The 121896-nt window shown below is 39.4% G+C and overlaps 1 protein-coding gene and 1 long non-coding RNA gene across 2 annotated transcripts; one reads left to right on the top strand and one right to left on the bottom strand.

The window, feature by feature from the left end:
• Positions 1-805: 805 nt before the first annotated feature.
• On the bottom strand, positions 806-57838 carry MAP3K1 (mitogen-activated protein kinase kinase kinase 1). The gene is made up of 20 exons (XM_064642075.1): positions 57330-57838; positions 25075-25225; positions 22833-23039; positions 20915-21115; positions 20005-20121; positions 19307-19455; positions 16630-16751; positions 15775-15856; positions 15464-15641; positions 14393-14683; positions 13828-13949; positions 12747-12838; positions 12361-12550; positions 10784-12056; positions 9731-9883; positions 8236-8398; positions 6618-6749; positions 5477-5619; positions 4871-5002; positions 806-3459 (listed from the first exon to the last, which is right to left on the bottom strand). The coding sequence occupies exons 1-20, from the start codon at positions 57812-57814 to the stop codon at positions 3310-3312; spliced, it is 4533 nt and encodes a 1510-aa protein (XP_064498145.1). The 5' UTR covers positions 57815-57838; the 3' UTR covers positions 806-3309.
• Positions 57839-85367: 27529 nt separating this feature from the next.
• LOC135406704 (uncharacterized) lies at positions 85368-89777 on the top strand. Its single transcript, XR_010426431.1, has 2 exons — positions 85368-85557; positions 87061-89777. It is a non-coding gene; the product is annotated as an uncharacterized LOC135406704 (long non-coding RNA).
• The last annotated feature ends 32119 nt before the right edge of the window (positions 89778-121896 follow it).

Here is a 121896-nt window from a genome sequence, read left to right as displayed (position 1 = left end):
TCAGTTAGTACATTTTTCTGATTTTAAAGATCCGCTATTAGAACTTATCTGAAGATTTCTGCTGCCAGTTTTTGCTGGTGAATTAGTATGTTCGTCCCTATCTGCAGAAACTCACATAACTAATGGAAACTATAAAAAGTGTAACCCTTTGAAGTACAGAATTTGTAGTCACAAAAAAGGCTATAGTTGAAAATTGTGTTCCATAAAAAAAAAGATTAATTTTTAAAATTTAAAAAATATCTGGAGAAAGACTATCAAGTGAAACTAGTCCTAGCTTTGCAATACATAGTCAGATTGCCTGAACAAGGAAGGGCTTGTATTTGCTACTTAAATCGCAAACAGAATGATTTCACCAAAAACATAAAATAGCACATTGACTTCCAAGATACACTTCAATGGCTCCAGAACTGATCTAACCAAATCAGCTCACCTGACTAGGTAATTGTTACATTTGCAGTAACACAGAGTTTAGACATTTAATTCTTGACCTAAAGGCAAAAACAAATGAGGTTCATAAATAACAATGCTGTCTTAAGAGAAGTTGCTATCTTTATCATCAGTTAAAAAAAAATAGTCTTTTTGCTGCCCCTTATCTAACCATTCTTTATCGATACAGCCAAGATATAGATATAGATAGATATATATTGGCCAAAACTCGTTCATGTGTTATTTAATATTAGAAAACAAGTCTTGATATACCATGTGTGGTGTACAAAATTGTGTATAAACAGTCAAGTGTACCAGAAATATTTTACTCACATCAGTAAACTGAACATATTGACATTTTAATAAGCAAAGGACAAGATTTGTTCAAAAACTTTTATTTACTATAAAGACAAAAACACCAAAATACGTACAAATTATACTATATAAAATTGGTTCAATGGGGTAAAAACTTTTAATTAAAATATCTCGATATATTTAAAATAACAAAGGATACAACGAAGCCAAATTTCTTAACCCAGAGATTTCCGTAAAATTTGCTTGCACAGTAAGGTGCTAATAGAAGTTAGCCCTTAAGCCCTGGAAGTCTTAGGAATCAGTCACATAGCAAATATAATTTCATTGTGAAAGTGAACTTTGGTAGAAGAAACTCTATAGGACACCTGAGGTAGTAGAAACTGGAATAAACAGCAGTAGACGTTATTTACAACTTAAGTACCAAATAACATTAAGAACACAAAAAAATAATTACACAATACAATTTTCAGTCCAGCTTTGATCCAAAGAAAATAAGAATATTACATCACATCTGCATTTTTAAAAACACCACAATTACCAGCAAGCTGAGCGAAACACAAACTCAAACAAATGCATTTGGACACCTAAGAGGCAGTTTGAGTTTGAAATGTGGTAGGCATAGTGATCTACAAAGTAATACTGATTAGCTGAGGTTCATCAGTTTATACAGTTTACATTTCTGCCAGAAACAGTATTAATCTGACAACTGATCTTCCAGTACATGAATTGGCAAGAGTGCATCCTTTAAAGCTTGCACATAAGACTTGGAAATAATCTTATTAGAATGAGAAATTCTAAAGTGGTCAAAAAAAAAAGTCAAGTACAAAACAGAGCTACCAAACTTCACATTTCAGTATTATCTTTTTAACTCTTCAAAGTCTGCCAATCATCCAAAACAAAGGAATGTAAAATTTCCAAAAGAAATACATTCACAACTGATGACACTGCCTTTTTTTTTTTATTAGTATGAGCACTATCATTCATGTAAACTTATCTTTAAGATGTTTTACTTCCAATTTGTATTATACATTTTTAAGGTACTATAGCTTATTTAGTTTGTCCTGAGTTTTTGAAAATAACCAATTCTATTTGAGTCCAACAATCCAACTGGCTTCTGAAGAGTTATAACATGAACAGTATTTTTTTCAAAATGGATTAAACACAATCAGTATTAGATTAAAAAAGATCCCCATTTTTAAAAAAGCAAAAGAAAAAGCTGCCATTTTCCTTCAGTATTACATGCATCAGAATCTAAAAACCTGCCTTTAAAATAATTTTAAAAACTGTTTTAAAAAAAAATCCACAGCTGCTAAAAAAACCCACAAATTTTGCACTACAGGTGAAGCTTTACTTCACATTTTACTTTATCTTGCTCTTCAAGTCAAAGTTTGTTTCTTTTTAAAATAAATACCTTTCTTACAGTAATATTTTTAACATTTTCAAATTAATTATCACTAAAGGCTACAGTAAATAGATGATGTATGGCAGAAGGAAAACAGCAGGTAAAACTTCTTATCAGTAGAGAATGTAACCTCAGTTTCTTTACACAAAGAATGAGATTTGCACATTTGGCACCTGCTCACGCTGAAGTAGATGACAAAGCCTCCCATAAAAACTTTAGTAGGAGCTGGGTTTGGAGAGGCCTTTGACATGAAACTTCTCTACGTGATTTGCCAGAAGAAACTGCTATATGAAAATAAAAAAGGCTCAACAACTTCTAGCATGATTCAGACTAAGTTGCTTTATACAGAACAATCTTGTTTATTAAATAACCTATACTATCAGAGCCTTCAACACATCCTTGTTGAAGGTGGCATTTAATTCCAGATATCCAGCAAATCTGGTTTTAAAACTCTTGTGTCAGGAAAATACTCCATGACACAGTTTGCATCTCTTTGTCTAAAGACTAAAATATCCCCTTTTCACAAAAATTAAAAATACAAAGAAAACAAACTTTAATTTCAAGAGAAATTACATGGCCAGTAAATGCACAGTGAACCACAAGTGCCTGCTCTTACTTTATAGGAAGGCAATATGCCTTTTTTTTAAAGTTTCCATCAATATTTGGATTTGTTACTCAGAGAACATCATGTAAAAGGACAAATACAGAGTGTCCTTTTAACCAGTACTGAAAACTTACTAATTGCAGAACAACTACATGATGTGAAATGGAAACAGTGATAGCTATATTAAAATAGATCTTGAGCCTCTCAGCTGCTAATATTGCTGAAAAAGTGCTCCAAATAAAATTAAAAATTACTTACCTGCTAGGTAATCTTGCAGATTTAAGGAAAAATGCTTTTGTATTCACATAGAGCCAGATGTTTGAAAAGGCACAGTTTACAAATCTCTGCACAAATTGTCAGATGTTGCATACTGAGCTTAGGTAAAGATCTTGATTTGTCAATCACATACTTAGGCAGGATCCCCTACTGGCCATAACTTCTTGATGTATCTATCATTAAGGCCAGAGAAAAATAAAATTTGCTGCGCTTTAACTGCACTGCAAGACAGTTATTGTATGTTAAGTAGCATTTTCTTCAGTATTTCAGCCTTACACATAAGTAGCTACCATGTAGTACGGAAGACTGGGTGTTTCAGCAGCTCCCTTGATGGGGGTCTGTCCTGAGGTTGAAGTTCTAAACACCGAAGAGTCACATCTTTCAAGCCTGGAGACAGATGTGTAGGGATAGATGGAGCAGTAGTTGCACTAGCAATCTGAACAAAGGAAAACAACTTTTTAGAAGTCAGCAATTAAGCCCCTTCTTCTACTCCAAAAAACCTCCGACAAGCTCATCACTTCAGCTGGTGAGTTATATTTATGACATTTTCTCCATTCAGCATATTTCCTACTGCAGTTTGAAGACTACTTTACTACTTTCAGTTTAAGCTGTCCTTATGCCTATTGCTTTTCACAGTCTGACCCTCCTTATACTTTTCCCTAAATTTTCTCCTTACAGCAAGATTCTGCAGCGACCACGTGCTGAGCAGGCCTAGGAAAAGCTCTAATGCCACACATACAGGTATTCTTTAGTCTGTTAGTTGCCTTCACTGTTAACTGGCATAAGCCAACATGGAGACAGATTAAGCTGAGAGATGTTACTTTACAATATGTTAAGCTGGGTATGCTCTCTTGCACTATCTTTACTGTATTTCTGCTACCACCCCAAATGGCAGTATTTCTCAGACAGATGCAGATCTCCCCCAATCAAATTAATTTTTATTTTCTCTAGATCAAATTAAGCAAGATGACTGAGCACACTAGCGTGGCACTACCAGGTTCACAAAGACACAGAACCATGACAATTACATCTCTTATCACAAGTGATTTGTACTTAATTAGAACATATCTGAATACTGCTGTGCTAGTTCTCTTTAGTACAAACACTTTCTTCATTCATGATAGTGAAAATCCTGATGATCACTTTGCAGCAGTATTTTATTCATTCAAACCTAAAATTCAACTAGACTTTTAGAATTAAATATACCTAACTGATTTCAGTAAGAAACATGAATGCCAAGATGGATGACTGAGAAAAGGAAGGGGCAATACTCATGTATAGCATGGCATAATGGTAAATATCTTTCAGCAAAATCTGAACTCGGAACAGTAGGTTTTTACCAAAATATTCTCCCCACTGTGAAATATGAATACACACTTAAATGGTACAAAACCTCCTTTTGGTCCTGTATTTTACAGGATTGTAAGAAAAAGTTAAAATCCCAATTTTCTGCCTAGAGTAAAGATCAACTCTATTCTTGATTTTTCTTTTTTTAGCCTGTTACACTATGTATTTATATCTTAGAACTGACCTTTTTGAGCAACTTGGCCTAGTGGAAGGTGTCCCTGCACATGGCAGAAGGAAAGGTAGAACTGGAAGATCTTTAAGGTCCCTTCTAATACAAACTTTTCTACAATTCCATGACTTGGCATATTATTGTGTTGGTATCTATTTTTAAACAAGTAAGTAGGGTTATGTTGGTACCAGTATTGTTTTGTACTAACAGATCCAATATAAAAAAGAGCTATTGCAATGACTGCTGATACTTGTATACTTTTCTAAAATTCATGTTGCTGTATACAATTTGTTGTCTGTTGTAGAGTAATGGCAGTAACAAAATACCTCACCTTAAATATCAGAGCAAGATGATTGGAGTGTTTCTCTGCATTCCAAGGAGGTTTAGCACAAGCCATTTCTATAACAACACAGCCAACGCTCCACACATCACAGCTTCTACCATATTGCTGACCTCTCAGAACCTGAACGTAAAGGCAGACAAAAGATCAGATTATATGCTTCAAAGTCTCTTAACTCTTAAGTAATTTAGAAGCAAAACCCAAAAAAATCATCAACCAAGTGTATACTGATTAACATTTCAGGATGAGAAAGTTATCAGTGATGTAAATGCCTTAAGATTTATACAGGTCTAGACATCTAGTAAATAAAATGCCTCATCAAGTGGCAAAACAAAGTACCTTACAACAGCTTTTGAACAAATGGCCATTTGGGCTTTAGTAACAACACTTGTGATGGGTGTATCTTGTAGCAAAGTACCTACAACAACCTTGACAGCAGTCATGATTGCTATATTGGAATCATTCCTAATCTTTAGAACCAAGGCATTTAAGACAAATTTGAAGCATATACAGCAATTTTCTGTTATTTAGCCATATGAATCAGCTTAAAGAGTTCAAACAAACTTTTTGAAATAACTTCTAAAGCTAGTTTCTTACCTCCGGTGCCATAAATGCAATAGTTCCCAACAACTGTCCCTGAAATTCCCCAGCACCAGTTCCTTTTGATGCCAACCTGGCTGCAGCTCCAAAATCAGCAATTCTTAATCTATGACCTGTGCTGTCAATTAGCAAATTGGCACCTGTCAACAGCACAATAAAAATACTGCTAGTTGGCTTTCTATTAAAGGCAAAAGGATGAACAGACAGTCAACGCTTTTCCTCCCTCCATTTCAAAATTATAACTAGGTTAATATTCCCCGCCCCACTATCAAGGAAGTCTAAAAATCAAGAACAAGGTCTAATAATGTCACTTTTCTGTTATGCCTGAATGATACTGCACACAGCTTGAGGCCACTTGAGAGATTAACAGAAGTAATCAAACTTTCAAACTAGGGCAAACACAGGATTCTGGAACAATGCCTGGAGATGGAATAATGCAAGAAAATGGTGACCTAAAACCCTGGAGATTTTACTTGCCTGCAGCTCCTCATGAAATTTAAACTTATTTCATTATCAAGCAACTTTGAGTTGCTTTGAAGAGAATTACAGGGCAATTGAAAGCTTTACTATTTTAAGAAGAATTAGTAAAGGCAAGTATTTGCCATTGATACATTGCTACTTATACAGACGTATCTCCACTTCGTGGACAGCTATAGTAACATTAAAGGGACAAGTTGATTAAGACTGGTACTTCCCAGTGAAGTCCACATTTTTCTCAAGGTACAACTGTATTTATATTCAATTAGGATGAAGGAAGAAAACTCATCATAATATTCCTATAATTGGAAAACTCATCTCTTTATCTTGGCTTGTCCACAGATTTTATTATCATTTCAGTGTAAACATTTACATTAATTTAAGTAGCAGTCTCTAAAACTATGTGGCAACTTCATATCTTATTTTAATCAATTAAGAAAAACAAATTTTCCAAACTGTCAGCAGGGGTAGCAAATATCCCTAAGCATGCTGTGAACATCTTGATTCATTTCAGTAACATTTTGATTAATTTCAGTCATTAAAGGTTCTTAAGAATGACCAGACAATCCCATCAGAAGCCAGAGAAGCAATAGGTCTCAGGCCAAAACAGATGTTGCTTTATGAATATTCCTTGTTAAAAGACATTCTCAATAATTCTCACCTTTAACATCTCTATGGATTATCTGATTCTCGTGGAGGTAAGAAAGGCCACGTAACAGTTGTTCCGTGTAGTTAATAATTACCGATTCTTTGAAGGCTCCATATTTACTTAACAAATGAGCAACTGAACCCCCTAAAAGATAAAACAGTACATTCTATCAACACTTGGACTTTCTATTACTAGAATGCAACACTGCCTCCTAAAATTGGAACTTGGTATTAGTATTTCCAATTTATAACTAATTTCTCTCTCCCTACCCCCTAAAAATTAAAGAGTTTCATTTGCAAAAAGTAATATACTTTGTCCCTTAATTACTTTCTACGTGGAATTGTACACATTAAAGACACAAATCCTCATGCTTCCTAATAATTTTATACTTCCTTAAAAGAATGTACAAATCCCTAGTGTACAAAGTACTTTTGCTGATAAAAAAACCTGCATTTTATCCACACTTCACATTAATGTGTGAGCAGCAGAACACTAGCTTTTCTTGGGGCAATAGATATGCACAGCCTCCAGTAAGCACTCTCTCTGAAGATCTTAATTTACCTTTGTTACCATACAAGTACTACTACAAAGAACTAAGCAGACAAGCAAGGAAAAGCAGTATCCTCCCCCTATTTTCCAAAAATCGGCCTCTAGATTCTCAAGATTTTGGATTTACATTGTGCCTCTCAAAGTATGCTAACATAACTTGGGCTGGAATGAGGTAAACACAATTCCTGACATTTCATTATCTAAATAATATTTAAAAAAAAATTAAGAAGTTAAACACTCTTAATTTTTGGAAAATACTTCCTGCACTACTTCTTGCGATGACACATACTTGGGCTTGCTTGTTACCAGTCTTGTATTGCTAAGTTGTTTCTCCCAATGAATGCAAGTTAAGGTGCAATGCCTTCTTTTACAAGAAATAAGGATGTATAAAACACCAAATCTAGTCTTGGTAACTGGATGGCAACAACATTCCATTCATAAAATTATTAAAACTACTTCTTTAAAAAAAAGACATAGATTTTCTTGTCCCTGCTCTATACAATTATGAAAGGACTTAAAATTTTTTTACTAAATTACCAGTTAGTATATTTGAGATATGATTAAGTTTTTCCCAAAGCATCCTGCTTATTAGCTATTGTTGGAAATTTACTTTAAGTTCTTAAATGCCTTTACATGTCACTTGACACAATTTTTATGATAATGCTTGGGACAAAAGCAAGTGACAGGTATTCCAAACTTTCTAGCAAAGTTATTTTTAGTAATAACTTGAAGCTACACAGGTACAGTGAAAATGAAACGGTTTGAGAGAGAGGCACTTCAGTTGGAAATAAACCAAAGTTTGTAACTTCTCATTTAGAGTCAGAAACTGAAGGAAAAGTAATAGAATCTTTCTTCAAGGTTTCCAACTGCTTTAACTGTATGACAGATTAGGTATGAAAAATTCCAAATCATAAAAAGATGCACCAATAAGAATATTGCTACGACCACTTCAACTGTCCTGCATGTAGACCTTCATACTAGTTACCAATAGCAATGAAAATAAAACTTCACAAACTGAGGTGATGCAAAATACAATATGAAATATTTCAACACTCAAATGGTATTTTCATTAGTTGCTTACCTGCCATCCATTCAATAAAGAGGTTATAGTTGCTCTTCTCACATGTAGCACCCAACATTCGAATAATGTTAGGGTGGTTCAGGTGGCTCATCATCCTTATTTCCTCTCTCAATGCTTCAACTACCTCTTCTTGCTCAGATGATGTGTTCCTGACATACGTCACCTGTTTTGAAATATGATATTTAGACTTACCTAACTTATCTACCAGTCCTCCTGTAATCCCCCTTCAGTACAGCAAAACAATGGATGGTTTTCACCATCTGCAAGTATTCTTTATCTCAAACCCCTTCAGCTGAGAACATATCTCCATGTGAGACAGTCACGGAAAATTAAGAGTGATCTTCTAGGGAAATAACAAGAATCTCTTCCAGTACAGAGTGGGAAAACATCTCTCTGCCCAAACTAGGACAAAACCCCCTGCTTTCCAGATGTTGAGGAAAAGAAAGAAAGATAAGGCCTGAAATGGGATTCTGACAGTGCTATTTGTAAAATTTTACTAGTTAAATGGTAAATGTTTCATAACTAAAGCTCTTATCCCAGAAATTCAGCTGAGGGGGGAACATGACAGATCAGAACTCCTATAATGGAACTGGAGCCAACCTCAGCTCTGATCCATATCAAATATGAAATAATGGTATACTGCAGAGAATTTCCCCCGGGCATCACTATAATCATCATCTCTCCAAGAGGAGCTTCAAGGAGTATACGGACAGTCCTACTTTTTCACAAGCAAAAGAGTTTCAGAAGAGGAATAGCTGGTGACAGACATTCTTTCCCTGAGCAATTACAAAACATTTAATCAATTCTACAGGTTTAAGTGCATTCTAGAATTGATAAGAAAATATTGGGACTAAAATTCCCTCTGTTGTTACCACTGATTCAGACCTAGGGCACCATAAGTGTGAACAATTTAGTCACATCTAAAACCTTCAAAAATCTTGAGTGAAGCATGTGCATTTGGGCCTCTTCTCAGCCACCCTTCTGTATCTATTAAATTAAATATTAAAAATACTTGCCTCCAAGTTGGCTTTAGTTAGTTAACAAAGTTGAATCAGAGGAAACAAGCATTAAACTATATTTCCTCCTTATAAACCGTAGGAAAAATATTCTTGTCAAGTAAAGGGATACTAAACAGCTATCTTGCAAATACGGCATTAATTTGGAATCAAGAGATCTGGGCTCCATTCTTAACTTGGTTACCAATTCATCATCATGATAAAAGTAAAAATGCATTTTGAGGAACTATGAAAGAAAATGGGCCTATGAAAAAGGACATTTTTTGCTTTTAATTTTAAAGGGAATTGAAAAAAATTAAATATATTAGGCTAATACTATGCACATAAGGACTTTTTTTAATTATGTATTATGTGAGAACACATGACAGGGAGCAGAAGGAGCAAGGAACACAAGAGAGAGCAGAGAGCTTTTTATATTCAGTATTCCAAAAAAACACCGAAGAACAAGCACAAGAAAGTGAAGTATTTGAAGTATTTACCTGTTTTACAGCCATTAATGTCCCTGTTCCCACATCTTGAGCTTGGTAACAGGAAGAGAAAGCTCCAAGACCAATCTGCTGACCTTTAAGCCATTCTGCATCTTCTCTGTAATGGTGTTTTGCTTTGGTATGTCCAGGTAGGGTTTCTGGTGTCTGCAAATTAAATTCAGAATCAATTCTGAGTTTACTAGCATGCATCCAAAATGCAGACATTCTAAAACATTAGAAAATAGCCCAGCTTATATGACTGTCCTCTCCCTTAGACTTCTTTGTACTGCATGTTATATGTTTCAGCTGAGATCAGAGCACCAGTGTATTCTCTAACTCCTCCTTAGAGGAGGCTCTCTGTTCCTACACACATCTTATTACCTGAAGGTGAAAGGCAAGATTTAAGGACACAAGTAGAAGCATGACTTCTTTTTCTGCTCTGGTCTCACATCTAGTTAAGGTTTTAGCTTGCACCTATAGTAAACAGAACCAATATCATGTTGTTTTCTATTTAATTTATTCTTTCCATTTTACGCTACATATGTTTTTACCTTATACAAAGGATCACACATGTAATACACCTTTCTCTATTCTAATTTCTTGTGCTTTTGTCTATTTGCAAATAAATAGGGTTTTTTTTCTGACTTCTAAAGTATCTTGCATCTTCTCTCAAGATACGCTGACAACAAGATCTCTTCCCACTCTGCCTTTTCTTTCAGAAGCTACTTTGGTTTTGTACAATTGCCTTCAAAGTAAATCAACATTAAGACTCTGCACAGTTCTACTCCTGCTTAAAACCTTTGTTCTCCTTTCCTGGTTTCCCCAGTTTTACTTCTTTGCCACTTTAAATGTTGGTACATGACATGGTGTTTCTGTTCCAAATACCTTCTCTAAATTTGTTAATAACATGGGAGGATTTTGTTAGCACCCTCAACTGGCAGATGGTTTATACTCATTCTCCGAGGAAAGGGTACTGAGTATATTAGCATCTTATATCACTTTTGAAATATAACAGCACTGCTTTATAATTTCAGTGAACCCCAGCTGAGACTTAGGTATACTTACATCCTGCTGAATGATTATGATATCGTCACAATTTTCAACCTGTAGTTGGGGAATTATTGGCAGGGCATCTTGAGATGCTGACATTGCCATAGCAATAGCTAAAGCTTCTTCCTCTTCAGCTTCCATCTTTTCCTTGCACTTTTGATTGTGATTTACATCATCTTTGTAAGTATCATCATTTTCTGCCCGCTCAGGAGAAAGAACTGCAACTTCAGACTTGAATGTAACTGTGCCATCACTCATTGCCATGGAGGCTTCGAGCAGGTCCTCAATGCTGGAACTGAGCTCTGCGTTAGCATCCAGCTGACACTTCTCATCTACTGGTGTGAACACCGTCTCTTCACTTGGTATAACTGCACTGCTACTGCTATTGCCATCACTCTGTGTAATGTCATTCAGGTCAAGTGTCATACTGCTTTTTAAGGTTTCTCCTTGCTTGTTCACATCACTTGGGGTGGGTCGTGATGGCTTTGGCCTGTGTACATGACTGGATGGCAATGGCCTGCCCTGCGCAAAAACTGGAGAAAGCTTCTCAGATTCTTTACTTTCAGAGCAGTTTCTCTGAAACTGGAGAGAAAGTTTCCGCTGTGTTTGAGGAGAAGGTGAGGGGATTTTGCAGGGAACAAATCCCTGAGGTCTGAGTTTAGAGACATCTGTTACAGAGCCAGCTGGTACAGATGGGCTTGAAGGAGACAGAAGCGTTGGCAATAGTGACTGGGAATGACTGGAGGAGGGAGAAGGGTTCAAACACTGACTATGGGGTTTTCCTTTTGTTTGAATGGCTGGTTTTGGTTGCTCAGTGGTTACTGATGAAACAGGAAGTCCCATTGCAAGGCCAGCCAGCGTCTCAGAAATGTCCTCTGGTCTGGCACTCAGTTTTTTATCACTTAAACCTTTCACACTTTTCCCTGATAACTGGACAGTATTGTTGGGAGTATTACTTTCTGTAGCTTCTGGAGAGTTATCTGGTACAGGCAGCTGCAAAAAGTCTTCATGCCGACATTCCCCAGAGCGCATTCCTTCCATGCCCAGCTGAATGGCTTCTGCAATTTCCATTTCATCTGCTATTGCCATCAGACGTCGACGCATCCTTACATAATGACTTGAGCTTGTCACACTCAACATCTCTAACAGCTTTAAAAAAACATGGGGCACTCTTGCCACCATTCTTGCTGCACTCAAAAATACTCTTCGTGACAGTTTGCCAACCATTGAGTGGGAATTGTCAATTGACTGCAAGGCGAAAGTTAAGAGGGAGAGAAGTTTCTTATACCTAAAAAAAGAGAAGAGGTCTTTTACACACTGACATGCTCTAGTTAACTAGTGCCAAAAAAGTAGTTTCAAGATAATGTATTTAGCTGTCAGTTCTGAAGTAGAAAGGAGATTTATTGCTGCACTTGTGCTTTCACATTGCTTCACAGATCAGAAGTTTTAAAAAAGACAACCATTTACTCCATAAATCAAGCACACTACACATATAAATATATGCTGTTTGTTTACAGAAATTAGAACAAATACTTCTTTTATGAAATTGCTGACAACAAATTCAACTACAAGAGTAACAGTCACATAAGTACCTGTCTACTACAGTATCAGCCTGTAAAACATCTCCACAGACAATGTGGGGATAAAATTCACCAGGAAATTCCAAGAGAAGTCTGTCTATTAGACAAAGTCGCCCCAGTAATGCTTGCCAGTTGCTGGATTCGGTTTGGGTTCCAAGAATACAATTTAAGACATAATCAACACCTCCAATACCAATGGATCCTATAAAAAAGTCGATAACATGAAGATTAAATAAAGATCAGAACAGTATCTTACAGAATTACACACTGTGTGCCCAAACTATCACCCTTCCAAACTGTTAGAGGAGTACTGTTCTCTTTGCCATGCTGATACTTGGTAAATCCCAGTGTATTTGCTTGCAATTATAATTCAATTCTGTATGAAGAGCTATTATTACCAGATTTAAGTATCTCTCTCCCAACTGCCAGCTCGCCAGCTTGACCTTTACACATCTCCAATAGCGTTGAGACTGAAAGTTGACTTGTTCGACTGTGAGAAATTAAAACCAAAAAAAGAACTCTTTCAGCAAATGCTTTCAAGGAAAAAGATTCTACTCATTATATTTCAAAAATCACTAGCTAGGAATTGTGTGTAAAATGACTTCACATCACTTTATTCCAGTAAATTTCTGTAATTCTTTAAGCTACCAATAGTTGTGACATTTTTTACAAGGATACTTCCAAAAATGTAATGTTTATCACTAATACACAAACAGAAACCCAAATGGTACCTCATCCTTTTGCAAAAAGTGGCCAAATTCAGAAATACAACAACATAAGAACAGTTCTATTTCAATTATTACTTTAACTTTAGATAATCTCTTGCTAGACTATTACTGGGGCATCTCTAGCTGCAGTTTCAGAGGAAATGCTGCTTAGAAACTAAAACTAGAGAAACAAAACTCAAGCTGGTGGACTCCTGTATCTAGTTTACAGTATAGGAGAAGAAATGGTTGCTCTGGCGGAACAAACAGGGTAGCCTAGGACAGGAAGACTCAAGCCAAGGGCATTTACTCTAAATAGCTGTCTCCTAACATTACACTTTGAATTAAAAAACAGAAGTGTTATGTTCATGTTAACACTTCATGGCACAGATATGCAACAACTTGTGCTGAAATAGGAAAAGTAAGGACAGTTTAAAGAGGTCATGAGAATTAGACCAAAACAATATCAACTGTGACGGAGGGAATGGTTCATGACTGCACCTAATATCTTCCTTTATTTTAAGGGGGGAAAAAAAGGCCTTATGAAAGCAAAGTATTTAAAATTTTAAGTGTTGGAGAAGTACAATCAGTTGCCTTCAAAACCTACATCTTTCAAGCCAGAAGTTTGCTGGCAGCAGTTAGAGAAACAAAACAATGATGTAATTATGATCCACACACTTTATTTTACCACCAACTAGTTCCACTTGAATAGCAATAAACAAAGCTTTAAGATGTTTTAGTAACAACTGAAAATAAAGTTCATGAGACACCATACCTGTTGGCATCTGCACATTTAACTAATATTGTCTCTACAACTGGCTTGAGAAGTCGCTGTAATTTAGTCCTCTCTGCCAAAGTATGACAGGGAGTGTACACCAGCATGGCTCTTAAAGTTTTCTAAAAGAAAGGAAAAAAGCAATATATATGAAATCAAATTAGCTACATAATTTTTATTTTTTAAAGAGATGCAAGTAAACCTTGAAGAGTTGTAAATTAAGTTTTACATAAATTGTGTTCAAAATATATTCAAAGGATATATCGCTTACTATATATTCACTGCTAGAACTAGTCAGGTCTTCTTTCAGACTACAAAGACATACTGTCAGTACTTAGCACTGTAGCAACTGCTTCCTTATATTTGGCCAGAGAAGTTATGTCCCTTCACTCATGATGACTATTTTCACTGCCCCACTTTCAAATGATTGTTAAAAGTTAAGTCATCAGTGGTGCTCAACAACAATTACTGGGATGCCTGACTTCATATATCTTCTCCCTTTCCCTCGCCCTTCCAAAGTGAAGTAACTAATAAATTACTAAAATACAAGTAAACAACTACTTACTAAAGCAGCAACATACACTTTGTAGACAGGGTCAGCACAGACCATGGACAGCACACTGCAGCAGGATTCCACCACCACATCTCCTGAGATACTGGCCTGAGATGACCCGCTAGCTGCTCCCAGAGCTCCAGCACTTGTGTTATTTCCATTGCTGCTTCCAGAATTTCCAGTGCTTTCACCATTAGCCAGCAACAGAGCACCACTAACATCATGGGAAAGACGTCTAAGTGCCATTTCTCGTATATTCCAGTTTCGGGAAAACAAGCAGCCAACCAACTCCATCCCAAATACCTGCCAAGGAAGAAAGCAACATTACAGGAGTCAAACAATAATACTGCAACTTAAATACCTAAGAAGAGCAATCAAAAAGAGGAAATAAATGTTTCTAGTGAAAAATCATCAAGTCTGAAAGGAAAAATGTGTCAGAAGGTGGAGTGTCTTAAAAAACAGATTCTGTGATAGAAATGAAATACCATAAATTGTAAATCACTGGTTATCTAAAAACTGTTAAGAAAAGCGGAAGGATGACTATGTGGATGGTTTCATCGACTCTGAATTTTAATTATTCAGTATAAAGTTGGTTTTTAGACATCAATATAAACAATCCTGAAACCAAGGTCTGGCTATACCAGACAAAATAACAGCAGAAATGTAGGAAATACAAGTTCTCCCATTTTTAAGTGTGTGACCCCTGCTCAGCTGAACCCACCTCTAGACTCTAGATGTTATTTAGGTCATTTGGCACTTATTTTTACCTGAGTTGTGTTCCATAAGCCAGGTCTGTGTTTCTGTGATACCTTGCACAACCAAAACCAGAGTTAAGAATACTAAATTTTACTACGTGGACCTTTGACATGAGGCATGAGATTAGGTTCAGAACTGAAGCCTCAGTTAAAACAAGACTGTAAAACCTTCTTTTTCTGATGCAAGTTAAATATAACCTTCTAATAATAATCAACCATAAAGCTGATAGGATTTAGAATAAATTTTTGAACTTTGATCTGACAAATCTAGCAAAACGGTTCAAAATCAGTTTTTATACTCGAAGCTTCTTTTACAAAGTAAAATTACCTGAATCCATGGCTCAGCTAAATCTTTATATGTAGAAGGTATCTGCTGGACCCCATAATGAGTAAGGTTAAAATTGCTGTCATAGGTTCTTCTCTGTGATCCAGCTGTAGATTGCTGCTGAGATTGTTGCTGAACCACACGGAGAAGAGAGGAATCCACAGGGCTTGGCAATTCATGACTACAGATCAACAACAAATAACATGGATTAAGAAATTAAACATTTATTGAGGTAAATACCTCAGCATACTTAGAAACGTCAACGAAGGATCCAGAAGCAGATAGTTTTTGTTATACACCAACTGAATCCTCACCTGTAGAAATCGTGAGATCTCCATTTAGATCTACAAAGAGGACAGATGAGTGGCTCTCTGTTTCTTCTGCATTCTTCTGCCCCTGGAACACAGCAACACAATAATATGTCCTTCAGATTTACAGTGTATAAAGCCAGAAGATGGCACTACTACTTTTAAGTTTTACTGAAGAACATTCATCATCATCACGGCTAGGCTTCGCGAACGAAGATTTGGGAGAGGCTCTATCCACATTTGTTACACATTAGTTTCAGAATAAACACTTCTGAGCCATTTGCAACAGCCTGGGCATTTAAACATTTTTATTTGCATGAAGAAATGCTTTAGTACTACAATTAATATTATAAATACTGAAATGAACTGAAATGCAGTTCCTTTTGTACCTCAAACACAGGCAATACTTTTTCAAATTTATTTGTTAAAGCAAACTGTAAATATTCATATACTTTAATGTATTATATAAACATACTTCATAATTCACAATATAATCCTAGCTGACAGTAGATGACTCTCATGCATGCTAATGACAACTCACAGAAGGCTGAAAGTTTGTTCCTAACCTTGTTCTAATTGGACAATCTTTTCACTCAGGTAAAGGAGGCTCAAATTCCTAGCCCTGCAATTGACTTCTTTCTCAGAGCATCAAATTACAAACTTGATTTGTGAATAAGCGATAAAATAAAGCATATTAATAGTACCTGAGTGATGACAAACTCTCACAGAGTTAACAGTCATCACTTAAGAGAAGGTTTCTGCTTTTTAATAAAAACCAACCAACCACACCCCAAAACCACACCAAGTTATATTTCTGCATATTTAGAGTCACCAGAACTTTACAAAACCAATATAACATACATATTGACATGCAGTGGTGGTGCAATTTGTTCCTGCAGCCTTCTTCACATACAGTTAGGCTCTCTTCATCCAGCATGCCTAACAAACAAATGGGGCACATCTGTTCTTCTTCATCCTTCGTACTAGAAAAAGAGGTGTTTGTTATTGTAAAAGTGGCATATCAAAATTCAGAACAGGCTTCAGCAGTGAAAAAGATTAACTTGCAGTTTGAAACAGTCACTTCTAGATAACTATATTCATGAAACATTCTCCTAAACCTTGGTCTGAATAAGTAAGTAACCAGATTTTGAGAAGCACTGAGTAGAGACAACACTTTGTTGAAATGAAAGTCACAAAACGCATGACATCTTTTCAAACTAGGTCAGATACCAATTAGATATTGAAAGGCCCAGCTTTGGCCACTTAATGTTTTTTTTTCCCCCCTAAGGCTTCTTTAAACAAACCAACCTTCACTTTTTAATCTACCACCTGGTTTTGAAAAACTAAGAAATTTTTATATTTTGAAAGCTATCAACTTCCTTTTCCATCACACTCCTTTCAGAGTACAAGATATTCTTTAGTCCATTACAGGAAACTGTAAATACTGTTTGACGAACATATATAAAAAACTCAAAAAATCAACAACTACTCAAGAAGTTTCTGCCACTAACAGAAACTGATGGAATAAATTCACATGAACACTAACATACCTACACGTCACATGCAGATGTTTAAAAAAACCTATGTTCTGTCTTTTACATGTTGTTTCTATTTTATTTTCCCCCACCTTAATATTTAAATGGATGTAATCAGACATAACAAAAAAATTATTCCAAACTTAACATGCAGGGAAAAACATAGATTTTAACCTTTTGCAATATTGTTTAAATGTGCAAAACTCTTATTATTCATAGCAAATATATAAGTTATAGTTGGTGTGCATCTAAAGGTTTGCAGGAACTCTGTATTTGTTCACCAGCAATATATTTTTAAAATAAAACTAACTTGTACATACATTATTTCTATACACCTGTATTCCCTTCTGTTTCTTTGCAAATGGTTTAGTCTATTTTTTCCTTGAAAAAATCCAAAACAGTGAAAAATTAATTTCCATAGCACATATACCTATTAATGAGAAACTTATTTTTGAAGAATTATCAGTAAACAAAAAATAAGTCCAAGTCACAGTAATTGTGACTCAAGACTGAGTGAACTTTTATGTCAAATGAATCTGATGCTCAGTGTTCCCCAATATTTATACCATACAAAATCAGACTTGCACAAAATGGAAGCTTATCTCATTGAATCAGGATTGCGAGGAACCAATCACCAGGTGTTCTGACAAACAACTGAAAAATCTTTAATCCTGTAAAAAGTGCTCACTAATGCAGGGAGGTTTGCAATCCTACAGAAAAAAAAATTTGCTACACAGGGTATCTACTTTAAAGGCACTGGCTTGCCAGGTAAGTAGTTCCAGAGTAGATTATGTATTTAACAGCTTTGTTTATGCCATTTATTTACAGTGATTCAATTTAGAAAAATAAGTAAAATATGATGTGAAATTAAGGTCACAGTCTGTATATCAGAATTTTAAACCTGTCTGAATATATTCATCTAATTATATGCTTATCAGATAGTAACATATCAAGGCAGTCCTTCAGTTATATTTCACTTCACACAAAAGAAAGCCTCAGTTTGGGTTGCCTCCTGTGGTTTGACCTCTCTAGATAATGTTCAGTTCACCCACTAACTAATGCAAGCACAAATTACTTGTTTAAATAATTAACCACTATCTTTTCAAAATCACAGAAAAGAACATGTAAAAGCACTCAAGTAGAAGTAGTATAGGGGAAAAAAAAATCAAATAATAAAACATTTAAAATTCATAAACAAGGCATTATTTAATATCATATAAACTATAAAACTAATAGCTTAATAGTTCTCTTAAAACAATTTAATCACCCATTTTAAATCAAGTGTTTCTAAAAACATACACTGGCTTGTGTTTATATAGATATATTTTTATATATATGATTACACAGAGTGTAGTTATTCAAAACTTTTTCAGTATATTGTCATAGGCACAAACTTTTCTCCAAAGCAAGACATGAGATAAAAGAAAAATGTTCACTCTTTTGTCAACACTTGCACAAGGTGCTGTATTTGAACAAATCCACACAAATAGGCTTCCAAGTTGATATATGCTTCAGTCATGCACTTACATCTCAAAAGTTTGTTTCCCAAATTCACATAGGGTCAAAAAAATTCTTTTCACAACTCTACTTTAACACTTTCCAAACAGAAGTTACAAAACAAATATGCCCACTTGGTCATGGCTGGGCTTCGCGAACGAAGATTTGGGAAGGCTCTATCCACATTTGCTACAGGCACGCTGGTGGCTTATGAGGCCAATACGTGACAGACATATCCGATTGCAAAAGGCACAGCAGAAAGACTCCTTAGATGGTGTATTCTGCAATACACGGTTCTTTCTGCGTTGCCTTTTTTCCTCGAGGGTGATCCTGCGGGTGTTAATGCCCACTTGGTACCACAGTGACTAATGTATGCTTGACTCAATTGCTTGCAAAAATGCAGAGACTTAACATGGCTTGAAATGAAAGCAGCTTTGAACAAAAAGAATGTAGGTGATTCTAAAACTACAGAATAAAGCTTTTAATTCCTTTTAAAAAATACTAACCTGTTTTCTGAACTAGATGTAGAAGTACTAGATGATGACAATGTATGAGAATTGGACATGCGTGAGACAAACTTCTGGATGGTGTTACGAGATGGAGCTTTGATCCTTGAGCTACGCCTACTGTGATATTTCTGGAACAAACTCTCAACCTAACATCAGAAAAAGATAGCAACAGTTGTGTTTATGCTGTGAATAGCTAGTAATTAAAAGCAATATTACCAAAGCATAACTACTGCTAAAAAAAAATCCTTATTCACCTTCACAGTAATGCATTAGCAGAAGGAATTTCAGAAGTCTTACTACTAAACAGATCGCAAGAAACACTTTACAACAAAAACTTGTTTTCTTATTAGAAGTTCATAACAGCTCTAAGTATACACACAATCACTTCCAAAGTCCCATGTTCTGTTTACCTTCTCACAAGTCGGTGAGAAAGATCTACAAATCTGACTAGAAAACCTCAAGATTTGAATCACTCACTAAACTACAACTCTCTACTATTCATTTAGCTATGTCTTATATTTACAGGTAATTTTTTCCACTTACAGAGCTCTTGAGACTGAATTAAAGATATAATTAAAAACATATGTTCTTATGGCTTTGAAATCCAACATTTTTCAGCGTTTTTAAGATAATGTCCTAAGGTCATCATGGAGTGTATTTTAGATCTGCCATTAGATCTATTAGAAATTGATCACCTCAAAGTTTTTCAGTGTTTTTCTCCAGAGCATTGGGTCTGAGGGTTCAAGCTGGAACACCCGCAGCATAACAAACAGCAGATGAATACAAAACGTCCCACGGCCGCAGCTACAAGTCTGCAAAGAAAAGTATATGCTAAGGATCTACTGACTTGATCATTTTTCCACATTTAAGTGCATGACAGAACATACACTATCCAGCCCCACACAAAAAAAAGGAGTTTATGCAAAATATTTCATATATAGGCATAAATACCCTCTTACATGGCTTTATAGAAAATGAGAAAGCCCAAAATAATATTCAAAAATACAGATGAAAAAGCAGACAATTACAACACTAGTTTTCAATTTATCCCCCCCCTTTTTTAAATCAACTGAAGCTTCATACTAGAAGGAATTTATGCATATAATCATAAATCCACAACATGACAGCAATCAAACTTAAATGAGATGCTTCTGTTTACCCAGCCTAGATATATCCCAACACTGCATCACATTAGTACCAAGAAAGTTTATGAAAAAGGAACTCATTAGGGGTATTAATGAAATTATCACACTATTAAGGGAATTATGTCATGTGCTTGTCATTTATATACATCCAATGAATAGAGGAAGTAAGTGGCCAAATTTTAACCAAAAATACTTAAGACAATTAATTAAGAACCACTTCTAGGAATGAAAAATAGACAGGACAACAATAATTACTTCCAAACTAAAATCTTTTTTTTTTAAAGAGAAACTTCAGACAAAACTGATTTACAAAACAGAAGCTGATCATTATACTACACAAGCACAAAGTACAACTTTTAGACATTGCTTTATAGAACCATAATCATTGATCTAATTTGGCTTTGAACAGTTTTCCAAGAATAACTATGAATTAGTAAAAAACATAAGAAACATGCTCTACCTGAGGCCCAATAAACACTCTATATTTATTATCAGGGCTGTCTCCTCCAATTAAGAAGGAGTTGGGTCCTATCTGCTGCAGCAGGTACAGCCTGGCTCGCATGACTTTGTTGACACGACGATTTGTTTCCTCAGGGCTGTATGGAGAGAAGCCATCTGGAGATGGGGCTCGTCGTGGTGGTGTTATCCGCCCACTCTGAAACTACACAAGTGGTTCTGTCATAAGCATTCATAGGACAAAAGTATGTTTAATTAGGTGTGGGTTATTTATTTATTTCACCCCTGTCAAATGACATGGAACAGGAGTCCCAAAAACCTGAAAACTACTACAATCTGCTCAGACTATATAACTTTAAAAGATTACCTTTTGTCCATGCCCAAAACTCGAAAGCAGAAGAAAAACTGAAATGCTGTATCTGAAACTTGTCTGACACTACAACAGGAGTCTTTTAAATTGCTTCTATTTTGACATCTTCATTGGTTGCCTTACCATATTACTACTGAATTATCAAGTGTAATTCAATCTGAAGATAATCAGGACTTATGACTCAATACAGGAAATTATTATATAATGTTATAAAATCATAACATTATTAATGAGAAGTGCTATGACTAGAGTTTACAAAAGGGATTATACGTTCAATGATGACCAAAAGTATAAGAAAACTTCAAAGAAAAGAAAAAAAGATACAGCTTTCTCTCTTTTGCATAATAAGAGCAACTTTTAGCTGAGGATGCTTTTGTGTTTTTTTTTTAATTGATCAAAAATTCAATGGCCCAAACCTTTTAAGAAGATTGCTTTCATTTAAGTTATTCACACCTCTAACATTACGAGATGCATTAATGGTTCCATGCAATATCGAATCTTCAGCTTTTATTTATATCCCCTGAATTTCATATCAGGTTGAAAGTAATAACTGATTCAGTGTCCATCAGTTAAGTAAAATATAACCTGGATTTCTAACGTTTTTAATGTGAAAGGCTAATATAAAACAAATAGAAACAAGCATGTAAAAATGGATCAAGGACTAAATAAGATAGTTTGAGTTGTTGTTTGTTTTTTTTTTTTAACATTTCAGTTTCTCTTGTCAAGAGGAAAGGACCAGCACTGCAGTGCTGTAACTTGTTGTATATGTCTCTAGTTCACAGTTAAAATATATACTGCCATTCCTGACACTGGAAATACTTGTTTAGAACAACAGGACAACTGGATTTTTTTCTTAATCTAATTGCCCTGTGAATTTGTAGGCAAGTCAACTGAAGCGTAGCTGTTCGATGAGCATTTTTACAAGGTAATGCATTAGATATTATTCTTTAAAATATTATACTCTTATTTAATTAAGCCAGTTACTATTGCTCAAAACATTCTATTCCAGATCTTCTCAAATGCAGTGATAGCTATTTTAGACTTCTAGCAATGCACATGTCTAAGTCTTCCCTAATCTGTACAAAAAGATCAAAAATAGAGGATCACAAACAGCATAGCAGTAATACTTTTCTGCAGGAATCTTAATCTTGTCAGCAATCCTATCCTCAGTGGAATATACCAGCCTGGTGAACTGACATGTAGGAAAAAACTGACCATACAGAGAAAAAGAAAGTACTAGCACCTCTTCATGTTAATCAAGTTAAGCAAACGTACGTGTTTCACAACTATATTTCTTCATTTATTTCCTAGAAATAAAAAATGAAAGCAGGACTAAATGAAGAACAAAATGCACCCTTAAGAATAGACAATAAAATTCCACACATGAGAAACATCACATCAGATATGTTTTGTGTATGTCACTCAAGCAATATCCTGCTATAACCTCTTTGTATCAGCATCTTGCTCTACAGAGGGAGGACCAACTGCCCCTATAAGCAAGAGATTGTAGAATATAGTAAAATTAAAAATTACATCACAGCTTGCAACTTACAGGCACTGGAGATACCCTTTTTCTTCTAACACCTGGTGACTCAGATTTAACTGTCCTAGCAGATGATGAAGAGGAGCTGCTAGGAGAAGGACTACGTCTTCCTTTCTGTGTAGGTGAAGAAGCAGTGCTTTGTCCTTCAGACTGAGGTTCTAGACAGAGTTTGTTCATTTCTGATCCATCTGTTTTCCCGGGGATAGGTTTCACGACCTTGTGGGAATTAAACCACGTGTTAGAATTAAAAATTGGTAATTTTACACTAAAGCAAAACAAATTAATCAAAACTAAGCCATTATATAGATATCCAGAGTTTGCATATTCCTTGGGTCCTACTCTTAATGTCTAATAGGGGTTGTCTTATTGATTTACATGCAATACAAAAGCAAGAACCTTTCTGTCCATTTGTACCACTTATGTTAGCTGTGGCACCAACTGATTTGATTCTCCAATTACTTCTATAATTGTCATTCGAGATAGTTCAAAGGACAGCAGTTTCCCCATATGGACAGTAGAAACTAAAAGAATTTCTTTCTACAGGCACTGTGTGCTTATTAAAAGCTGTAATATTGGATCCATCCACTACAGAACCAGCTGAGAAATACTAGGGCTACTATTTCTACAGCACAACACTTAGTGCAAAGTAAAAATTTTAAACTTAGAGGCAAGCCAGCAAAACCAGGTGTGCTGTGTCCTGTAAAAACCACACCAACATTTTCTGTCTGCCATACAAGTAAAATATCTATACCACATCTGGTACCTGAGCTAATCACTGCGCACAGCGCTGCATGACACTGACAGACACACATGCTTAAGTAAAGGGAGTACATACACTTCCAATACAGTGCTTTGTTGCATGAACACTTATATTTTGACATTGGGGATTGGAGTATTTCAACACAACTTTCATTTGTCTGTCTGTCAGACCCACATTAACACATAAGAAGAGTAAGGTCCTGGCAATTGAATTAAAAACAGTCACACTGAGCAGATTTGCTTTTAGTTCTACATTTATTGATGTTTCAGAGGCTTGACTCAAAACTAGAAGGAAGCTCAAAGTAACACTTGAGATAAACAGAGCAGACTCTACTAGAAAGTTCCAGAGGTCTCTTTGATTGAGATAAAAACTGAAAGGGGCTTTCCCTGCTCAGGGTATGTGTGGGAAGAGACATCTAGAATTAGTGCCTAGTTATTATTAAAGTGAATGGGATAGAAGAGAAGTATAAAGAGCAATGAAAGCCTTTTTTCCCCTCCTACCAATTACTGTAATGCTTCTTTGCTGGGAAGTCAGAATGCAAATATTGTATCTATGGACAAGTTAAAGTTACCAGCTACTAGTGCTTGAAAACATTTAAAATGTAAATTATAGTAACTGAGGATCTGGAGCATCAAATGTATTAAAACACCCAGAAACCTCAAGGGAAGTGGGCTTAGCAGAGAAACAATTTCAAGCCATGCATTAACACAGATGTATTTAAATTTTTTCAAGTAAAAATTGTTTGGTATTATTTGACCCTTTGAGGTATTGTTTTTTTCGTGCACTTGTAAGTATTTTCAATGTTATTTCTCATGACAGAACCAAGAGAACCAGCTTATTTCTGTTCTAGAAAAGCTGCCCCCAAACACTTGTTTACTGCATCCGATGCTCTTAGCTTTAAATTAGCACTACCATCAATTGGTACATGGGAGTCCCATCAGCCAATGCAACTACATTTATAGGTAAGTAGTGGCTATTAATCAACCAGCATTATGCTGAATAGAATTGTAACTGTGCTTAAAAATTTTGGGGTTTGATCTATCTGCATTTCTTAAAACCGCTTCCAAGCCATTTATGCTAAATGAAGGCTAACAGAATACTCTGTCATCCAAAGTTTAGCAGAGTTGAGACCGGGCTGAAGGAATAGCTCAGTTTGGGTTTTATTTTTGTTGCTGGTTTTAGCAAGTTTCTACCTAATGAACAGGAACTATTTTGGTTGTTGCCGTCAGAGGGCAGTATTGCCGCAGCAGTACGCGACAGTACCCAAAGCAGCAGCACAGCGATAACATCTTGGCCTAAAAACAAAGCTCAGCGAACGCGTACAATCTCAGAAAATCACCCACAGTTTCTTATTAAACACCTCATAAACAACGGGCAGGACGACCATAATTAAGAGTAGGAAAAATTTTAAGAAAAAGAGGGTTTTAATAGAAACAATTTTAAGGGATTTTTGTTTGTAATAGCTGTTACCCTTTCACCAGTGCCACTTACCACGGGGCCTCTTCTGCTCCTTCTTTCTAGCCATTCATGCTTCCAGGCTGGCATACACGTTGCTTTGAGTTTCTCTCTGATCATGCGCTCTTCTGGGCGGTCATCTATCTTCTGCAACCCCCTGAGGGTATCTTTATTCTCCATGTCACGACTACAGCAAAGGAAAAAAAAAAGTCATAACCACAATTAATTTTAGTTAAAGTGTAATGCCACAGCATTCTTAAACTTTGTGCCACCCTATTCTCCCTCTCCCTACAACGCAGCTGCTAAAACATTATTTCCAACAGACCAACAAGCCTTTTAAGCTAATTTGTTACTCTCCCATTTGAACCATACCTGTTTAGGGGGATATTTGTTTAAAATGTGTGTACTGCTTGTAACATTGAACACCCAATAAAAAGGAAGATCTTGACAAATATAAAACCAATACAAAAATTACTCTGTCATGTCATTCACCAGTGGTTTTACAAGTGCTGCAATGGTTCATGCATTCCTTGGCAATTCAAAGCTTGCAATCTCTATTTTAATACAATTTACAAAATGAATCTAAATTAATGGTGAAAATTTTCCATCTTAATAGGATAAACAAGATTGAAACTATGTACATAGTGCCTCTTCCTATGTATCAACTCTTCTCAGAAAAGAGAACCTGTAAACTAACACACAGTTAAGTATCACAGAATCACAGAATGGCTTGAGTTGGAAGGGACCTTAAAGATGATCTAGTTCCAAACCCCCTGCTGCAGGCAGGGACACCTTTCCAGGTTGCTCACAGCCCCATCCAACCTGGCCTAAAATATATTTAAACTAGACACAGAAGTCATGAAATTCAGGGTAGTGGCCTTGACGGTTGCTTTCTGAGTGACTGATGACTCAAGAACTATTGAAGTTGGTTAAAATAATAGCAAATTTTATAGCATGTTTGTATCTGTAAAATAAAATTAAATCCATTTGGACTTGTACTTTTTGATCTACAGCAAACTAGTTGCATGTGATTCCTGACAATAACAAAAAAGCAAAAAGTATTGTCAGACACTGAAAAACAAATATGGACAGTCTGGAAGATTTCCTGATTCTGCTGAGCTATCTGCTAAATCACCAAGAAAACCACATTCTTAAGCAGCAGCACATGATCCCCACCCATCTTAATGAGGCTAGTGCTCTTTAAAAATAAGCAAGCTTGGTTAAGTCAACTGTCAGAATGAGATTTTATTACAAAGGTAAGATCACAAAGTGGAAGACAGAGCTATGTAATAATTTAGCTATAACCGCTGCTGTCTTGCATGAACTCTCAGCTTTTAAAACATTTAACTGTGAAGTCACAACTGCATTTATGTACTGTATGATGACCTACAATGTATTCCCTGTAACATTCATTGTAATACAATGACGTTAAAATTACAATCCCTATCTTCAGCAGCAATGTATTACTAGGGTCATTTATAGCAAAAAAAAAAAATGAAGTTTTTGCTGGTCAAAAGGACATTGCTCCCATTATTTTTTTTTCTCTCATTGTAGAGACAAAGGAAACAAAGGATTCTGAGGCAGGAAATAATTCTTCCTGTCCAGTGCTGAAATGTAATACGCAAACGGATACTGTAAACAAAATATATTTTCTTTCAAGCAACCTATAATCTAAACCCACTGTTAATAAGTGATTTTGGATATGTAGAACTGTGTCTAGTGATTAAAGACTTAAAAATGTTTATAAATAGAAACACAATCCACCTAAGAATGAATGTTTTTTCAGAGGTTAAGCATTAATGCTCAATTCTAAACCTAATGCAAGTCACATAAGAGTAATTTTTGTCCCAGCACTGAATTCCATACTATCACCTTCTAGAAACAGAGACAAACACCAGTGATAATTCTTGAAAAACAAAGATATAGCAGCAGGTAGAGTCCAAATGAAGAACGTGCCTGAAAGTTTCAAATACAGAAGAAGCCACTGTGTAAAAACAGCATTTTTACATTTTTTCCTCAGTCAAAAAAATCTGTTTAAAGACAAAAAAATCTTTGATAAGAACAGCACGGCTTTAAAATAGGTGCAAGTTAAAATACTGTTAATCTGGTGTTTTATATTAGTTATTCCATGGCATGAACCATCTCAGTTGCATGAATACTTTGTATACTAGACAGAAAACACCACCTCAGCAGTGAAAGAATGACACAGTATTTCATTTGTTCATATAATCATGATTAACTTCCCAACTGATATAAAAAAAGTCTTTTAGAGGCCCTTGGACTTGAATTCATGAACAATGTAATACAACAGTGGAGGCTTCATAATCTCTGCCTCTTCTTTAAAAAGGAGAAGCAGCTATCTTCCTCTCATGTGACAGCTAAACCAACCTATTCTAGCTTGCACAAAGAACTCTTGTGCTTTCTCTCCATGCAGGTGGGAAAGACCAACCGAGTCTGAAAGCTTTTGCTTACTAAACCACAGTTATCTTATGCAGAATTTAAGTATTGTATATATTTCCAGAACATGACTTCTGAAGCGATCAAAACAATTTGGATTTTAACTCAAGGCTTGGCTAAAATATTCATTAAATAACTCTTGTCTGCTGGGTCTGTGGAAAAAAATAATTTTCCCATGCCTGTATAAAACTCCCGCATACTGCAGAAAACCCTTCACTGTAGGCATTAATTAATATTTTTTATTTTATTTCATCTATAGCAAACTCCATCTATTCCAGGCAAGCTGAAGCTTTCCTACATGGCACTGTGCTAGGCTGCCAGTTTCTATATCACTGTACCACAGCACAAAATAAAAATATGACATCCAAAGCATATTCCACCAAGAACTTGATCCTGCAAGGTACAGAGAATTCTGATCTTCATACAGCAGCACCTATTCATGAGTCCAAGGTAGCCATGAATAGTCAAGGTAGTACTTAAGTGAGCAGGTGAAAAACAAGCCTCAGAGAACATGCTAGCTTGGGCCATGGGGCCTGACCTTTCTCAATAGCTCACCCCCCTGCTTCATCAGGAAGCCAGGATGTTGCTCTTAAATGTTTCACCTTCTCATGAATCAAGCAAAAAAATAAAAGGCTTTGTTTTTTTGTTTCTGATAATTTTTAACATTTAAAATTTGCCCCTGTAAGGTAACACTAAGGATCTTCTGAATTCTTTGCATTAGTAGTTTTAAACAAACAGACATCAGCTGCTGCCAAGAAATTCCAAAGAAATGCATCTAAACTGTAGTTCTAAAGTACAGAGCAAGATCAACAGTGTGATGAATACTGTTTTTTAATGCATAAGCAAAGTGGTCTGCACATTAATAATTGCTTTACTCACTTTGGATTATTTGCTTCATGAACTATAAAACTAAATACAATAAGATTAGTGTGCTGCATGGAAACAATCTACTGCAACATCCTGTGCAACAGAGAAGGCAAAACATCCTTTGTTTCTGTGTCTTAATTTTGAAGACTTGCAAACAGTAATTAAATAGTCAGATATATTAACAACTTGTTTTCTATGGATCAATGACTCAGTATTTTAAAAACAAGGTATGTAGTAGACATGCTACTTTAGCAAGTGATAGTGAAATACACAAGCAAATCTTTACTTCTAATAGCTCAGTGATTTAAATACTAATTCTCTGCAAGTATTTTTCTTACAAAGGGTACATAGTGGTATATGAAAGCTGAATTGTAGCTCCAATTCCTTTTCCTGTGCTTCTGAACAGTTAGATGTCTTGGCTTCTCTGCTATCTTACTTGGAGAGAAAAAGATCTCATTTTGAGGATCTTAAGCAACTTAAATGCCAACTACTGCTGGCATTTATCATCTATCCATTTGTGCCCATCCTAAGAAAGCAAAAGATCAGGTATGGCACATCTTATTAAAATGAAAAACTTACCAGAAAACTTTCCTAACCTGGTACTGCCACTTAACACCACTGAACACACTACTTCCTAGAGACCTATATATCTGGCTCCTTAAAATAGAGACTTAAGCAGAAAAGCTATATAACTATGAAAGTGAGTTCTAATATTCTGCTAGAGAAGACATACCTTAAAGACTGGTATGTCAAAAGGCGCAGTTGTCAAAGAGAACATTTCACTGCTAACAGGACAATATTCACAACCAAAGCTCTAACTCCACGAATGAACCATCCCCTTCAGCAGAACCTCACAGGGCCGGGTCAAGAAGGATCATCCTTCCTGTGAGACGACTCCTACAAAACAAGCCAAGAAACAACAGCCTCTCTTTGCAACAGATGCTTGTTACAAAGCTAATGAAATGCTCTTTCCTGTATATTTTCTAAGCTATCGGATATATGACACAAATATTACAAAAAGCTCCTGTGGCTCTCTAATTTTCCCTCATTATTTAGTCTCCCAATAGCAATCCAGATGCATCAAGGTATATGCATACTGTGGTGTTTTCAACATGTAAAAAATAGTAGGTACATTACATGATCTCAGACCTTTCACTTTCATACTGAATGCTTTCCAGAGAATATGGTATTTTATCTCTCAAAACCTAAAAGCTTCTACCATTACTGAGCACAATTTCTAGAAATTACAGAAGGTAGATAACTTAAGTTGATACATGAGACCCAAAGCTAGTAACAACTGTGCAGCTTAATTACTTTCATAATCTTATGTGTTTTGACTAAAATAACTGAAGTGTGATAATACAGCTTATACCAAGGTTCATAATTCATTACTGTATGACAAAGTTCAGTATCCCAATACAGGGCAGATCCCAGTATGCCCAATTCCTGTTACATTAGCTGAAGAGAATATGTAAATTCTGCACCATCACAGTGTAACATACTACTGGGCCTTTCTCCAAGAACAGCAGTAATGTCATTAAAAACACTGGAATACAAGTGCTCACTGACAGTCAACTACATGATTAGTTCATCTGCAACAGGTTATAGGATCTCAAGGACAGGTTTTAGAAGGAGATTCTTTTCCCTCAGTTTAGCCCACTAGAGCCCTCCTCTGGCTCTTGCTGAAGTGTTAAAGACCAAGTGTTTACTTGTTATATATCACATAAGTCAACTCCCCTTTAAACAGAACCAAATTCTTTACTTCTTGTATGAAGCTGAATCTCTTAGGCACCAAACTGATCAGATTTTTCAAGCCTGTCCCATCCCAAAACAGGAGTATGAGATGAAGTGTGATTGGCCCAGATATAAAGGATCGAGTCAGAGCATATATGGTCTTTGGTGATGTAAAACTCTGAAGCCATTACAAGAAAGATAGGATTAAAAACAGGATAAACCCCAAAATAGAATTCCTAAACCACGGTTGTCATTGGAGATTATTTTTATAATAATATTTTTATAATTTTAATGTCCATTTATCAGGTATATGAGAACATTCATACTTTTTCAAGTGTCTGTCCTACTTTTAAAGATTAAATTGCTTATTATATATTGGATGACTCTCAGAGCAGAGTAAAACATCTCCGGACATAATGCACGGGATAAAGACTTTCTTAGCCAATTTAACTCCCCTGTCCTCAACACAGAAGAACATCAGGTATTTTATAAAAAAAAAAAAAAAATGCTTTGAGTCAGCTTCAGATCATAGGGATCATAGGGAGGAGCAGATAAACTTGCATACTACATTCTCCACCTCCAACTGGAATGGTGGAAATAAGATAGCATGCAAACAAGTGACTTGGACAGGATGAGCTACACAGAATTTCAAAAGCTACAACTTATAAATAATTTTTGAAGTAGTTATAAACAAGAAAGGGAATGTAGAACATTCTGACACTGGTCAAAATGGCAGAATTATCAGCAGATATCAAATGTTCCACGATCATTGCTGGAAAGAAAATTTTAAACTTCTCTAAGCAAATATCATAAAAATAAGCAACAAAAGAAAGGAAATAAAAAACCTAAAGGCATATAAGTATGTTATTCCTAGCAAAGACACATAACATAATCTACAAATTTTAAATCTTAATGACTGGTTAGTCAGTAAGTGTAAGGCAAATGGAGAACTAATCTGACACTATTCAAAACCACTAAGTCTTTAAATGATTTAAAGCTAAATTCAAAAAGCTATAAACCCCAAAAATCACTAGCCTTACAGAAGGAGACCAGAGATGCAGAAAGAAGTTTAAAAGGTTTGCTCTCTTCTGAAGAATGATTTGACTGATATGGTTTCATGATAACCATTATTCCTCTCCAGGGTTATACTTGTTTCTTACTGTACACTGCTTACAATTACAATCAACTGTTACTGTCATCTACTAGTTGTACTGCAGTAGCACTTAGGAGCCATGAAGCAGGACTCCAGTATCCTAATCATCCCAATTTTTTTTTGTTGTTTGTTTGCTTTTGGTTTTCTGTTTTGGTTTTTGTTTTTTGGTTTTGGTTGTTTGGTTTTATTCCTGTTGTTTTGTTATTTGGTATTAATTTTTTTTAAGTCTGTGCTCTAAGTTTTTTTCTTTTCTTTTCATATCTCTTGTCCATATATTTATCAATACGGATAATAATAAAATAATAATAATGGATTAATATCATTAATACGATATGATATAGGAGCAATCTGCTATACTAAACAGGCACTTTTTCCTAAGGAGATATGTCTTACTCACTGACAGTCAGAGACTCATTTAAAGTATACCTGTCCTGTGAAGATTCATGCAGACATTTGCTCAAAAGACGAAGTGGACTAAGCGTTTCCACATATATTTCTGACTCTGGAATAAAAAGCTTTCCTAAGGTGCAGAAATAAAGTAAAAAATTAATTGCAAGCCTATTCTGAGTAACTGCTGGGTGAAGAAATACAACACTATAGCAACCCTTCACCCAATTTGTGGTAGATCCATATTGAACAGCATGTTTTCTAGCAGCAGAAAGCCAAAGGTGAACTGGCTCTCACCATGAAGATCCAGACTCAGTCTCTTCAGTTCCTTAATGCTCACACAATGCTCCCCCAGGTACAGAGTGTGCTCTGTCTCCCTGAGCACCAAGAAGACTTTTTGGTGCTATCTGTCAGCTAATCTAGCTACAGGCCAAGCATACAGTAACTACACCCACTTTAACAATGGCAGCTGCTATTACAAATGCTTATTTTTGTAAGATAACAAGCTAGCACTGACAAAAAAATTACAGGAAAAGGCATTCAAAACTTCTGCAAGCCAAAAAACTGCTCTCCCACATAGCCCAAAATGGCTATAGCTTCAGTAACTCCTATTTTGCCTTCCTTAAAATCTCTAGTATTAACAAGAAAATAAGTGCTGGAATCTTAATTGATGAGGAGGGGAGTGTTTAGTCAGATAATTTGAAAAAAATTATTAAAAAACCCTTCTGTGTAGTTACCATACAGTAAGATTTTCCATAATAACCGAATAGATCTGTGATGATAAAATAAGTATGCCAATACAGGACAGCAAGTATACTCCTTAAAAATATACACTTTTTTCTTATCATCTTCAGTGTATTCCTGAGATTTTATTCTAAAACTTTGCTGCATTCGTATCTCACTATATACTTAAGTTTTTCATTTATAGTACTTCTTTAGAAATGTAGTTCTTGATACTAATTACAAATTACACACTGTCAGAGTAAAAATGCATTTAGGTCACATCCCTTTGATATGGGCCTGGATAAAGGAAAATGGGTATCTTCAGTATCTGCTTAAAAATTCACTTACAAACTGCAGACACATTCACATAGCAGCGTGAAAGTAACACAAGAGAAGCATCACTTTACAGGAGCTTCAGCTTGTCACCAGTGATTTGAAGGACACAGTGTTCCATGTAAACCAGATCTGACCAGAAAGCCTTTGCATTCAAGTTTCAGATTAATCATTTCCTCCCAAACACAATATATTCTCCTGTGCATAAGCATCTGTGAATAACAGTTTCACAAATCATGGGCACTCTGCCATAAAAAGATAAAGATAACATTACCTATATCTAGAAAGATGCATCAGCATGAAATTATATAGGTAAGATATTACAATTAAACACACTGTATATGAAAAGGAATAGTCGGATTTCATCAAGACATACTGTGCAAGAGAAATTAGAAGCAGTATGAAGCATTTACAGAGTACTTGAGGGATGATGTAAGAATAAGAGCTATTGAGTCAGCTGGTATTCTTCTTCCTATCTGTGAAACATGGAAGAGCACCAGTATTTAACATGAAGTGCTAAGGCTTACAGAGACACTGGTGGTGAATAAAGATGCTTTCATTATGTTCAGATTCCAGTCAGGACACTGACTTCCAGCAGACTACTCCCAAACTGCTGCAGATTTTGTGGGGCATCAAGAACTGGTATCTCTCTGCTCACTAAAACCCGTGTTCAGTATGTACAGCTCTCCACACCAGCTCTCTGCATCCCACCTGGACCACTGTCCGAGTTCTCTAAACCAATGGCTTCAGTAATTATTACAGAAAAAAAGGGGAGGGGGGAAGGGGAAAGAGGGGAAAGCAAACCTACACTTCCTGCAAAAAGTCCTCAGATAGTGTTCCCTTAATTTGAATTCAAAGTGTTATGGGGGAAGCTGTTGGGTGGGTGCCTTCACTTTTGCCTTTCAGCAGTGCACCAGAAAATGCTCTGGCTACCTGTAATTTCTTGTACTTATTTTTAAAATTAAACAGCAATTTTTGATTCAAGCATAGCACTTTTTAGTATTCCCATGCTTGCCAGCTTTAAGAAATATTTTCCTTCCACCATGATTGCATAGAGTGATTGTTCAGCAAAGATTCTTAAAATGCCATCCCTGTGCTGACTACATCGCCACACCACTTTCGACACTGAAAGCCCTTCTGTATCTAAGGCAGTACAAAAACATTAAAAGATATGACCAACAGGTCAAAATAAACCACATTGTGGAACAAGCCCAAATCTACACTGACATTTACTCATCTCTCACTATTCCATTATTCAAACATTCTGGTACTTATATGGCAGTTGGGACAAATTGGTCTCTAACCTCATATAGGACTTTGAGACCACAAATACACTGAAAATAAGTAGTAATATTTTAAAACAAGTAACAAACTCTAGATCATGCCAACTGTATGTATGGTTGGCAGAACAATGCACAATTTCTTACTGCTGATAAAAACCCTTTTGAAGAGGAATAAAGGAAAGTTTTCTAGAAATGAAGAGTTAATATTTCCCTGTCCCTCTCTAATAAGCAGCACAACTGAGTAAGAGTAATTACTCTTCATAACTACATTCTGAGATCTCTTCCCCGAGTTAGCTGTATGGGTTTTAGCTGGGAAGGAGTTACAATAGTAACCTAAATTTTCATACATTATTGTTAAACAAAATCAGATTATCTAAATTTACCTTTTTTTTAATTGATCCAAAAGAATCAGGGAAGAAGGAAAAAAGCTGTGAAAAATGTGGAACTTATAAACAGGAATAAGCACGGGCAATCACGGAACACAAGAATTGTGGACACATGAGGGAGTTCAAACAACTATAAAAAATTAAACTGAAACTGAAAAATCTCTAAAGCACTCATTTCAAAAGTTTTAACAGCAGCATGCAAGTAGCTTGCTTTATTACCATGAATAGGTATCAAATTAAAGTGACTTGTAAGAAAGATTGTTCATTTAATCCTAACCCACAAGCACAAAAAACCAAATTACCATCGCCTTAAAAGAAGTAGCCTTATATTGCTGAAGCTGTAAAATAAGTATGATTACAAATGAGCACATTTACTTTCTCATTGAGAAAACTACAGCACTGGTTAGAAGACAAGCACCAAAGCTATTTTCAGTAGGATACATGACAAGTCTACATATAAGGTAATTATTTGGAGCACAGGAACACAGAGGTATATGCATACTTTAGGCAGAAGAGACATGTTTTTAAGACAAAGATCTTTCTCTTACATTATTAGATTACCTTAGAAAGGGAACTTAAGAAGCAGAGCAACAATGATGCACTTAAAGTTTGGCTTTATTTCAGACTTAGTTCAAATATTTAGTATGACAGTCATCAGAAATGTAATAAATATTTAGTACTTCACAAGTGCATGATGTCATATCCTTCTTTATAACTGTCCATTTAAACTTCTTACTTCATCAGAAATTGACTGTCAGCATTCAAGATTACCATTATGACCACTGATACCAACTTTTCTTTAGTCACATAAAACCCACAACTACTCAGACCATCTTTCGGGTAGCCAGTAAGAACGTTGGGGCCCATACAAGCTTTTCAATGAATAAAGTCAAAGCTGAACTGCAAGAAAAACTTCAAGCCATGAACCAGCAACCAAGAAAAATTCGGTTAAGAATTGCCATGAAATTAATCCACACTAAAGGACCCTGAAAGGTAGAGATAGGAAGCAGTTATTAACTGTGTGTGCAGTACTTACCCTCAAGCACTGCTTCAGCTGAGAGAGCAGCCCTCAGTGAAGCCCATGGATTCAAAGAAAAAAAAAAAAAGACAGTATAAGTGTGCTTTCAGATTTTTAAACTGCGCTCCCACATAGCCCAAAAGACAAACATTGTGTTTGTTCTGCAATACTATACACTAGGCTTTTGTGGACTACTTGTGTAAGCTCATCAAAGCAATCCTCAAACATCCACCTTCTGTCCACAGTTGTGTTTGCTCCCTACAAATTAAGTCTGAAATTTAATGGAGCAATTTTCTGGAAATCTGACATTATCATTAAACTTCCACTTAGAAACCCAAAATAATAATAGAAAAAGCCAACTGCCAAAAACATGCTCAACTGAAAGCACTTCCTTATCCCAAGTATGATTTTTCTATGTCTCAGCATACTTCCTTTAAAAACCGCATGCCCAAGTGATACCATCCATTTGAAATGAGCAATATGAAATAAGGGAAAGTCTAATTACAAATATTTTGGTTTTATTCCTCTGCTTCCTAATTGTCACTGCCACCACCACCTGATTAAGAAAAACAATCCTCATTAAGACTTAGTATGATTAAGACAGCAGTGGAATTTAAAGCATTTTTGCATTTTATTTAAAACAGTTCAAGAGAAACTTCAGTCCTGAATTGCAGATGCTTTATTCAGACTGTTCCAGAATGCTTTTGTTTTTGTAAAGTAAACAAATATCAGAGCTTTGATTTTCAGTTTCACACGTATTAGCTCTGTCCTTGAAAATTTTTCTTAATTAAGAAAATAACTTGCAGAGCAAATTAAAGCTATATGGGAAAAGCATGTAAACTGTATCAATCCCTGGTATGATTGTCTCATTTATGAAAGGATAATAAAATCAATGTATTTCATATTACATGCCACCAACACATTTAACATTTTAAAAATCCACATGAAGCAGAAAGCCCTACGTACAGGACAGTATTTCCATAGTTCTGTTAAGTTTTAAAAGCAAGACAAACATTTTTGGATGCTGCTGCAAACGTACTGCATATATCCCTCCCTACAAGGAAACTTTAACATGAATCCTATTTTAATGCACAGATGTGTCTGCTTACATATTAAGCTTTAATGCTGCCCCCAATGATACTGAATTTCAGATAGTTTCAATACAATTAATTCACAATCAACACAGTAACAACAAAATGTTAGAAAACGTGATCTTCCTTATGGACACAATTACCTGCTCTAGAGGGACACAACACAATTGCAGCCCCAGTCTCCTAGAGCAGACTGGTTTTCAATTTACCACCTCACACTGTCAGTACAACTAGAGTAACACAAAATTCAGCACTGGGTGGAATGTGCAAACCACTGTTAGACTAGGAGTCCATGCACTGTTAATTGCCATCCTTAAATTTAGTTCAAGTATTTGTGAGAACATGTAGTTACAGCAGTGTGTGACAGGCATTTAGACTCATGAAGACTGCTGTGCTCCCCTTTTCAGGGAAGAGGCACAGTTGGATGTGATATATTGTCGGTAATAAAGCTACCATAAGATTTCAAACTGAAGCCACAATTGAAATCTGTGTTTTCTATGCAGTTCAGTTCAAAATAAGTACTTCCTGATGTCAATTTTTTAAATTCAACTTCCTAAAATTCTATATTACACAATATTAATGTTAGGCTATTAAGAAACAAAAAAGAGTATTATTCTTTTAAAATCTGTTATTCATAAAACCAAGATGCAGCATTTTCCCTAGTTAGTTCATTAGAAAACACAAAATCAACTAAATAGGAACATTGAGTTTTATCTCAAAAAAAATCCAAGTAAAGCTGACAGTATTATTCTGAATATTCCAACTTAATCAGGTACTTATAAAACAGAGGAAAAATGAACACAAAGTGTACTCTATAGGCCAGAGAACTAGCAAATAAAACAGAAATCAGAAGTACTGCATTTTTTCGCAACATAAAGCAGCTTGCAGCAGGCTGCAACAAAGTTGTGTACATACAAGGAGTATGTGACAGAGACATTAAGGTATTTTAGCATTATAATGTAATCTTTAAATAACAGCTGAAGTGAGTCCCAGGGAATGCTATCAAACTGAAGTCATACAGAACATTTGTAAAACTAGAGGTTCAGAGAGAGTACTGAGAGTTTATTCCAAGGGACAACACAGAAAAAAATGTTCAAGCTTTTTTATTTCTTTATCAAGCAGCTTTCAAAAATTTGAGGAACAAAAAGCAAAAAAAAAAGTTAATAGTTTTTCAGAGTATTTATCTGAAAGCAAACCTGCTTAAGCAAGACATCCAAATTTCATTTCTACTCACTCCCCTATCTGCCATTCCATATCCATTAAAGAAAAGTCAAGGTGCTGTGTGTACTCTAAATCTTAAGTCTTTATGTCTGACATTAAGGTCTATTACCAAACTGAAAAACTTAGAGATGAAGATGCTTTTAATCATCAAAAAAACCACTGAGAATTTAAAAAATAATAAACAGCAAAGAGTACCTAAAATATTTGTATGCAAGTAGGATCTTGAATTTGCTGCGAGAATACTTTTAGGTCAAGTATGAACATTAGAACTAAGTGGTAATAAGCCTAGAAACACATTAGGTAATTTAAATACTTAGGCTCTGAATAAACAGCTATTTATGCCACTACAGAGGAAGAAGGGGCCAGAAGCTATCCTAACTTGGGTAGGTAACCTGTTGAAACAGTTCTATGTACCATCCCCCAAATGCAATGTCAGTTTGAGGAGTTTCCACTCCCTGTCTCAATTATTCATTTCTACTTATCCCTACTGATGTGGATCTGACTTCAGATCAAAAACACAAAACACCATCACACATATTGAAACTTGGAGAGGAGAAAATGGAAAACTGTCAGACTGGATTTGATTTCCAATCTAATTCATGTGAATCTCCAACAATTTCCCAGGAAAACAGACAGGATGGCATTCCTAACAAACAAACTTCTTTCACAGTACACATGCACTGTAATAAATATTTATTCCACTAGAGAAGATCTCCTCACATGCAGCAATGGGATTACCAGACTGAAGACTACCGTTTCAAAGGATAAAGAAAGTCTTATCATTAAAGTGAAGCTGCCAAAGTAGAAACAACAGCCCCCAAAAGCTGAGGTTTGTTCCCCTTCAACTCAGTAAGACAGCAGAGGTTATGACCTGCAGCCATGAGATTAGATGTATTGGAAGGTTTATCACACTGAAAGCCATTAATACTACCCTTTCCCTGCTTTCTGTTCAACAGGTTACTCCCCCAAAATAACAACTTCCTTTGTTTCCTATTTATGGTAGGAAGAAAATGCTACATTTCCAGGACAGAAAAGAAACATGGCAGTATGACTCAAGAGTATAAACACAAGAATAGAACTTACAAATAACTGTAGACCCTGTGCATTCACAAGGCTCCCAGCTGCACAGTCTGTCACTCCACAGGATCTCCTCACAGGAGCATCTTTGTAAGAACAAGCCACAAGTCCATCTAGCCCAATATCCTATGTCAAACTGCAACTATCGCTGCATGCTGCAGTAAAACCACAGAACAATCTCTGACCAACATCTCCCACTAGATTCTTCACCAGCAAATGTGTGGCTTCGGGGAGGAGTGAGAAGAGGATGTCCCCTCATGAATTTGCTCAATTGATTTTTGATCTGCTGTAAGCTTTCATCTGCTGGTTTGTATATAGACCCCGCCCTAGAAACTGAAGTCATGTCATGTGAAATGACCTGAGATGTTTAAAAGAAGCTGAGCTGACCTCAAGGAAAATTTTAAAATTATGTTTACTCAGCACACTACAATACTAAAAAAAAGGCAACATGACAGCTGAAATTAACTCCAGTACAGAAAATTTTAAGATACAGAAGTAAATGCACATTGTTTAGTCAAATACACTTGCCACCTTTGTGTACAAAGGTAGGTCAGGGAACAAATTCCCATTTCTATAAATCAGAAAAAGTGTAGGCTGGGGAATACAGTAACTTTAAAAAGTTCCCATAAAGACACACACACACACCTTGAGCTTGCCCTTTCTTTTAAAATACTAAAGCAAGTATAAAAGAGTTGTAATTATCAAATCTGCTCCTGTAAATAAGTCAAAACCAAGGATGTACTCAGGTACCCTCCCCTGAGGTATTAATAAAAGACTTGATAAAAAAACTTGGTCCACAGGTACAGGCTTTGCTTTCCTTATTTTTGCTTTGATTAAATTTATCTTGAAAAAGTCTTTGACTTCTCAAGGTAGAAGACACTGCATCTCCTTGATGATGCACCACACCATCAGCATTATTACACAAAAATGATACAAGAAATCCCACCGTTTCAATGTTCAGGAAATGTTAAACCAGAAATGCCATTATGTACAACTAAATTTAAACTACATTAAAAAATTATTCAATGAATTATTCAGTGAGTAAGTTTTACTCAAATTAAGCTGACACACAGAAAAACTCAAATAACCTACCTGACCTTTTGGGGGTGGAAAAAGGAGAAAGTATACAACTATGGTTTATGTGAAAACTCTAAAGGAAGCTGTCCGTGCAAGCGGACATTCAACAAATATGTCTGTCAGTGTTACCAAGTCTATACTACCCAGGAGAGGAAAGGAAGTTCCACTTCATGAAGGCTTTCTCTAGGGTAACTATACTAGCAATGACTTAAAAATAAGGTCTGTTTGCACCATGTCTTATTGAAAAATTACTTCTAAGTTATACCTAAAGAAATCAGAAGATGATTATCAATTACTACAAACTGTAAAAAAACCCCCAAACTGAAGAAGTGTTCAGTTAAATTAGTTTCCTGACAAACACTAAAGCTACAACAGAAAAACTGTGTGTTTCTGTTAGGGATCTCAGCAGCCCTTTCTGCCCTGGGCACTGAAGTTTCCGACAACGCATAAGAAGTCTGTAATTTCCTGCTTTGCAAAACTGTCAAAATGACTGTCACTTTTTCAGCATCTAAGAGGCAGACAGGAACAGATTACTGTACCCAGACGATGTTAGTGTTTCATTAGCACACTGAAAATGGTACCTCAGCTATGAAGGGAAGCTAGCAGCGGAATTAAAGATAAACAAAACCAAAAAAGCCACCTTGGATTTCTGAGGGCACTAATAACAAAAAGGCAATCTCTTACCAAGGCCTAGACAGACCATCACCAGACACTAGTCAAGAAAGATGCATTCTTATGCTCTCCCTGCAACTGATAATTCAATACACACAGTAAAGTGGTAATTGCCATAACATAGATGGCATTAAGACAAAGAAAATTACTAACTGAAGTTAAAGAACACTTCATAAGGACTCCTATTGCAGAGCCTGGGAAAAAAAAAAACCCATCTTGCACAAGTCAGTCACATGCTTTCACTTTCTCTTATCTGCCTAAGAAAAAGCCCTTCTCTTTCTTTCCGCTGTAGCACATAAAAAAAAATCTCTGTCAAACTCAGTTCATGGGAGGCAGATACCTAAAAACAGAACATACTTTCATGTGCTGTTATAATATCTGAGCATGTTTTATGAAGCAGTTCCTTTATGAGAGATTCTTACATTCAAAAAACCAAAATGGTCGAACAAAGTAGAAATACAGCAGTGTTTCAACAATTATAAAAGGGTGTGATTAAGTCTTACATGACTTTCACACTGAAGTCCTACGAATACCGCATTATACCAGTTCACTTAAAGTACATCACAGTTAAAGAAACTTAATAGATACAATCAGCACAGCACTGAATTTTACTTACTATATGATCTGCTGCAATTCAGCTTCTCCTCAGATGGCTTGTTTAAGTAATAAACAACTTATCATAATAGAGCTGTTAAGAACTCAACAGGAAGCATTTTGCTGGAGATCAGGACTTCGTTTTCTTGCACTGCAGAGCACACTCAGTGGGACCGTTCTCTGCAGTATTGCATGACTTTACATCAAGTCCACAGCAAACTCACCACGAGCTAAAGATTCAGTTGCATGAGGTAAGCTAAATAAAGTACACGGGACTTGCTACCTGCAATTTATCTCAGAAGACTTTTATAGCACTAATTTCAAAGGTTTTTCTGGGAGGAAAAAACCTCAGATCTGCCTTTTGTTTTTAGGGAGAGTCTTTACAGTTCACAAAATTAAAATATTTATCTTATAAAGTTATTCTCTTCACAGCCAAAGAAATCTTGCGTCATTCACATATAATACCTTTAGTTGAAAGTGATAAAACATCATCTAATTTGGGAGATGTTACTATCTAACTAGGACCTTACAACTTACCAGTTCCCATTTCAGAGTGCATTAGAAAGTAAACTACTTACATATCCATAGGATATGGATCTCTCTTATCCGTAAGACAACATATCATAGTCTCTCCTCACTCCAGAACCAAATAAGCCAAGAGAGTTGTTCATATTTACTTAACAGCATTCACTAAAAAGCAATGTTCTTCCTAAGAAGAAAGCAGATCATGAAATGTAGCCCATGAACTGAAATGTTACCAACTAAAATTATGATCAACGTGTGAAGCAAGTTAGTTGTCTGGAGTTTTTATTTTATTTTACTCAATTGACATATCCAGTTTTCTGCTGTTATGAAGGGCAGCAGCACACAAATGTATGAGAGCAATAAGCAAAAATGTCTAACTTAAAACACAGTGCACAAGTGCCACTAGTCTCTGGGGGGTGAGGCCATGGTGTGGGGGAGGAACAGTTACCTTTGTCTGAATCTTCTTCTCATTTCCTATATTCACCAGTTAGTACAATTATGAGCAAACAGTGATATTCCACTGTATACCCCTTCACAAATCCATTTGATCATTAAAAGCACAGCTTCTAGTGTGAAATATACAGCTGTCATCAGCTCAAAAGATCTTAGACCTATGCTGTATTAATGCTGGTCTCTAAGTACGTATGTACTTTCCAGGACCTCCATGAGAGTAAACACTATTAAAAAATATTTCATAAATTTAAGAGGTTTTAACTATATCAGAGTGAAACATAGGTGTAATTAAGAAAGAGTATGCACTTATTTAAAAAATCTTATGTTTGGAAGTCATCTATATAATTTTGCACCCATAAGAACAACTTGATATAAATTAGCTGCCTGAGCTTTTCAGAACCCCCCTCCCCCCCCAAATCTAGTACAGAATCTAATCACAGAAACATTTTTTCCTTAACTTTCTCCCTACTGCTTAATGCAGTGAAGAACAACAAATGGAAAGTACTTGAAACACCAACAAAGGCAAACCCAGAAGAACAGGCCATAAATGACAATGCTGATCCTGCTACAGAGTTTCAGTAAAGCCAAGACTCAACTTTTCCTCTCCACATCCCACCGGCAGACACAAATCCCTACCAACAGAGACTACAAGTTTTGAGGTTGACTGAGAAACCACCTTGTCTTACAAAAGGTCCAACAGCCTGATGGTTTGCAAGTGTTGTCATTTCGCTTTGGAACTAACCTAGAAGAGCTCTTCAGTCACTTCACAGCACTAGCTCACCAAGATACTCTTTCTGCACTGTGGTTTTAACATGAACTTCTGAAACTTGGGGGTCTCAAACCACTACATGCATATATGCCTTCAGCAAGTTTTTACTTCAATCTATTACTTGTTTCTCATGAAACCTCCAGTAATTTTGACCACCACAATGCCCTAAAATTAGAAAGGCAGTAAGTGAATCTGTGCTTTCAAGTGTCTTAATCTGGTTTCCAGAGCTTTTCCAGTGCATTTTACTTCAGTCTTCTAAGGGAAGGTTAAACTAACATTGACTGAATCCTCTATTTCTGTTCAAAAACTGTCTTACAATTTCTCCATGGAACAACAAACTCTGGTCTATTAAAAATTACAACCTTTAAAAAAAGAAACCACCAAAACTTATTGGTTCAAACTGGCAGATGAAAGGCATCTGGTCTTTCATCACAGACACTTAAAAAAAAGCACCTCAAGCAAGACATATTTTGACAAAAGCAAATTTTCAGCATTATACTCAGAAGATTCTTAACTACTTCCAACTTGAAAATAATAATGCAAATAACATTTAACATTGTGCACTCAATCGTTAATAAGTCAGATTAAACCACATCACTTTGAGCAAACTGGCTGACAAACGTACTCTTCTATTACTTTTTTCCCATTGTCAGCTTTGAAAAAAGAGGGTATTACATTTCTGAAGAAGGCAGAAGACTAACCATGACTGCTCTTCTGGATTGTTCCACTCCCTGCTTTCACCTTAAAAAAGCTTTCCAATTAATATGAAAGTATCCATAGGAGCAATCTCATTTTTAAAAAAATGCTAAGTCTCCCTAAGCTGTTACCAAATTTAGGCTTCACGATTAAGTAACTAATTCTCTATTTCACCCGTATTTAAAAATCCAACATTCACTTTCTCCATAAGCAATTCTAGTCAAAGAGAGCACAATAAAGGAAAAAGAACAGAAGATGCATTCTCCAGAAAACACATAAATCAAATACCAACAAGAGAAATTCAGAACTATTAGATGAATTTTAAAAGAAAATTGACTAACAAGAGTGAGATTTCTTTTCTGTAAGAACATTCAGACAGAAGCACAACAATCCAGAAAGCAGCAATACATGACAATAATGTTTTAAAGCTCCAATATTTTAAAAAAATCAAAACAAAACACAAAAAAACCACCAAAAAAACACCACCAAAACAACACCACCAAAACCAAACCATTGAGTAAGGGATGTGACAATTACTTTGAAATAAAAAGTTAACAATAAAAATGTGACTTAAATGAATGAGAATCCAACTAGATGTAAAAAAAAAAAAAAAAAATTGGAAGAATTTGCTAGCTAGAAGTTTCAGTATGGTTTCTGAGCCTATTCAAGTACCAGTATGTATTTAAGGCACATTAGGTGAGGCCCAGCTCACTTAATCCTTTTTTGATTTGATGAAGCACAACTCATACAGAACTGATTTCTGTAATTCTCTATACATACAATTATGTTAAAGTATTTTTGTAATGTAAAAATCTAAATTGCACAGCTCAGAAGAGCCTTTATCGTTGTGGATTTTTTTTTCCTGAATTCCTTCTGAAGAAAATTCTTAGTTGCTCACTCTTTGTAGATTCATTGGATCAAACTAAAAATTTTAAACTGACTTCATTTATTTGCCAGCAGCCATAACTGCCTTACTCAAAATTAAGTGAAAGGAAAATGGAGAGCTAATTATATTCAAGAACATTAATTCTTATTTGGAAAGATCAAATTGTCACATCTGCCTTTATAAACTTTCCTCCAAGTTTCATGGGTGTTTTTTGCAGAAAAAATCATAAGTGAAATCTCATTAGGTTTTGAGTTGTCCACACTTTCACAGTATATTTCAGGATTTAAAATCAGAATCCATATAAATCAGCAGAAACCTAAACCACAGTGTTGTTTCTTTGAGCAACACATCTAAAGATAAGAAACACAAAACACAAACTAGGACTGTAACTTGAAGCAGTGATGAAAATCATAAAAATATGGGAAATAAGAGCCCAAGATTTCACTGAACCAACTTCAGAAAGGGTAAATTATCCTCTTTGTTACAGAGGAAATATCTTTCACCCAAAGGGAGTCCCAGCAACTGAACCTGGATTCCCTGAGGTGCTACGAAGGAACTCATCAGCAGTGATTCAGCACACAAAATGATAAAGCAGCAAAAAAATTAAACAGGTGATTACTACGCAATTTGAGCAGCATGGCAGCGGTAGTAGTTTATAGTTCCATTTGTCATTACCCCACTGTGTTATGACTCCTCTAAATGGACTTTCAACCTTAGTTAAAACAACTTGTTTACAGGACATAATAAGAACTCTATTCCAGAATTTGTTTGATTATTACAAATTCATAATCCAATTTAATTTTCTTTAATTTGCTATTCAATGTAAGTTTTACTTTAGAAGAACAAAAGAAGTGGGGAACAAATCGACATCTGTTGCAATTCTAGAAGGTGCTCCAGTTTAATGGCATTGCCACATATTAAGAGATTACAAAAGGAATCTTATGTCAAATCAAAGCATGATCAGAAGTCTTACAAGTTTAACCAACATCACTGAAACACATTTGCAATATGCTCATTTTACAACCAAAAGAATACAAGGTCTAAGAAAAGAGAATGAAAAAACATCATTTTCTTTAAAACATGGATAACTTATTCAATTTTAATAAAATACTCAAAGATTAAGCAAACATTTTGATCACTGAAGATGTCAGACTCATTTTATTTCTTACCATGAGAACTTGTATGATAGTAGCAGCCTCACAAAAATGGAACAGTAACTGGGAAAGGAGTCTCACTTCTTTAAACAGGTGTGCAAATTACTATGAAACCACAGTACTTACATTAAAGCCGAGAAATAAAAACTAGTTTCCAGGACACACTGGTGAAACTAGAGTTGGGGGAAACTCTGCATGGGAAACAAATCATGACCTTGTGACTTACTAATGGACTGTTTATGGAAATACTTTTCTCAATAAGTTAATCTTATACTAGGTACTGGAGTGACCTGGCTGTGAACTAGAAACTAAAAACTGATGTCACCATTGAATTAATTGGTACATTAAAGTGTCAGGCAACCTGTGACAGGCAAAGGGTGACAGAGCCCCAAGACCATGCAGATATCAAAAGGAAGACATGCCTTTACAGTGTAGTTGGAAAAAGGTTGATTTCAGCCCAGGACCAGTGAAGAACATACTGTTACATAATCCTATTCTAGAAAACCAAAACGCATTTGAACAGTCAGCTTCAGCCATGTTTGTAACAACAAATTCTTCAAGAACACTCAGACAACAGGACATAAACTAGTGCTCTGAACACTGTCAACATGGAAGGTGAACACCTTCAGAAGACAGACTTCCTATCTACTTGCTTAATATGTCTGGGTTAAGCATTAGCCAGCCAGTCATGCATCTACACAAAGTTAGAAACAAGATGCTGTATGAATACAGAATAGCACAGTTCTCAATTCTCACTCCCTGGCTGCCCACCCACAAGTACTGAAGGACCAGTAAATGCAGTAAAACAGAAAGGGTTAAGCATTGTAAATCCTGTAATTATAGATTATTTTAGCAACTGCAAATAAGTATACAGTAATGCAACAAAAGTATCAAAAGTCACCATGTAAAAAAACAGCTACAGTAACCACTTCCCTTGTGAGAGCCAAGCTTTATCTCCTCCCAGTTATAAAAAAATACCATTTATTTGAACATGGAAAGGGAGTAACAGTGCTAGACCCATATTGTCTCATTTCCTATTTCCTTTTAGTATCAAAATGCAGACCTTGTCACAATAAGACTCAGAAATGCATTGAAGCACACATTGGGCTTTCAGGAGAGAAAGTGAGATGTTGGTTCTCTAAAACGAATTTACATGGGAAAAAGAGCAAGTTCTACATATATTTGGGGTTTTTAATTATTATATTTTTTTCACTTTTTTTATTTTCCAAAAATGGTTATAAAGAAACTCAAGGAAGGATTGGATAGTCTGTTAGCGAAAAATGTCAAAATCTTGCCCAACAATAACTACAAAAAAAACTTTGACTGCATTTAAGCTTATGCACTAATTATTTGTGGTTACTAACAAGAATCAGTAGTTTAAAAAATGTCTTTAGGGCAAAATCTATATGCCTGCTTTGTACCTCCACCAAATCATAAATTTACTTGTCATCATGTTTCCTGCACTAAGAAAGTATCCTGAAATCTGAAGGCAATGCTGTCTTCTCACCCAGAGATTAACTGACAATATTTAATGGAAAACAAGAGCCTGTCATTAGGGTATCAGCTCCCACAGAGGGGAGACAGAACACAGCTGGTACTAACCAGTATAACCAGTTGAGCTCCTTCACAGAGATAACATTTCACACGTCTGAAAATGCTGCAATTGCATAAATTAATCCTCCGTTTGGTTTATGCTTTGTTCCCACCCAGTTTATCTACTTATTAGTTGTGCAAATCAGGGAGATGTATAGTGCTTTTGGCTCTACAATCAGACAAACAATGTACATTTTGTACCAGTGGTAACCAGAGAAGGTAAATTTATTCAGCGGTCTTTCCCCTTACAAACATTAATGGAACAGAGCTGAATTATTTCCCAATAAGGTAGATGAAGCAAACTGAGTATTTTTCCAAAATCTTATGGATGCTTAAGTACAGCTATTTATAGCTAAAGGTCCTAGATATATTAAAGAACCAACAATACTCTTACTTTTGACTACTTTCACTATTATATCCTCTGAATCAGGGTTTTAATCATGACAGAAACTCACAATTTTTAGACATTTAACAAATCAGTATGCACCAAAACAGTCGACATGGCCTAGGCAGAAGCAACTTCAGTGTGCTAAAATAACATAAATTGAAACACCCATTTCTATGCAAACATTTTGTTAGAGCCAGCAGGTCTGGTAGTTTGTAGCACACACTACACTACCAGTTCTTGCACCCTTCTTTTTCCCCAAGTTCTAGAGGCATCTGCTGCCTGAAGCATCAGACACAGTCCAGCTTACTAACTTTACAACTCACATAAAAAGTTTTATGTAGCCACATATGGACCACAAGATCCACAGAACCTACCTAGTGACTGTGAGTACAACAGGTTTTATGCTAGCTCCATCCTGCTGCCAGCTGCTTCACAGAGCTGATGAGCCGAGAAACCCCACAACTCCAGCAGACTCATATTAGCTCCAACATGGACACAGTGGTAATTTAGGTCCTGACTTTCCTCTGAATTAGGATTTATGTTTTGAACAAAACCCAGACTAGTGATAAACCTTGCTTTATACCAGGCTGAGGCACCAATACCACAAATAGGATAGACACACAAGAAGTGAACACTTGTTCAAAAAGAGTGTCAATAAAGCCTATAAGGCTCCACCATTGCATAAGGATTTTACTAGAGGCTCACACTCACAAGATTAAAACCTGCATTTTTGTTAAGTCCCAGCTATTTACAGCTATTTAGGTCTCAACTACTTATGCCCATGCAAGTACTTTAAATACAGTGGAAATACTAATGCATACAGCCAAGCTGCTTCCTGGAAAGAAATACTTTCAAAAAATTATTTATCAACTAAGAAAAAGTGAAAGACCTATTTTGATGAAGCTCCCATGGAACTTTGTCTACATATTAGACAGGCTGGCAGATTTCCTACTAGTTCTCCTTCCTAGCTCCTCAGCAGTCCATCCTGTGGGCTGAAAGGAAGCCAAAAGTCTAAAAGTTCTGGCTGTGCTCTCCCCTGCAGTCTTGATTCTCAGGGTCTACAAGTGGCTTTCCCTGGCACTGGACCTGTATTCTCATTTGCAGTCAATTTTAAAATAAAGGAATGCAATTCATACACAGCTGATTTCAAAATGCCACAGCAATTGTCCTTTTCCACTTGGCTTTGCTGGGCACTCTCACCAGTAGCAGGACTGTAAAACATTGCCACAAACATACAGCTCAGAGCAGGTCAGAACAAGCAAACAGTAGAGCATACTAATTTTCTGCTGAGATACTAAGAGGAATTAAATACTTCAGTGTATTTACCAGGACAAGATGGTTTACCATTGTACCTGAACATGCTGGAACTTAACCGCATGCTTAAAAGACAAACGTGACAACACAGTAGCACGGTTCTTACCATATGTACACTTAACTTTATAAAGAGTAAATCTATACTTCAAAATATTCAATATAAAGAAAATAATTTCAAGATTAAGTACAATTGTACTTCAAATGAGTTTAGAAAGATGAACAGTAAACTTTCATTAGTTTCTGACCACGAAGTACAGAAATAAGGGAAAGACTTGGTTAAAGACACTACCTTTCTGAGAAATGCCAGTTTTCACAAAGATCTGCGACATTATTAGTAAACTGTTATTCCACAGAGGATCCCAAAGAGCAACAGTCAAAGAAGGTTACTGACACTGATGTATTTGGTAAACATGTGAACGAGATGTCATCAAGCCCTTTCTCACGGACATGTCAGAGGGCAGCTTTCAGCTCAAACTCTATCAACAATGTTTTATTTCCCATCAAAAAGGGAAGTCCAGCTTCCACTATAGAAAGGAAACAGGATTTGTAGGAGACCTTAAGAGTCAGTCTGCAAACCCCAACTTCTCTCCTTTTGTGAAGGAAGAAAAAGCTCAGACTGAGAAACTCTTTTTGCCTAAAATGACAAGGAATCCAAAGTACAAAAAAACACTTCACATTCGTTTATATTACTATTCTAGTGCTTTCTAACCCTTTTCCTAATGTTCTCCATTCCTAAGAGAGTCAACTTGGACTCACCTAGCTTTGAGGTATCTATACAAGGAAAAGTCCTTCTTTTTCAGAATTGAATCCATCACTACCAGCAATATAGCAGAAATGAGTGATAACAAGAACCATTTTGAACAGAAGATGCTGGCCTGCAGCATAAGCCAAATGCAATGGTCAGGCACAAATCACCCAAGTCTCTGCCAATGAGTATCACCTCACTCAGCTTACTGACCATATCAGTGTATGTTGGTTTACAATACTGAACACATCCTTACATGAAAGCATCTTACAATTTTGAAGAGATGGAAGACAGTTTAATCCAGAATATTTATTATTATGTGTCTTATTCCCACAAAAAAGGCACTCAGTGTCAGTCTGCACGTCAATCTTCATAGTGAGAGAAACCAAACAGTAAGTCATTAAATCTTCTCTGTATCAGTTTGGTACAATGCATTTCTAAAATGACAACCCTGAAGACTACCTGCATTGTTCTTTGCCAGAGCTCTGCATGGCTTAAGGAGTTTCACTTCATGCCTTCTTGTCCACAAGGCTTGCAGGGTGGAGGTGGGGTGGGAGCTTCTTCTCCCTGCTCTTCCTGTAATACTGGCTTAAAACAGAGAACAATCTGCACATCTTTAAGACCTCTTCTCCACATACCCCTGCTCTTCCCCCAAAGAGCCTCTGGGAAGGATAAGAAACATGCAGTTGCAACTCCAAGTAAATTCTTGTCCAGGGAACAAACTGCAACTCCCAGTTAATTTTAGTAATATGTTTGAAGAAGGCGTGAACAAAGCTGAGTGGAGCAGAATGTACCAGTGCACGAGGATCCCTGCCCTAACCTTGAAGTTTAAAGAGAAAGCTAATTATCCTGGTTACTGTGACCTTGCCAGAAACCAAGAGCCAGCCCTGCAAGGCAGACAGTGAAGAGCCTGGCTGCATTTGCTGGGCTTTAGAGAAATAGTTTTCACACCCACCATCAAAAACCTAATAGAAACTCCAGAGCCCTGGCACTTTCTACAGGCCAGGGCATCCAATTTGCCTGCAGAGATCAGGAGACTTACTGTAATAAGCTATTTGTCACAAATCAACGCAGAATTTACAGTTAAAAAACCCCAATAAATTAATCTCTATTCTATATTTACAGAAGAGCTCATATTCTGGACCTACATGCAGCCATTACTGAATTAACTTTTTAAAAATAAACTTACGCATATTAATATAGTTTTAAGAGAAACTCCATCCAGCTTCCCACTATCACATTAACACTGTCTTAGCAAGGCTTCCATGCTAATCACAACTGCAATATTTTCTTACATTAAGCAAACAAGTCTTTAATCTTAGCCTAGGCTCCTATCCAGGCATTTACTTTAGTGAAATAACAAATGTTCCAGATATTTATTGCTGGGCATATTTAAGACACTGATTACATATCCGGTGGTAAAACTTCAAACGAGAGAAAAATACTGAAAGGAATACTGGAATCAGACCTGGCAACCCCACAGTCTAAAACCGTGAAAGTTAAAAAAAAAAAAAAAGGTTAAACATTGAGAAACTGAGAAACTGTCCCTGACTATGCAAAATTTTTCAAAGTATATATTCAGCAACCAGAAATTAAAGTACTTCATAATTGAAAGCAATTAGAGTATTGTCTTAATGACAACTGATGAAGCTCCTATGGAACTTTGTCTACACGTTAGACAGGCTGGCAGATTTCCTACTAGTTCTCCTTGCTAGCTCCTCAGCAGTAAATAAACATTTGCTTCCTAGAGTGTTGTAATCTGACAAACTCAATAAACTGAACATGAACTGCAAACTGGATATCACTGCAAGTTTCACCACACCTCTGACAGGTATTTGCATTTTTGTATACATCTCCAGATGCAAAACACTTAAATATTACCTGAAGGCAATGGGGAGACCCTATCATCCACTGAGCTTTGAAGTTTCCCTTTTAAAGAATACAAGGAATTACTAAAGAAAAATTCTGCAGGAATTTTATTGGCAGTCGAATGGGAAGTAACAAACAATTTGTATAAGAAAACACAAACTGTTTCTCAGTTTGTTGTTATGACAGATTAGGGTTTTTTTTTCCTTCAGCATTTCAAATATTTACACTAAGCTCTTTCAGCATCTGAAAGGAGCAATCCTGGTGACTCAAGCATGATGGTCATACAGGACATAAAAAAAATCTTCAGGGTGTAAGAGGGTATTTCAGAGAAATAACAACTGAAATGAAATATATTTGCACACCTTTGAGGGTGAACTACCAGCTCCCAAAAGCACTGCTGACAGCTGAGCAAGAAACTCATTTCAATTTGCTCAAAAGCAGGATGACTGAAGGCTCAAGAAGAGGATGGAAAAGAGCTCAGAAAACATGATGTCAGATGTGGTCAGATGTCAGTGAGGTCAAGCAGACAACTCATTTTCCAGCACTCTACTCCCACCTTCCACAGTGACCCTGGATAAGTTACAAGGAGCTGCAGTACCAACAGCAGTGTGAAGTCTATTGAAAGGAAATACTAGGAAAGAATTGAAGTCCTCTGACACAATAAGCATACTAGCAGTCATTCCACTACAAACTAGGATACTAGTACAAGAGAGATGAGAATAAACGGTATTATATTTCCTTGAATGATCTGAATAGTTTACACTTCAGGGACACAAAAGAAATACATAGAGACAGTGTGAAACAAAAGTAAACTGATTCGAATTCCAGTTTAATCTCAGAAACAGGAACACTAAATGACACTCTAAGTCTAAAGAAAAAGAAAAAACAGCCACTTTTTCCAAATACCTTCAAATCCTTAGTCATCAGATGCTGAACAGCATCAAAAAAAATGGACATTTATGAGCAAAATAGAGAGGGAGTGATATGTCAATCAGCTTTTATTAAGGCAATTTGAAAATTACTTCACTAGTTTTCAGACAGAAGGTAAACAATTCCCCACTTCAAATTACTCTTTAGCAGCAAGTACCTAGAGCTGCTGTTTTTTTCTGGACATTTTTCAGCCAAGATCCAACAAAACTGATCTTCCAAAAGCACCCCAACAAAAACAACCAAACAACCCCAACAAAACAAAGCAAACAAAAACCTCAAACCAAACAAACAAAAAAACCCCAACCAAACAACAAAGCATAACCCATAGGTTAACAGAAAAAAGAAACAAAAAACAAAACACCAAAAAACCCCCAAAACTCCAAACATACAGGAAAAAAATAATCAGGACTATTCACCACCAACCAGGATTTTCCATTTCTACAGTGTGGTGAAACAGGAAAGAGGAAGCATGCTGCAGCAATACATTCGGCCTCTACGTAAAGATAAAAAGGGAGGGAAGTAACAGAAAGCAACTTTCCACTTAACCACATTCTCCCAGTCAGATAGAGACAAGTAATGAAGCCCTTTTAAAGGCTTTCTGTCCACTTTGCCTCAAGCAAAAGAATGAACTGTAACTCTAGACTTTTAAGAGAGAGCACAGCAGATAAAAGTAAATTAAGACAACCCTTGGATCTCTGCAGAGAATCCTCTGAGAACACTGAGATTAGCATTAGAAACTCAGAACTCAAACCAGATCCGTCCTCTTATCACCACTGCTGCTGAAAACTAGCTTTACAAGTTTGTTTAAAGAACAGTTACATGGCAACATACAATTTATGTTTTAAACAAGCTTAAGCCAAGTTTCACCAATACTGGAAGCAGCATTCGCAGTCACTCCCCCCCTAGATGCTTGTTTCCCCTCCTGCCTCACGCTCTCCTGCAGCAGCATAAATCTTTGCACAGCTGCACCAGTACCTTTACTACAACTTCAAATGACAACAAACATCTCAGTACAGTAAAAGATCTTGTGAAGTTCAAATCCACCAAACAGAAGGAAAAAGTGGTCTTCAAATCTTGCGCTCTATATGTCTGACCTTTGGGTAAGGTACAATTGCACATATCTACACACAGGTATTGCACTAAGCACTACTTAGACTCCACTGAGTGACAGTGGAGACTGAACCTTTAGTATCACTAAATCCAATGAGACAGAAAGCTCCAGATTAGTTAGTTACAATCTATTTACTTTGCACAGGAACAAAGAAACTGCCATACCAGATCAGACCATTTAAGCAGAACCCTACCACTTGCAATAACTAAGAGCGATAAAAATCAGACATGGTAGAGGGTGACCCTCTTCTAAAGGTGCTCTCAAGCCACAGAGCATAGAAGAGGTAGAAAGTGAATCTTCTTTCCCAGTAGTATCCAGCTCAAACTGGAAGCAGAAAATTTGGTGGTTTATTTAAACAAACAGTTACAAATATCTGGCTATAGGGACTTGGATAAAATACAAAATTATATTTTACCTTGGCTAAGAATAGCCAGGATAAAAAATAAGCTATATTTTTTAACCCGAGCTACATTTTGACAACATAAGCAGAGAAAGTTATCATTTCAGTAACACGAAAAAAAAAAAAGGCAAGTTGAACCTTGGCCACACTGTGCTTTCACTCTACATGCTCTCCCTCTGTTCCGACTTCAACTCTCAGTGTTCTGTTAAAAGCATTCATGTCCTTCCTTGAAAGTCATCAAAGGTGCTACAAATTGATGAGCAGAGCTGAAAGTGATGAGTTTTTACTAATACACTTGTACATATAGACAAAACTTCAGTTTTGAAGTGCATCTTGGGTGTCTCTAGCAGGTGCCAAAAAGCAACTGCAGAAAAACTGTATTAATATCTACAAAGGTTATCTTGCAGCTGAACTAACACATACATTTTCAAACAGTTTTTACACAAGTCACATAGGATGTGGTTACTGCATGCAGAGGACATGAATGTCATATTTCTTGCTTTTCATTTTTATGGCATTATAAACTAATCCTGTACTTGGGGATGCAATAAGTCACCTACATCAATTTCAGACACAAACACCACCTAAGGGGTTTGAATGTTTTAAAAGCACATTGTTAAGGTCGCAGAGAAGGAGGTGCATTTTGCCTTCATGGATTTCCCTCAAGCTACAAGAAATCAGACTACAGTTATTATTGACCTCACTATTTGGATCCTTTTATAAGGAAAATTAATATATTGTCAGTATAGAAGCTATACAGGATAAGAGATCTGAAGTGCTTTATGTCGAAGCTGCAAGTCCAGTAAAACAACTCCACCCTCCTCTTGCAGTGATATAAAAAGATCAGTGAAAATATTCACTCTACTTCCTCACAAGCAGAATGCTTGAGAGATTTAAGAAAAAAACCGTAATAATTACATCTATAACTTAAACAGCAGTCAGTCAATTTCCCTACTCAGCTTCATTTTGAAGCTCAGGCAGGTCTTCCACCACAGAAACTCTATTTAAAAGGAAAGTAACTAATACCAAAGAGACTGACACGGGGACTTTGGAGCAAGCGCAGTATCTTCTAACTAGCAGTAGATCCTTACAGGCAACTACAACTACCTGTATTTAGAATATAAAACCTCCACATAATACATTATTTAGATTATGCCTTTCAGTTTTGCCTCTTAATAAACATTTGGACAACTGCTGCACACACAACTTTAATATGTAATACACTGTTACATATAAATTAGCCTCTTTCAGTTAAAACAAATCAATTAACATTAAAATGAAGAAAGATGTTTTAAATTCTTGAAACAGCCTGACAAAGTAATACTCTAACATCCGTTTATTAGTAACAGCATACAGAATTACTGACTCTACATGAGCATTTATAGAATATTTCCAAAGGACAATCATTATTAAAGTTGCCATGTATTTTCATTTGCACTTAAAATAAATTCAAAGTAGACCTTCTCACTAAAATACTAAAGAGAGAATCACTTGGCATTTAGTATTTTCTAAGATTTGTTAACATTCCTAGTCAAATATCAGAGAGTATTTAAGAGTGTTCTAACTTGTACACACATGCAATACACTGATTTGACAAAATACAGGTACTTAAGAGTAAGTAAAACTGTTCATGTGAAAAGGAAAAAAATTCCACAGCTGCTCTGTCACTGCTGTGGGACTATTGAGGATGGATGCAGTGTTTCAGGACCAATGCAACATATATTGGCCTTTCCTCAATGTCAAGCCTAACTCCCACTTGATATCACCATGAGACTCAATTGTTTTAAACATGTTCCGATACTGATTCTTTATTTTCCTTGAAAGCCATGCAACTGGATATAATTGTATTACGAGACAGTACATTATAATTTCATTACTTGATAGAGACAAAGACGGTGCCAAGAGTTATAAAAAGGCAGGGCACTCACTAAAATTCATACATTATTTTCCTTCCCCAAAACATTTACGACTTCCTGCTAATCCTTTTGTAAGTACAGAGCCATTTCTTATCTGCACAACCACACCATACCAAACATTTTTACCTTGCCCTAGAAACAGGCCAAAATCCATCTGAATGGCTGAGAATACACATAAACAGGACACTGGTCCAGAAAAGAGTTCCTATTACAATAGTCCCAGGTTAAGTCAACATTTTTAAAATATCCTTGAGGTTTACCTAAGACATAACCGAAAAGAACACACAAGTCCCAAATGGGAACTGTATTTGTTTCTCACGAGGTTTAAATGATTAGCCAAACTGTAAGGCATCATTAAAATAGGTCCCTGGACCTAAACTACGGAGTCCACATCGTATAAAATCTCACAAGAAATCCATGCGAAATTGTCAACTCCACATCAAATTTACAGAGTCATGCTGCAGTGCCTTCCCACACACACACCAGTCAGACCCTGCAAGTACACGGTAAAGCCGAAATACGCTCTGAAGCACTTCGACTGCTTCACTGCGGACATGAGCTCGATTTCATCCTGAACATTTGCACGCTTGTCAAATAGGTGTAATACAGGCAGCTCTCAAGAAAATGGAACTTATCAATTAGTACACGCAGAAGGCAAACACGGGCTTCGAACACCAGGGCACTGAACGAAACCACTGAAATTTATCACCTAGACTAAATCACGACAAAACTTCTTTCTCTTGGAAAACCAGGAGGTCATGTATATTTTAAAGCCTTTCCTCTCCTGACCAAGAGCTAAAAGAAATCAGTTCTGCACTATCGCGATGCTGCAAATTAGAATGTGACTTCGGAGAAGTCCTCCGCGGGGGAAAAAAAAAATAACTAGAGTAGATTACTCAGTTTTGCAGCAAACTGCCCGGACAGCAGCCGGGGAGCACCCGGGGCAGGGAAACAGCCGTCGCCCGACCCCCAGCACGCCCGGCCCGGCCCCGCGGAGCCGCGGGCAGGCACCGCGTCCCAGCGGCCGCTGATATATCCGGCCCCGGCCCCGCCGCCGCCCCGAGCCCGCACTTCAAAGCCTTTCGGGACTCGGGCAGAAGTCAAGCACAAGCGCACCCCCGCACCCGGGCCGTCCCCCGCGGCCCCGCTCCCGCCGCACCGCTGACAGCTGCAGGCGCCCAGCGGGGCAGTCCGGCCCGGCCACTCACCCTCCTGCATCCCCGCACCAGGTGCCCCGGAGAAGGCGGGCGAGCTCTGTCCGCCGCGCCCCAGCGCTGCGCTCCGCGGCAGCTCCCACCGCCCCCGCATCCGCCACCGGCCCGGGGCCAGGCGCGGCCGCGCACCCGGCGGGGAACGGAGCGCTGGAGCCTCCCCCCGAGCTGTGCCCGCGGGAAAGGGCCCCGCCGCTGTCATCCGCCGCCGCCCGGGGCCGAGCGCTGCCCGCCCCTCCAGCCCCCGGCGCCCCTCACCTCGCGGCGGGGGACGGCTCCATCCTCCGCTCGGCGGCGGGGTCCGTCCCCGCCGAGCTCCCCGCCGGCAGCGGCTCCAGGAGCTCGGCACAGCGGCTGGGGGAGGCAGCCGGGCTGGCGGGGCTCGAGCGCGACGGCCCGGGCAGGTAGTGGAGCAGCAGCGTCTCGGGGGGCTCCGGCGAGGAGGAGGAGGAAGAGGAGGAGGCGGCCAGGGCGGCGGCGAGGAAGAGGGGCGCCTCCGGCAGCCGGTCTAGCTCCACGCTCCGCACTTTACGCAGCTGCTTCCGTCTCCAGTCAGAGCGCTGTTCCTGGCAGCCGCCGCCGCCCGCCTCCCGCAGGAGCCCCCCGCCGCTCCCGGCGACGCTCCCCGCCACCGCGCCACCCTTCAGGCTCCCGCAGGTGGCGGCGGCGGCGGCGGCCGCCTCCGCGCCGGCGCCCGAGGATAATCCCGATGACGAGGCGCGATCCCCCGCCGTCGCCGCCATTTTCTCTGGCAGGTCACATCGGGCTCCCGAGCAGCGGGGGCGGCAGCCGCTCCGCGCGCTGCGCAAAGGGCGCTGCCTGCGGAAACGGCGTAGGGCGGGGGCGGGCGGCGGCAGCCCATTGGCGGCGGCGGCGGCGGGGGCGGGGCGGCCGCGCGAAGGTACGCGGGGCCGCGCCCCGCCCGCCCCCGCGCAGGTGTCGGCGCGAGAAGGAGGGGGGGAGGGAGCGCGGTGAGGGAGCGGGGCCGTCGTCGCCGCGCAGGTCCTGGAGCGGGGCCAGAGCGCGTTGTCTGTCCATCTGTCCGTCAGTCAGTCCGTGCGAGTGGGCGGCCGGGCGGGCCGAGCCCGGGACCCAGTGGAGGCGGGGAGCGCTTCCCCGCCCTCATGCGGCCCTTCCCACGTGTGGGAGAGCGGTCCCGGGGCGGGGGCTATCTGTCCGGCCGTCCGTCTGTCCGTCATGGGAGTGGAGGGGAAGCCTTTCCCGGAACTCGGACCGCGCTCCAGCTCGTACCCCCCACCCCTTCCCCCTTCCGTGTGCCTCCTCTCCCTAGCACACCCAGCTGGAATGTGCCTCAGTTCACCTGCTCGTCCCTCTCTGGAGTTAGTACGAAATTAAGTGCACATCCTTGCCCGCAGCCTTCGCGCGTCCCTCTCTGGGCTGCCCTCAGCTGACAGGCGCCGCTTCCCCTACGCTCAGGTCCTGCTCCACGTCTGTAAGGATGGAGAAGCGTTAATGTCTCGCCGGAGTACGCCCGTCTCCGTGTGTGCGCAGGTATGCACACACATTTTAGCCTGCCACGCACACCTATCGCTGTGGCTGCTTCCCGAGAGACTGGGAGAGGGAAGAAAGGCAGGAGACGTCACATGGCCAGAACCTTGGAAGGTTTTTCTCTTGGTCTGGATTTCCACATGAAAGGAGTGGGTTTGCTTTTTGATCTCAGATGAGGAAAGGAGAACTGGATGTTGCCACGCATACAAGTTTGTTTTCGGGATGGTGTGAATACGGTAAAAGTCACACAGTTCTAAGCACTTCAACTGAGTATCTTAGGCTTATTTCCCAGAATTTGGTAAGTGCCCAAGTGTAACATTAACTAAGCAACTGAACAATGATTGTAAGTGTAATCACTTTGCTGGGATCACTGCTTTGATCTGAAGGACTAGTTGAGTGAGAAGTGTCTCCTAAGAGAAGCAGATTCTTTCTTGCCTTACATATGTGATCAGATGCTGACTTAAATGTAGAGTCTTTGCTGGGGGATGTGATGAGCAGATTGGTAGAGGTCTTTCCCTCTAGACAAAAGCCTGAGGAGACTGTACTCGCTATACTGGCAGAATAGTATCAGCAGACACATGCATATGGCCTCAAAGTCACACCAAGTGAATTATTTAGGTTGACTGTCATGATATACTTGACAAGATGTACCTATACTCGTGAAGGTTTTTCAGTGAAGAATGCTGTGGGAAAGTCAGTTGCATTCATTGTCATCTTGCAAGAAGGGTTCCTTTGGGATAAGCAGGTCATCTAAAAATTCTCTTGTAACGTACAACTCAGAGACGTAACTTAATTCAGAACTTCATAAAGGTAGCATTTGACTTATTTAAAGCCTCTGCTATAAATTAGAGACAGTTTTCTGTAAGATTTCTAAATGAAGCCACACTGACAAAGGGAGAATCTTAATAAATGTCAGGAGTAAGATAACAAAGTATCCACTTTGTAGAAGCAGCATGAGATTAGCTGCATGCAAATGCTGAAATAGATGGTTGAAACGAACTCAAATTTTTATGAGTTGTAGGTAGTGTAACCTGCATGTACACAGCATCCTCTAGTCTTCAGCAGGAAAAAAATACCAATAAACAGTGCACTATTATATATTTTCAAATATTCCTCTTTAAAATATTCAAATATTCCTCTATAAAATCACATTCACAGAAAAAAAACAAAACAAAAAACCAACCAACCAAAAAAACCCAAACCCCAAACACAAAAACCCAATCCCATAACCGTACACTTTTAAAGAAATCTAAACAGAAAAAGAAAATAACTTCAGGAATTTTGTGAACGCTTGTCATGTGGAGGAGAAATGCACCTTTAAATAGCAATTGGTTGGAGAAGAATAAAGAGAAGAAAAAGCGAATCTTTAATACAAGTAAATCTAGGAGATAAGGGTGCATACAATGTGTATGACAGGCCTAGGGGACACCTCTCCCAGAGTGCCAACAAGGGAGAAGGAAACTTGGGAAATTCAAGGCAAAATGTCAGAGTGGCAGTGGGGTACTGAGGAATGTGCATGTGCACTGAGGTGAAATGCCTTCTAAAAAGCAGCTAAGAACAGGGCAAAATATAAACTACAGGGACAGTGAGAGGCACCACTGCAAGAAATAATTAAATGCAGGCAAGTGCTGTCACCATCCCTGTTAAGGCATGACTTTGCCTTTTGACTAAGGCCAGCACTGTCAAGGATTAGAGTTACTTTTGGATAAGATGCAAAGTGGAAAACCCTCACTATTCTGTCATTAAAGAATATCCAGAATGCCTTATGAAGGCTGTTTATCTCCTGATTATTGGCTGAAATTCAATTTTACCTTTTACCTGTAATTCTTATATTCACCTTATTTTTTCAAACGGGTGTTTCTCCACTCTGCCTTCACCACTGCAGCACAGTGGCAAACAAGAAAACGCCTTCCATGGCTCACTCCAGAACACGAGGTAATACATTGCCACTACACAACATAGACTTACACACAATATAGAGACTCTATTAATGTCTTCATTTTGAAATCAGAAATTGAACATGCTGGTTGACTTCTGTGTTTTCTTGTCATTCTCTTTTAGAAGTCTTTTTGCACTTAAGCAAGTGAGTTGAGCTGATTCTAAAAAGCACAAAACTTACTGAAGAGCTCTGAAAGATACTCAGCTACCTCTTGCACAGATTAGTTCTCAATCTATCTAAAACAGCTTTAGACAGTAACATGTGACTTTAAATAGTTTTCAGTGGGGTTGTTTCCCCTAAGTCACAAGTAGTGGCACCCTGGGTTTGTTACAAAACAGGGGCCTTTGGCCTCAAATTAGCACCAACATTTGGAACATCTACTGTTGTACACAAAGACACTTCTGTTTGGGAACACACTAAGATTTTGCAAGCCAAGGAGTTTCCTTGTTGCACAAAACTTGTAACAGTGTCATTAATAATCAACAATTTTCAACATGCTAGAGATAGGAATCTACTCTGCCCCTGAGTACATAACCTAGGCATCATCATCCAAAACCAGAATAAATGTGAGAGATAACACAATCCGTTTGTTTCTGGTCTTGACTACACATGCAAAAAGTGCTTTAATACTGTATACAAGCTGGATTCTCCCTGTCTTGTTTTCTGTGTAGAAAGACTTATCCCCACCTTGATCTTCTATTCATTCTTTCCATTGTGAGAAAGGAGAAACAAACCTGGTCCTAAGCCATAATCCTTTCCTGTTTACTCCTTTGTGTAATGGTGAAGTCAACCAAATAAATGAGGTCCTTTTCATGCTCATTTCCCAGGTCCTGCTGGAAATCTGCTGGTATCTCTGTCTCCTGTAGAAACACTTTGCCATCTTGCTGATGCACCGTCCTTACTTTGTAGCATAACAGGTATACTCTTTAGAAGAAATTCCACCTCAGAAAAGCAGGATCCCAAGTCACTTTTCAGGAGAGAAAGAGCCAGGTAAAACTAAAAACTAAAATCTGTTACAGGGAATTCTAGAGGTTTTGTCACTCCCTTGAAATGTCTAGTCTACTGTTATTTATGTGTTTATTTTCTTAATGTTTTACTTATTAACTTCTTCATTGATTTCAATGGAAAATGTGTTTAAAGATTTCTTCCCTCACATTTCAGTCTATGTGGAACTGAACTTTTGTTAAAAATGTATTTTGGATCCACAGTGTTGTAGACTGTATCTTGACCTAGGTGTCAGACACCTTACATAAGAAAAGACCTGTACTTAAACCTCCCTTTTCTGCCAAAGCATATAATAACAGTTCTCTGTTTCTTTTTAAGAACTAATGATACTGATGCATCTTATACCATTCCTGCACTAGTCACATTCATTACACTTACCAATTTTTTTCCTGTAGCATCTACTAATGAACTTTTGGTCTACCCACCATATGATCCAATGCAAAAGGTCATCTGTTTCCAAAGAGTATGATAGACAACCAAGCAACAGAGCAATCAGCAAGCTAGAGTGCAATCCTTGCACAGTAGAAGTCTATCAGCTGTCTCGATTTTTGGTGTTGTTTTTTTTTTTCCCATTAGTTGTACATCTTGCATTAACTATGAAAATTAGTTCAATTTTTTATCTCAGTCTTTAGAATATTAATAGCTTGATGTCTAATTTGGATATTCTTCTTGACTACAGAGAATTTTTCTGACTTGAAAAAGTCACCATCCTTTCATGGTTCAATTTTTTTTTATATTTACCTACTTCAGACACGACACAAGGCTGAGGGATTTAATATTATTGAGTTTTCAGGCTAACATTTGCTCAAAGGAAGTGTAGGAATGAAGTGAGCAAAACCTATTAAGATTCTTCTCATACATCACTTATGAAGATCTACCAAAATTATTGCAGCCATCACCTCTTTTTCTCATACTTTTCCAGACTAGTAAATTGACAACATAGGTCTCACCTGGATCAGCAGTTCCATCTATTATAAGCATCACTATCTGTTTTCGCTCTGGGGAAAAGCAACTGTGCCATTTCAGACTCAGGAGACCAGTGATAGCTTAGTTTTCCTTCATGCTGTTGCTCTCACTGTTACATCTCTTTCAGCCTAGATGCTTATTATTCCTTCCGTTCTATGAGACAAATTTGAGTTCAAATTTGAGGCACAAATAGAAGTACATCTGTTAATAAACTGTGCGTGCTTTTCTCCACTGGAAGCTATGGATTTCCAAATTAAGAGGAACAGGTGGCAGAATTCCACTTTTATTTTTGTCCCTAAGGGCAATATAGAATGGAAGAAGGACGACTTCCTCACTACTGTGAAAGAGGACTCTGCAGTTATTCTTTTCCTCTTCCTGCTGCTTGTCACCCTTATTCTGCCAGCAGCATAATCATATAGTGCCAAAAATAAACTGCAGTTACTAGAGGACAGTAACTTGACAACAACATAAACACCCAACCACCAGTAAACATTAGAAGTCTTGTTGGTGTGTCTCAGCATGGCTGTGGGCTGTAAACCAACAGTCTCATGTGATTGATATATCTAGCACATACCAAACAAGTCTGACGAGCATCCTGTAAAAGAGGAGCAGACAACACTGACACAATTTGACAGAGACCTCTGGATTACTGCTTTCCTACATAACTGCCAGATGGACAAGGAATTGGCACAAACACCCTCCACAGAGTACCCTGCTAGCTTTCTACAGAGCCAGTGCATGTCTGAATAATAATTTCTGAGTTTAGTAGTGACATCCAGCCTGACATATTCTCTCCCTCCTTTTCATTTGTTCGTCCCGCCCTGGCCCTCTAGTTATAATGTCTGTGTGCTTTCATTCATGATGGCGAGCAGTTGCTCTTCCTAAATCCAGCAGGTAGACCTGCCAAGGTCCTTACAGCTGTCAGAGGAAATAAGAAAACTCAGCAACAACATCAGCGCCTACTTCATCATGTGATCCCTTTATGCCAAGTCTGTCAATTTTCTGGCACCATGGTAGAAGTGAATCAAATAACTATTAGCTGTAACAATGTCACGGAACCCACAGATTTTAAAAGTAGTAATGGGATCTTTTATATCCAAACAGTCATATCTTTAACATACCCAGCTCTTTAGAAAAGACTGCATCATTTTTCTCCTAAGCTCCTAAATTTCAGTTATTTCCTCCAGCAATTACAGTAGGCACAACACTACTTTATTGCTTCTGTGCCAGTGACAATCACTGAGAATGGTGTTTCCAAAGCTGTTTAATCACAGTGTATCAAGCTATCATCTAAACTAAACATTCTCCAAAAACAGATGATCTGGACATCAGTAGCAGGCATTTGCCTATCCTGAGACAAAATATTTTGAATATTTTGTTGCTTCAACAATTTTCTCTTCTGTGCATACATAAGTAAGTAAGAGTCATAAAAAAGCTTCCCATGTTGTTTCTGTAAAAAGAAGGATTGCACTGGAGAGTTCTGAGGAAAGTGACTTTTCATTCTTAGTATTCGATTAGTATTAAAACCAATAATTTTATCTTTATATTTCATGAGAAGTTGGCTCCAAAAGAAACATAATGGAATAAAATATATGTTTGCAAGGCAAAGTTCTGACCTTTCTTGAGTTCTAGTTTACTGATAAGAAGATATTTTGAAAAATATTCCATCTATTCCACAGTATAAGCCTATCTATTGAATTTGGTTGCTGTTCCTGAAATTTATTTATCATTCATAGAGCTCTCGCTGCTCTATATCATAGCTTCCTTTGCTACACCCAGTTCATTTATAATTTTTACGATGTCTGGATACTAACGAATCTCACCTATCAATAAATCATGAGTAGAAAAATCCTCTGCTTTCTGCATGCTTACCTTCCTTCTGTTAGATACTGAAATCACAGGAAGTTACTGTTGTATTAGTTGGTGGCCTTTGACATTTCCAAAGTTAATTTCTATGTAATATAAATACATGCAAATACTGTATATATGTGTAACATGTATATGCTCTTCTTTAACAGATTGGGGATATATTTTGCAATTTTAATTCTGATGATTTCATTTCATCTCGCTGATGATACTACCAGGGTACAAAACTGAGCTGACTTCACATGCTCTACGTGTTTGCACTATGAAAGGCTTTGAGAAGCAAAGAATGACCTTGACAGAATATGTTTGTGTGGATTTGGGAGAGGTCCTTATTCTAATGGTTGCCAAGGTAGGATACACAGTTTATTTTGAGAGATTGCCTATCTTCCTTGTTCTTTGTGGTTTAAGCCAAAACTTTTCACAATTTGAACAAAGCCTTGCAAGTCTCCAGAGCATAACTGACCATTTACTGCTGAAGGTATTAACCATGCAAGCCACTTCCAGTTAGTTGTGTTGCTGCTTTTCAAAGATGGGGCCTGAATCAAGTTTGCTGTGCACAGTACTAGCATTGCAAGCTAGATCAGCTCAAAAACAAATGTCACAATTTTCTCTTGAACTTCATTAACAAAGGAACAGTACTGAGCTGCTGCTTTTAGTTTCATGTCCTCTAGACACAAGATTTGGAGGTGATTTTATTTACAAATATTGGTACCAATTTCATTATACTGACTTCACTAGGCGGTTTCTGACATCTTAATTATAAAGCTGCATGAACTGTCTGCTTTATGTTGAAAAGAACAATATTCCTTTTAATTTCTATCCAAGATAAGAATGTGTATTAACACATTTACATACTAGTCACAGAAATCTTGAGATTATAGCTATTTGTTTGCTCTGTTTAACCAGAACAAAGGTTCCTTCACAGGGTGGTAACATACCTTTCAGTCTACAGTAAGAACTACTGCAGCTGATTTCTAATAACTTTTTTCACCCTCTGGATTATACCCATGTATATTTGAAGTATGGAGAGATACCAAATGTAAAAATAACATGCAGACTAATGGTACTATATAAAGAAAATAGCACTCCCTTCTTATGAAAGTTCCTAAACCGAAAGCCTTCTTAATTATTCCCAAATTCCTTTGTATATTCTGACTCCCCACGTTTACTCTCAGTTGTGAGAATATGTATTCCTTCTTCACAGAGAACTCAAATTTATATGGGTTTAGTTCAGTAGAAGGCAAATATTGGCCTCTTTAGCCACCAGTGTGCTTTTAACAAATGTGGGTGGAGCCCTTCCCAAATCTTTGTTTGCGAAGCCCAGCCATGATGATGATGATGATGGTGATGATGAGTTCAGTAGAAGCACTTACACATTATTTCAGTAACATTTTATTTTGAATATGAGGAAAGCCCCGTTCTCTCCTGTCAGCTATAGGTTTAAAGTCTTCAAATCCTAGGAAAAGGGACTTTTCTCTTCGTATGTTAAAACACCCTCATAGTTCAGGTCAATACTTTATTCTCTTATCCTGTCAATTAAATTTTAGTAAAGCAGATTGCCATTCGCTGCATCATTAAGCAGTACATAGCTGTCCTTTTTCCCTGAGTAGAGTCCCTTTCTTTTCCACATTTCTAAAAATCCTCCCAGATTCTTAAAATTTGAATTTGGTTTTGGGAACCTTTAGGCTCAACACAGTGGTTAGACATGATATATACTTCTGTGGAGCACTATACATGTCCACCACAAGAAGGGGTAGTATATACCCTACTCTATGAGAGTCTAGATATCAAAGAACAAAACTCACCTTTTCACCATTTTAAGTAATCAAATGCTTGAAGGAAGCTGAAGAGCATCTGAAAAGTGTCACTGGAGAAAATTGCAAAAGAAGAATATGGCCAGTTGGAAAAGCCTGCAGAAAGTAAAAGATCTTATTTTTAAAACTCAGAGTTTCTCTTCTTTATACCATGTGAATGGTATAAAGCAACGTATTTATGTTTAAAATAAAACAGGACCTTTTCTCTAACTCAAGTGAACATGTATATTAACCAGTCAGTAGATGCAAAATTCTTTGTATGTAATTTTTTTCCTTGAAATTATCTTCAGTTCTTATTTGCATTCTAAAATGGTCACTGATGACAGCATATTAAAGAGGTACGTAGCATAAACTCCTAGCTCCTCCCTCCTTCCCTCTTTTTTTAAAGTACTGAAAGTAGAGAAGCTAAATTCCAATGCATTTTGATGATGTCAAGAAAGCCAAAGTTGTAGCTATAAAAAGAAAATGTTTCTATTTCCCCTGCTCCCAACAAAGCATGAGATAAATAGTTACTTTTTGGAATAATAAGGATTCATACCTGAAACTTAGACTAGCTTTATAAACCTGTCAAAGTTTGTTTAAAACCATAACACACAGTGTATTTGGTGCAGATGCATGTTGCAGAACCATGTGAGGGTGCTTGTTTTGGTACATAGAAAGGCATTCCAACCATCTTATTTTAGTTATTGTACCACACCAGAGATAACAAAAGCTGTCCTAAGATTGAAGTGTATGATGCTTTCAAAGCATGTTCATTGTGAATATTCAAAAGGTCAGAGGTCTGAATTCCACTGATATCTCACATTCTAGTCTCGTTGAAGAAGATGGGAAAGTATGAATTAAAATGTTGCTAGTAAGCCTAAGCTTACTGTATGGTTTTCTGAGTATTTGGGCATTCATTGGTTAGAAGAGGATATAGGGAGGCTCCAAAATTACAGAGAGACAAAATCTATCCATTTCTCCTCTGCAATCTCAGCTAAGCTTTTGAGGAGCACCCGTCATGGTCCAGATGGTTCAGCTCTGTGGATGGGGGAAGGATACTGCTACCATTCCTGCTAAAGTTCCTAGGCCCAGTGAAGGCAACACCTGCCTAGAGTCCTCTTTTGCCCAAAGTCCAACTTTAATGGTTCTGGATTTGCTCCTATGAAAAGTTCAATTTTAGAAGAACCTCTTAAAAATGAGAAGTACTTTTATCTAAGTGAGGAAAAGATAAATCAAAATTCTGTGTGTCATCCTCTCTGAAAAATATGTGGTGTATTGTATTAATACTGACATGAAGATCTCCTTAAACAAAGCATTCATTGTAAAGTGACGTCTTAAGGTTGCCCTACACTTTTAACACTGTAATTCTCTGAATATCCAGGTTTTATTTGTATAACAACTCCTAAAGCTCAGACAGGTGAAACAACTTACCATCACCCAGAAAAATCATGGCCTAAACTAGAAATGAAATCAGATTAGAACATCCGCTCTGGACACTACACACAGGCCCATCTCCTTGCGGAATATAAAAGACTTATGGGTCTTCCGTGTCATAGCTTGAATTTTCTCTTTGCCTCAGCAACTAATGTTTTGAAAAGAGAGATCTAGTGATCAGTGTTTCTTAGTCTAAATGTCATCGATTGCAGTTAAAATACTGTTTTTCTTGAATTCAAGCATCAAAAGACTTACAGGAATGATTACAGAGGCATCTAAAGCAGAATGTTTAATTCTCTTTGCTGCAAACACATGTATTTCTCCCACAAATTAATAGAAAGTCATCCAAGATTGAATTAATTCATCTAGGACATTACATTCTATGGTACTCATTCCCTTTCTAATTACAGACAAAAAATGCCACATGAATATTTTTAAGCTCTAATAATTTTCCGATAACGTGAGTCAGACATGGTGGTTTATGGCGGCACTATACTGAATAGCAAAGCTCTTTTGTACTTCAAAAACGTGCACAAAAACTATAGCTCCTATCACAAGACACGTTGGACAATGGACATGGTTCAATTTTCACTATTTCCAGGTAGCAGAAGGGGACTAGGAAGTCTGCAGAATAAAGAGGCTATGGTGGTCACACTCTCCTCTTTGCCTGCACTGGGCTCAGCAAAAAGCAAACCGAGCTGGCCAAGAATAAGTTGATTCAGCATGCTCTGCTGAAAAGGCTCTTAAGCTGTTCCAGACAAAACCATGAAGAAGGATGATAGTGGCAACACCATCTATCCTTCAGGCTAAGTCTCCCCCCCCACCCCCACCAGGTTTTGAACTGCTGCCAAAATGAATCATGTCTACTTTAAAATGTACTAGGAAGTTCATGTCTGGCACAGTTTGCTCCTTAGTTCTTTTTAATTGTCTTCCATAGGTGCATGATCTACTGAAAGTTTCAAATATGGTTTATATTGCAGCACAATAATGTGTGATTTAACTTCAAGTGAAAAGGCTGGACCTTTTTTACTGTTATTTGCTACATTCATTTGTACAATGTAAGCCAAAGCTAAAGAGGTGAAAACTAGTGAGAACTGATAGAGACTGAAGTGCTCATTTCAGAGAATTTTGCATGACCTACAGATACATTCCTTTTCCCCTGTAGTTATTCCTGCAGGCTTTTTCTTTGGTCTTTTCTGTACCACAGAAAATGCAGTGATTTCACTGCATCAGTTTCTAGAGGAACATATTTAAATCAGACCAATCCACTTGTATTCGAAGCCCCCTTGAGAAATTTCCAGACATGAGACCTTTTATTTAGTATCAGCAAAGTTTCTAAATTAGGTTTTTTTCATCAATAGATCTCAAAGCACTTTATAAAGTAGATTACTCCCATTAACTCTGTTTTGCACTTGGGGAACAGATGAAATTATTTGCTTGCTTGTGGGCAAGTAGAAAGCTGGGAAGAAAAACCTGTGTCTGTCCAATTCAGTGTTTCAGCCACAAAACTACGTGCAGTTTCCAGGTTTTCCTGACATGAATGTGCTTTGAGGATCACATTTCTGCTAACCTTGTAATGATGTTCCAGTAACATTTCATAGTAACCATATTCAATTTAAAAGAAATACAAAATAATAGGACTTATTTGGTGTATTCTAAAGTGGTGGGGGGTTGTTTTGTTTTGCTTTGCTTTGTTTTTTAAATACAATATCAGCTCATAAGAGAGTATCCATCTCTTAGTTTCTGCCATGTAAAAAATATCAGAAGCACGGGCGAAATATCTAGAACCTCTCTTCCTCCATCAAATTCAAGCCACAGAAAGTTCACTCCAAAGTTATGTTCAGATATAAGTAAACCATCTAACAGCCAAAATATCATAGAATCACAGAATCAGCCGGGTTGGAAAAGACCTCTGAGATCGTCAAGTCCAACCTTTGATCCAACACCACCGCGGTTACTAGACCATGGCACTAAGTGCCACATCCAGTCTCATCTTAAAAACCTCCAGGGATGGAAAATCTACCACTTCCCTGGTGGGGAAGCCCATTCCAATGTCTGATTTCCCTCTCTGTAAGGAAATTCTTCCTAATATCTAACCTAGACCTCCCCTGCCAGAGCTTAAGACCATGCTCGCTTGTCTTACTGCTGGTTGCCTGGGAGAAGAGACCAACCCTCACCTGGATACAACCTCCTTTCAGGGAGTTGTAGAGAGTGATGAGGTCTTCCCTGAGCCTCCTCTTTTCCAGGCTGAACAACCCCAGCTCCCTCAGCCTCTCCTCATAGGACTTGTGCTCCAGTCCCTTCACCAGCCTTGTTGCTCTTCTCTGGACCTGCTCCAGCACCTCAATATCCTTCCTGAACTGAGGGGCCCAGAACTGGACACAGTACTCCAGGTGTGGCCTCACCAGTGCTGAGTACAGGGGAAGAATCACTTCCCTGGTCCTGCTGGCCACACTGTTCCTGATAGAGGCCAGGATGCCATTGGCCTTCTTGGCCACCTGGGCACACTGCTGGCTCATGTTCAACTTCCTGTCAATCCAAACTCCCAGGTCCCTCTCTGCCTGGCTGCTCTCCAGCCACTCTGTGCCCAGCCTGTAGTGCTGCATGGGGTTGTTGTGGCCAAAGTGCAGGACCCGGCACTTGGCCTTGTTGAACCTCATCCTGTTGAAATCAGACCATCTCTCCACAGCTTCTCCAAGTGCCTCTGAAGAGCCCTCCTGCCTTCCAGCAGATCAACACTCCCCCCCCCGCTTGGTGTCATCTGCAAATTTGCTATTGGTACACTCAATCCCCTCATCTAAATCATCAATAGAGATATTAAAGAGAACTGGGCCCAACACTGATCCCTGGGGGACACCACTAGTGACCGGCTGCCAACTGGATGCAGCACCGTTCACCACCACTCTCTGGGCCCGGCCCTCCAGCCAGTTCCTAACCCAGCACAGGGTGCCCCTGTCCAAGCCGTGGGCTGACAGCTTTTCCAGGAGCATGCTGTGGGAGATGGTGTCAAAGGCTTTGCTGAAGTCCAGACAGACCACATCCACAGCCTTCCCCTCATCCACCAGGTGGGTCACCTATATAGTGCTATAGCAGGATATAAATAAGCCTGAAGTGTGAGCACTTTAACAAGGAGCAAGAAGCAATAAAAATGTTTGTATTGAGACAGCACCTCATTTTCCATCCGGCCTTCAGAATGCAGAGATAAGCTCTCCTTGGTAAGGCTGTCTGTTAGGACTGGGCTATCATGTAGTGGGCTGCTGCTGGATATTTTTGCATTAAATGTTCTTCCTCTGTGACTAGAACCTGAGGGATGTAGTGACATCTCCATCCTTGGAGGTTTCCAAGGCTCAGTTAGACAGCACCACAACTGACCCAATTTGATGCTGTCAATAGACTTACATTGAGCAGGAGGTTGAACTAGGTAATCTCAAGAGAGCCCTTCCAAACAACACTTTAGTAGTCCTGCAATTTTGAACCGCATGTGAATGCAATGGATCTTGCATTTAAATTGGTCTGTAGTATCTGAAGAAAAAACCCACCAGCATGAGTGTAGATAAGGTCTTGCAGAATTACTAAGTTGGGAAAATTCTTCATCTCAGAAAATGGAAACACTCAATTTTCTATGGTATGCTGTCTGTTATGGTAGGAGAGGAATTAATTAGATTTCTATATTAGCTAGGTCTTGTATGCAGAAGCGTTTTATTAATTAACCCAGTTTTACAGATGAATAAGAAGTTGAGTTCCTGTTATGAACAATACTTAGCCCTTTTCTAGATTCCAGTATTCTTCTGTCCCTTTGCAATAAAACACAGAAAACTGCAGATCAGCATAGGTACTGTGATCTGTAACCTTTTTTTTTTTGTCTTACACTTTTGCACAGTACTTCTAAATGCTACTAACCTTCAAGAAGGATGTGATTATGGGAGAGGTACCACAGTCTTGTTTTATTATCAGTGCCTAATTAGAACTAGGAAGACTTACCTCTTCTGTTACAGGGAAAAAGCCAAAGGAAGAGAAACACAAGCACCCATGTCATATGTTATGTAGGAAATAGCTAATCTGAAGCTACCTTTTTCACATATAAAGTAGTCTAATTAGCATTACTGCTAATTAGAATGAGACAGAAAGAGTTCAGGGAACCATTTTCTACTGAGAAATGTAATCACCCCTCAAACAGTGTTTGGCATATACTCATTTGGCTAAATTATGTTTGGGTAAAGAAGCCCTCTAAGGACTCATCTGATAAGGTGCATTTTAAGTTATTTATTTCATATTATAGTATATAAATTGATCATATAGCAGTTAGACCTGAAATGAAATGTCTTATCTGAACAAGATATTTGCATTGATTTCAGCTGAAATTTTTTTCCTCAAACTTTTCATTTGGTGTGTTAGTTCAAAACAAAGCCAGGTTTTGAAATGAAGAAATCCCTCTGTCAGTGGAATCTTGTGGTCAGTTCTGTTACTAGTCACATTTGCTCTTACAAACAGTTGAATTCTTGGCTTCCTTTTGAGTCAGTGGGACTTTTACTCTTTGGTAGAAGTATTATATTTTAAACAAATGAAATGCTTATGTTCAAGGCCTTTCTTTGTGGACACCTAAAATATACTGAGTTCCAAACACCTCTATATATTGCTGTACAACTGTGAACAATCTTTTATACTGCTGAGTTTTCCCAGAGCAGTTGATGATGAATAGTTGCTGAAGTAACACTAAAGCAGAATTAGGATGGACAAGTATCAGAGCTATTGAAGTTATTTTGCTTAGAGTGGAAGTTAATTGTATTTATTCAGTGTCTCCTACTAAGCTCATTCACAGAACAGTATCTTATGAGAAGAAATATGTGTAAATTAAGACGAAATCAGAAGTAGACTAAATAGACATGAGTTCTTGTTGAGTTCGTTGTAGTTATTTTACAACTCTAGAAATCATTGCATCAGATACAGAAAAGTAGCAAAATGATAAAAAGACATTTTTAAAGTTCTGCATGTTTTGTTTCCTCCAATTTTTTTCTTGTGATGAAAAATAAAAATATGTACAGAGCAATAGATACATATTAGGCATGTTCTAAGATGTGAAGTCAAGAATCCAGCTGATTTTTGTTGCTACAAAAATCATGTTATCTTTTTATGTAACTGCTCACAATACAGATGAAGAACAGCTGACAAACTCTCAGCTCATACATCTGACATGACTTGATACAACAAGAAAAATGGATATGCAATGAATTAAAGATGTTTCAAGTTCAATAATCTTATTTTTGTTGTAAATTCTGAAAGATATTTTAAAATACTTTCAGAAGGGTAAGATGACATGCAGGCTTTGTGACAATGGATGACTAAAGAAGAATGCAGTACAGGAAATTAAGATATACATGTAGATAAAGTTGCTGCAAATAAAAATTTGCAGGAATAGGCCATGAATTTCTTAACTGTTCACATTTAACATTTCCTACAGTGTTGGTGTATGAAGAAAGCTCTTTTGTTGCCTGATTGTAAATTAAATAAACATGTTCCTTACTAGTCTCTTTTACATTAGTTTCTGTTTTTTTAATAAACAATGGGGTTTTTTCACCACATAAAAACTATAAAGTTTTAGGAGCATAATCCTCCAAACATTGGCACTGGAGAGTACGTATATTCTCCTTTTATAGCCTACTGGATCACAAGTGGTGTCAGACTCAAAATCTGACACTCTGATCTAGATTGCCTCTTAGTTCAAACTGGATTCCCACTACAGTTGACTAATCTGTTGGAAGTAGATCTGTTCAAGGTATTACCAAACTTCTGCAACCAGTAACTTGATCTCAGTATGCGTTGTTGTCCCCACCCCTGTAAATGTCACCTCCTGTCAGGTGGGTCCTACAAGCATCTTTATCCTCTGCAATAGCTCTTCCCAATGCCAACCTCATTGGTGCCCATAGCACATGTACACAACGAATGGCAACCTGGCATGCCCAAGTCCCAGCAGAGTTCAGCATAAAAGCTGGAGGGATGAGGCTTGGGGCACCTGGGATTTTTCTGGAGCTCTGCATAGATTTACCCACCCCACCTTCACATGCTTTCCAGGGAGGGACTGTCTTCAATGGCTGGTTGTGGCTGCCACAAATAAGTAAGGTAATTTTGATGGGCAGGTTTTGAACATAACTGAGAGCAGGGTGTGCTAGCATGGAGCATGTTAACTAGCCGGGTCCCTTCCTTCTGAAGAGAAATGAGACAACACAGACTGACAAGAGGTCTGGACGCAGCCCAGTCTGCCCTGCAACAGAGCATTGGGACACTGAGACATAACCCTCATTTCTGTCCACGCCACTTCTTAAACTCCTTCCACCCAACCACAATAAGCAGTAAACAGAGGTAAGAAACAGAGAGTCTGCTTGCGTTTTATATGGCAGTTACATAAGAACCAAATATGTGGAATTTCAGAAGTCGTGGTGACAGAGTCTTCAAGATCAGAAGTGCCATTTCTTCCCTAATAACTGAATTATGTAAATAAAGGCCACGACTACATGCATTTAAATGTAGGTCAAAGTGTTCCTGATTTCAAGATACAATGCACAGAAGAATTAATTTATCTGAGACTGGAACATCAAAGACCTTGAAGAAGGCAATACAGATGACTGTCAGCACACTCATATTTGTGGCTTCTAGTATTTCCTTCTGTAAATAAAAAGAATGAGAAAATGATCCAGTTTAATGTCTTCAGATGAAAAAATCGCTGTATCTGCGTGCTTTGGAGTAACAGGAAATCCTCTTTCCATGGCAGCAGCAGGATGCTAAGGGTGGAACAGCTCATTGCACAGGTTGTTGTCGTATTACATTGCTATAAATGTAATGATAAGTTACAAATGTGCCCCACCGTGCCTATGACACCAGCAGAGCAGCAAAGCACAACGTGCTTTCTTTTGCACTGTGAAGCCACGAGAAAAAGGCAGCAACTTTGCAGGCCACATACGTCAACAAGAGGATATGAGCTTCCCAGCAGTACCTCCCTTTCTTTGGGGTTTTGACTTAATAATATGATCCCAGTGACCTAAACCCAGATTCATCACCTCGGCTGTACCATCTGCCTCTCACAAGGTGACAAAACCCAATCAATCCCAATCAAATCCAATTACTGAGAAGCCTGAGACATTTGAAGTTTCATTAAGATTTATCAATTATACCTCATATCAAGTTCTGCAATTATAATCAGAGATAAGCATTAGTCTCATATCTAACATAATGCCAATGATACTAAAATGTATTTTTGCAGCAAACCCTCCTCCCTAATTTTCCAGCAATATTTAAAAAGAAATATAAATGGATAGCAATGCCTCTCAATAAGGCAGACTAGTTTGTCTATTACTCCAGCATTGTGAAACTGATGTTGTGAAATAGCAACTGAAAGAAGCCCAGCCCAAGGCCCAAAAGGGGTGATTTATGCTACTAACTTAAGAAAGAAAACTGTCCAGAACTTTAAAAATAAATAGTGCACTGAGCTCTTTTAACTTATTTCTGAAATTACTGCCAACTGCATACTGATTTTAAATCTTTATACTCTACAAAACTCCCAGGAGTGAAATTTAGCAAGGACTTAGCAGCTGAGAAAGACAGAGGAGATGAATCATGGTTGTATGGATACAGCCCTGCACACACTTAGTGCTGAAAGTTTTATATTTTGTAAATGTAGAATAGTCATGCAAAATTTCAGTATTCTTTCAATTGTGATGCATTCACATATTTTAACAACTTGTAACAAAAGAACAGTTCTACCGAAGCCATTTTGGAGAACAAGATTAAAAGATCTGAGTATGCTCTAATAGAGTCTATTAGAGCAATTATTATCTTGTAGGTAGTGTATGAAGAAAGCATTCTGTGTTTAGGCAAACTGAACTGATTTCAAGAAGGAAAAAATTTGTTTAAAGTTATGCATGCTCTGAGTCTACACTACAGAAAATGAAGACAGTTTTAAAGACTACTAAGATCTGTGCAAAGACTGATGAGCTGGGTGCTGTCTCCCTCTTGGAGTGTAAAATGAATGGAAAACATGCTTTTAAGAACACCTGAGAATGAAGTTGTGATACTTTCTTCACTGTGAATAAATGACCAAGCAGGTTGATAATATGTATGTTACTCACATGAATCACTCAGGACTACCTCCTTAGAAAAAATTAGTTCAAAATACATCGCTGGCATCATATTCCTCTAAAAGAAAATGGAATATTATTGGTACTAGAGCAGTAAATTTACTTTTAATTACACTTATTTTTATAATTTAAGGCCTATTCAGAAAGTCCATGGAAATATGGCCTCTGATACTTGTAATTAGAAGTAGGAGGAAAAAAACCTAAAAACATTCCATGAAGAATTTGAATTATTATTTGTTTTCTCCATAAGGAGGTAGTCAATTAAGTAAAGTGCTACACAAAATCTGGTGATGGCTGACTACGTCTGAAAATAAAAGATATTGGTAATTTTGCAGGCTATTAGATTGGGTTAGAATAATTAGATCAGTAAGAATAATTTCTAGTTCACCTGTAGGGTAGACTGTGGTAGTAATTAAAAAAGACTACTATGGAATTTCTAAATGCCAATATTGGTCCATTTCTTGCAGAAATCTCCTTAATATTCTCATCTCATACTGTCGACAGTCTGAGATGAAGGAATGATCGTGAGAAAAGATTATCTTTCTAAATGAGAGGTCAAGAGACTTCCAGGGCAGGAATGGATTGCAACAGTAGCACTGTATGAAATTGCTACTATTGTCATATAACCTGTGACGTACTGCTTAGGTAAGGGAGTGGGAGCCTCACAGTTCCTCCAGTCACAGTAATATAGTGCTTTTATGAAATTGAAATGGCTTTATCAAGAAGTGATTTGGAGCCTAAATTAGGTAGTTTATTTTCTGTCAAACTATACACGGATTTTTGACATAATAGGGACAATTTCAGGCTTAATGCATCTTTTCTCAATTTACTGTTCGTCGTAGAAATTACACCGACAGAAAATTGGGGGAATAATAATATTCATGTGAGAAAAAACAAAATAATCAAAGAAAGATTTTCCCCCTCACCCCCCCACCCCCTCCCGGATTTCATGCAAACACTTTTTTGGGGGGGAGGCAGGGAGGCACATGCACAAGAAAGCCTTATGTCCAGAGAAAGGAATTTACAGTTTATATAAAATCAGAGTGTTCTTACAGTACATTACTGCTACACAGCATGTGGTGCCTTGCCTGAACTCTATTGTTAGAAAATACTCATTTCAAACCTGCTCCTCTATAATGTATTAGATACCTAACAGGGGCAGAAGGACAGATTAGGCAATATCTGTCTTCATTATGAAGTTTGGAATAAAATTGGCATTGGAATAAGTGGGAAAACATATTCCTCTGGCACTTACATTAAAGGCAGAGGAAGATTAATTTCTTTTAAAAACATAAAGTAACATGTGGATATAGAGATGGGAGAAGGCATTGGTGTTTAATATAAATAGAAGGTTTTTTACAGTAATGTGATCATTCAAGGTGAAAATTACTTCCCTGGGCTCAAAAAGAGAATACAAAGTTCGGAAGATGTATTTTGCAAAATACAAAAGACAGCTTACAAAAAATTTTATCACTGCTTTATGGTGATGGAATGAACTAAATCCACTGGCACTCAGGGTAATATCTGGAATGGAATCAGCACCCGTGGTACTGGAATGCCTCCTGATGTCCCACTGTTTGGGGAACACTGGATAGATTACTCAAGTGGCCATGAAACTTGTCAAGTTGTGTTTACTTATGAAGTACTTACTACATAAGCACATGCAGAGCTGAGCATGACCCTAAGAAGCACATGCAGAGCTTAGCATGACCTTTGAGGTTAACTAGGTGTCCGTTCTGGGATATCAAGCCCGGAAGGACTAAAGAACATGTTATATATGGATTTCTTTCATATGATTTGAAGGCTCTCTGATCAGCTCGAATTTCAGTGCACCAGACTATCTTGCAGGAAACTCACTGCTCTCATCAGGTTGAACTTGCTCTGCTGAAAGCAGTGCTGGGGATGCATAGCATGCTCCATAGCTGTGAGCCAAGGGGAACAGAGTCACTTTCCTGGACTTTAACTTACCTGATGTATAGGCTGATTAAGTATAATTAATCCTTTAGATGAAGTATAACCCCACATCTTTGCATTTCAATATGTACAATGAAAAAAAATACCTGGAAGCACATTTGAGTATATCTATTACAAATCTGTACTTCAGTGTGGACCCGAACACTGGCAAATTGGATCCGAAATGTGCATGACTATGCATTCATGTGCTGCTCTGGAGGGAAGGCTATAGCAAGGGCATTATGCACATTAGGATATTATGCACTGATCACAGAAAGATGGGACAGCCTTACAAACCAGAGACTTATGCTGAGCTGTAAGATCGCGTGCCTGTGCTGTGTGCTGCAGTTCATCTTATTCTGCTCTTGGACAAGAAGTTACCTCACGGCCTTCGATGCTCTCAGCCACCCGGGACCGAATCAATACTTCAGGGGGAAAGAAAAGGAGAAGAAATCACAGCACAGATAAAGGTCACTTTGAGGCAATAAAATGCTGTGACAGAAAAGCAAACTACATAACTGGATGCAGAAAGCAGGCAGACCAAAAGTCTGAGCCTTATCTTTTATGAGTGAACATGTATTATTTCTGCATGGTTGGAACCCAAGTGCTATGATGATAAACATATGTTTACAAAATGCAGGGTGTTGTTTGCCCATATTTTGGGGATCAAATCTGAAAACTTGTAAAAGACAGAAGCAATGAAGAAGACATAAAAAAGTGTCTTATTCACATCGATTGTTTATTTACTGCTTTCCCTTGTTTGATGAGACAATGCAGTTAAAAGTTTTAAATATTTTCTCTTCCAGAATGTAGTAGTAAGATTGATCATCATGTATATTTTTTAGACCACAGTACAAACTTGCAGAAAGCCTTCTGAAAATGTAAGTGCTGTTGGAAACTTTTGTTGCATGAACACCATCAGTAAAAGCTGTAAGCACTACAAAACATACCATGAAAAATCATTTTGATTAATTATAAATGTTTCATTATATGAAAAAGAACATCATCTGAGTACGTCAGAATATGAAGGAATTATATGTTTCCTCTTTTCACTTGATATCAGCTTCTTCGGCAGGAATGATCTGCTCACATCCTACAGATGAAAAATTTTACAGTCTCTCAGAGAAGAATTTCTTCTAATCTCATGACTGGCTGTTGTGTTAGCCACACACTTGGGTTTCATCACACCAGTCAGCTTCATCTTTACATCAATTTAGAGATCCCTGATGTCAAGAGAACCACAGCAGTAATTCTGTATTAATAGAAATTGTAATTTGAAGCCTTTTTTAAAGATCTGCAACAACTAGCCCAAAAAAATGGAGACAGCCTTGCATTTCTCTTCTTTGAGATTATTTGTTTGTTGTGGAATATGAATAGTTCACACTAACCCTGGGCTGTTAGTACCTAAATCAAGTACCTCAAAAGCAACTGAGATAAAATAATGCTATGGGACTATTAATAGAAATGACATGTTGCTGAAATGTCACCATATGTTACTATTTTGTACGCTTCAAAAAGCAAAATCCCAGCCTTTACAGCATTAAAAATAAAGACATTTCTTTGGCTTTTAAATTGTCATTTTCAATTCCCCACTCATTTAAAAAAATGAAAGTTTTAAATTAGTTCAGAAAGGCACTGTGTTTGCCTTTTAGTTAATAGCTTTGTTAGACAACAGCTAGAAATTCTTACAAATTGAATTTGTCAGTGAGAGGAAACCAACAGCATGGCATTCATTTCTATCCCTTGGATTTATGATTTGAGAAAAACTGCCTTTGCCACTCTCATTTCAGAGTTCTGGTTCCCAGAGCACTCATTCCCTGCTATGTTCTGAGAAATGGGGGGATGTCCTGGAAACAAATCAGACCCAAACTGCAAACCTAACCCAAATGTCTCTTACTTTATCTGATATTAGACATTAAGATGGACTTTTTAGGAAGCCACCCTGGGACTAACAGGGATCTCTGGTCTCAAGGCAACTACTGTGTCACTAGCAAATGTGACCCAGGACCATATCTTGAAAAAGAAATGAAATGAGAAATTTATTCTGCATCAGAACAGCTGAACAGATGAACTGCTAGGAAGTGAACAAGTCATGATCATTATTTGTAAGTTATTCTTGTAATTGATAAAAATAATAGACTCTAGTCCCCTTAAAATTCTTTTTTGGGATGCCTGGTTTATTAAATACATAGAGTAATTGCAAAGCATACAAATTAGGATTGAAAGACTTTACACCCTATGGAAAAATAGGTAAGTCTAAGGTTAACTCTCTTCTGCTCAGTGGGGGACACTCAGCCATATTTTTCAGCCATTATCAGCCATAACAACATTTGACTGTCAAACCAGTGACTCCACTGATGGTTTCCAGCACATCCAGGCATTGAGCTAATGGCAGCTTTACGACTAGATCAGACCCAGGGAATGAGATTACAAGGCAAGGCATGAAGGCCTACGCATCCTCTGTCCTCCCTCCTCACACTAGTGTTGAACCATTTGAGCCCTTCTTTAATGTCAAATGTGCTGCTGAAGCCTTTCCTGAAGGTAATTGAGGCACATGATTGCCTGATTACAGTTTGATCCATATACAAGAAGGCTATATGGCTTAGGATTTTCAATTATATATTTACATTCATGCACCTAAATCCATACGTAGCAATTAAATCAATAGCCTGATGTATAGAAATGAATTAACTTGTTCTTCAGTTGCTCACAGTCAGTAGCCCTTTGGATGTATATCTTATAGGAGAAGAACCTATTTTTTAAAATAAATGTTGCAAAAACCTCTGTAGGTTATTTTTCAAGCATTTTTCTCATTATTAAAGAGCTGTTTGGGATCATGCTTAACATGAAAGCCCATGACAGCCTTTGGATAAATTTAAGCCTATAATACCACTTTGGATCAATATATTTGATATCAAACATACCAGGGCTCAGTATGGGGGGCAGTTCTGTTTAATATATTTATTGACAACCTGGATAAGGGGATCAAGTGAATTCTCACTCAGCTTGAAGGTGACATCAAGCTGGGTGGGAACATTGATCTGATGAAGGGTAGGAAGGTTCTGCAGAGGGATTTGCATAGGCTGGATCAAAAAGCTGAGGCCAATGGTAAGAGGTTCAACAAGGCCAAGTGCCAGGTCCTGCACTTGGGTCAAAAAAACCCCAGGCAGTCTTGCAGGCTTGTGACAAAGTGGCTGGAAAGCTGCCTGGTGGAAGAGGACCTGCGAGTGCTGGTCGACAGCAGTTGAACCTGATCCAGCAGTGTGCCCAGTGGCCAAGAAAGCCAATGGCATACTGGCTTGTATCAGCAAAAGTGTGGCCAGCAGGACCAGGGCAGTGACTGTCCCCCTCTACTTAGCACTGGTGAGGCCACACCTCAAATCCCATGTTCAGTTTTGGGCCCCTCACTTGTGAAAGACATTGAGGTGCTGGAGTGAGTCCAGAGAAGGGCAACGGAATAGGGGAAGAGTCTGGAGCACAAGTCCTATGAGGAGAGGCTGAGGGAGCTGGCGTTGTTTAGCCCGGAGAAAAGGAGGTTCAGGGGAGACCTCATCACTCTCTACAACTCCCTGAAGGGAGGTTGTAGCCAGGTGGGCATCAGTCTCTTTTCCCAAGGAACAAGCGGTAGAATAAGATGAAATGGTCTCAGGTTGTGCCAAGGAGATTTAGATTGAATATCAGGAAAGCTTTCTTCACAGAAAGAGTTGTCCAGCACTTGAACAGATTGTCCAGGGAAGTGGTTGACAAATTATCCAACACTATTCAACAAGTTCATAGTTATGTAATCATTCAGCATCTGATCCCATGCTAGCTAATACTGAGAATTATGAATTATTCTGGTGGAAGTAGGTCATCTATGATGACAGGAAATATCAAATTAAGTATCATTAAGTATAGCCATTAGCCAGGAAAAATCCGAACAATTGTCAGAAGATATTAGTATGGGTTTTCTTTGCAACATCTTAAACACGGATGCTGCTTTAGCCTGCTTTTGCTGAATGAAATACCTTTTCAGTGGTTAAAATCCTACTAACCCAGGTTTTCGCCACAGGACATTATATAAAGAACCTGTGGCCTATCCCAGTTTCTGAAAAAGGAACCTCTACACCAGTGTTGTAGCTTAGCAGTTACTTTCTAAAGTGTGAAAAAACCAAACCTGAACACAAATACATTAGCAAGTAACTTTCTTTTCTTTTTCTGAAAAATGGTTTCCATGCACTTGCAGATTTTTGGGGCCTTCTGAACAGAACAAGGTTAAAAAGCATTGCTTCAGCAAATTTTCCACTGTGTAATTAACATTCTTCTGACTTTAACCATCTCCAGTTTTCACAGTGTTTCCTGTTCCCTGTCACAATGAACAGTGTTATGTTGCAGGGAAATACTTTTAAGGATGAGAGTTTCTTGTGTATCTTGCACACAAAATGAATCAAATCACAATTGGAACAATATTGATTCTGTCCTATTTCAAAGGAATGCACAGATCAGAGCCTCACACAAAGCTCATAAAAGATACAGAAATTGACTGCTAATAGCACAGCCTGTCATACTAATAAGCTGCTGAAGTTGCCACAGATGTAGAATGTACAAGCTTAACCCCAAGTACTGATTTTTAAAGCAGCTCCTAAGAGCCATCTGGGTTCATCCAGAGCATCCCAAAAATGAGTTGTACTGAAACTCAGTCGGAAAGAGCTGTTCTCAGTTAAAGAGTAGCATCCCATAACTGTAGACTGAGGGCCTGGGTCAGTTAAAAACACATAAGAAACTATGATTTATTTTATTTATTTTTTCTTGTGAAGGGTTAAAGAGAATCAATATTAGTCTTTTTGATCTGGTATTGTGAGTTATTCAGTTGAGTCGCTAGGGCTGGTTACAGAGACTAAACAATGTTTGGTGCTCTGAGCAAGATGAGACAACTCAATATCTCACAAGATTAACCCTCACACTCTCCAGATTTCTATACGTACTTCTGTTAACCTTATTTAGTCTTGATATAGAGACTTTGCTGAATACTACTTTTTTTAGAACATTGTGTTTGATCCATCTAATGACTCTAATAGTACAACATTGCCTCAAATACCTTATTATTATAAGTATTCTGCTTTCAAAACCCATATAAAGAAAGGAATAATGTACTATACAGCCTTCTTTTTATGGATGATGGCAGTGGCTCCTGGACTCCAGGTGAGATACATTGCATTCAATTTGAGAAGTGATTATACATCAGCTGAAGAAAACAGCACACAGTGATGCTTTCCATGGGAATTTGGACTGCATCGACTTTTTGGCAGTGGTATGAGACTATTTTTGGTAGCTTTATTGAAAGGAATCCAGGAAATGTTTCATTTTAGTAACAATGTCTGTTAGTGAAATACAAGGGATTTTACTTTGGTTAGTGATCTCGTATGTGAATACTAATGGGAAAGCTCTTCAGGAGGTGGCCAGTTTACACTAAGCCTAGAAAGCAGTGTTAGCTTTCCACAGGCAGACTGTCTGCCTGTCTCCATGTAATTAAGGCCTTTCTCCTTAAAAAACTGCCAGGCTCTATTTACATCTTCTGTTTTCCTTGTGACCTTAAACAAGAATATCTTCTTTGGCCCAGAGGTCATGACACAGCAATATAGCTATTTATGTAAAACACAGAGTAATGGCCCTACAGAATCTGCTTTCTCTCCTGTTTGACCTCAGTCAAGGTACAGGTCTATCACATCCCTTCCGACTGTTAGACAGCTTACAAGTGGACTTTTCCTCAGTTCTCCATTTTTTCATATTTTCATATTTTCTGGTCTTCTGAGAAAGGAATAGAAAGATCTTTCTACAAGAGAGCTTGTTAACCCCTGTGCTTGCACATCTGAAATCTGTCCGCAAGGATGGACATAAAACAGAACAGCACTACTGAGAATATCCACAACTGTAATCATAATAACATCACCTTGGGTCTTAATTTCAACATTAGACAAATGACTTCTCTCTCTGCCAGTGTTTTCTGGCATTTGTGGGAGTGAAGAGTCTGCTTATATCCCTCCATACTCTGGGAAAGACTGCCCTGTAATTTACAGTGAGCTGTGTTTAGCTTTGCTTGAGTGTTGTTCTTACAGCATTAAAATAGTTTTCTTGAGGTTAGGTTTCCTTCTGGAAGAGTTTCTACTAAACCTTTAATCGGAATTAAAAGCAGACTAGGAGATATCTTGCACATCAGTGGGCTTATTTTAGGATATGGTTGCAGTTGGTAATACTGATATGTTTAAGTTGCTGCCAAATGAAGAATGAGAAAGAAAGATTGCTGACTATAAGAGAAAACAGTGCAACCAAGTGCCAGTCATGTATCTAGCCAGAATAAATAAGTAAATAAGCCTAATTTTCAATTCCACTCACATCCCAGGAAGGCATCCTGGGAAACAAGTATCTTCTATAAAGGGAAGAAAAAACACAACCATTTTCATTAAAACATAAGCTCAAAAAATGTTTTGGTGAATACCTTGAGGTTCTAATATAGCAATTTTTAGTATTTGCTTTTATAGTGGTCTACTCCAAAATGAAATATGTTTTGCTCACTATACTATGGGACATAACACTGTTTTCCTTTTCCCACAAGTAACTAGGACTCGCTGAGAGAAATTTTATAGTGATAGTGTTTTTAGAGCTGTGCGGAAGATTTAACTGTGGTACTTCACTTCTAGAAGAGGACCTTCGGATCACTCGTGAATAACCAGAAAGCTGAAGAAGGAGGAAAAAAGGGGAGGGGGAAAAAAAAAGTTCTCTTGAAATCTTACGTATTCACAGACCATTTGTGGTGCTTACATGCACCAGGAAATCCAGGTAAGTACTATACAGTCATGTTAAAGTGTACCCAAGACGACTGGAGGCGAGAGTTACGAGCAGCTCTAGGTATTGCAGTAAGTAGTTCCAGTACATGAATAATTCGAGTGCATTCACTTCTCGAGAGTTGGCCCAGGCTCTTCCCAAAGGACAACCAGTTATGCAAAATGAAACCCGTGAAGGTCACTGTGTATTTGTGAGTCTGTAGGGAGAAGAGCTGATGAGCATTGCAATTAGAATATCTTGTCTGCTGCGAAGTAAAGTCTTCCATTTGAAACTGCTCACGTGAAGGCATCTAATTTAGACATTTCCTTCCACTTTATAATTTTCTATTTTTTAAATTTCACCCCAGTGCAAAGGGAAACGGGAACGGAAGGTTTGGAAAGGTTTGGGAAACTTGGAAGGGAAGGGAAGGTTTCGGGAGGTTTGGGAAGGGAAGGGAAGGTTTGGGAAGGTCTGGGAAGGTTTGGGAAGGTTTGGGAAGGGAAGGTTTGGGAAGGGAAGGTTTGGGAAGGGAAGGTTTAGGAAGGGAAGGTTTAGGAAGGGAAGGTTTGGGAAGGGAAGGTTTGGGAAGGGAAGGTTTAGGAAGGGAAGGTTTAGGAAGGGAAGGGAAGGGAAGGTTTGGGAAGGGAAGGGAAGGGAAGGGACACAGAGATTTCTGTGAACAATTTTTTCCTGCACTCTGTAGGCCTTGCTTGCCGTGGAAGTGACAAGCGTGTATTGTTTATACTTATAGACTGTGTGAACATATGTGATGCTTATACTTGTTAGCTGTGTGTCTGGTTATAAGGTTTGAGAACATAATATGTTTATAGAAAGAAAACCTTGAGAAACTGAAGATAATGAAACATCTGCAAATTTAGTAAAACCCTATTAGAAAGAGGTTTCTATGCCAAGGATGATTTCAGATCGTGTGGACAGAACATCAGGTGCAACGAACTGGAGACATGAGACGTGTGCACAGACTGAGCTATCCAACCATCTTATGAGCATGTACCCTGAGCAAACTAAACTGTATAAAAGTTAACTGATTTAAATAATAAATTGGACATTGCTTTGATCACATTGGTCGTGTTGCTATGTCTCTGAGCCTCCCCATCGATATCTGGTGCCCGAAACAGGGACGGGACATCCTCTTCGTCGAGTTCTGAGGGACGTAAGGCGAATAGAAGGACGTGGGAGAAGCAGCCGTTTACAGGTGGCGTGAATCCCGGCGCTACGGAACGAAGCCATGCGCATGGTGAAAAAGAAATCTTGCCCTGATCAGGTGAGTCGGCTGAAGAATCGGGGTCTGCAGAAAGAGGCAGTGCAAACGCTCCTTTATTTTATTCTGAGAGAGATTCTAATTATGACGAAAAAGCCCTTAAAAAGTTACTAATCCCCATCGTTAAAGCTGCCTTTGCGGTGTCCATTTGTGATGCTATTAAGGAACATTAAAGGGAAAAAATCACAAAAAGATTTGACGAAGCAGCTCGTTATTTTACATTGTGGCAGCTGCTGACTGAAACAGAGCAATTTCTAAGAAGACTGAGAGGCAAGTTACAGCTTTGGCCTATGCTGCATTAGCAAGCAGCGAAACTGAAAGCAAAGAGAGTAATTTTATCAATTTTTATTCATTATGTCAACAACCGTGCTGCCGGCGAGTTTCAAAGTGCAGGCTTCTGCCCCACCGTCAGCCAGCGGCCCCAGCAGCAGTTCATCCTTAGCCCCGGAGAATTCCAAAGTGCAGGACATCAGGGAGGCCACTGCCAGCTGCGCCTTCCCTCGCGGTGAGCTCTCCACCACCCCGCCCGCCGCCGCTTTTCCTGCCGCTGCTGCTAAAGTTGCTGCTGCTAAAGTTGCTGCCGCTCCGCCGCCTAAAGCCGTGCCCGGCGCCGTCCTGCTGCTGCGTGGAGCCGCTCCCCCCGCTGCTCCCCCGCCCGCGCCGAGCCCCGGCCGAGAGTCCCGAACTGACGGAGCCCCTCCGGCGCCACCCTGGCCAGGAGCCGCTGCCGGGAACCCCTCTGCCAGCCGCTGCCGGCACAGCCACTGCGAACCCCTCTGCCAGCCGCTGCCGGGAACCCCTCTGCCAGCCGCTGCCGGCACAGCCACTGCGAACCCCGCTCCCGACGCCGCTCGCCCGCCTACGAACGCGACCGCCGCTGCCGTGACCCCGCCCCTGCCGTAGCCCGCGCTGACCGACCACCGTCGCAGCCTGATCGACGTCATCACCGCGCGACGCCGACCCCGACCCGGCAAGGGACAGTCTCGGTGAGAAGGAACGGGGAGGGGGGAAGGAACCACGAACCAGCCCGCTCCCGCTCCGCCCTGTCTAAAGCTGCTGCCGTCAGCCCCCCCCGTTCCCGATTCGACATCGAACTACGAGAACAGACAGAGAGACTCAAAGACCCGAGTGCAGCTGCAAGAAAAGTTTTGCAGACGTCTGTGGCAGAGCAGAAGTTAAAGCGACAAAAGCCCTCTTGCCAGCTCCCTGTACCCCCATGCAGGCAGGTTCCCCCAAGCCCTTTTCTGTCGCTTCCACCACCTCCTCAAACTCTATTTCAGGGAGGGGGGAGGAGGGTGAAACCGCGCTGGAGAGATCTGTAAGTCTGCTGTTTGAAAGATCAGGGGCTGGTGAAAGTGAAAAGTCTGGAGTAGAGATGGAAAGAGATTCTGTGAGATGCTATAATAAAAAGTTTAGTTGTTAACTACTAACAAATTCCCAGTTATAACAGATGCGGGAGACAATAGAAGTTATTATGCATTAAATTAGAAGATGCTAAAGAAATTAAATCTATAATTATCCAGTATGGGTTGAGATCAGGTTATACTACATTTGTGTTACAGCATTTTAACAATAAGTATTATCTTTAATAATAAAGACCTTTTTTTTCTCTTAACTCTTCAAACTTTATCTGAGATTCTAGTAGCAAGAATGCTTGTATAAACTGGAAACACTGAAGTCTGTAAGAGTCTGTACTGTTCCTTGCACTGCAGTATTTTAGATTTTTTTAGTTTGTAATGATCTTTAACTATTTGAGAAAGCTTTGAAGTTCTTGGACCCCTAGAAGAAATATTAGAACTTAGTTTTTATGCTCCTTGTCAATTGGCTAGTTTAATATCAAAGACCTGATCTAATTTTTATTTCTTCTCTTTTTGCTGCATATATAATTTAGCTTTCTTAGGACCTTGTTATGGCTTAGATGAGACTTAAGTTACAGCACTATTGATTGAGAGAGTTTAGACATAAAAAAATGTTCCCTGAATGCTGCAAATGCTGTTGCAGCCCAGAGCAAATGTTACTGAGTATGACTGATGCAAAATATGTCCTTTTTCAATAAGAAGGAGTAGAGGTTATAGACCCGCTCTTTTATAACATTATTTTTGTGCTGACTTTTCACAGTAACATACTAAGCAGCACAAAACTCTCACTAATTGCCTATTAACCCGGTCATGTGTATCACATCCTAATAGAAACTTTTACTGAGCTTTCTTTATCAGCTTCTATTTTCTTTATTTAACCTAATTGAAAGCTGCTTTAAAATGCACTGATGAAATACTGAGAAAAATTCTCGCTCTTGCAATCTTTGATCACTTCATCTGTAAAGAAAATATTTCTTTCTCTGTTATAGTTTTAAGTTATTAGCTAGTGTGATTCATTTGTATTCTAGAGATTTTAAGCAGATAATGCTCAGTATTCTTTTTGATTTTACATTCACAAATGCATGTGTATTGAAGATTCTTCACTCCTTTCCCAGTGACTTTTGCTTTGCTTTGCATGCATTTTAGAATATGGGCTGAAAAGAGTATTTAGGACTCTCTTGTCTAACTTAGTCTAGGGAGAGAAAAGTTACTTCTCTAACTGCTGCTTCTTTTTGCTAAGACAGATTTGCACCCATCTTCTCTAACCTTTCTTAGATTTTTGTTATTAGCACAAAAGTATTAAGTAAAGATATTGATAATTCAAGAATTTTTTGACACACTTTCGCACAAAGAAAAAGGGGGAAAGAAGGATATCAGTTCTCCTTTATTGACCTGCAAAAGTGTTTTATGTGCTTAAGTTTTTGCACACAGGTGTTCTCTGGTTATCTGCATGATGGATGAAGCCTTGGTAAGAAGCTGGTTCTTTAGAACAAGGTTGATGTTGTTCCTGCAGGAGACTGTGACACCAGAAGTTGTTGTAGCTAACAGTCTCTTCAATATTATTAAAGTACAATTTTTTTAATACTTTCAAGGCACATAATTTTAGAAGTTAAGAGGTATATAAGAAGTTAAGAGGTATATAAGTTATAGAGAGTAAGAATTTAAGTATAATGTATTGTATGACCTTTAGATTACTCACTAGGTATTGGTAAAAGAAAGTTTATCTGTCTGGTTAATTTTATCTGTTTGGTTGAGAAACTTTGACATTATAAGGTACTAGAGAATAATTATGGTTTCTCAGTTCATAAAACACAGTGACATGAAATTCAAAAGTATGTTTGTGTGAAATGTGTTTGGATGGTGGTGGCCACCGTGTGAAAGTGAATGAATGAAAGCGTATGCAAGTATGTGTGTGAATATATGAACAAAGACACAAACACCTTTGACACAAACACCTTGAATAAAAACAGAAGACACATAACCCTAAGTTGAATGGAGTTCCATTTGCAGAAGTGTTTTTAGATTGGATAAAAGCTTTCAAGAATAAGTCCTATATTTAGTAACACCTTTAAGCACAGAGTTAAGAGCACAAACTTTGAGATCGATAAGTTTTTAAGTTTGTTAATGGTAGTGGTATTATTATATGTAATTGTGTTTGTTAATATGTTATAGGTATGATGAAGAATGTTGCAGGAATGCAGTAAAAAAAAATTGTTCAAAGCAGACTGGGGAATTGTCGCCGGGACACAGATTTCTGTGAACAATTTTTTCCTGCACTCTGTAGGCCTTGCTTGCCGTGGAAGTGACAAGCGTGTATTGTTTATACTTATAGACTGTGTGAGCATATGTGATGCTTATACTTGTTAGCTGTGTGTCTGGTTATAAGGTTTGAGAACATAATATGTTTATAGAAAGAAAACCTTGAGAAACTGAAGATAATGAAACACCTGCAAATTTAGTGAAACCCTAAAAGCAGATTAATTAGAAAGAGGTTTCTATGCCAAGGATGATTTCAGATCCAGTGGACAGAACATCAAGTCCAATGAACTGGGGACATGAGACACGTGCACAGACTGAGCTATCCAACCATCTTATTATGAGCATGTACCCTGAGCAAACTAAACTGTATAAAAGTTAACTGATTTAAATAATAAATTGGACATTGATCACATTGGTCGTGTTGCTATGTCTCTGAGCCTCCCCGTCCCTTCCCCGGGAAGGTTTGGGAAGGGAAGGGAAGGTTTGGGAATTACAGTGGATTAGTTGGAGGGGGAACCTTCAGGCCCTGGGTGCCAGCCCATTACCTGGAAGGTGGATGCTCTTCCCACCTGCTCCCCGCCACGTGGCCTGGCAACCCCGTCAGGAGCTCACACAGACCACCAGGGAGGGACGGAGGAAGGAGGAAGTTTATTGAGGGGTAGGGGTTTATGAGGCTTTTAGGAGGGTCAAAAGGGGACCAATTACAAGTTCAGGGTCATACAGAAAAACCAATGAGGTAAAGAGTTAACAGCCAATAGGAAGGGGTTAACAGAGGCCAATGAGGAACACCTGAGGACATCTTCCCAGGACACTCCTGTGTGGGAGACAAAAGTCCTTCACAGGGGGTGTCGGGAGGAAGGGGAAAAAGCAAAAGGCATTTTAAAACCTGTTTAAACCACCTTAAAAACTTCAGTTTCTATAACATTTGAGCCGTTTTCTTCTTTTTCTTCACTAGTCCATCTCTGACAGGACTTCTTGTATCCTACATATGGCAAATCCATTGCCAGAGGGAAGGGAAAGTTTGGGAAGGTTTGGGAAGGGAAGGTTTGGGAAGGGAAGGTTTGGGAAGGGAAGGTTTGGGAAGGGAAGGTTTGGGAAGGGAAGGGAAGGGAAGGGAAGGTTTGGGAAGGGAAGGTTTGGGAAGGTTAGGGAAGGTTAGGGAAGGGAAGGTTAGGGAAGGGAAGGGAAGGGAAGGGAAGGGAAGGTTTAGGAAGGTTTGGGAAGGTTTGGGAAGGTTTGGGAAGGGAAGGTTTGGGAAGGTTTGGGAAGGGAAGGGAAGGTTAGGGAAGGGAAGGTTAGGGAAGGGAAGGTTTGGGAAGGGAAGGTTTGGGAAGGGAAGGGAAGGTTTGGGAAGGGAAGGTTTGGGAAGGTTTGGGAAGGGAAGGGAAGGTTTGGGAAGGTTTGGGAAGGTTTGGGAAGGGAAGGGAAGGTTTGGGAAGGTTTGGGAAGGGAAGGGAAGGTTTGGGAAGGTTTGGGAAGGTTTGGGAAGGTTTGGGAAGGGAAGGTTTGGGAAGGGAAGGTTTGGGAAGGGAAGGTTTGGGAAGGTTTGGGAAGGTTTGGGAAGGGAAGGGAAGGTTTGGGAAGGTTTGGGAAGGGAAGGGAAGGGAAGGTTTGGGAAGGGAAGGGAAGGGAAGGGAAGGGAAGGGAAGGGAAGGGAAGGGAAGGGAAGGGAAGGGAAGGGAAGGGAAGGGAAGGGAAGGGAAGGTTTGGGAAGGGAAGGGAAGGGAAGGGAAGGGAAGGGAAGGGAAGGGAAGGGAAGGGAAGGGAAGGGAAGGGAAGGGAAGGGAAGGGAAGGGAAGGGAAGGGAAGGGAAGGGAAGGGAAGGGAAGGGAAGGGAAGGTTTGGGAAGGGAAGGGAAGGGAAGGGAAGGGAAGGGAAGGGAAGGGAAGGGAAGGGAAGGGAAGGGAAAGGAAGGGAAATGAAAGGAAGGAAAGTCCAACTTAAGCGATCCACTACTGTAAATACAATAGTATTTCTCAGCATTTTTGATGATGTAAAATATCTGGCTTTCTATTTTTTTCTGATAGTCCCCTAAATCTGCAATGGAAGTATTGCTTCCTTTCCACGTGACTCCACCTCTCGTATGACAATTATTTTTAGCTGTTCTTGGACTTCAAATGTTCTTTTTTCCTATATATGTTAGCAGAAGTTGAATTTAGATCTGCATAATCTCTCTTGACTGCTAATCCCTGCTCCGGAAAATAAGAAAATTTTACATCTCCTTGAGTGCTTATAAATTATTTTTGAAATTTGAAAAACTGTCTTGTGGTGTGAAAGTGTTGTCTACCAGTGAGTTCATACTCTTACAACATCTTGTATTGTATTTTTAAAAAATCTGGGATCGAAAGCATTAAAAAAAAACCAACAAAAAACCCAACAAAAAACCATTAAAAATGGACACAAAGTTTTCAAAGTAAAGCTTCTTTCAGATCAAATGGAGCAAAATTAAAACTCCAATATTTTGAGCATCAAAAGTCTAAAGTATATTTCAAATATATGAATTGATTTTTAGATCACTTCTGCATAATAAATATAGAGGAAAGAAACATACTTCAAAACTCAGTGTTAAGGTTTGGATCATATGCTTAAAATTATACTATATCAGTGTTCTAAGTAATACCCAGGAAACGTGATAATCATTGTTTTCTATGCATATTGTCCACATATACAGCTCCATTTGATTCTAGAGGGAAAGAACAAGCTGGTAATAACACATCGTTTCCAACGTATTTCAAATAATTTTACCAGTGTTTTGGAATGAAATCAAAGCTCCCTCTGAGGTGTGTGCCTGAGCCTGGGGCTGCAGGGAAGGATCTGATGGTAGATACACACTGAGTCAGGAGGCAGCTCCCTGTCTTCCCTTGTCGAGGGCCCAGGATGCTGCCACGACTCCCACGAGATGCAAGTGGTCATGTCAGCTTATTATGTCTACACTGCACTAAACCTTGTCCCACTAAACCTCTGCTTCCACAGTTTGCTGATAATTTGCAGTCACCGCCCCCTGGGCCAACCAAGCAGCAATAAGGACTTGCTGCTGTTTGCAGTGCTGTTCGGTGTCCCTGTGTTTACCCCCCTGCAAGTCAGGAGGAATTTGGGAAGGGTCATACAACAGTGATGTCTCTCTGGTAAACTGTTTCTCTTTTACTAGACTTTGTCAGGTGCCCCTGAGAAATTGTTTGGACAATGTTTTTTTTTGTCTTTTTCTCCTTAACTACAGGAAAGACTGGATAATGCCTTGTAATGTGAAGATTTCTCTGCTGTCATCTGTGAATGTCAAGTACAATTAGAAGTTTGCAGGAGCAGTACAAAAGCTAATCCATTTGGAGTCCTCTTGAGCACTTGACCTCCTTTTATCTTGGGGCAGCGAGCTTCACAGATTAATGAAGTGTTTCTAGACTGTTGGTCTTCAGCATCACTGGGTGTCAGCTTCCATGAATACAGATCACCAGGACCACCTTGTTCATGGTATAAAGTGAGTGAGAATAGTCTAGCTGTAAGGCAGCAGCCTGACATGCGTAAGAGGCTAGTATTGTTCGAGAATTTTTACTCAATAGCATTAGGGGCCAATTTTGCACTGAAGCAAATGAGATGAGCAATCCAGAGAGAATTCAGAAATCTATGTATTCAAGGCATTCAAGGACATAATTCATTCACCTCTATATAAATTCTGACTTGGTTACATGAAGAAAGCCCATGTCATATACTGGCAGCTTCAAGTTATTCCATTTATAGCCTACAAAATGAAATGCAAAAGCAAATCAAAACCGCAGTGAAAAACAACCACCCCCAAAAATCATTAACCTCTGAGCCCAATCACCCCTTGTGCATCTGAAGCCTCCACAAAAGACCAGACTAATAAATGAGCTGATTTTACTGTGCCTGAAGGTCACAAATTTGGAGCTATTTCTGACCACAGGGGAGAAGAAAAAAATTTCCAAAACCGAGGAGTCCTTGCATTGTGCAGACTCCCAAGTCTTCCTTCAGCTGAAGATGTGCCAGCCTCAGCTCTTCCCCTTTCCCCTCACCTGGTTATTAGCAACTCTGGAATCTCCATTTTCACAGAATGGCAGTTAGAGTTTTCCTTGGGATTGCTTTGCTTTTGCAGCAGGATTTGAGTTGTTATCAGAGCCAGCTGTGTTTTGGGCTAGTCTTGTGCCAGCCCAAAAAGAGTCTGGCACAAGCCTTGTGCGTGTGCTGTTGTCTATAACTGAGTGTTTGCTCCTTGCTGTTTGAGCACCTTTAGCATGAAGGAGGTTAGTTAAAGGAAATGGTGATCAAGTTTGAACAAATCCAAGCACCTGATAGTTTCCACCTGGGAGTTATTAATAAATAACCACCACATTCCACTAATATAAAAATTGCAAATCAGTTGAACAAATCAGCAAAAGATTCAATTTTTTAATTATTGTTATTTTGATTTTTCTGAATTATCAGAAAATTATCAGTCTGAATTTATCTTTAAGTCCTGTAAAGGGTAAACACAGTGTGCTTACAGGTGGTGGTATGTTCAAGGCCCAGTGGATCTGCTATTTTATTCTGGGAGGGAATACTGTACATCTTAGTCTACCCAAAAGCGGTTCCAGAGGTTTGTTCACAACAGCCAAAACTTGCCATCAGAAATCCTGGGAAGCTGCTTTAACCAAAGAACTGAGCTTAATGGGCTCAAACATGGAATGGCTTTTGAGATACATTCAAGCACTTGGCAGCTTGAGGTGTCCATAGCAGGTGCTGGATTTGCTGTAAGTGGGCAATTTATAAACAGAGCTGACAACTGGGAAAACAGAGCATCAGGAGCGTGGCATTTCTGAGCCAGTAGTGGTTTGCCTATCAGATGCTCCCCAGTGCACAGTTTGGAAGAGCAACCTTGCTTAGTAGGGCCAGCTGGCTTACCAGCAAAGCACTACCATGTCCGGGTGTCTGGCAGTACTGCCAGATATTTTCAATAGGCCAGTGCAAATTAGTTTTTTTACTTTTGTCCTTCCTTAATCAACGATATATATTGGTTAATTCTTGGTTAGCTGGTCATTCCTCTCTGCATTTGTAAAGAGAAAAGCCCCAGGAGGGTTTTTACTCAGGCTTGCTTTTAAATGCTATTTCAGAACTAATACTTAAAAGGACAAATTAATTAAATAAGTCTAGGACTCATCCTGATCTTGATCTGAGGGGAAAAAAAAAAAAGTTGATATGACTCCTCTGTCCGCTTCTGGTCTTGCCAGCTCAGGAAAGAAAGTGGCATGTGGTGTGCAGGCCCTGAGCCTTTGGAATGGTGAAGGGTCGAGGAACACAAGGTCACGAGAGTGGTGAGACCCTGGAGCAGGTTGCCTGGAGAGGTTGTGGATGTTCCATGACTGGAAGTGTTCAAAGCCAGGTTGGATGTGACTTTGAGCAACCCGGTCTAGTCTGTTTACCGCTAAGTGTTTGGATTAGGTGAATCTTTAAGGTCTCTTCCAACTTGAACTATTTTATGAATCTATGAGTGGTCTTAGTAGAAATGTTGACATAAAAAGACATTTAATTTGATTCTAGATTCTATTTTTATTTAAATATCAATAGCTCATCAATAGATTAGCATTAAGTAGATTAAATATTCTACTTAATATGTCACAAACGTAATTCTATGTGAGCATTTACCAGTTGAGTTTACTTACACTGCAGCCTGTGCCATTTTATGACTTGATCAGTGGCTTAAAAAAGACGTAATACTATTTTAAACACAATTTGCAACTGACACAAAGACTTAAAAGTGGAAGAGGGATGGACTGCTTATACATAGTGCTCTGGAAGTCTCCATGGGGTTGGCAGTGGGCAAGAAATGCCAAATATAAGATCATGCTTCTGGGTTCAGATGCAAACTAGACTTACAGACACAAAGGCAAACAGTAGAAAAAAGAGCTAGAAAGTGTGGCAAGAGGACGACTAAGTTCTTTAGTCAAGGCCAAGGGCCTTGGGGCTACAGAAAAATCTGCACCCTCCCTGGGGAGTGAGATCTTCCTATCCTCTTCTAGCACATGGTTCCCTCTTGGCTGTGTGGAGAGGAAGAACCTGTCTAGAGGCCAGTCATGAAGGTTGGAAAAAATCATGGCAGGAGGTGCCAAACTGTCATCTGCAATCACTAGGCAGGCTGCTTCTGCCCAAATTTGGTACAAGTGCATCTCTTCTTGGAATGTTTGGATAGCCATACACTCTAGGTGATGCTGAAGCAGTGAAGTTGGCTCAGAGAAGAGTGCTTAGAGCAACCAAGAACCAGGAAGGATGCTGTGCAGGAAGTCTCAAGTTATTAATTCCATCCAATTAACTGAAGAGGAGATGAATGTTCTTTCTGTCCTTCTCCATCCTCCTTTGTAAGCTCTGTTCTCCCTAAGGGCAATTTTAGAACCTTTTCTTGGTTTTCTAGAGCTTTTTGCACTGCAGCCTTACTTCCACAGTCTGCTGCCATGGTCTTACAGCTGACCTTGAGCTTGCTCCACTACCATGCAGCTAAGGCCTTATTAAGTTTCTGCATCAACCATAGCAATCCTGTAATGTTTCAAAGCTTCCCCCAGTGCCTTCACTGCACTGCGATGCTCTCTGAGCTTCCCTTATTCTATTTTTAGCCTATATATTTTTTATTTTCAAAAGTTATAAATTATGTAGGAAAAAATTTCTATAAAATCTGGCAAGCAAACCAGTTTAGGAAAGAAACGACTGCATGGGACAGTACTGCTAAGTGACTTTTCCATGAAGAAAGTTGAGCAAGCTTAAAATGAGCATATATTGGTCACAGATTAAATTCAGTCATGAAAATCTGTTGTCTTGTTTTCAAGTGGAGATAACATAAATCACCAATGGCAATGAGACACTATGAGAATCAAGAGAATGGTCATAAGGGTTGCAAGGAATCTTAAAGATCATCTAGCAGACTTTCCACTAGACCAGGTTGCTTAAGGCCTTATCCCACCTGGCTTTGAACACTGTCAGGGTTGGGAAATCCACAACCTTCCTGGGCAACCTGTTCCACTGTCTCACCACCTGCACAGTAAAAAATGTCTGCCCTATATGTAACCTAAATTTTCTCTTTCAATTTGTACCCATGACTCCATGGGTCAACTACAGTTCCTGACAAAGAGTCCCTCTCCAGCTTCCCTCTAGGCCCCCTTCAGATTCTGGAAAGTTGCTATGAGGTTTCCCCGCAATCTTCTTTTCTCCAGGCTGAACAGCCACAACTTTCTTAGCCTGTCTTTGTAGTTTAGGTGCTCTGCTCCTCTTGTCAGCTTTGTGGACCTCCTCTGGACTTGCTCCAACAGTTCCATCATGTCTTATGTTAGAGACACCAGAACTGTACACAGCACTCCAGGTGGGGTGTCATGAGAGAAGAGTAGAGGGGCAGAATCACCTCCCTTGACCTGCTGGCCATGCTGCTTTTGATGCAGCCCAGGATTTCGTTGGCTTTCTGGGTTGTGAGCACATGCTGCCCGCTCATTCTGAGGTTTTCATCAATCATCACCCCCCAGTCCTTCTCCACAGGGCTGCTCTCAATCATTTCTCCCCCAACCTGTAGGTGTGTCTAGGATTGCCCTGACCCAGGTGTAGGACCTTGCACTGTGCTTTGTAGAACTTCATGAGGTTTGCATTGAGACCTGTCAAGGTCCCTCTGGATGGGATCCTTTCCCTCCAGCTTGTCAACCACACCACAAAGCTTAGCACTAAGGGTGCACTCAATCCCACTGTCTGTGTCATCAACAAAGATGTTGAACATGCCCCAGTACTGGCCAGTGAGGGACAGCACTCGTCACTGGTCTCTGTGTGGACAATGAGCCACTGACCACAACTCTTTGTGTGCTGCCATACAGCCAGTTCTCTATCCACCGAGTGGTCCATCCATCAAATCCATGTCTCTCCAGTTTAGAGACAAGGATGTCATGTGGGACAGTGTCAAACGCTTTGCAGAAGTCCAGGTAGGCAATGCTTTGCCCCATCCACAAATACTGTAGGCCCCATTATAGAAGGTCACCACATTTGTCAGCCATGATTTCCCCCTTGTAAAACCATGCTGACTGTTACCAATCACCTCTTGTTTTTCCCTGTGCCTGAACATAGTTTCCAGGAGAATCTGCTCAATGATCTTACTGACTCTCTGTAGTCAACGCGTCTTCCACTTTCCCCCTTTTAGAAAATGGAGGTTATATTTCTCTTTTCCAGGGTAATTTTTACGTGGAATTTTTCAATATTCATAACCATCATAGCAAATCCTCATATTGCTTCATGTTTGCAATTTGGATGAAATAAAACATCTGCAGGTCAGAAAGTGTCCCAACAGGAGTAGCAAACCAATAACTATCCTACAATGACACCGAGTTTTGGAGACACAGAAAAAATGAGTCCCATGTGGTTTTCTTGTAGAACAATGTAGTTACCTTAAACATTGGGTTTCAGGCAGTGCACTACATCTCTCCATATTTTGAAATGCATGTGAGAAGAATTGCTCTATTGGCAACCCTGATCCTATGAACTTAATTGATTGTGTATCTATGTTAACTCACCCTGTAGCTCTGTATCTTTCTTCTGAGATGTTCTTCAGGTTCTTTGCAGATTAATTGATTTCTACAGGTAAACAAGGAGAAGACATACCAGAGGCTGCTATTAACCCACAGGCTGCTGGCCCCCAAACAGTTTGGAGAGCTACCTCAGTGAGAAATATCACAGAGCATGAATCCTCCTGGGCTCACTAGGGCTAAGGGCAAGAACAAGACTGCAGGTAGGCAACATATATTCAATTCTAACATGCCTTTTAATCTTTTCCACAGTGCATAAGAAGTAAGATAAGAGGAATGTACACTGTAGGAGACCTCAAGGCAAGAACTGAGCAATGTCACACTCAGCTCCAGCAGCTGAGCTTGTCAAACAGCCAAATCTTTTTTTCCTTAACACAACCACTGCAAAAGCACCAGTCTTTCCAGTGGAGCATCTAAGAAGAAAACTATCTCTGCTCCAAGATCCCTCACCAGTATATTTGACCATAGAAAGTCTTCTTCTAAATATTCTTAGTGTGTTTATTTAGTGTTGTGAACCACTGAATTGTCCTTGGCAGCAATATGCATACTAACACCTCCTTCTATCACCCATAGTTGGTTTGGCAATTCTTCTTGACTAAGGAGTATCTCTGACCAGATGACTCCAAGGTAATCTAGACACAGGCCCTGTGTTACCCTTTTCATTATGCCTTCATTATCCTCCCATGGGCATATGACATATCTCCCTAGCCTCCATCACATCTCCTTGCTTAGGAGGCAGAGGGCTGGGCCATAAACTCTCCATCATCCTCTGTGTTTTCTCGGTGAAAACACTGAGCCTGCACTTGCAGATTCTAAAGAAGGTAACTCTGATTTCGTTGGTCAATATGCACAACCAGGGGTGCTCAAGCAGGCAATCCTGACTATTTCTCTGAGACAGATCCCTACTACTATCCTTCCTACGCTTGTTGACACCTTCATTAAGCCTCATACATGAGCTGCCAGCAGAAACAGCATAACTGATGTCTCATTGATGTTGTTTCACTGACATGATAGCCCCTGGCTAGGAAGGCTCAGGTACTCTGGGCAGAAAGAAAGCCCAAATGGCTCCAAATCAACAACTAAAAGTCACAGGGTTTCTTGGCTCAGCAGATGCAGCTGTTTCAGCATGTTCAATCCCTGTTGTGGATGGGAGAGCTCAGGGTATGTCTCCATTAGAGTGTTCCTACCCTGGGAAGGAAATAGGGTCCATGTCTTGGAAAGATCCTGGAAGAAGCTGAGATGAGAGCCGAAGAACAATTGATTAGGTAATAATGCTGTAGCACCAGACTTTGCCAAGGTGAATTTGTACAGCTCCCTGGTAGTTATATGTGAGGACTGCTGTTTGTACAAGGCTTTTTGGAAATAATTATATATTTGTGAGCCAGTATTTCCTACCACAGGTCTAAACAAGCCTGAGGAATATAAGCACCTAAAAGTTTGAAATTACCATGCATCGTGTCAGAAATAATGATGTGCCCAACACTCATTTGATACATCTTGTGCCCCCAGTTCTCAAACCACCACCCACAGTCTTTCTCTCTATGGGTTTGAGAAAGTGCTGTGTTTACTGGCAGGACTCTAACTGTGTGCACTGAATTCTGCTGAAAGTCTGACTCTGCATGTGCAAATGAGACGCGTCCATTGGGCTCTTGACGATACGCCACCAGGGTCCTCTGGCTGTGCAGCTGATGCCCCAGCACCCTAAACCATGCTGTATCCTACTGGGCCACCAGAACTTGAAGGACAGTCTTTGATTTAGGGTTTTGCCTTGTGAATAGTAGCTTGTTCTGTGGTGACTTTGCAGCTGTTTTTCCAAAGGGCTGGCATATGACAGCAGGGTGTCTCCAGTCAGTCTGAGCCTCCCAAGCCCCCAGCCACGACAAGGGAATATTTATATCTTGCATGTACAGCAGCCAACATTTTCTAAGTTATCTTGGCTCTTTTTCATACTCAAAAGCGCTCTGTATCCACTGTCTCTTTCCAGGGTAGGGGCAATAGAACCAATATGAAGTCGGTCAGATGTCCTTTCATGTCAAGCATTCTGCCTCTGAGAGGGGCTATGTGTAAGTACAGCAAAGGAAGAAGTAAGAAGCCTTGCTAATGAAAAATATGTCTACAACTTAACCACCCCTGGTACTTGTATTCTTAGTTGATGATTTGTACCATGAAGCTTGGTAGTTTGCCTCTCTTGATGTGTTTGTTCCTAAATAAGTAAGAAATACTAAATTCCTGCTAGCTCTGGAGTGCAATACGATTGTGAGTTTCACAGGATAATACTATGGAAAAAGAAATTTTCCTGTTCCTATCTTTAAAATTTGTTCCACTTCCATTTCTTAGGTTTGACTTCCATTGTAAGAAATGTCAGCAGACAGCTATTTACAGGCATTTACAGTTTCTGGCCTTTAAATTGACTGTCTGTAGTCTATCAGAATGTCTCACATGCCTTGAACTCCCACTTCATTTTGAAGATTTCCTTTCATTTCAGTATTGTGCCTCTTCTCTCTGACTAATATTTCTAATGAATTACATATTAATGTAAATGCAGTTTCAGTGTATCCATTACTGTATTATGCATATTGTCCTCATGATTACACTATCTACTATACAATCAAAGTTAAAGGCAATATGAGACTAAGATCAAATACTCCTTCGTGCTAACATTTATTAAATGAATTTGTTTGTTCCAAATATCTGTTTCAAAATAGTAGTGAATAAATAAATAAAAAAAATTAAGATTTCCATGTGCAGTTATAGAAGTACCATCACAGAAGCAGATTTCAGTAAATTTTCCCAGTATGTACAGCAGTATAAAAATGTGTTTTGTTTTTTTTTTCCCATTCGTGAAATTCACCACTGAAACTGATCTTAACCAAAGCTTTAGTTCACTGAATGAATAATAGGACACTTCTGTACAGATTCACAAGGCACTTTCTGTGGAGGAAGGCAACACCCTTCCTTCAAGTGGTATTACTAAAGCTCATTAAACTTTGAGCAGTACAATGGTACTTATTATGAAGAAACAGAATCATAGAATGGTTTGGGTTGGAAGGGACCTTAAAGTTCATCTAGTTCCACCCCCCTACCATGGGCAGGGACACTTTCTACTAGATCAGGTTGCTTAAGAATTTGAAGCCAATGTTTGAGTTTCTCCTCCTTGGACTTTTCAGCCAACTGGGCTATTTTTAGTAGTGAGCTGTTAGTGTGCCTAAACTACCCTCCGCAGCATGGCCAGAAATTGTACAGTCTGAATTACATGTGTTGTGTTCCAATACTTCACTGGAAGTATACCACTATATCTTTCAGAAAGGGTGTAAAAGGAAGAGGAATAGGATTTTCAGTTCGTGTTTTTAATATGACACATGAGAAACTACCTGTTGGAAGATTTCAAGCAATGCACGTGTTCTCAATTTTTATGAAATCAAGCTGTATTTCAAGTATCATTTGTTAAAAAAGAGAACAATGAGATAAACATTTTGTTAAACATTAACATTATGGGAAGCTTTCTCTCTGTTATTGGATTCAAATCTTAGCAATTAGTTTCAGTTATCAAATAATGGGCCAGGTTGCCTTCTCTTTGTTTTCAGTAATGTTGTTGGCACCACAATGTGCACTAGAGTTGCCAAGGGTAATAAACATCTCAAAATGGAGGACACTTCACACTGGTAACAGGATTTCACACAAAAGATCTATCTTCTGTATAGGTTATTCCTAAGAAGGATTTCAAACTCACTCATTAGAGCTACCTGCATTGTGAGTTTTTGCATTGATGACAACACTGGTTAATGGAGAGGAATAGTTGCAAGGCAGGTCAACATGAAATGGAATTTTTCATTTTTCCTGAAAAAATAATCTCCACAAAATGCTTTGTTTCTTTTTATCCAATATGTTTCATTTTGTTTCAAGATACATATTTATTAACTGTTCTTTTCCTTAGTGCTTATGTCTATTTTAAAAGAGCCTTTATCTTCCATGATTTGAAAAATGAGCACTTGACTTTTTCAAAATGAACCATGGGAATTCAAAATCTTCAAAACACTTCAACTTATATAATTGCTTTCTGTTTTCTAAACAAAGGCAATTGGTGAATCCAGCCAAAATTCACAAATTGTTTCTTCCTTCTACTAACACCTTCAGTGAAACTGCTGTTAACTGGAACCATTTCACCTCTCTCATTCCCCAAAATTTGAGGCAATTTTGGAAGAATTTCATCTTTAACCCAATTTCATGCTTGTATATTCTTTCCCTCTTAAGTTCTCAAATTCTTCCTTACGTAGCCTGCAAAATATTCATTTTCTTTTGAGAACATGGAAGCCTTAATCACCGCGGGTTGCATAATAAAGACCTCCAGGAAAAGCCTTATTTCACCAGAAGAACCCACAGCTCTTGGGCAACACCCTCAGATTTCCTGCCTTGGCAAAGCTCCCGGTGTGCTAGCACAGCACTGCCTCCCCAAAACGCACCCCAGGGAGCTGTGCTGTGTGGAGCCACTGGTACCTTGGCTGACCTGCGCTAGCACTGATGCGATGTGATTGAATTAGAGTGTGTGGCTGTGGACAAGGCAGGGCGAAATGAGGCTCGGCAGCACACACTGCAGAGAACGTGGCAAGCAGGGGTAACCTGTTTGTGTTGGTGAAGTGTCCAGAAGCATGGAAGAAAAACGATCACTCCCATTAACTCTCTTGACTACATTCCATTTTAACACATCAGTGAAGCGTAGAGCTAGCTGACAAAGGGAGATCATTTTTAGAGTAGCTTCAACTGTATGTCTAGTGATTATGTGCTCCAAGAGTCATCTCAGAGGAGAAGCTATATTGTTACCTATATCTCTAGAAGCATTCATTTGAGGGTATATAAGTTGTCAGGGAGTAAGGTACTCTGTATGCAACAGAAGAGAGGCAGTCTATTCTAGAAAAAAATCATGACCTAATTCACCTAAAATTTTTGGGCATTGTTTTGTGATTTAGAGCTCTGAATAACTAGTGACTTGTGAATACTCTTAAGGACTCCATGTTGCTCACTGGTCACATAAACTTGGCTACTGGGAGTGTGTGGTTTGTCCCTTGAAACATGTAGCTCTAGCTCTGGTGAGGACAGTCCTAGGCAGCAATCTGATGCCATGGAGGACACAGTACCTACCAGAGATGCCAGCCACAGGATGAGAGCGACTGCTGTCTTTAGGCCCAAGTAGCAACATCTCCCTGAATCTCTGAAAAGCAAATATATGAGCTAATGTCAGCAACATACACGCATGCTCACAGCGATGCAGTTCAGGCGGCATCATGTTTATGAAAGATATTTGTTTAAGAACTGCTGACAATTTTTTTTTCCCTAACAACTTCAATGCTTGGTTTGGCAACCTACCCTCCTTTCAGTTCTGGCCTCAGACTCAGCAGTCTTTCCTGCCTTAACTGCTAAGCCCAGGGAGAAGGGGCGGCCGCATTCATGCCGTGCCCACCAGCGGTGGCACCTGTGCTGTAGGCAGCCCCACAGCCCCAGCTGTCAGCATGGGCTCCTTCCCAGGCCCTTATATGGAGATCAGCACACACCAACCTTGCGCAACTTGCTTTTTCTCGAAGCAAGGGATAAACGGTGCTGGCACAGAGGTGGCTGCTGGAGCTCGAGTATAATTCATAGGCCCACACACAGGAGTGCGTTTTGTCTCTGCACCCCTTGATGCAGCATTCTTCTGCATATGAGAGCACTGGCATCTCTTCTGTCCCCAGGGTTTCCATGCTTAGCCATTTTGCTGTGCTCGGCCCTCACAGATTTTCCCCCTTAATCTTCAGCCACATCCTCCTGTCTTACTGATGATCTTGCTCTGCTAAGTGCCTGGCAAAAGTGTTATGAATTTTTCTACATGCATCACTCATGTTTGTTCCCTCCCCTGCTTCTAGCTCCTCTCTTGAATTAATTAGCTGCTCTCTTGCCTCTTTTGCTTTTAGTCTTTTTCCACCTCAACCTTTCCCTTCCATCTGCTTTTTAACCTGATTTCCTAGTCAGGTTCTTAAAACACAGATACATAAGCTTTGTATCGTGTCTCATGTCTGCCATTTGTCTGATGATTTTCCTTTCTAATTCTGTCCTGAGAATATAACTGGTTTTTGCTCTCTCCATCTCTTTCAGTCAGGTGATCCAGTCCATCCCTTAAGAACAGCTGTTGCCACTCTTACTGCAAGCCAGGAGTGGGACTTCATCAATTGTAAAAGGGTGGCATGCTCTAGCTGCAGAACATGCCATTAAATAGTAAAGTAATATTTGCATAAAGAAGCTTTCACTTCACAAATGTGCAAGCCTACTTGGCTCTGACTCCTTTCATTCCTTGCTTTTGCATGCCCTGCTCCCACAAAGGAAGCCATCTTCAAGCCCACTTCTCATTTCATTACCAATCATTTCTAATCATGAGGAAGTTACTCTCTGTCCTTCTTTTCCCCATCCTCTTGCTTTCTGATCCTTGTACCCCCTCCTTAGTACTCCCTAGCTGAAATATTAGTTGTTGCACCTCAGCTCAAATGGCTGAGAGCTGAGCTCAGTAGAGTGTATTTCCATATCTCTTCCCAGAATGAGGTTATTCATTAATCCGGGCTGTTTTTGAAGGAGGTCTGGCAAGTTCTCTTTGTCATAACCGCTACTCAGAGCAGTGTGAAACACAGCAGCACTGAAAGCCATTACTACAAATAGCTCTCGATCCCTCAGGCTGGATCCTTGAGAAGTTTGTCCTTCAAATAGTTCAGAGAGCAGCCAATCTCTACACAGTGCTCATGGGTCTTCCCAAACACAGTGTGAAGGGCAGGGATTTCCACAGCAAGCCCTCCTTCCTCAGAGCAGATCAGCAAATCAAAATCCTTTCTATACAGGATCCCATTTCATATTTCTCAGGAAACAGAGATGCCTTCTGGAGGCATGCATTATCTTTGAGAAGAAGAACCTTTGTTCCGTCATGTGGGGAATTAGTATGGCCCATTTCAACTTAATCCTTTAGTTCCAATCTGTTTGTGAATGGAAAAAAACCAAAACATATTTACAGATTAAATTATCTCTCAGCAACGTTGGCAACCTTGGGGAAGCTGGGGAGGGAACTGCAGTTCACCTGTGATAAGTGCTGTCCTCTGTGTACTTCCATCTGCACTGCAAAAAATAAAAATGTGAATTTCCACTTTGAAATCTGACAATTTATTTTTTCTGCTTATATTTGAGATCAGAGAAACAGGATCTGAAATGAAATTTTATTTCTCCACATGTCTACAGGGTACTTCCAGGTAAATGCCTTAACCCAGAGTCTGGAGTGAAGCCAGGATTATCCTAAAATGTGAGTTTTTTAGAACAGGCAATCTGCACTAATAGACTAGGCAGGGCCGGAAACAGACTTGAGCGTCTCAATTAGCAGAGCCCTGGCAAGGCCTTGGCATTTGAGAACCCAGACTGCAGCAGAAGAGGTGGAGGAGCAGCTCAGAGTTAGCCCAGGACAGCCACTTTCCCAGGGAACAGTTTGAGGTTAGTGGGACGAAGCCATATTGAGGCTAGAGAAACCATTTTCATCACTGGAATAGATGCAGCTTCTCAGTTTGTCTTAGGTGTGTTCTGGTATGCATGGAAGATCATGCTCTTCAGGGATTTAGGCACAGGGGCACTTAATTTCTGAATTTTAAAGTGCCACAGGCATGGAGATAGGTACCTAGATAGTCACACCAGCCAAGAGAGAGGTGCTGTAGGGCATGCAAGACAGCACAGCTACTATTGCCTAAGGATATTTTCGCCAGAAACTGTAAGTGCTTTTGGTATTTCAAGTGCCTCAACAGGTTAGACAGAGTTTTTTTAAATTGTTTTCTTACAAATAGCACCCGAGCAACACTGAAGCTCTTCAGCACTGTTTTGGGTCTAGTTTGAATATCTTTGTTTAAGGGATTGGTCTGTTCACATTTAGATGTAGCTGGAACTTCTGCTTTTAGCGTGTTTCCTTTGCAGTGCTGTTCTGGCATGTTGGCAGTTTATCTCCCATGGTGGCATTAAATTGATACCTGTTTTGTTCCTTGCAAGGTGTGAGGCAGAGCAGGCCTGCATGCTGCAGAAACAGGCAGTAACTGGAATTTGCCAAAATGTCCATGCCAAGTTTTGCAGCAGTCACGAGCCTCTGGGCCTGGTCCATGCCCCCTCCGCGCAAGTGTGACCATGTTTATAGGACAGAGCTCAGTAGGCATCCCCATGTGCAGATCCGAAAAGCAATTGCTGCTGTTATGGTTTACACCACTTTGTTCTGTTGCTGACAGTTACTGAATTGGGCTCGTGGCTTTTCACAAGGGCTGATATACACAAATCTCAGAAATCTTGTAAACTGTCATAACAACTTGCTATTTTAAGGATGAGCACACTTTTTCACTGGAGTTGATTTTTGACTTATACAGTTGTCATTATTCCTGGTGTTCACTGAAAATTGTCTGATAGGTTTGAGCATCATCAATATCTACTTCTAATTTTATGATGTGTGGCTGTTTTAAATACATTATTATATGCCATGAATGATTTTGTTAAGGTAATTACCCCCCCAGTTTTCTCAAAGAAACTTGAGACTAATAGTTGCATCTCAGTTAAAAGGAATGTTTAAAATCTCATTGAGTGAAACTCAGAGGAATCCCTAACTATCTTAAGCAGAAAACAGCAGAAAAGGGGAGCCCTCGTCTGCAGACAGAAATTGGAAATGGACAAAAGCCCCCACTCATGCTAACAGAAGTTTTTCCACTTCCTGAAGAGAAGATAGATGAGAGATAGCACATTTTTTATTTTTAGGTTTTGAAACAGCAGTTTTCAAATAGCAGCATGGCTATGAATTTAAAGCATTCTCTATCTTTGTGTTGAGCAATCTTAGTGAAAAGCAAACAGGAGAACTTTCTTTGTTGATAATGCCCTTGTGGGTAAGTGCATAGAATATGGACTTTCGCTATATATTCAGGCTACAGTCAATTAGTCATGGGGAAAAGGAGGAGACACACTGGATTATCCAAGGAAAGCCGAAAGAATTGAAGTCTGTATTTGTAAACAACTCATAAATTAAATCTTTAAATAATATAAATATTTCAGCCTTAACCCTGTCATGGACAGCATCTCATATATGCAAAATTGGTTTATGGAAAATGCTCTGATATAATCTGACACCATGTCAGAGCATATCAGCAGTTTAAAGAAAACTCCCATTTCAGGGAAGCAAATTATTAGGTTCCTAGTCCAGACACGTGTCTATCCCACTCACGTCAGATAAGTGTCGTAAGGCTAGAGTTGCCACTGCGTTTTACATGGCAACACAGTGGTCTTGCATTCCCAGATATCCAAACCCAAATGCGATTGCACGGTATGGGCCAAATTATTCACTGAATATATCTCGTATACCTCTGCCTTCCTCACCTTAAACTGGAAAAGTCTGTGCAGGGTTAAAGCAGAAGAGAATTTGCCGTTCTGAAGTTTCCTATTTTTGATCTTACGTCACCTTTGTATGCTACCACCTTTTCAAGTGTGAGCAGATAAAAAGGGCAACAGCTTTGTTTTGTCTCCTTAAACATTGCTAATTCTCTTCCGGGATAGAGAAAACTGCGCACTGTGTTAATACAAAGCAACTTAAACTGTGCATTTCAGTATGGACATGTAGAAGCAATCAAGAGAGTGATGAATGATCTGTGGACATGCGTTGCCCAGGTTCAGCCTTTCATTTAGATACTGGATAATGTATCAGGTGCAACATAAATGTTGTTCCTTTGAAAAAAGGAATGTTACAACAGTGAAGAGAAAAGATATTGTTTTATGTAGGAGGTAAGGGGAGATAAGTAATCCTCTCTAAACAAACCACAACGATAATATAGCAGGTGAAAGAAAATGAGAAAAGGTGGTTAAATGAGATCATCTTTAGTTGCACAATACTACAAAAAAAATGTAGTTATATATTATTAAAAGAAGCAGAATTCTGCACCCCACAGGCCTCTAGAGAGTTGTTGGTAGTAAGTACAATATTCTCTCCATAGAAGTGTTCTGCTTCATTATTAATGGGCAGTGTCATGAATTAACCACATCTATCAGTGCATGCAGAACAGCTGCCTTTAGGAATTTACTTTGTTATTCACAGAATTGAAGAACTATAAGGCTGGAAGGGGCCTAGGGTATCACTTGCTCTCTCTGCCCACTGAGACATCTCAACATTTTCAGAGTCGAGTGTCTTCATCAACGGCAGAAAAATTGGCTTAAAATGGCTGTGCTACATGGCAAAATGCTTTTATTTTCCTCTACCTTGATTAAAGAGCTCTAATAACTAAAACATCCGAAAAAGAGAGCAAGCTTGCAAGTAGCAAAGCCAAAAGCTTGTTATTCTTATTGTATACTATGTCCAGGGCATATTGAGCTGTCAGCTCTTATAGGTGCCTCTGAGTGAGTGAAATTAATTGTGGGCTACAGGCTTAACTGTAGCCTGACGAAAAGCTAGGGGAAAAGCTATAGGGCTAGAAGAGAAAACACTTTCAAGAGAAGGTTTTTTGGAGCAATATAATGCTGAATTTCACCCAGGGCAAAATGTTTGCACCCACTGACTTGCACTTTCCTGGTCATCTGGCTGGCTTGCATGTGGGACGTACTTATACTAAAGGCAAGTTTTGCACATCCTCGTCTAGGAAACACTGTTTCACCATTCCCCTGGTCCTTCTGAGATCTTTAATGTGCAGCAGCATCCGAGTTAAAGCGCCCACAGAGCAGATGAGACCTTTGAGAGCAGACTTCACTTTAATGTCCTGTGTCAGACTAGAAGACCCCTGCCTGTGATGTGGGAAGGCTCAGCCTCCAGCCCACAAGGATTTCAGCAGTTCTACATGACAGCTGTGGACAGCACCTACTCCTGTGTCCCAAAGCTGCCCTTCCAAGGGAGACCTCTAGCATGTCTGCTGCAGGTTGCTCACTTTTTGTGCAGACACAGAACCAGCTGCAGTTTACCTTGTGGCTAAGAGTGAACAGTCCGCAGAAACCAGGTTCCATGGACTGGGAGATTGCTCCAGGCATTGGCTTGGGCAACTGCCTGCGAAAGAACAAGCTGATTTGAAAAGACATTATTGACTCAGCTGCAACTTTCAGAAGGTCTTCAGCAGAGGCAGGAGGCATTAAGCCTTAATGTGGTATCCAAAACCAGCTTGCTCCATTGTTTTCTCTAGGTGTGTCTTTCTCCTTTGTTACCAGGGAAGTGTTGAGGAAGATGAATATCCACTTGTCTAGCACTAGTAGCTCGGCATGAAAATGTGATGATTTCACTTTGGATGTTATAAACTGCTCTGTACCTACAAAATTAATGTTGCAGCATCAGCACTGCTGTCAGACAGTATATTTTTGGAGGAGACCCTGGTTCTCCAATGCTTCCACTAGTCGTTAAATCAGTGCAAAACAGGAATCAGAATCTGCCATTTACATATTTTTCACAATGTTGAAAGCAGAAAGGCAAGCAGATGGTTTTAGATGGATATTAGGGCAGTTGCATACAGGCAGAAAACAGTAACACTACAAGGGGGGAAGGACTGTACTAACAAACTGACAGCCTCTGCACGAGCGTCTGTCAGGAATGCAAGTTCCTCTGTTTAACTCCTGCACTTGTGAGGGTAGATCAGATTAGTTGGTTGAGTATGTGCCCTGGAGCCAGCAACTGTCTCCAGCTCCACCACTACCATGCTGTATGACCATGGCTTTGTAAAGCAAAGTGCACCCACTGGGAGCAATAAGACATCCACAGCTTATGGAAATGGGACTGGACAGGGAAGTTTATCTTGAGCTCCCTTTTTTGACAATGTCAAGTGTCACCTGCTGCTGCTGAAGATGTAGGGGTTTTGTGCTCTTTGTGCTCACATAGAGCCAGATAAGCCTGAGGCCCACTGAAGTGGGGCCAGAAGTGGAAGGAATTTTGCTCGCTGCCCAGCCCTGGCACCCAGCCTGAGGTTGAATGGGGCACCTGACAATCCCCCATCAACCTCCCTGGGATACAGAACTAGAGGAGTCTTCCTCCCTCCAGGAGTTTGGTTGCTTGCTTCAATAACCTGTGCAGAAATGGATGATGCTGTTATGAAAAGATCATTTCAGGTTGAATGTGCTCACAGCTCCCAAAGAGAATTCTTGCAAGGCACTGTGTTAGGCTGAGCTCGTGAAGCAAATGCATGAGCTGGGGAGAGGTTGCTGTCCTGAGATTAAGGCATGAGCTACAAGGTTTTGCTATATGGGGATGGAGATGGGAGCCTGGTCAGCTAAATGCCCCAGGAGAGTTTGAAAAATGGTAAAGACATAGCTAACTCTTAACTGGAGCCAGCCTAAATCCAGGCGTATATCATATTTAAAATTTATTGGAACATAGTTATGTTCATGAAAATTAACATTCAGTGGCTGTGGAAGTAATGGTCACTTGCAGTATGAGAGATTTGTGATTAAGTGTGCAAACAGGAACGAATTACTTGAACTCTGTTTGCTTCAATATTTCTTTAAGATTATAATGATGAAAATGAATGAAAATTATGAGAATGAAAATTGTCCTTCTTTTTAACATAGTGTATCAGGGTGAATTTATGCTGATACTTTTGGTCTGTGTTTGGCCCAGACAACTGTAAAATTTTGTTCTTTCTCTGCCAAGTTTTGAGAAAACAAGTACTGATAAACGGGTACCTTGTCCTTGGAGAGAGAGCTTCTTGTATAAACTGTTTTAATTGGTGTTCTGTGATTGGCTAATCGTCCTCCAAGGTCACTTCAAGGAGAGACTGAAGAAGAGAGGATGAAGTAACGCCCCCAGAGTCATTTGGAAAAGACCCCCTGAGTGCCGTATGCAGGCGCAGGGAAAGCCACGCGTGCGCAGAAGAGACACACTTACATAACCAAGGGGGTGGGACTGAGGGCCTCTGGCTGGGCAGTGATGGCCACACCTGGGAGGTTGTGGTCACTCAGTTAATTGTATAAAAGCAGATAGTGCTTTCTTGGAAGAGAGCTAGCTTTACCTCAAGGACAACGTTGCCTTTTAGCAGGGACGCCTGCCAGTTCATGAACTTACTGACTCTCCAAGGATGCCGCTTCTGCTGTGGGTAATTATAGGCATGCTAGGTCAGTAAGATAACTCTAGGGGCAACAGCTGGGTAACTGGGGAGGTCGTGCTGGGTCTTGATCCCTTTCCCCCCATGGCGTGGGGTGGCCCAGTTCTAGTTCCATTTCCATCTGAGGAACGATTCCGATGTCTTGAAGGATGGGGAAAGGGGACTCCAGCATCAGGGGTTTCTTCAGGCCCTGAGCCTGGAGGGGAGAGGTGCCCTCCCCTTTTCTCCCCACCCACGTGGCTCCATGGCTGGCACGGAGATAGCACACCAGGCGTGGAGAGGAGGCAAGAGGGAGTTTATTGTTGGGGGTGTTACATTTATAGGGTTTAGGAGGATTCACAGTGTAACCAATTAGAAGTCTCAAGGGGCTTACAGGAACACCCAATCACAGGAAGGGGTTAACAAGGTCCAATGAGAACACCTTAGGACATCTTCCCAGGATACTCTTGCATGGGATAACACTTGTCATGGGGGGTGTTGGGAAGAAGAAGCATGTGTTTGCAAAGAGACCACAAAAAGCCATTTTAAGTCATGTTTAAACAACAGTTTTCCCATATAATGTAGGTTTAGTGCCACAGTTGGGGGCTTATTTCTCTCCTCCTTCCTCCCTTTTGGGTTTGTTCATTTTGTTGGCCACCTCTCAGTAATAAATATTGTTTTCTGTGAGCTTTCAACGGTGTCATGGTTTCAAGATTCAGTATGGTTCGAACCCCTCCCTAATACCCATAGCAATAGGTCTTCATTTGAAGAACTTTTATGCTGTGTTGTCTGTCTCATTCCAATATAACTTTCTTCCTCATGATAAGTAAATTACAGACATATGAAGTGCATAATGCTTGATCCATAATCAGCCAAAAAGTTGTACTCAGAGAGGAGTCATCAATAATTTGACATTCTGTTGATGCCTACAATGGTCTGTACTCAAGTACGCTCTATATACAATATTTTCAGTCATTATTTTGATAAGGTAATAAAGGGTGCACCTACAAAATTGGCTGAAAAAGATAGTCTGATTTTTGGAGGACAGGATAAAAAAATAACAAAAAAAGAAGGCCTTTCTACCCTGGGAACAAGATGAAAACTGAGCAAATTACTTTTAATAAAGACAACTGTGATACATAATGAAGCAGATGTCAGTGTACAATGCAAACTGGATACTCAGTGGTCCTGCTGTAGGACATCAGAGTTGTGCTGGAGGCAACAGCACGAGGCTGTGACAAAAATGGCAAAAAAAATGCCATTACATATTCTCGGGATCACCCTGTGAAAATCATGGGAGATAATTCTGTCATATTTGCTTGGGTAAGGCTTCTCAGTGAAATGGAATTTCCTACACTTGGGCTAAGAACTTAGAGTTATAAACAAATACAAGAAAGTCCGAAGAAGTTCAGAGGTAGCAACTAGAGAAAATGCAGCTTGCGAGGAGCTGGATTTATTCTGACTCAAAAAAAGGGATAAAAAGGGACATACTTGCTATACCTGGAACAAAAGACAAGAATAAATTGCTTGCCAAATTCACTAAGAGTGGGATAAGATGTAATTAAGTTAACTAAAGGTCTGCATGGTTAGATAGGAAGAAAACTTTTCTAACTGCAGAGGTAGTTGCTACAGTTGCTTAGGACTGTAGTGGCAATCATATTTTCCCTACACCTCTGTCCCTGTCCATGCACAGATAGTGTCTGAGATGCTGTGATTACGCTTGATATGGTTTTATATCCCAATAATTGTAAGGGAATGTAGAGCTTTCCAACTCTACTTTTCTGTTACTGTGCAAAACCTCCTCTCCTATGTGATCCAGAGCTACTAAATGTACTAAACCTGTTATTTAGAAAGTTTTCTTCCTGCTATATTGCAACCATTTCTTGTTTTTTTGTTGTTTGTTTGCTTGTTTGTTTTTTGGTAATAACAATGATAAGCTATAGGATGAAGATAACATGCTTTACCCATTGCTCTTCAAACTCCTTACAAAGCTGAAGTTACTATTGTCCTTATTCATAAAGTAAAGGCACAGCTATGGTATTGCTGAGTGTTTGTAAAGTACCCTGGTAGCAAAAACAGACACATAACTAAGGATAAATATCTCTCAGGCCTTCCCTTAGCTGCCAGACCACTTTTTTTATCCAACAAATTATGGTGGTGCAGATGAAGTAACTAATTTGAAGTTCAGACACAGCTTGTTTTTTCTAGTAACACAAAGAAACCATAATACTCTGAACACAGAGGAAGTCCTACCTGGTGGCAGTCCAGGGTAAAATACATTCCACAAATCTCTCACAGAATGCAATTTAATACAACCTGAGAATTGAGGCCATGATGTTAAACCATAATTACCCCTTTTTTTTTCGCTGATGAAAACCACGTTGTTCTGATTGTGAAACTGTCTATGGTTTGATTTAGTAAAGTAAGAATACTTGATGTCAACAGAAACTAATATTGTCTAATTAATTAATCCACCTCATGATGCAGTATGTAATATAAAATGTTTTCTCACAGTGTTGTGCTTTCACAGAGCTGTCATTCACTGTAAAGGTTACTATCTTTCTTTTTTTTCAGTACAAAAGCTAGCTGTAAAACTTGAAATCTTTCTGGGAAATTGCTTGGATACACAAAGAACATACAAGCCTGGTTTTCAATTTTCAGTGATTTCTGAGATTCATATAAAGGGTTTTTTGTCAGCTCCCCTCAGTTATATGTGCAGAACCAAGTCCTCCAGGGTTGTGGTTTATGTTGCAGCTTTCTTACAACTTTTATAATTGCAGGCTTATATTAAGATAAAATGTGAGTTCTTTTGCAAGAGTCTGTTACAATTTGTAGATTCCCCTGTTGCTCACATTGCTGCTTTATAAAGAATGCTGTCTGTTCAAGGGCAAACCTGGTGAATGCCATGAAAGTGCTTCCTTTTCAATGTGATCTTGCTCTCTCTGTTTTTTACAGAGAGCTGTGTGAACAGCTTTTTTGCCCTTTACAAATGAATAATGAGGAAACAGCTTGACTATGTTTACTAATTATGGTTTTGACTATGAGTGTTTGTCTTGGAAAAACTTCTGAAAATCATATGAAGAGACGAATGCTTCTTCATGTTGGATATTCTTCACATCTCCAAAAGCTTAGTTTGTGTTTCAGTGACCTTATCATGACATTTTTCATTCCTTCTGTTTTCTTGTCCTTCTTCCCCTCTTTCTGTATCAATTGCAAGCAGCCTGTGCCTTGACAAGATTAAAAAATAGCCATACAATACAGTCCAAACAAAGTAATTGCAGTGACTTCAAAGCAGATTTCTTCAGTTTTCTAGTTGCAATCAGATTCCCTATGCTCCGGAAAAAAGGTCTGTAAAAGAAGACGGTAATCCAGTAGGCTGTTGAATAACCTGGTAGTACCTGCCTGCACCCAGGACCCTTCTTCCCAGATCTGTCAGAGCAGTCAGTGAAAGCTAATCCTAAATGCTTTACTCAGGATAAACAGACTCTAGAATGACCACACAGCTGTGCTTCACACCTCTTACTGGTGTCAACTGGCTAATGGCAAGACTAGCATAAACATGGATCAGTATAATATGGAGGGAAAGAGAAGCATAAGAGTCATCACCATTTAGCCTGATTTGACAGCTTTCAGTATGTTTATGCAACAGGAGATGGTGAGCCATGCAGGGATGGCATGTACAGGTACTTGGGGTGTTCAGGGCAGGCAAGTGTGTTTGACAGCCAGGAACACGCCTGCAGCAGAAGAGCTTCAGCACTGGGTATAAATATGTCTAAGAAACAAGCAACACATTTGTGTTCTGTTTAACTGTGGTCGAACAATACCCAAAATTTATCATTCAAATTGTTTCAGTAATAATTTTTCACATTATAGATCCAGCTATAAATTAGTCAAAAGACATCTGTTTAATAATTTAAATCCCCTATTGTTTCAGGGAGTTCCTGGTTACATTATTGTCACTTATTTTCATGTTATTCATTTGGCCTTAATAAACCATGGAAGTGTTGGCCTGAGTAAGTTTGCTCTGGTATCGTAGTAGTGTACTTATACACACCTTGGTCCCGTTCACTGCACCTTTCTGTGGGTTTTTGGTTCACAACTTACCACTGGTGGCCCTGTTGCCAAGTGCACTGGCTTCTTAGACTTTCCCATCCCTGGTTTGTAAATAGTGCCTTATGAGCAGCACTGTTGGTTCTGTACTCATTTATGAAATTTTACACATTATCTAAATATTAGCAAGAACTAAATGTGATACAAGTGTGAAATCACCCACAGTTTACATAGAGGCTGAACATGAGGAGACAACTTCATTGCAGGCCAATTTCTGGTGTGAAACTGCCTGCCACTGCTAAATCATCTTGATTTATTTATTTAGGTGAAGGGAAATGTCCCTGTGTTTTCAACAGGCTTCTGTCTGCATCTGCCCAGATGTTTTCCTCCTGCAGGATATACCATTGCTTCCTAAACACTGCAGTGCCTGTCTTGGGAGAAGCTGGGTTTGCTCAGGTGATGCCAGGAAGCAGAGGATATATGGAGCCAGGGATGGGTGCTGTGTCCTGAGGCAGGATGGCTCCAGGGAGGTGCTGCTAGGTCAGGGCAGAGCAAGGGAACATTCTGGGGCCAAGGCACCAGAGGACTTTCCAGGTGTGACTGTGCCTGGGCATACACATCCTGGCAGACGCACTCCCACTGACCCCGCTGCTGGATGTAGGAGGGTGGGTCTGCTCAGGGAGAGGGTGCAAGTGAATTATCCAGAGAACAAGGGAGATGGTTTTATCAGTCTCACAGAGACTGGTCTCACGCCCTCCACCACGGAGGCTCTTGTCAGGCTCACTCTCAGCAGAGTGGTCAGGGAGATGATGTTTTTGCCATGTGTGCTGCCTCTCAGTAGTCACCTGCATCTGCTCTTCTACTGCTGAGCAGCTGCAGGAGAACATGATCACAGCTCTCATCACTGTCTGATCTCTCGCAATTTCTGGAAGTCATTGGGCAGGAACCACAACAGGAAACATTTTCTTGAGTGCAAGATACATTTTAGCAGCAGAACTGTAACCATAAATATCAAGTCTCAAAAACAGATGGCTGATAAAAGTAAAATACAGTTCATTCAGGAAGCAGATAAATTAATCCTGCATGTCAGTGGCTCGGGCGACTGCACTGTTTCTGGCACAGCAAGACCACTCTACTCCTCCAGAGCACAAGCTGAGATGCAGGTTTTTAAGTTCCCTCTTGGGAGAGGGTCAGACTTTTCCTCTTGGCCTCCTCATCTGTAAATTGCAAGTACCTTGAGAGGTCAGGGGTCAGCCAGCACTGGGAAAGGAAGCTGTATATACAGGGACCTTTATACAGCCAACAAAAGGAACGGGATTTCTCTGGCCCAATCCTGACCACATCACTAGTGAGCAACTGCATAAAACCCAGGGATACTATCTGGCTACTTGCATGCCCATGGGGAAGGGTGGCCCTAGGGTATCCCAGAGCAAAATGCCCCCTTGGGCCTCTCACTGAGGTGCAGGGGTTGTCTCAGCCCCTCTGGGCAAGCTGGCCCCATGGGGTGGTAACCTGGGCAGGGGGGAACCGTGCTGTGAAACATTCCCAGATCCATATGCCCTAAAGAAGACCATCCAGCCTTGTCAGCAGGCTCACAGCCCAGGAAAGGGAGATGAATCTCATCTCAAGGTCAGCCCTTACCGCAGAGTAGCTACATTCACTGTACCTCCCTCATCTTTAAGCTCTTACACAGTCTTGCTTTTCTGACTTTTCCAGCAAAAAACATACTAGTTTTTGACAAAGCAGTTCTTTAAAAAGTGGTTTGTTCTTCAGTTGGAGGAAAAATTTCTCTTAGGGGAAATATCACTTCCCTATTTGTTCTGCTAAGCAGAGATATGCATAGTACAGCAGAGATCTGCAAAGGAGGATCATGGTCAGCAGCTTCCCCCAGAGAAGTCAAAGCACCAGTAGTTCAAATGTGGGAAGAAGGCCAGGAAGCCAGAAGTATATTCTCATGTTTGTGTGAAAAATCCTCATATCATATAACAATACCCATTAAAAATATCTACAGGGTATCACAAATTTGATGCAGCTTCTGTAATTAAGAGTTGCATGGGTATAAAATGTCTCAGATTGAAAGGATGAGTAACTATCCAAATTCTGCAAGTAACTGCAAGTCCAAATTCCTCAGCAATCTCTGAGCAGTTGCAGCCTGCTTTGAACCTGCCTGCCTTTTGAAGCCTGCCCTGCTCAGGATGATGAAATCAAGGGCGCTTACAGCAAATTTGACTGAAAAAAACCAACCAAACAAACACACTCCCCCAGCTTTTCTTCAGAACAGTAGATGTGAGCAAATACCGCAGTTCTTTGGATCTGCTTTTAGACACGAGTCTTTCCAGGGCAGGGGAGGAACACGGCCCGCTGGGGTGGGTTTCACTGCTGACCAATGCCCTCCCAGGTCCACACTAAGGCTTGTCTCCCAGGCACCCAAGCACGGGCGGCGCAGAGAGGCAGGGGCTGGTGCTCTGTGCTTCACCTATCTCTGCAGGGTGACAGCTCCAGCCCCTTCGCCTGCTTCTCGGGGCTTGTTTAGTTTGGTTTTGCTAAGCACTGCTGCTTTCAGTTCCTCTACAATAACGGAGTTTGTGTACAGAAAGGTCATTCTCAGGTCAAGCCAGGATCTTTTATCTTTTTTTCAAACCTGGCATGCAGACAAGCCTTACCCTGTAGAGATAAAGCAAATTTAGGCATTTTGAAAAAGATGCTGGAAAATGTTAGAAATAATCGTTGAACCACAGCTTTTGAATCCCTTCTTTTTCTGTGAGCATAATAAACGTGTTGTAAATGCGGACTACATGCCCAACATCCCCAAAAAGAACACAATAACACAGCACATCTGGATCAGAGTCGGTTTATAAAAAATATTATTAAAATGATCTGACAGGATTAACCGCTGTAACTGAAGAAAATAAAACCCACATTTTCCCACTGAATGTGAGCTGCATTTTTACCATATAGGGCAGTATGAGTCTCTTTTTTCAGTTGCTAGTAAGAATCCATCCAAACAAGTTTTTTCCTGATTTTAACTTCAAGGCTAATCAGTGTAATCATCATCTGTGACAACCCAGAAAGCTCTGTGCTGGTGATGGTTGTTGTTTTGCTAAATATCTCCCTGAGAAATAGATTTTGGCCAGAGGCAATATCATGTGTTGTTCCCACTCCTGTGTCTCATTATTGTGTATCTGAAGAGTGTGCCCAAGGGCAACTTCTTTCTCCCTGGGTATTTGGATATTTCTCTGGGCAAAGGTACTAACAATTCTTACTTTGCTGCTATTATGCCCTGATTAGACAGCTAAAAAATCAGTTAGCAATGGCACAGAGGATTTATTTCAGGTGCCTTTGTGCTTGCCAAGGAGCTCACTCAGTCAGTGTACTCAAGTGTGTTAGGGAAATGTCTGTAGACTCAATTCGGTTGCAGTGGACCCTGTGCAAGCACACAACCAGAAAGTGTGCCTATCCTACAGGTCTTTGGCTTTGCAGAGGAAAAATAGACAGGAGCTGAAGTATGCTCAGATAGGTGGTGATGTAAGTGAACTTACCCCAAAGGGTGAGTCTCAGAGCAGAAGTCTCAGATGACATCAGGTTTGCTGGCCCATGTTGCACTGCTGTAATGGCACTGCCCTGGGAGGGTGCAGGGTTAACTTAGAGATCCTGAATACAGAAACATGGATTACCAGCACCCAGTTTGATGACCAGCTTACCATGGCCAAGTTTGTCAGCAGAGAGGAGGTTCTCACTGAGCAAGAGACAGGCATGAGGTGTGAATTGTGACACTAGCCCAAGCCCACAAGCCCCTCTCCCGGATCCCACTGGCCCAGTGATGCCTCTCTTTCCTGGCAAGGTTTGGTGCAGGAGGAGGAAGTCTTGCAGGGAGCCTGCTGCCTGCCCCACTCCTCCCAAGCCCAGCTTGCAGACAGCAAAGCAACTGTGCAGGGGTCCACCATGGTAAAGCAAAGGGACACTCTCGGCACCACAGGAGGGAACATAGTGGTGCTCCAGGAAAGTACACACCAGAGAACCTGAGAGGATTCTTGCTTCAGCAACAGAAGAAAGATTAATTATTTCACTGAGGTACCACTATGCTTTATTTTTTTATCAGTTATTATTGGATTAAAAAATGCCCTGGCTTTCTGAGGTTACGCTTTTGTGGAAGATGTCTGTTGTGAGAACTGGAATTAGCATGAACTTCTGTGGGAGCAGGGATGAACCTTATGGCCACAACCCATCCATGCATTTTGTCCTCACTTGACCAGACCTGGGAGTAGCACAACCAGTCCTGGTGCTGCCTGTTCAACTCAGAGGAATTTTGAGGGCCATAAAGGATCCAAGATATGGCATGATCAGACTCTACAGCTGTAATAGCAGATGACCGAGTAAGAAATTTGCGTGACTAAAAGGGGTGAGAGACAGAAGGGGACTCTACCAGCATAATGCCAGAAGTCATGTAATTTGAATGAAGGTAGGAGAGAGAGGAGAGTTGGCTCCCTGGCCGTGACGACTGAGTAAGTCCTCTCTTTCTGCAGCTGGACTCATGTGGTACAAGGCACCCAGAGATCATTTTTCTTTTGAAGAAAATGGGAGCAAAAGTCCTTCTGCTGCCCAGCCAAAACTGCAACTGGTGTGTCAGGTCTGGCATAACTGCTGCTGGGCATGGTCAGTGGGATACTATTGGAGGAAGGAGGTAAGGGCTGTTTATGAATATCATACAGCCATTTCAGCTGTGCCATATCCCTGGACAGCCACACCACAGTGGACAAGTTCTGAGTCACGGGCAGGTCCAGATGGCCCCAGGCAGAGCCTGGCAGTCTCTGGCCTTTAACTGCAAGGTGGAGAAGGCAACTGCCTGCACTTCCAAGCAGGACAAGGCACCATTGTTTCCTAGCCGTGACTCCCTCAGCCTCAATATGTGGGGCGGTTCTAGGGAAAGAAAATGGCAGGATTATACAGATTTACCACCCCTGTCTGCCCACTCCCCTTCCCCTTTGTTCTCCCCAAATCCTGTGCACTGCTTCATTAGGCCAGCGTTTGGCTCCTGCAATAAGTATGAACACATCCACAAAGTGTAGTGAGTCAAACCAACTATCCATCTTGTTTAGTAATCACCTTGATTTTCTGGATCTCCAGCATGTCTGAGCATCTGCTTAGACTCTGCCAGAATTTGGCATGGGAGTGTAAAATGATGGATCCCTTCTATATCTCTGGGTTTCTTTACAAAATGCAGGGAATCTGTGCAAAATTAGATCATTCAGCCAGAGACAGTGGGGGAGACAGCTGAAGTGAAAGATATACATCTGCACCAGGGAATTCAGCAGCAAATAAAAAATTACCTCTCTGCCTGTTGATTATCTGTGGCTGGTATGATGCCAGGGGAGGGACAAGGGGAATATTTTCTTCTGTAGGTTGCTGGTAGTGTCTGCAGAAAAGGTAAGAAGCCAAGAAAAATGTTGTTGTTCTAGACATCAGAAAGGTTTCCCTTGGACCAGCCATCCTTGTGAAAGCATCATGATGGCTTTGGTTTGCTAAATTGCCGGCACCAACAAACCTGTAGAGTAGGTTTGCAATGTAAAACACTGAAAAAAAAGTTCAGTGAGCCAAAAGTCTAGCTGTCTCTGGTGTAGCCAGATGAATTAAGTAGAGCTACATGGGGAGAGGGTGGTGGCTGTGAATTTCATCAGTCTGAGAGATCTCTTTGAAACTCTCACATTTTCATCATAGGAAAAAAAGGAACATCTGGATATATTGTGCAAGGGCTACATTGTGCTTTCAGTTGTGTTGAGGCAAACTCAGAGTTGTCCCAATGGGAAAATTCAAGATTTACCCCAGGATAAACAAGAACAAGATCTGTCACCATATTTTTTACTTTAGTACTTGTTCTCCAAGCTTAACCTGTTTGTACCCTGCTTGCACTCATTTTCTGAATTTTCCTTTTCTCGTATGCGACACAGGAGCAGGAGGGAAAATCTAAGAAGTCTCTAGTTTGTAATTCAAGTGAGTTTTTCATAATTCTTAATATTCTCTGAAAACTTGTGTCCTCTATCACTCTTTCTGAGCTTCTTTTCTGCCTTTGTCAACCTGTAAATTGTTACTGCTACCTTCCTCCTGCTCTACATTGCTTATTCTTCTTCACTTTCCACTTCCCGTAAAGAAGAATGAACAAGAGAGTTTTGTTTTTGTTTTTCTTTTCCCACTGGCTCCAAAGGCCTCAGCTAAAAAAACAAAACAAGACAGCTCACTCAGGGCCATGCTGGGAATTGTACTTTTCAACTGTCTCCACTGTATGCCTCTGACACACTTCGAACTATGAAGAGCTGAGGGAACAGGAAGAGGCTGTCAAATGCAGCAGTCTTGCACTTGCTTGATTTATCTCTAATCCCTCTTAATTGCTCTTCTTACTCTCTGATGACACCTTCAATTCTGCCATCTTTTGAACAGAGCCAAATCTGAAGCTGCAATGTTTTGAGAATAAAAAGCAAAGTCAGGTGCCCAAGTAATAGTCACAAGCAGGGCATGATTTTTGGAGATTCACTGTGAATCCCTGAGGGAGTTCAACCTCTTTCAGCCGGGTGGCTCAAACACTTTGTGAAACTAGGGCCTCAGTGTAAGAATTCTGAAGAGGAAGGAACAAAAAAAATATATGTGCAGCTTTGCATCCTGAGATGCTCTGTCCCAGTGCTGCATATGGGTGTTGCCTTCTACAGTTTGCTGTGACATACAGTGGCTCAGGTTGTGCCCACTCTGATTTTCCTACTTGCATGGCTAATGCACCAGTCTCCTAATAATTTTTTCTGATGTTTATATATATAATGGAGGAAAAAAAGGGGTATTTGCTTCAGAAGTCCTTGGAAAAGTGTCTGCAAAGAATATGGGCAGCAGTCTTTTTGTCTGTCCTTGT

Source organism: Pseudopipra pipra, chromosome Z (assembly GCF_036250125.1).
Source record: "Pseudopipra pipra isolate bDixPip1 chromosome Z, bDixPip1.hap1, whole genome shotgun sequence".
NCBI lineage: Eukaryota > Metazoa > Chordata > Aves > Passeriformes > Pipridae > Pseudopipra > Pseudopipra pipra.
The sequence above is the reverse complement of the archived record's forward strand: the minus strand, read 5'-3'. Positions and strand labels throughout refer to the sequence as shown.

Bases quoted from the DNA above. Each gene is read 5' to 3' on its own strand.
- MAP3K1 (XM_064642075.1), bottom strand. From the start codon at position 57,814: ATGGCGGCGACGGCGGGGGATCGCGCCTCGTCATCGGGATTATCCTCG. The intron at 13,950-14,392 runs GTAAGTAGTTGT...CCTTTCTTTTAG, and splicing joins AAGTGTATGTTGCTGCTTTA to AAAACTTTAAGAGCCATGCT. The intron at 3,460-4,870 runs GTGAGGTATTTT...TCCTTTGTTCAG, and splicing joins ATCTTGCTCTGATATTTAAG to ATTGCTAGTGCAACTACTGC.